Source organism: Podarcis raffonei, chromosome 16, assembly GCF_027172205.1.
Source record: "Podarcis raffonei isolate rPodRaf1 chromosome 16, rPodRaf1.pri, whole genome shotgun sequence".
Taxonomy (NCBI): domain Eukaryota; kingdom Metazoa; phylum Chordata; class Lepidosauria; order Squamata; family Lacertidae; genus Podarcis; species Podarcis raffonei.
In genome coordinates this window covers 2,703,282-2,821,130 of record NC_070617.1, presented here as the reverse complement: position 1 = coordinate 2,821,130, position 117,849 = coordinate 2,703,282, and the positions used below count along the sequence as shown (strand labels likewise).

General features: G+C 49.3%; 2 protein-coding genes across 4 annotated transcripts; one reads left to right on the top strand and one right to left on the bottom strand.

Moving 5' to 3' along the window:
- Nucleotides 1–1,594: 1,594 nt before the first annotated feature.
- On the bottom strand, nucleotides 1,595–81,393 carry CELF3 (CUGBP Elav-like family member 3). Of its 3 annotated transcripts, XR_008328013.1 has the most exons (14): nucleotides 80,525–81,392; nucleotides 52,298–52,380; nucleotides 26,814–26,862; nucleotides 24,975–25,103; nucleotides 21,946–22,025; nucleotides 19,626–19,769; nucleotides 16,983–17,133; nucleotides 15,350–15,499; nucleotides 13,372–13,437; nucleotides 12,293–12,400; nucleotides 10,600–10,743; nucleotides 10,138–10,281; nucleotides 6,692–6,775; nucleotides 1,595–2,070 (listed from the first exon to the last, which is right to left on the bottom strand). XR_008328013.1 is itself a non-coding variant. In XM_053368946.1 (13 exons), exons 1-12 carry the CDS (start codon nucleotides 80,667–80,669, stop codon nucleotides 10,154–10,156), a joined length of 1,374 nt encoding a protein of 457 aa, XP_053224921.1. In that variant the 5' UTR covers nucleotides 80,670–81,393; the 3' UTR covers nucleotides 1,596–2,070; nucleotides 10,138–10,153. The 3 variants fall into 3 exon arrangements, 2 of the variants coding, with proteins under 2 accessions (XP_053224921.1, XP_053224920.1); XM_053368946.1 differs by lacking the exon at nucleotides 6,692–6,775 and having other exon boundaries at nucleotides 1,596–2,070; nucleotides 24,975–25,100; nucleotides 80,525–81,393; XM_053368945.1 differs by lacking the exon at nucleotides 6,692–6,775 and having other exon boundaries at nucleotides 1,598–2,070.
- Nucleotides 81,394–106,274: 24,881 nt separating this feature from the next.
- On the top strand, nucleotides 106,275–112,544 carry RIIAD1 (regulatory subunit of type II PKA R-subunit domain containing 1). The gene is made up of 4 exons (XM_053368950.1): nucleotides 106,275–106,443; nucleotides 108,839–108,915; nucleotides 109,507–109,553; nucleotides 112,195–112,544. The coding sequence occupies exons 1-4, from the start codon at nucleotides 106,306–106,308 to the stop codon at nucleotides 112,266–112,268; spliced, it is 336 nt and encodes a 111-aa protein (XP_053224925.1). The 5' UTR covers nucleotides 106,275–106,305; the 3' UTR covers nucleotides 112,269–112,544.
- Nucleotides 112,545–117,849: the final 5,305 nt, after the last annotated feature.

Below are 117,849 nucleotides of genomic sequence, written 5' to 3'. Positions count from 1 at the left end.
GGAGATACGAAGGTTAAGGTCTGGTTTCTCTCGAGATTTTTTTGCCTTTCTTTCACCCTCTCCAAAAAACCAAAGAATGGATTCGCATGGCAAGAGGGGGATGAGCGGAAAGATTAGCTGTGAAACAGCTGGCAGAAAATGTGGTTAATCCAAAAGATCTCTTGGCCGAAATGGATGCAGGTGGCTTCAGGAATGCTGGGAAGTTTTGGTGGCAACCTCGCGGCTGATTTGGAGAGAGAGCTGGGGCTGATTTGGAGAGGTGGGCAACTCAGAGATCTTGCAGCCGGCCTCTTTATGGGGCATAAGCTGCATCCAGTCTGTCTGTCTCTGCTCATCTTGTGAGGGATGCGCTGAATGACAACGCGAAGGAGTATCACATTTCCATTGCCCTCCAGTTCTGGCTGGCCAGATACTCAAAGTCCAGGTGTTTCCATTTCCCCCACTGGGTGGTTTTTGGTGTCCTGCTTTGAAAGGCTCTCCTGCATCAGCCAGACTGTGTTGCCCAAAGGGAAGCTGGCAGGAAACGGTGGCCAAAAGAGTTTGGGTTTAATTTCAGGTTTGCATGTGGCTCTTTCTCCAGAGAGTCCCTCTCCTAACACAACCAGAAAAGCCTTCCAGTTTTTGTTTCTCTGTCTTAATCACTTCGTCTGGGGTCCCTGGAGCCTCACATGCCATCTTAGGCTCAAAACAAAAAGTTTGCTCATCCAGTTGTTGGGTTATTTTGACCCCCTCCTTCCTCTTTGAGGTTTCCTCCATCTTCGAAGCATTTCTGGATCCCTGAATGGCAATACCAAGATACTTGGGGGGTGGAGGAGAGGCACATTTCCCTTTGATATGAAAAAATACAAGTTTCCACTCTGACCCATCCACCCCAAACGCAGATACGACGGGCGGCGATAAGTTTCCAGGAGAAGAGAAGAGGGAGAGCGGTTTTGGCGTTGTTGTTTCCGGGGGTGGGGGAACATGACGACATGCTCTTTCAAAGCCCGGTGGGGAGAGAGGGTCTGGACAGGCTATTTTTTTAGGGTGAGGCGGCTGCATTTCCACCAGTGCTCCTGTGGCTTTAAACAACAGCATATCTGAAAAATATTGGCACCTATAATCTCTTGCATGCCTGCATCGTATGATTAAAGGTTTCCACTCCTAAATGGTGGGCAGGTTGCTGATATTTGCAGTGGCAAGTATCCAACAGAACCCCCCCAATTCCCCTAAAAAAGCTGCTTGCAGGGAAGGGTGCCTCGTTGCACCCCTGTATGAAGCCCTGGTCTGAGATTTCCTGAGGAGGCACTCTCAGGGCAGCGACTCGCGCAGAGCTCCTTTGGGGTTGTTTCACACTGGCCTGCGTGGTCCCAAAATCAACCTTTCCATTTTAGCAAAGCTTTCTCTCACCTCCCAAGAGGTTGCCTGGATCGGTGTAAGAAATTGGGTGGAGAGTGGAGTATCAGAGGCCCACAAGCTGCACGCAAACCCCTATATTGGCCCATTCCTTAGCCCCCCCCAAGTCCCTAGGTTGCTGCACCCTAACAGTGCAAGAGCAAAAGGGCTGAGGACCCCAAAGATGAGGCTGGGTTTGGTCCTGAGTCCATCTGTCTTGGTGTTTCTTCTGTCCAAGCTTGCCTTGTCCTAAATTTCCTTCCGCCTTGAATCTTGCTTTTTAAATTATTATTCTAAGCAGGGCTTTCTTGAGCTGCATGTCTTGGTGACTTCGGTTCCCACAATGCAGTTCTTCTTGGCTGGGTTGGGGGGAGGGAGGGGGCAAGGATTGGAGTGGACGGAGTGGGGAGTGGGGAAAGCCCTGTGGCTGGCAGAAGGGGAGATATATATAGAGAGAGATATATAGTGAGCCCGTCTCATCGCTCATCCCGTCTTCGGAGAGGGGCTTGGTTGGCGCAGCTGAAGGGGGATCTTCCGGGTCTCCGGCCAGTGAGGAAATTGGTGCCCCTCGATCTCAGAGAGCAAGTGGCTTCCCTATTATCTACGAGGAGGAAGAAGAGCAGAGGAAGAGAGGAAGGGGGCAGGAGGGAAGGGGGAGACATCAAGGGGGCTTTGTTCCTCCAGTAAGCTCCAGACCTAGAAAAAGAGAGAGAAAAGGGGCAACAAACAACAGAAAAAGAACAGAGAGATATATATTAAACGTCTTTCTTTCCAGCTGAAGCCACTGGGTCACAGAGAATCTGAGGTGCCCGGAAGCCTAGGACATGCAGACAGAAGAGGGTGGTTTGCGTGGAGTCCTGGGATCAAAATCTTCCCCTTGATTTCTGCCCAACCTGGGTGAGGCGGCCATGTTTGAATAGGCTGCGTCTTCTGCAGCTGCTTCCCTCTCGGGGGGCCGCAGAAGAGGCTCCCCCGGCCTCTGGAGTCCTCGCCCCCCAACTGCGCCAGAGGGTGTACAGAATGTCAATAAATCTCGTTTTGAGGGTGTCTTGCGATTCCTTCCCTGGCCGAACAACGCAGCCACGATGAAAACATCAGGCTAGTAAATTTTGAGCGGTCAAGTAAGGATGGATGGATCCGACCATTTATGCTCCATCACTTTCTCATTTCCCCCAGTCTTAAATTCAGTTTTCCACGTGTTCCTCAGCAATTTGCAAATTCTTTATTTCTTTCAGAGTAAACCTTGCAAAAATTCGTGTTAGGAGTGAATTTTTCATTGTGTACACATTGTTGTACAAGGTTTGGACTAAAAATGGGCACATCTTTGCAAGCGATTTCCACGAATCGGATGCATTTGTTTGTGTGTGATTCACACTAAAGTTTGCATCTTGGTGCAGACTTCTATCTAGTAAGAATTTTGTACTGCAAAGTTTGGAGAAGCACGAATTTTTGTAGGATTGCTGCGATTCGGTTCACGTCTCATTTCGGATGGTGCGAATTGGGTGGATTTGCATTCAAAAAATGCCAGCGAAACCCCCAGGGCGAAGGCAGCTGGTCTGCGCTCCGTAAACGTACATTAATAATAGTAATAAGAACCTTTTAGGAATAGCCACAGAAAAACACCTGTGGTTAGATTTGCAGGACAAGGCAATGGCGCTGATGGTCTCTCTTACTCCTTTCTGTCTCTCTGCCTCCACCCCACAAAGCAGGGCAAATTTCCCTCTGTTCCCCGCCAACACCGTCCCAAGATTCCAGCAGACAGAGTCCCCTCTAGCACAAGACACCCGCTTAGGACCATCCAATTAGCTCTGTTCTGCCATTTTGCCGTGTCTCCAAAGGCCACGGAGAATGGCAAGATGGCAGCCCACGAGGAACCTGATCCCATTAGGGGACTTTCCGGAGTTTTGGCTTTTTATGGAGAGTGGTGGGCCGAACCCTGCTCTCAGGTTGTCATATTCCACCCCTCCTGCATCTCTGGAGGAGACAGTTGGCTCCTATAAATTGTGGTCAGGGAAGATTCCCCCCTTTTCTTAACCTCTGCCCCGAACTCTGTTTTGGTCTTAAAGATAACCCTCGTGTTTTTCTACCTTTCCCCCTGCCTTGGGCTTTAAAATAATAATAATAATAATAATAATAATAATAATAATAATAATAATAATAATAATTATTTATTGATACCCCGCCCATCTGGCTGAGTTTCCCCAGCCACTCTGGGGGGCTCCCAATCAAGTGTTAAAAACAATACAGCATTAAATATTATGGGGGCTTTGACTCTCTTTGGCTTCCCCCCATCTTAAAACCCCGGGTTGTAGCCACGATAATCCACTCAAGAAAGTTCTTTAAAGAATGTTGCAGTCACGGGAGCGGTGGAAGCAGAAAACGACCCTCCTTTTTTGGGTGGGTGGGTCTGTTGCGTCTGGTGGTTTGAAATGACCGGGATGATCGTCCCCGCTCCCCACCCCCGTCGAGAAGCCGCCCTGTGGAGCCCATCACTGCGGGGGTCCGGCCTCCACACGGCCTTGGCCACGAGCCCCACCCCACGATCCTTTATTTTTTAGCAACTAGAAATACAGACACACACACACGCACACGCACCAACGACGACGACAAAAAGAAAGAAAGCAAACACACGGGAAGAACCCACGACGACAATAAAGAACGACGACGAGAAAAGAAAAGGTAGAGGCCTTTTTGTGGAAGCTGGGGATTCTCATGGACAAGAACAGCCCGGCTGGCCAAGCACAACAACACATCAGGATGAGAGATTCCGCAGGCGGCAACGGTTGCCGTGGAACAGCCAATCGGGAATCTCCAGGATGGATGGATGGCAGTGGTACCCAATAGGTTTGCAGAAGGGAGTGATGAATAATAGGGGGCCAGGGGGAGAGAAAGAAGTTCATGCAGTAGGTCAAAGAGATGGAGACGGTGTCGGGCGGTGGGTCAGGCAGGCAGGCAATCCAAAAGGGGTCAGGATGGGGAACAGGACCATGAGTGTTGAGGGGGTGGGTGAATTGTGAGCACAGCCCACAGGCTGGTTTTTTTTGGGGGGGGGAGGGTTGGGGGAGAGAATCACCTTTGCCACACAAGAGCGTTGACTTGTGTCTGTTCCCTTTGCCCCAAACTAATGTATGCAATTTGGGGAGGGGCACGAACTCGTGGAATATGATGCAACCCCCCTTTTTCTGCTGTTCTCAGACCTTTGCTCCAAATCACTAGGGTTGCAAGCCCTCCTGCAAAACCCTTGTTTGTGATGGGAACAGCTCCTGACCCGTTTCACTGGGTGCCGTATTTTTCGCTCTATAAGACGCACTTTCCCCCTCCTGAAAAGTAAGGGGAAATGTGTGTGCGTCTTATGGAGTGAATGCAGGCTGCGCGGCTATCCCAGAAGCCAGAACAGCAAGAGGGATCGCTGCGCAGCGCTCCCTCTCACTGGTCTAGCTTCTGGCTTAGCCCCTCAGTCCCTTCCCACACCTCCAGGAAAAGCCCCCAAGAGCTGCACTCCCTTTAAAGAGCTGCGTGGAGTGTGTGTGCAGCTCTTGGAGAAAAGCCTGCAAGCGGCTCTGCTCAGCGCTCCCTTTAAAGAATTTTTTTTTCTTGCATTCCCCCTCTAAAAAATAGGTGCGTCTTAGGGTCAGGTGTGTCTTATGGCGCGAAAAATACGGTAATTATTCTGCACTCATCAAATCGGCACTATGTACCTGAATGGGTGGGCAAGGGAACCCAGTCTTGGCCTGCCTTGGCTGTATGCACCCAAGTTAGTCTCCAAAGTGCTTTTCTTCAGACCACACCTGCCTGTCAACCAGCTGATGTCACTGTGGGCAATATGCTGGCAAATCAGACCCCTGCAACTGCCAGGATTGGACCCTGTTTGTCAGCTGGTGAGCAAACGGTTCGTGTTCAGTTTGCAGGCGGCCAAAATACAGTGTGCAGTTTCTTTGCTTCCACGTAGCTCTGTGCTATGCTTTGCAGTCCCAACAAAACGCTTCAAAATGCGGCGCCTTGTACTGTCACTGTGGTTAACCAAACAATTTAACCCCTGTGTTGCAAACAATGGTCAGTAATATCCAAGGCAACACGATGACCAAATACAATGATATGATATCAATATACACTCTTTATATACCATATTTTTCGCCTTATAGGACGCACTTTCCCCCCTCCATAAATGAAGCTCAGGCTTCCCCTGCCCCAGCCCTGCAGCTGGGGGGGGGGAATAATTTTTTTTCTATATCCCCCCCCTAAAAACTAAGTGTGCCCTATTGTCCGGTGCGCCCTATGGAGCGAAAAATACTGTAATATGAAGTATATGAAATCACATAAACAGATAACTTATGAATCTCTGAAAGTCACAAAATATGCACTCTTAATGGATTTCATATATTTCATATTATATAAAGAGTGTATATTGATATCGTATCATTGTATTTGGTCACCCTGTTGCCTTTAACAGCTGTGTGGCCACACCCTCCTATCCAATATACACGCCCCGGGGTGGGAAGATTGGGATCTGGTCCAGCGGACCAGTTTACAGGTACAAAACGTGTGTCGAGTGCACCTGAGACCCCATGTAGCAAAGGTGGAAGGTGGGGTTTTTTTTGGGGGGGAGAGAGAGACAGGATCAGGGGGTCGGTGGGAGAGGAAAGGAAAACTTTTTAATAATTTTTTTACATTCGCCCACAGAACAAAAAGCACAAACCAATTGCACAGAGCCACCAGCCAAATGCGTCTGAGAGATTAAGAAACAACCGTACAGACAGGCAAAAAAAAAAAAAAAAAAAAAGGAACAACACACAGCACAGGCAAGAAAATCATAGAAAAGAACAGGCCACAGCGATATGGTGACGACAGCGGTAGAAAAGGTGACCGAAACCAAGTACAGGTAAATTGGAGGGTGAGGCAGTGTTCTCAGGTGGGGCAGCTTGGAGTCTTAAGGGATGGAAGGGGCAGAGGTGGCGCCCAGTTCAAAATCGAATTGAGACTCTCTTTTTGGAGTTTGGGGGCAGAGACGGGGGGCCGTGTGGGTGCAGGGGGCCGTGTGTGTGTGTGTGTGTGTGTGGTGGAGGGGGGGCTTGCTGTGCAGGGGGAGGCATGGGAAGGGGGGGAAAGGAGGGATGGGGAGATAAGTTCACCAAACGAAAACTACGTTCCAGAAACTCACGGCACATCCAGTAAACGCTAAACCACGCAGACGTCATGCAAAAAGAGTGCAGCTCGGATCACATGACGTTTTTGTTTGTTTGTTCTTTCCAAATAATAAAGAATAATAAAGATATAACAATCACTTTTCTTTTTGTTCATTCCAGAAGATGCAACTTACAAGGGGGGGCGGAGCTACGTCTCTCGCGACAGGCGAAGGGGTTGGCTTAGCAACAGAGTCGTCTCAAGATATGATTGCAACACCCTGTCGGAGGGAGGGAGGGAGGGAGGGAGGGGGGAGGGAGGGGGTGGGCGTGGTTTCGAGCAGCAAAGAAAAAAAACGGGAATTTGGTTTTCTTTTCGTTTGTTTTTGTGTGTGTGTGTGCGTGCGCGCGTGGAAAAACGAACGGTTCTTTAAATTTGTTTTTTTTTTGCAACTTCACCGATAAGAAAAGGGTTTTCTAAAAAATAAAATAAAAAGGACATTTAGTCAAACGACACTGCTTACTGACACATGGAAAGAAGACACGAGACAGGGGGGTTTTCGACTCTGGTCACTTGTAAACTCCCAGCATGCAATGGGAAGAAAATGGACGGATTGCGTTGTCACAACTTTCCTTTTTAAAGAAAAAATGTCCCTTGATTCTTTTAGGACAGGTGTGGGGGAACCAGTCCCAGTCACTGCAAGGGAGATTAGACTTCCCACCTCTTGGCTTAAAAAACCCCCAAAGCACAACCCACAACTGACAATGGTCCTTAAGTGAGACTGGTGGCAAGGCACAATCTGATATGACGAATTATACAAATCCACTATTTAAAAAATAACGTTCATCTCCATTGCACCTTTCCCAATTTCATCAAGCTGCCTGGCAAACAGAACTACAAATGTTTTTAATCTTCGTTTGTTCCCTTAAAACAAACAAAACGAAAAAATGATCCCCACCTGTCCAAACTCATATACATATATATGTATATATGTATATATATACCGTATTTTTTGCACCATAACACTCACTTTTTTCCTCCTAGAAAGTAAGGGGAAATGTCTGTGCGTGTTATGGAGTGAATGCCTGGGGGTGGCGGGGGGGATCTGCTGCAGTCGTGAGCAGAGGATCCATGGTTCCCCTTCCTTCCCTCCTCCGTGGTTACAAAGCATGGATCCACATGGATCCTCAGGATTTTTGCATTGGGCTGCTCCAAACTCACTGTCAGATCACATGTCTGTGGCCACAGCATGAACCACAAAAATCATATATCACTATTTCGTTTAGAATATTTTTTTCTTGTTTTCCTCCTCTAAAAACTATGTGCGTGTTATGGTCTGGTGCGTGTTATAGAGCGAAAAATACGGTAATGCTTTTCCGGCTGATCAGCTGGAGATGATCCTTACTTGCCCTGGGCAACTAGACCAACATGGCTGTCTGCAATCCAGCTTACCAAAGCCTCTGTTGAACTTTTTGCCAACTCCTTGGGTTAAAAAGAATGAATTTGTAACACTCCAGAATGGAAAGGGGGCCATAACTGATGGAGGGTGGGAGGTTGGAGGAGACAACATCCCAAAACTGACTCCTGAAATTTAAACGTACCAGGAGGAGAAAACACACACGTGCAAAAGATTTCCTTGACTTGAAAACAACCACCCAGAAGAGTCACCTGGGGTGATGCCCTGCACAAGAGGGCAACCCCCACCACACCTGACAAAGAAGCGTCACACCCGGAGAGATTTATCTGTAGGTGGGGAAATGCGAACGAAAACAAAGGCATGGTGTGACAGGTTATAATAATAATAATTTTTTATTTGTACCCCGCCCATCTGGCTGGGTTTCCCCAGCCACTCTGGGCGGCTTCCAACAAAGATTAAAAATACATTAAAATGTCACACATTAAAAACTTCCCTGAACAAGGCTGCCTTCAGATGTCTTCTAAATGTCAGGTAGTTGTTTATTTCCTTGACATCTGGTGGGAGGGTATTCCACAGGGTGGGCGCCACCACCGAGAAGGCCCTCTGCCTGGTTCCCTGTAACTTGGCTTCTCGCAGGGAGGGAACTGCCAGAAGGCCCTCAGCGCTGGACCTCAGTGTCCGGGCAAAACGATGGGGATGGATGTCATACCACACCTAGACACTAGTGAATCCTGTCCTCTCTCCCCAAACCCTCCTCACATGCAGGTCTCCATTGAGCCTCCGCCCTAAAATATACGTCCGCAACGGCTGGAATCGGACTGTCCAATTGCTCTCGACGCCTTCAGAGGAGGCTGCGCATGGTCTCTCTGCAGTGGCGCTGACTTGAGCCCCAGGTTATGGGTGCCCAATGGTGACGTAACGTGATGTAACGTGACATCATGGCGTCACGGCGCTTCTGAGGCCTGGCAGGGTCTCCGACGTTGTCTGGTAGAAACCAGAAGTCGTGTCACAGCCCTGCACTGTGGGTGCTAAGCACCCACGATTCTTTTGTGTGTGTGGGTGCCCTGTCACGCTGGGACCCCTAGACCTGGTGCCTATGTCTCTTTGAATGCCCAGACCAGGGACTCGTGCAGAAACACAACAGCAGCAGCAGGCCCAGCAGCCTCAGAGGAGGTGCCCTGTGGCCGGCGCTGACCTTCTCTTTTCCAAAAATTGCAAACCTTTGCAAAGGTGCAGAGCTCAGCCACAGCGATGCAAAGAGAAGTATCATCAGAGGCATTCTGGGTAAATAAAGATGGCTCTGGCGGCAGCCTCTTCAGCACTGTTAGCTGTTTCTGCTGCTGCCCCCCCCAGTGCCCCCACACTTGTCCAGGCCCCCTCACTCTCAAATGCAAGAGCACAAATGCTTAATTTGAGATCTTGCCAACTCTGCTCTGCTAAGGCTGGCTGAACGTCACCGTACTCTCCTCATATTTAGAACTGGGTTGAGCATAGATTTAAATATACCTTCTCTGCCCACTCCACCTTGAAACATCTGCCACCCCCCCAAAAAAATATGACCAGGACTGTGTCGCCCCCTAATGGCTGGGAGGACACCGTGCAGAATAATGTCGGCCAGAACACACAGCACAGCGAAGGGGCAATCTGTGACCCCCAACCTCAGGTGTTGCTGGACTCCAACTCCCAACAGCCCCAGTGGCCAGCGTGGCCCCCCCCCCAATGGGCAGGGATGGTGATGGAAGTTGTAGCCCGGCTGTCTCTGGAGGGTCGCAGGTTCCTCTCCCCAGGTCTTGGTGCTCTCCTGCGGACTAGGGCAAAACCCCCACTCCCCCAGCCAAAACTTGACAGCGGATTGCAACATGGGCTTGCAGCAACTGGTGCAATTGTGTAAAGAGAGATATTTTGCATTTTGAGCTCTCTGGGCCTGTTGGGTCCTGCATCAACATGTCCCTCACAGAACGGGCAGAAGCTACTCCACCAGGAAGGCGTTGGGGGTCAATGGGCCAGGAGTTAAGGAAAACAAGCTTTCTCGGAAGAGATTTTACGCTGCAATTTCCCTCTCGGATCCTTGCAACCGGCCAATCAATGCATTTCAAGGGACTTCCGGGGTGCGGGGGTCAGGTCTTGAGGCGTGGTGGTGCCCTCCCTCCAACCCTCCGACGATATGCCCATCTGCTCCAGCGGTGTCTCCTAATCTCCCTCGCTTTGGAAGGGGGGGCACCCACCTGATGGGCAGCCGGTTCAGTAGGGCCGGTTAGCGTCTTTAGGCCTCTTGAGCTGGACTTTGAGGCGTTTCATCCCAATCTGGAAACCGTTCATGGCCTGGATGGCAGCCTGAGCGCTGGCGGGATTGTCAAAACTTACGAATCCTGCAAAAGGCGGAGGGGAAACGGACAAGGAGAAGGGAGGATGGGGTAGGCGAGGGCCTGCTGTGACCTCACAGCATGCAGACGGAGACCGTCCCCCCCTCCGTAGAACCCACCCCTTGCTTGGTTTGGTTTCTGAAGCAAAGGTTTAAGTTGATAGTCCCTATGAGGGAGGTGGAGAAGGCACGCTGGGGGGATGTTTCTCTCTCTGCGTGCCGTGTGCGAGAAGGCCGCTGGTTTTTAGCCTCTGAGGATTGCGGTCCCCGATGATTTGGGGGGACCCTATTCTCTTCCCCCAGAACCCCGCTGGGCTATCCCTACCGAAACATTTGCTCTGATTGGTGGCCCGGTCCACAAAGACTTTGGCGGAGATGACATTTCCGAAGGGAAGGAACATCTGCAAGATCTCGGAGTCTGTGAACTCCTGTGGCAGGTGGTAGATGAAGATGTTACAGCCCTCGGGACCTGGGAGAGGACGGCCATGTTTCGGGATAAAGGAAGGTGGGAGGGAGGGAAGAGAGAGAGAGAATTGTTCGTTGAGAACATGCTGGAACACAGAGGGAGCTGGCTGTGCAATCCACATCCCTCGTAACATTTAGATGGAAGGAGGTACAGGGTTATAAAGACTAGGACTAGCCGCCTGAGAAACAGTTTCTATCCAAATGCGATTTTGGTTTTAAACGCAGTGTAAGGAGTCTCTGGGACACGGGTGGCACTGTGGGTTAAACCACAGAGCTTAGGATTTGAATCATAGAATCATAGAGTTGGAAGAGACCACAAGGGCCATCGAGTCCAACCCCTTGCAAAGCAGGAAACACCATCAGAGCACTCCTGACATATGATTTCACTAGCTGATCAGAAGGTTGGCGGTTCGTATCTGCACACCGGGGTGAGCTCCCGTTGCTCGGTCCCTGCTCCTGCCAACCTAGCAGTTTGAAAGCACGTCAAAGTGCAAATAGATAAATAGGTACCGCTCCGGCGGGAAGGTAAACAGTGTTTCTGTGTGCTGCTCTGGTTCGCCAGAAGCGGCCTCAGTCATGCTGGCCACATGACCCAGAAGCTGTACCCCGGCTCCCTCGGCCAGTAAAGCGAGATGAGCGCCGCAACCCCAGAGTTGGCCATGACTGGACCTAATGGTCAGGGGTCCCTTTACCTTTACCTAAGGAGTCTCTATGGGAGTATATTGTATTTAATTACCACATTTTTTGCTCTATAGGACGCACCTGACCATAGGATACACCTTGTTTTAGAGGGGGAGAACAAGAAAAAATAAATTCTCCCCCTCTGTGCTCAGCGCCCCTTCAGTGAAGTGGCAGGAGAAGTGGAGCCCCTTCCATTTCTCCTCCCGCTTGGCTGAAGGGGCGCTGCGCAGCTCTCCCTCTCTGCTGAAGCCAGGAGAGTCTTGCTCTCCTGGCTTCAGCGAAAGGAACCCGAAGCCTTTGGAGCACAGTGTGAGGACCCGCTGCGCTCCAAAGGCTTCAGGCGGCTATCCCTGAAGCCTGGAGAGCGAGAGGGGTCGGTGCGCACCGACCCCTCTCACTCTCCAGGCTTCAGCAAAAGCAACGCGAAGCCTCCAGAGCGCGGAGGGAGCGCTCCCTCTGCACTTCGGAGGCTTCGCGTTGCTATCGCTGAAGCCAAGGAGCCTGCATTCGCCCCATAGGACGCACACACATTTCCCCTTAATTTTTGGAGGGGAAAAAGTGCGTCCTATAGAGCAAAAAATACGGTATGGGATAGGATACCAGAGTTTTTAGGGGGTTAACCAGGCTGGGATAGCTGGGATAGCAGGCTTGTGGGTTTTTGAATGTCTGATGTAGATTTTTTCAATTTTGTTGCTCTGTATGGGACAATGACAATAAAGATTATTGTATCGAAAGCGAGACATTGCCGGCACCTCAGGAGCTCCGCAGAGGAAGAGACGAACAGGATTCCAGATGTTCCAATGGAAATAAATGTCTGCAAATCAATGGCAGCTGTGGGGTGGGTGGGGAAAGGGGCTCAGTGACCCACCTACCTTCCCGCTGCTGCTGCTGCTGTTGTGGAGGCGGCTGCTGGGCGATGATGGTGGCTGGCTGTTGCGGGAAGGCCGGGCTGACCAGTCCGTAGGCGGCAGGGTAGGCGGCTGGGGGGGCAAGCGGGGCAGAGTGAAGCCTAAGCTCCTCGCATCGGCCGAGCAACGGGCAGAGAGAGAGCGACAGGCCTGCAGTGTTGCCCGACCCACGGAAGAACACGTTGCGGGCACTGCCCAGGCAGAAAGGCTTAAGGCGCAGAGCGGGGCCCGTGCCCTTATAGGAATGGACAAAAACCACCAGCGTTCCTAATCTTGTGCATTTCTGAACCATTTTTTTGCTTGCCAGCATTTTATCCTAAGGTACACATTTTTACACAGAGGTATCCTTAACACACATTTTTAAAAAACCAGCAGTTTACCCCATTCTTGGGAGAATTTCTGCATGTGGTTTTCACCAATACATGCATATACTGTATTTTTCCATGTATAAGACTAGGTTTCCCCCCTAAAAAATAATGTGAAGAATTAGGGGGGAGCGTCTTATACATAGATATCTCTCCCTCCATTTTCTTAAATCTGAGTCCCCCAAAATAGGGGGCATCTTATACATGGGGGTGTCTTACAGATGGAAAAATACTGCAATTTTTTTTTGAAAAATATGCACTTTCCTCTAATGTGCTGGGGTTTTTTTGTGTTTGGAGAACTGCATGGTAAAATTTGAAGCGGTGCAAACTTTGAAGGACAGCTGTGTTTCAGTTCCCATCATTATTCCAAGAAGTAGGTATGAGGCAGCTTTGCAAACCAAACCAAATTCCTCCCTCCTCTCTGGACCCTTCCCAGATCTCGCTGGACCACAAACCCCGCAGTTCCTGAGCGCCACTAGCCTGTGGAGTGCCAGAGACATTCCCCATCCCCGACGTAATAGATGCGACATTCTGGGAAAGCCAATGAGCCAACATCCCTGGCGCCATCTTGGCCATAGAGCAGGGACCAGGTCTCTGGTGTTGCCTGGGCAACGAGGCCTTGGCAAAAGGAGATATATGGGCCCAGAATCCTATAGATGCCCATTCCCCACCCCATACCTGTATAGTGCTGCATCCCGGCGTACGCCTGCTGCAATGGGTCCACGGGGGCTGCTGGGCTCTGTGCTGTGTCAGGGGGCGAAGAGGAAAGAGTACACATTTATGAGACAATAATGGCCTGCTTCACACACACAAAGCAAAAAATAAATAAATCTCCAAGTCGGCATACCGGTCCTGGTTTTGTTTCCTAAGATTACCCGCTCTGAGACCCCACAGCCAATTCTCCCCTGGCCCCCTCGCTGGCCCAAGTAGGACCAATTCAGCGAGCTAGCCCTGAGGATTAAGTAAAGGTAAAGGTACCCCTGCCCGTATGGGCCAGTCTTGACAGACTCTGGGGTTGTGCGCCCATCTCACTCAAGAGGCCGGGGGCCAGCGCTGTCCGAAGACACTTCCGGGTCACGTGGCCAGCGTGACAAGCTGCATCTGGCGAGCCAGCGCAGCACACGGAAATGCCGTTTCCCTTCCCGCTAGTAAGCGGTCCCTATTTATCTACTTGCACATTGATGTGCTTTCGAACTGCTAGGTTGGCAGGTGCTGGGACCGAGCAGCGGGAGCGCACCCCGCCACGGGGATTCGAACCGCCGACCTTTCGATCGGCAAGCCCTAGGCGCTGAGGCTTTTACCCACAGCGCCACCCGCGTCCCAGCCCTGGGGATTATCTAATGCTTATGTCCCCTAAATTGATTTCTGAACTTTGAATTTGATTGTTATTCATGGTTTTTATACTGTATTTTATGCTGCTTTTACAATTAAGTGTTTTAAATTTGTTGTTAGCCGCCAGTTTGTGAACTGGGAAGGGCAGGGTATAAATAAAATTTTATTTATTTATTTATTATTTATTTATTATTAATAAGAACCAACCACATTGTGCAGCCATGGTTTGTTGCCGGCTTACAAACCACAGTTTTTAAAGCTGCAGTTTAGTGTTGCGTCGGAATCCAACCATCCTTTTCTTTGGCCGCCTGGTCCCAGGCTCTATATCTGGGGCAGGGAGCCACGCTCTGCAGAAATGAGCAGTGCCCTGTGGGGCACAACTTGAGGCTTCTTAGGCAAACCACAGTTAAAGCAAACGGCAGCTGAGTGTTACGTGTAAACACAGCCAATGCTATTTCAGATTCCTCAAGCTCCGGCAGCCATCAGATATGGAGCCCAGGTAAGCCTCTTTTTTTGTGTGTTTATATTTTTTTATTAATTTTCAGCACAATTATACAATTTTATCGACATTTTCACAAATTATCTCTTTTTGGACTTCCTTCAGCTTCTCTGGTAATCATCCATATTTTCCTCTAAATTACACATTCCCTTCATTTGTATTGCCGTTTGATCTCCCTCCCCCTTCTATTTCTTTTTAACAATACATCTCAGCTTTCACAGTGCTTCTTGAAACCCCACTAGTGTTGTTTGCACATCACATGTACTTTTCAGATATTCTACAAACTTTCCCCAGTCTTCGATGAACTTTTGGTCTCGCAGATATCTAATTTTCCCAGTTAGTTTGTCCAATTCCGCAAAGTCTGTCAGTTTCATTCTCCATTCTTCTATCATCGGTATTTCCTCTTGCTTCCATTTCTGGGCCAGTAAAAGGAGCCCAGGTAACCCTCAAGTAGGACATGAAGCAATTTCCCTCCTCGCTTGTCTGCCCACAGAGCAGAATCCTGCTCCTGTACATGGAGGCTCCATCACTAGATACTCTCACAGCTAATAAGCGTACCAGAGGAGCCCTGGTGATTCAGGTGAAAGGTCTACAACTTAGAGCAGCGGTTCTCAACCTGTGGGTTGGCAAGCCCTAGGCTCTGTAGTTTAACCCACAGCACCACCCGCGTCCCTAATATAGGATTACAGTGGTGCATTTGTGTGCATGTGTGTGTAGATCTAGGTGGTCTCAAGGACTTGGGTGTCCAGGAAAGAAAGACCGAAAAACGGGGGACGGGGTTTGTGTGATCAGAGGGAGAAGGAGACCCCGGGAAGCCTCAGATACCTGGGTATGGGTGGACGCCATTTGTGTAAATGGCCTCGGAGGCCGGCTGCCCTGTGCTCTGCGTGGGAACGGGGCTGTAGCCGTTGACGCTGAGGGTGGCCGGGATGGCAGACACTGGCGTGGCGGCAATGGCAGGTGGCGTGCTGGTCCCTGTGGAAGAAGGCAGCGGAAGGTTGGCGGGGCACCAAAAACCTCACCAGGGCTCCGTGATGGAGCCGCTCGTGTCCATAAACCCCATAAATCCCTTCTTGAAGTCACACATGCGCCAAAGTTTACTCCTCTAAGCATCTCAGGCTGTCAGATCCGTGTGCAAAGCCTCAGTGGGAATAAACGGTGCCAGGCTTTGCATAATACATCGTGCGTATTTTTGGCTGCTTTGCATAATCTATTCCGGCTAGAATTTCGCCGCTCACCAAGTTTCAAGGGTGTCATAAGGACCAGAAGCTGGATTTGAAAAAAGAACAAACAGGGAGCCCCTCATATTTTGGACTCTGGTTGAATTGCGCCCAGATCTCTTCTCGCAGCCCCATCTTAAGTTCTGACTACCCCCCATTTGAACTTTCCTTCTTAATAGCAAGAAGGCTGAGAGTGCCTATGAGCAGGAAGTCAGGGGAACTGAATTCCCTTGCCTTAAAAAACTAAATACCGTATTTTTCGCTCTATAAGACTCACCTTTTCCCTCCTAAAAAGTAAGGGGAAATGTGTGTGCATCTTATGGAGCGAATGCAGGCTGCGCAGCTATCCCAGAAGCCACAACAGTGAGAGGGAGCGCTGCGCTGTTCTAGCTTCTGGCTTAGCCGCGCGAAGCCTCTTCACACCACGGGGAGCCTTCATCCCGCTGCCCTGAGAAGGCTTCGCGGGGCTATCCCCGGCTTTTGCGGGAGGTGGGGGAAGGGACAAAGGGGCTGCCCTCTGTCCCTTCCCCCACCTCCCGGAAAAGCCCGCAAGAGCCGCGCTCCCTTTAAAGAGCCGCGCGGAGCATGTGTGCAGCTCTTGGGGGCTTTTCCCCGAGGAGGGACGAGGGCAGCCCGTCAGGGAAAAGCCTGCATGCGCCGCACACACGCTCCGTGCGGCTCGTGTAAGGGAGCGCTGAGCAGAGCCTGCATGCATCCCAGAATATATTTTTTATTGCATTCCCCTCTAAAAACTAGGTGCGGCTTATGGTCAGGTGTGTCTTATGGAGCGAAAAATACGGTAATTAATATATTTTTTTGGTCTGGGGGGCTGGAATGGCTATGCCTGAGCCAAAAATCCACCTATATCTGTAATCAGTAAAGTTGTGGCCATTTCCAATCCAGATCATTGTCTGCTTGAGTTTATTAATCACGTCTTAAATTTAGCCACTGCCCGGGGGAGTGGCACTGTGACTTGGACCGCAACAAACAAACAAACAAACAAACAAACAAACAAACAAACAAACAAGGAAGCAAACAAGGAAACAAACAAACTTCTTGGTGAATCCCTCCCACCTTTTTCTCCCAGGAAAAATCCACATATTGGGAGTGGGAAACATTTCAAACTCCTTCCAGAAAACCCTGGTTGGTCACAGCGCCGATTGTGCGTTTCTGTGCCCTGTGAGGGAGGCAGAGCCCGCCCCCCCATTTCCTGGCTGGGCCTCCTTGCCCCCCCTTACCTGAGGAGGTTGTGATGGGGGTGATGGGGGTGGCGATGAGGCCGTTGGGGTTGATGGTGGCCATCTGCTGCATCTGGACGGCGGCCATCGTCGCCATGGGGTTGAGGTAGGCGGAGTGCGTGGCAACAAGAGCTGCCTGTTGCTGCATTAGCTGAGGGCAGAAAAGCGGGGAAAGGGGGCAGGAGAGAGAGGGGTCAATAATAATAATAATAATAATAATAATAATAATAATAATAATAATGTTATTTATACCCCGCCCATCTGGCTGGGCTTCCCCAGCCACTCTGGGCGGCTTCCAAAAAAATATTAGAATACCCTAATGCATCAAACATTAGAAGCTTCCCTAAACAGAGCTGCCTTCAGATGTCTTCTAAAAGTGTGGTAGTTGTTTTTCTCTTTGACATCTGGTAGGAGGGCGTTCCACAGGGCGGGTGCCACCACCGAGAAGGCCCTCTGCCTGGTACCCTGTAACTTGGCTTCTCGCAGGGAGGGAACTGCCAGAAGGCCCTCAGATCTGGACCTCAGTGTCCGGGCAGAACGATTGGGGTGGAGACGCTCCTTCAGTAAATATAAAGCACCATGGACGTCCACAGAGTCTGTCCCTACAGCCCCATCAGCATCCTGTTATGTGACTGTCCTGCATCTACTTCCAATCAGGGGCCAGAGTATTGTCTCGCCAGAGTGGTGCATGCTCTGGTTATCTCCCGCTTGGACTACTGCAATGTGCTCTACGTGGGGCTACTTTGAAGGTGACCCGGAAATTACAACTAATCCAGAATGTGGCAGCTAGACTGGGGACTGGGAGCGGCCACCGAGACCCCATAACACCAGTCTTGAAAGACCTACACTGGCTCCCAGGATGTTTCCAAGCACAATTCAAAGTGTTGGTGCTGATCTTCAAAGCCCTAAATGGCCTCGGCCCAGTACAGTCATACCTCAGGTTACAGACGCTTCAGGTTGCACGTTTTTGGGTTACACACTGCGCCGAACCCGGAAGTACTGGAACGTGTTACTTCTGGGTTTGGGCGCATGCGCATAAGCGCTAAATCGCACCTTGCGCATGCGCAGAAGTGCAGAATCGCAACCCGTGTGTGCACAGACGCAGCGCTGCAGGTTGCGAACGTGCCTTCCGCACGGATCACGTTCGCAACCCGAGCGTCCACTGTATACCTAAAGGAGCGTCTCCACCCCCATCGTTCTGCCTGGACACTGAGGTCCAGCTCCGAGGGCCTTCTGGCAGTTCCCTCCCTGCGAGAAGTGAGGTTGCAAGGAACCAGGCAGAGGGCCTTCTTGGTGGTGGCGCCCGCCCTGTAGAACGCCCTCCCGTCAGATGCCAAGGCTTCACCCCCTCCAAAGGCCAACAACTTTAGCTTCCCACCCCTCCCTTAATGGGTAGATCACTTCCAGAATTTTTATACTGGCAGTAGATCACAGTCTCTTGTGAGTTGGATGTGCCTGCTCTAGGCTATCTGAAAACTCCGCTTCCTCCTTCCCTTTCTCTGGAGGAGTGCTTGAAACAGGCTTCGTTTGAAGGCAAATCGTTATTATTTTGGTGACGGCCACCTCAAAAAAGATCCGCCCTCATCCTGTTTTCAGCAGACTCCCAACAAAGCAAGAGATGGAAATCTCGTTTTTATTGCATTTTGTTGTTGTTGTTGTTTAGTCATTTAGTCGTGTCCGCCTCTTTGTGACCCCCTGGACCAGAGCACGCCAGGCCCTCCTGTCTTCCACTGCCTCCCGCAGTTTGGTCAGACTCATGCTGGTAGCTTCGAGAACACTGTCCCACCACCTCGTCCTCTGTCGTCCCCTTCTCCTTGCACCCTTCATCTTTCCCAACATCAGGGTCTTTTCCAGGGAGTCTTCTCTTCTCATGAGGTGGCCAAAGTCTTGGAGCCTCAGCTTCAGGATCTGTCCTTCTAGTGAGCACTCAGGGCTGATTTCCTTCAGAATGGAGAGGTTGGATCTTCTTGCAGTCCATGGGACTCTCAAGAGTCTCCTCCAGCACCAGAATTCAAAAGCATCCATTCTTCGGCGATCAGCCTTCTTTATGGTCCAGCTCTCACTTCCATACATCACTACTGGGAAACCCACAGCTTTTACTATACGGACCTTTGTCAGCAAGGTGATGTCTCTACTTTTTAAGATGCTGTCTAAGTTTGTCATTGCTTTTAAGGTTGCAAAATCTTAGAAGGGCAACGGTTGTGAGGCAGCATGGAGTGGCTTTCACAAAAAGGAACCTCCACTTCTAAATTTACTCCTGCACATAAGGTAAGGCTCCTCCTTTTAAAAAATAAAATAAAATCCCTGCATGTAGAAGATTAGCATCTCAGGGTGAATAGTTCTTGTCCTTCCTTCTTCTTGCCGTGCCAGTTATCTATAATGCAGCTTTTTCGGGGGGTGTTAATGGAAATCCCTTCCTTTTAGAAAGCTAGCGTCTGAAGGATAAGGGCCATAGCCTAGCTTACACCCTGACATGCTAGCTTTCTGGATGCGGTGAGATGATCTTTAGGAAAAGTGTGTGCGTATGCACACATCAGCGTTCCTGTTTGTGTACTGAGCCGGGAAACGCCTCCCCCCCAAAAAAACCCAGCCGGCACCGTCCCCCTCCCCACAACTTGTCTAGAGCAAAGGGGAGCCTCTTACTGCTTGGGTGTAGGCACTGTACACCCCAAACTGCAGGGCGATGGGGCTGAACATGCCCAGCTGGTTCGCCACTTGCTGCATCCGGCGGAGACCCCTCTCCTTCTCCGTGTCGGCAAATTTCACCACGAGGCTGGATGAGGCGCCCTGGAAGGAAGAGGGAGAAATTGAGGTCTCCAAACAGAGCAACTTTGCTGAAGCTCAGGAAGTCTTTCCCAAGCTGGCGCCCTCCAGAGAGACAGTGTGGTGCAATGGTTAGCGTGCTGGGTTACAACCCGGGAGATAACAGGTTAATAATAATAATAATTTATTATTTATACCCCGCCCATCTGGCTGGGCTTCCCCAGCCGCTCTGGGCGGCTTCCAACAGAATATTGAAATACAATAACCTATTAAACATTGAAAGCTTCCCTAAGCAGGGCTGCCTTCAGATGTCTTCTAAAAGTCTGGTAGTTTATTTCTTTGGGCATTCCACAGGGCGGGTGCCACTACCGAGAAGGCCCAAAATATCCCTGCTCAGACACGGGCCAGTCACTCTCTCCCACCCTATCCTACACTATAAGGTTGTGAGATGTGTGGTTACAGGGAACCAGGCACAGGGCCTTCTTGGTGTTGACACCCACCCCGTGGAATGCCCTACCATCAGATGTCAAGGAAATAAACAACTATTTTACTTTAAAAAGATGAAGGCAGCCCTGTTTAGGGAAGTTTTTAATGTCTGATGCTGTATTGTTTTTAATATTCGGTTGGAAGCTGCCCAGAATGTCTGGGGAAACCCAGCCAGATGAGCGGGGTATAAATAATAAATTATTATTATTATTATTATTATTATTATTATTATTATTATTATTATTAAGGGTCAGTGGAATGCCAGTACTGATGGCACTTGAAGACACCTGTTTAGATAAGTGTTTTCTCCTGATCTCCTGTCTTCAACGCCCAAATTCTTCTTGTAACTGTTACGCTCTGGTTAATGGGCTTTGCTCATGACATACTTTAATCTCAGATGTTTTCATATACAGTCGTATCTTGGAGTCGAACGGAATCCATTCCAGAAGTCCATTCGACTTCCAAAATGTTTGAAAATAAAATCGCTGCTTCTGATTGGCTGCAGGAAGCTCCTGCAGCCAATCGGAAGCCCCGGAAGCCCCATCGGACGTTCGGCTTCTAAAAGAACATTCAAAAACCGGAACATTCACTTCCGGGTCATGATCTTTCGGGAGCCAAAACGTTCGAAAACTAGGCTGTTCGACTTCCAAGGTACAACTGTGGTTGTTTTGCTACGTGTTGTCAGACGAAAGCTCATGTCAGCCCCTTAGCCAGGGATGATGGAAGTCATGTTAACCTGTGGACAGTACCAGCTTGGGGGAAAGTCTAGAGTTTTCTCAAAAATGCATATTATTAGGGGAAAGTGCCATTTAAATGCATACGTTAATGAAAGTAACATTAAAAATGCATTATCGTTAGGGAAATTTGCTTGCAAATATGGGTGCACAAGGGGAAATTGTGTACAAAGATTTGTACATTAAAGAGAAAATGAAGATTTTTTTTAATAAAAAAAATATAAACTGGTGCAGAAACGCGGAGAATTGAAGTTGAGATTGGAAAAATTAGAAATGGAGAAGAACCCAAACTGATTGATTTGTGTCCTATTTGCCGCCCCCTGATCACTGCCGTCTTAAGTCGTGCGTGAATGCATAGCATCGGAGGCTAGCTTGAAAAGTTGGCAACCCCCTGATTTAAACAGCTATTTAATTCACAAAGCAAATTGCCAGATCTCTTTTCTGCACCCTTGGCAAAGCTTAAAAAAAAGTTGACAAATGTATAGCTGGCAAATCTTTTGGACTACAGTGGTACCTCGTGTTAAGTACTTAATTCGTTCTGGAGGTCCATTCTTAACCTGAAACTGTTCTTAACCTGAAGCACCACTTTACCTCATGGGGCCTCCTGCTGCTGCCACACCGCCAGAGCACAATTTCTGTTCTCATCCTAAAGCAAAGTTCTTAACCTGAAGCACTATTTCTGGGTTACTGGAGTCTGTAACCTGAAGCGTATGTAATCTGAAGCGTATGTAACCCGAGGTACCGCTTTTTGGGAAAGTGGAACAGAGGACGTTTGTCCACTAGGAGGTAGCAGAGCCCATGGAAAATTTCTTCCCTCTCCCTCCTCGCTCACTTACTGAAGGCGGAGCCTCAAATGAAAGGAGTTAATGGAAGGCAGGAGGGATTTAGCAAGACAACCTTCTTCTTCTTCTCCTCCTCTGCCCCCCCCCCAGCCCCTGGCCCTCCCTGCCCCCCACCAAGGCAGAAGTTATGGGTCTCACCGGTAACGTGCGGCTTCCGTGCAACGTATTGATGGCAGCCTGTGCTTCTGCGTGTGTCTGGAACTTCACAAAGGCACAGCCTGGCAGAGGGGAGAGAAAGGGAAAGATTCGGAGACAGAAACAGGATGAGCTTGGCCGCTGGATCAGGCCTGCGCCCTGTACTCACAGTGGCCAATCTGATGCATCGCTAGGAAGCTGTCAGATGCTGGTTGCTCGTGAGTAACCAGGCAGGACCCCAACCTGTCTTTTACAGGTTTTATTGTGCAAACTATTTACAGTGCAGATCCATGAAGTTCATGTCCGTCTTAGTCACTTGCAGAATCTGGGAGTGGCCCGATGGGATGGAGGATGCCAAATGAACTCTGCCTGGTCCTCAGAAGTCTATAATTTAGGAATGTAAGATGAGCCTGTGGCCAACGGCCCATCTAGTCCAGTTCTCACAGTGGCCAACCAGAGGCCCCAATGGGAAGCCCACAAGCAAGACACGAGCACAACAGACATACAGCAGTTTTATTGCATTAGCTCTGCAGTGAGCCAACTTTGAGACCACTTCACCCCTAGCCCTCAGGAGGTCAAGATGTAAACCAGAAAATAACCATCCTTTGATGATTCGCACCTTTCTGAATTCTGTAGGGCAGGTGTCAGATGCTGATGGTGGTTGCTCGTGAGTAACCAGGCAGGACCCCGACCTGTCTTTTACAGGTTTTATTGTGCAAACTATTTACAGTGCAGATCTACCAAGTTCATGTCCGTCTCAGTCACTTGCAGAATCCGGGAGTGGCCCCTTCCGGCTTCTCCCCCAACATAAGAACTTCGTCACCCCAAGCCCCTCCTTGCGCTTCAACCCTCTGCGCAAGCTGGGCAGCGGAAGTGGCGTGCGTCCCTCCCAGCCAGCCTGGCCAGGTGAGGCGCTGGGGCTCTCAGCAGCATCCTTGAGCCCTTTCCTTCCAGCCTGGCCAGGTGTGGTGCTGGGGCTCTCTGCATCATCCTCTAGCCCTTTCCTTCCAGCCTGACCAGGTGAGGCCTTGGGGCTCTCAGCATCATCCTCTAGCCATTTCCTTCCAGCCTGGCCAGGTGAGGCGCTGGGGCTCTCAGCAGCATCCTCTAGCCCTTTCCTTCCAGCCTGGCCAGGTGAGGCGCTGGGGCTCTCAGCATCATCCTCTAGCCCTTTCCTTCCAGCCTGGCCAGGTGAGGCACTGGGGCTCTCAGCATCATCCTCTAGCCCTTTCCTTCCAGCCTGGCCAGGTGAGGCGCTGGGGCTCTCAGCAGCATCCTTGAGCCCTTTCCTTCCAGCCTGGCCAGGTGAGGCGCTGGGGCTCTCAGCAGCATCCTTGAGCCCTTTCCTTCCAGCCTGGCCAGGTGAGGCGCTGGGGCTCTCAGCAGCATCCTTGAGCCCTTTCCTTCCAGCCTGGCCAGGTGAGGCGCTGGGGCTCTCAGCATCATCCTTGAGCCCTTTCCTCGCTTGGCTGGCCCCTTCCCTCTCTTCTCCACTGGAGGTGTGGCTTTTCCCACCACTGGGAGAGGAACTGCTCCTCAGGAGTTTCGGAGGCTCTCTGTATCCCAACGGCCCCCCTGCCTCCCTCCCCTGTTCCGATGGCAGTCCCCTGACAGAAGCCCACAAGCAGGAGACCGGCCAGAGGAGCCTTCTGCTCTCCTGTGTTTCCAGTGACTGGTGTTCGGAAGCACCGCTGACTCTGACCGCAGAGGCATCTCCTCCACGACTTGGTCAAATTCTCTTCTAAAGCTGCCCGAGTCGCTGGCCATCGCTACATTTTGTCACGGTAGCCATTCGCCAGCCACCCCCTCCCCACCAAGGCGCCCTTGTCTCTCCCGGGTTGTGCTCAGGATGGCAAAACCAACTGTGTGTGTTTTGAGCTGTGCCTAGCTCCGATTGGCTGGGACCTGTGCCGTCATGAACCCAGCTCACCCGTTTTAAACCTCTGAAAGGCGGGCAGCCCATGGAGCTGGGGGCGTGGAGGAGGACCCGCTGAAACAGGGTCCGATTGGCTGTTTGGTATGTCTGTCGCCTGCCTTCTAGATGCAGGAGGGAGCCAGAGCCAGGGCCGTCTTAAGCATATCTGGCACCGTGGTGCAAAGCTCCCTCTGGGCACCCCACCCCTCCGATTCCCAGAGATTTTTAGGGAGGACAGCACTGCCGGTGGGGCTGGAGGAGGCGGGCAGCGGCTGGAGGGCAGCTCCTCCGGCGGAGAAGAGGCAGAGGCTGGACATGGCACCTCCCAGCTCAGCTGGCTGCTGCGTGCCACGGTGGCCACGGCAGGCAGAGGCTCCAGGCGCAGCGCTGCTTCGGCACGGCATGGCGGGCAAGGGCGGCGAGCTGATGACGGGAGGTGCCGCGTCCAGCCTCCCCTCTTCCCTGGCACCCTTCAGAACTTGGCGCCCTGGTGCCCCATGCCACTAGCCTCTATGAGTAAGACGGCCCTGGACAGAGACACCTGTCTGATGATCAATGCTCTGTAAGGACGTAAGATCAGGCCAACGTTAGCTCGCTGTGCCTCATCGCTTTTTAAAACAGGCCTGCATGAATCAGGCCTGGCGCACCCACGGGGCAAGGGGAAGCAGCCGCCTAGGGTGGAAGGAACCCCCAAGGCAGCACCGGATGGGCACTCTTCCACCTCTGGCACTGGCAGAGAAGTAGTGCCAGCTTTAGTGCCAATTCCCGGCGATATCTCGTGAGATCTGGGCGAGATCTCGCTGGAAATCACTAGTAATCTGCCGCTGGTTTCTCCAGCGGTGGAAGTGGCAAAGCGAGGCAGCACTTCCTGTCTGGCATCTATCAGGTGGCGAAAAGTGATGCACCCACTCTGAGCATGCGTACAAAATGTTCTTACGTAACAGGGGGCCCTTAGTCACTTCCCACAGCTGCAACTCTCTCCAGATGTTGTTGGACTACGACTCAAATCCCTAGCCGTTGGCCAAGCTGGTGCTGATGGGAGTTATAGTTCGAGGGCACCTGCTCAGGGACAACCTTCCGATGGCAGCAGTGGGCGGCCGCCTTCTTCTCCACTCACCTTTGCTGGTGCCGTCGGGACCCCGCAGTACCGTGCACTCGTCGATGTTCCCGAATGGCTCAAACATTTTCCGGACGTCCTCGTCTGTCTGCTGCTTACCCAACATTCCCACAAAGAGCTTCCTGTCTTCTGGAAGGAGGAGAAAGGAGGTTGATCAGATAAAGGCCGTCCTGGGGGAGCCCAGACTGCGCCATAAACATGCCCCCCTCCATTCAGAAAGCTGGCACAAGTTTTAATTTGTTTCCGATCTACTTTAACTTTTCAGACGCCTTGGATTATTGTTGCTGTTTCTCTTAGTGGCGATTATGTCTTTTAGGGTTGGTTTTTTTGACAATCAAGCAGTATATACCGGTAAATTCCACAAAATAAATAATATACCATATATTTCGCTCTATAGGACGCACCCGACCATAGGACGCACCTTGTTTTAGAGGGGGAGAACAAGAAAAAAAAATTCTCCCCCTCTCTGCTCAGCGCCCCTTCAGCGAAGCGGCAGCAGAAATGGCGCCCCTTCCATTTCTCCTCCTGTTTCGCTGAAGGGGCGCTGCGCAGCTCTTCCTCTCTGCTGAAGCCAGGAGAGTCTTTCTTTCCTGGCTTCAGCGAAAGCAACCTGAAGCCTTCGGAGCACTGCGGGACCTCCCGCTGCGCTCCGGAAGCTTCAGGTTCTTTTCGCTGAAGCCAGGAGAGTCTATCCCTGAAGCCTGGAGAGCGAGAGGGGTCGGTGCGCACCGACCCCTCTCGTTCTCCAGGCTTCAGCGAAAGCAACACGAAGCCTCCGGAGCATGAAGGGAGCGCTCCCTCTGCGCTTCAGAGGCTTCGCGTTGCTATTGCTGAAGCCAAGGAACCTGCATTCGCTCCATAAGACGCACACACATTTCCGCTTAATTTTTGGAGGGGGAAAAGTGTGTCCTATAGAGCGAAAAATACGGTACATACACACACATCCCCCCCAGGGAAAAAACCTGGGGGGATTGCACCGAAAAACAATGGAAGGATAACAACAAGAAGAATAAAATTTCCTCTTGCGTGCCAACGTAATATGGATTTGTTAAGCACGATGGGAAAGTCCCTTACCAGTGACTGTGACAATAAGAAGGGGTTCACATTGGACCTGTGATATTGGGAATAAACAACAGAGAAAAGGCAGGAACAAAAATAAAAGACTTTCTGTGGTCCAGCCAGAACATGGGAATCTCCAAAAAATTAATTAATTCAGAATGTATAAATGGCACATATATTTATTTTTAATTTGGATATGATGTGGCAAGATTAATGAAAAAATTAATAAAAAATTATTTTTTAAAAAAGGGGGGAAACCCCTGGAACAGTGTGTGTGTGTGGGGGTGGAAACTTATTATCTCTCCACCACCTTCGCCAAAATGGACCCCTCCAGAAGCTTTGAACTACGACTCCCAGCTGGCTGGCACTGATGAGAGTTGTAGTACAAAATATCCGGGGGGTGGGGTTTCAGGGTGGAGAAGGCTGTACAGTCATACCTCTTGATATGTTTTTTTCAGGTTGCGTCCCGCAGCGACCCAGAAGTACCGGAAAGGGTTACTTCCGGGTTTCACCACTTGCGCATGCGCAGATGCGCAAAATGATGTCACGCTCATGTGCAGAAGTGGCAAATTGCGACTTGCGCAGATGTGCCACTGCGGGTTGCGTTCCTTTCAGGTTGCGAATGAGGCTCCGGAACAGATCCCGTTTGCAACCAGAGGTACCACTGTATTATTAAGGGAATCAAACCTGTCCACAACTTGGAGGCCAGCTCCTCCAAAACACCAGGTGAGCAGGCAAGCTGCTCTCTGAACCGCCCAGCACCCCAGAGAGAGACTTTACCTCCTCTGCTTTCGCTGTCCGCTGGCTTCACCTGGATCGGTCGGTTCATCTGGAATGAGAAGGAGACAGAGGCTGTGGATCCAGACCCAGAAGGATGAGGTGGGGCAAAGGCCGCCATCATCATCATCATCATCATCATCATCATTTATTATTTATACCCTGCCCATCCGACTGGGTTTCCCCAGCCACTCTGGGCGGCTTCCAACCAAATATCAAAAACAATACAGCGTCAGACATTAGGAACTTCCCTAAACAGGGCCGCCTTCAGGTGTCTTTTAAAAGTAAAATAGTTGTTTATTGCCTTGACATCTGGTGGGAGGGTGTTCCACAGGGCAGGCGCCACCACCGAGAAGGCCCTCTGCCTAGTTCCTTATAACCTCACTTCTCACAGGGAGGGAACTTCCAGAAGGCCCTCGGAGCTGGACCTCAGTGTCCAGGCAGAACGATGGGGGTGGAGACGCTCCTTTGGGGATACAGGACCGAGGCCATTTAGGGCTTTCAAGGTCAGCACCAACACTTTGAATTGTGCTCGGAAACGTACTGGGAGCCAGTGTAGGTCTTTCAAGACCGGTGTTATGCGGTCTCAGCAGCTGCTCCCAGTCACCAGTCTAGCTGCCGCATTCTGGATTAATTGCAGTTTCCGGGTCACCTTCAAAGGTAGCCCCACGTACAGCACATTGCAGTAGTCCAAGCGGGAGATAACCAGAGCATGCACCACTCTGGCGAGACAGTCTGCGGGCAGGTAGGGTCTCATCCTGCGTACCAGATGGAGCTGGCAGACAGCTGCCCTGGACACAGAATTGACATGCGCCTCCATGGACAGCTGTGAGTCCAAAATGACTCCCAGGCTGCACACCTGGTCCTTCAGGGGCACAGTGACCCCATTCAGGACCAGGGAGTCCTCCACACCCGCCCACCCCCTGTCCCCCCAAAACAGTACTTCTGTCTTGTCAGGATTCAACCTCAATCTGTTAGCCTCCAAACTCCTCCAGGCACTCACACAGGACCTTGATAGACTACAACTCCCATCCTCTCCCCTGAGTGTCTGCCATCTTGGCTAAAGCAATGATGAGAGCTGACAACATCTGCACATGTCCCCCTCCTGCCTGCTTCCCACATCTGGGTTAGAAATTAGGAAATGCAATCCTGGGGCAGGTGCAACTCCAGTTTCTTAGAAGCACAGCGTTTTAAAACCATTGCTGTTTCATTCCTCTTTTCTATCGCTCCTTTCCTGCAAGGAGTTCAAGGGGGCATTCATCACCCCCCCAAAAAACATCTCCCCACATAGCTGTCAAGCGTCCCTTATTTGGCGGGACAGTCCCTTATCCCAGCGCCACGTCCCGCTGCTGTCCCTTATGGATGATGTCCCTTAAATAAGCTGCTGAAGGTAATGGGGCCCTTTCTATGTCCAGCTGTGCTTTGTCAAAAACAAATTGTTGCTGTTGTTTTGTGTTGAATATATGCTATATGCTAATCTATGGATCTAATAGGTATCTAAAGCCTTTTGCACGCAACAAAATATGTATTTGATCAAAGTAATTGTTAATCCCTTATTTTGGCTGCTGATCCCTTATTTTCAAGGCTGCTGGCCCCTTATTTTCAAATCTGTGAGTTGACAGCTATGTCTCCCCATTGCATCCTTGCGACATCCCTGCAAGGTAACGTTAGGCTAAGAGCCCGGGGGTCACACCCGCAGACCTTCGCCATGCCATTTTTAAACAGCCAGGGAATTCTGGGAGCTGCAGTTTGCGATGGGTGCTGAGAGACCCACATAGATTTACAATTTACCCAGAGTTCCCTGGGAAGAGGGGCAGGTTGCTAAACCACTCTGGGAATTGTAGTTCCTCTGGGAGGGGACTAGGGGTTTCCTAACGACTCTTAGTGCCTTCAAACTACAGTTCCTGGGATTCTCCCATGACTGTTTTAAGATTATATAACCATGCTTTAATGGCAGGTGAAGATGATGGACTATATGGAACTTGCCGAACTGTCCAGGAGACTCCGAGACCAGAGAGAAGAGACGGTGGAAGAAGACTGGAAGAAGTTTAAGGAATATTTGAAAAAAACATGTTAATATTTACATCTTTGAATAGCTTTGGAAGTGGATATAGGCTGTAGGGTTAGAAGTTGAAGATAGTGTTTAAAAATAGTATTATTTGCAAGTGATGAAATGTGAAGTTATTTTAAGTGTGATAAAAAAAAAGATGGTTAGAAACTATGATATATGTAAACTGCTAAAGATGAAGTAAAATGAAAATCAGATAGGTGTGACTTGGGGAAGCCCACTTAACAATGTTTAGAAAAATAAGGTTATGACAAGAATTTGTTTGTATTGTTTTTTGTTTGTTTGTGTTCTTTATTTGTGTTATAAAATGAATACATTTTTTTGAAAAAATAAAATAAAATTATATAACCATGCTTTAAAGGTGCGATGTCGGCCTTTGGGTGAGGATCAGAAGCCTGGCCCCCCCAGATCCTAGCCCCCCAAACCCCCAAATGCCGCAGCACATGGGACCTTATATGTGCTATGGGTCGTATAAAGAAATAAAAAGATGCGCGGCTCTCTCTCTCTCTCCCCCTCGTACAACGTCCCTGTGGGATATTGTATTATATTGATCTTTATTACGGCCATTGGCCCATCACACAACAGTTTCCCATACCAACATAATGTACTTAAACCTCCAAATTTAAAACCGCCAAAACTTACAAAAAACAGACAAGAACCAAAGCAAAACAAAAACAAAAGACCAACATCATACATTACAATAAATTTGCAACATAAACATCGCCCTCTACTCATAAATTAGTAGAAGACATCAATGGTGATATCACCTAATTACATCCTAAAACATAGATCATAGTTTAAAGGGATTATCCGAGCCGCACAGGATAGATTTGGCTGGAAGAGATAGTCCAAGGTTGAATAAGGATTTGAGGCCTGGTCTCCCAGGTCTTAGCCTGACACTCTAACCACTACACCACACTGCCTCTTGTTTTACAAAGGAAATTGCACACATGCACAAAGCCCCAGGCAGCCTCGGGAGGGTTAAGTCCCTGATGGAGAGCACTCTCCCCAGCCTTCGGGATTAGAAAGAGCTAGATTATCCCAGCGGGCAGCTGGGGCCTTTTTTCTGTAAAAGCAGTTGTAATCACATTAAAGGAAAGCAGGCCTTGCGGAGGCGGATGAGGCCTAGAAAGGCCCGGGAGCAGGGAAAGAAGAGAGAGAGAAAGAAAGGGAGATTTCGCTGGCAAGGGCTTGTCGACAAGGCTCCATCTTGCCTCCCTGAAACTGCTGCTGTGGTGGCAAGCTCTAGTGGGCCACCGAGCTAGTATTGCCCACTCTGACCCGCAGCTGCTGTCCAGGGTTTTGGACTCAAGGGCCATTCCCGGACCTAATGGGAGATTGCCTAGGACTGGGTGCCCTGCCACTGAGCCACAGCTCTTTCCTTCAAAATCAAAGGTTCTAGTCCTCATGGTTCCGAAAAAGGAAGGACTTAGATAGCAACACGGCAAGAGACATTCCACTGGGCCATCTTGCTCAATGTGGCCTGCACTGGCTGGCAGCAGCTCTTCAGGCAGCCCTGGGGATTGAACCTGCGACCTTCTGCATGCAAAGCAGGTGTTCCACTAGTGGCATAGCGGGACATTGTGAAGTGTAGCAGGAGGGCATCACGGCAGCCCCTGTATCAAACGAAGTGCAAGGAAGTTGAACGTTCAAGCTACCAGCATGAAGCAGGAACCCCAGCAAAGAAAAGGAAAGACGTAGCTAGCCTCTGTTTCCTTGTTTCCTCTGGCTTCCCACATGCTAATCTGTCAGACATACCAGCTTGAGAGCTTCAGCGGCACCTCACTCCTTTGCCAGAGCAAGGGATCTTTGTGTCTATCCACCACCCGGGCACTGCCAGTCTGTGACGGCAGTACTGAGTTTGACGGACAAAAGGTCTGGCCTGGTATCAGGAAGCTTCCTAATGTATACCAGAAAATACCGGTAATACACAAGAGCAAAAACAGTTTGAAAACACTAAATGTTTGGGATTATGCAGTTTAGAACAAGCTAACAGTCACCCCACAATAAACACATCGTCTGTTAAAATCCTTAATAGTGATGATTCCTTCATTGCGGCGGGTCCCTTCCAACGCTACATTTATATGACAATTATATGCATGTGATCCTGGCAACAAGCACAGCGAGATTTACTTCTGAGTGAACATGCAAAATAATAATAATAATAATAATAATAATAATAATAATAATAATAATAATATATTTATACCCCACCCATCTGGCTGGGCTTCCCCAGCCACTCTGGGCGGCTTCCAACAAAATATTAAAATACAGTAATGCATCAAACATTAAAAGCTTCCCTAAAGAGGGCTGCCTTCAGATGTCTTCTACATGTCAGGTAGTTGTTCTTCTCTTTGACATCTGATGGGATGGCGTTCCACAGGGCGGGCGCCACCACCGAGAAGGCCCTCTGCCTGGTTCCCTGTAACTTGGCTTCTTGCAGAGAGGGAACCGCCAGAAGGCCCTCAGGAGAGGGACCCCGGTGTCCGGGGTGAAGACGCTCTTTCAGGTATACTGGACCAAGGCCGTTTAGGGCTTTCAAGGTCAGCACCAACACTTTGAATTGGGCCCGGAAACATACTGGGATCCAATGTAAGTCTTTCAAGACCGGATAGGATTGTGCTGTCGAGACACTCGGATACTATGGTTGTATTTTCTGAAAGTTAAGGACTTAGGTTCTCATGCTCTTGACTACTACAATGCCCTTTACATTGTGCTGCCCTTGGAAGCAGTTCAGAAAATCCAGCTTTTCCAGGATGCAACAACCCACACAGCCTCATGGAGAGCGAATCCTTGATGCTTCGGAGTCAAATTCGCAACATTGGGTTTTTCTTTTTCCTTAAACCGCCCCCCCCAAGTCAGAATGTGAGTTATTTCTTACAAAGCGTGCTTCCCCCTCCCTGTGAAATAAGATAAATTGGTGGCATTGTGTGTGCCACAGGTGCAGACGGCCTCTCCTAATGAGGTAATCCTGGACCAAAAATAGGGCGCAGAGCGAAGTGGTGCCAGATTATGGGACTCCTTCTCGACGGAGCTTGATTTTGCCGAGGTTTGCAGCTGGCCGTTCAGAACGCATCTTTCTCTGGTGAGCCTTCTGCGGGCAAAACCGAGCTCATTGGCGGATAGGCTTTCTCGTGAGCCGCCATGGTGCTTTCGCCCAAGGTGCCGTGAGGACGTCAGTGATATAACACTCGTTTTTCATGCTCTAGCTGCTCAATCTCAGAAAATAAAATAAAATAAGAGGATTTCGTGGAGCTGGAATAAGGGGGGCAGAGGATCTCCTCTCCCAGGAGAGATGAAAGTATTTGGGGCTTTTAAAATGTGGATGGATCTGAGAGAGAAATTCAATCGAGGTCACATCTAAAGGCGAATTCTACTTAATTTGCACGTTCCAAAACAATGCATGAACAACAACAACAAAATGGCCATCCTTTGAAATTTTCAATCCCCGAATTTTGCACTACTGTTCTCCAGCAGGGTATTGTTTACAAAACAAAACATACAAACATACATAATACTGGGCAAAGTGTGCAAAAAAACTGCCTATATTGTTGGAAACAGCATACAAAAATACATTATACAGAGGGAAATCACATTGCAAAAAAAAATGTGCATGTTAAGCAAAACGGTGTAAGGAAATGTGCAGGAGAGAATTCGCACTGAAATGTTCGCGAGGATTTGTTTTTATTTTTCTAATTCACAAATTGCAGCAGAAATGTGGAGAACAGGATTTAAGATAAGGAAATGGGGAGAAACCGAAATGGGCAGATCCATGCACTCCCTACTCTGGGGACGGGGTGCGCAGGCCGAACAGGCTTTGATGAAGTTATGCCCAGTGTAGAGAAAGTGGAGGCTGTAGCAGAAGGCAAGGAATTCTGCCTCTTCTTAAACCATTTCCATTCTAGCTGGTCATCCTTAATTAATTAATTAATTAATTAATTAAGAACTGGCAGCTGACTTTGCTTTCTTCCCCCCTTGATATATCACATATTTTAGACTGCAAGCCTGAGGATTGATTTCATTCCATTCCTCACCCATGGCACTAGAACTCGGAGCTAACTGACAAAACTGATGGGTAGGAAATTAAGTAGAGAACCAAAGGATAGGATTTCTTCACCCAACACATTCTTATGGAACTCCCTGCCACATGATATAGCAAGGAACACTGCCTTGGAATCCTTTAGGGGAGCATTAGACTAATCTATGGGTCTGCTAACAGCTTGTTGTTGTTGTTGTTTAGTCGTTTAGTCGTGTCCGCCTCTTCGTGACCCCCTGGACCAGAGCACGCCAGGCACTCCTGTCTTCCACTGCCTCCCGCAGTTTGGTCAAACTCATGTTCGTAGCTTCGAGAACACTGTCCCACCATCTCGTCCTCTGTCCTCCCCTTCTCCTTGTGCCCTCCATCTTTCCCAACATCAGGGTCTTTTCCAGGGAGTCTTCTCTTCTCATGAGGTTGCCAAAGTCTTGGAGCCTCAGCTTCAGGATCTGTCCTTCCAGTGAGCACTCAGGGCTGATTTCCTTCAGAATGGAGAGGTTTGATCTTCTTGCAGTCCATGGGACTCTCAAGAGTCTCCTCCAGCCCCATAATTCAAAAGCATCAATTATTTGGCGATCAGCCTTCTTGATGGTCCAGCTCTCACTTCCATACATCACCACTGGGAAAACCAGAGCTTGAACTATATGGACCTTTGTTAACAGCTACTAGCTGGCAAACATCTGAAAAGAATCCCCCCAGCTCAGAAAGGGTCTACCTGTGAAAACCAGATACTGAGGGCAAAGGATGGTGGGAAGGAGGGGAAGCTATTATAAACACCCCCAAGAAATTGGGAACTATGGGTGCTTGAGATTCTAGGTCTGTTAGGGGCAAACTAAAGTTCCCAGAAGTCTTTTGAAGGAACAACATACTTTAAATACATGGCGTGCTTAGAGCCAACATTTCCCTGGATTCTCTGCTTTGCGGAGGAAGGAAGCTGCAACTGGTATAAATAAATCTGTGGTGCAGAATTTCTTCAAGTCCCAGGTGTGCTTGCTTCTCTAAAGATCACAAAGGGGGAACCTTCTTCCTTTCTTATTATGGAACGGTTAATAGGGTTTTTTAATTATTGATTCCAAGATGCTGGGAGTGTACCTTGATGGCCAAAGACCCAGCAGCGTATTGAATTCAACTATAAATATAAAGGAGAATCGATAGCGAGAGGTGCAAGGAGGAGAGGGTGCCAAGTTCCTCACTCGTGAGGTGCAGTAATGGAGAAGATTGGTGAGCAACAGAAACGACTGCACTAGCCCTCCCCACCCCCAAAAAACAGCAGATTCCCTGCAAAGAGGGATTGTGTGACTAAACCAGATTTAAGTCTGCAAGTGTAGACAGAGCCTTGTACGCAGGGGCTCATTACTTCCCAAGCCCGTCGCTGCAATGAGAATAATTTCATTTATGGATTGCATTTATTTCCCACCTTTTCTTCCAAGGAGCTCAAGGTCCTCCCAGCTCTCCATTTTATCCCTACAAAACAACCTTGTGAGGTAGGTTAGGCTGAGAGGCAGTGAGTGGCCCAAGTGAGCTTCCTGGCTCTGTGGCAATTCGAACCCTGGTCTCTCCCAGGCAGGGACTAGACCAGCACTCTAAGCACATTGGCTTTGTGGTGGAGATGGGTTCCTTTTTGGAAGAAAGGCTGGATAAAACTTTTAATAATAATAATAATAATAATAATAATACCACCAACTCTCTTCGCTGTTCCATCACTAGATCCCACTGACCTCCAACCACCTCTCTCGCCCCCCTCCTCGCCCTCCGGCGCTGAGGTTGGGGGTGTGTGTGCTCCAAACCGAGCGATCAGCGTAATGAACGCTCTGCTAATTGACCCGCTGATCGATGGCTATCACTAATGTACTGCGGACAGGGGCTCTGCCAATCAAATAGGGGCAGCCTGCGGCAAAAGTGGGGTGTGCTGGGTACGCAGCGCAGCCAGCTAAGGCAACGCAGGGAGATTTTACAACACGTACCCGGATATGTCGCCATGGGTCTGAGTAGGGCCGAGACACAGAAACTCGTGTTTTAATTCTCGTTTGTGGATCAGCGATGTAACGGGCCCAAATGAGACTATCATTCCTTGATAACTGCTGACCATCAGCAAAGGGCAGGTCCTCTGATCACGTGCAGAGTGCCTTTCCCTCCCCACGGAGGCCTGAAACACTGACGGGGTCGGACCCTCCAAATGTCCCTATTTGCCAAGGACAGTCCGGGATTTAAAGAAACTGGATTTTGGCAATCCCAAAAGGCCACTGTGTTTCAGGGACGACACCAGCCCCTGCCTTATAAGATGGTTCCCTTCGCACTGGGGCGGAGGAACGAACCCCCCTCTCCTCCCCATCATCACAAACCACCCCCTAAAGCTGCTCGCAGGGATTGGGATCTGGTTGCCATGGCGCCCGAGGCCGGGGTACCATTCTTCCTCATCGTCTCCTTTGCCTCTCGTTGCCACAGCAACCGGCGCAGCCAAGTAGTTGGGGATGGGAGGGGAAACTGACCAGTTTCCCTCTTTCTATTATTATTATTATTCCTCACCAATAATGCACCACTCCCAGTTTTTATTTCCCCCCTCCTCCTCCCGCTGTGTTCCTGCCACTTAAAATCAGAACAGGAGGACAGAGTCACGACCGGGAATTAAAGGGAGAGAGAGGCAGGCGTACGGTCCTTTCATTGGGACTTTGATGAGGTGGAGCAGGGAGAAAATAAAATGCCTCTTGCTGGTGTGTGTATTTGTGTGTGTGTGTGTTGCATTTATATGCCTGTTGTCTTTGTCCATAGAGACATCACCTTGCCAACAAAGGTCCATATAGTTAAAGCTCTGGTTTTCCCAGTCGTGATGTATGGAAGTGAGAGCTGGACCATCAAGAAGGCTGATCGCCAAAGAATGGATGCTTTTGAATTCTGGTGCTGGAGGAGACTCTTGAGAGTCCCATGGACTGCAAGAAGATCCAACCTCTCCATTCTTAAGGAGATCAGCCCTGAGTGCTCACTGGAAGGACAGATCCTGACGCTGAGGCTCCAAGACTTTGGCCACCTCATGAGAAGAGAAGACTCCCTGGAAAAGACCCTGATGTTGGGAAAGATGGAGGGCACAAGGAGAAGGGGACGACAGAGGACGAGATGGTGGGACAGTGTTCTTGAAGCTACCAGCATGAGTTTGACCAAACTGCGGGAGGCAGTGGAAGACAGAAGTGCCTGGCGTGCTCTGGTCCAGGGGGTCACAAAGAGGCAGACACGACTAAACAACTAAACAATAACAACAACAGCAAGTGTTGCATTTATTCAACTCAGGTCTGCAAGATTCCCCATCCCTAAAGAGAATATACATCTCTGCCTAGAGACCATTTGTGGGTTACAAACCCCTCCGTGTCACAATTTTAATGCAAGGGTTATAGTTTTAGGATTTGCAGCTAATGGGTTGTGTAGACCCATTGGAATGAATGGGTCCAGCTTAGGCATAGCCATTCATTCTCAGGTTAACCTACCTTGCAAGATCGCTGTGAGAATTAAAGGAGTAGCAAAAGAGGCCTCTTAAGAGCAAGTAACCCATTGTTTTTGCAATCCGGGTTACGGACGGATCTCTCTGTCCATCCTTCAAACGTGTTACAGGGGTCCCAAAGGGACACATCTAATCCATCGCTCGATTGCTAATTACTCCTGCTCGTGGGACGAGCCAAAGAGTATTTAAAAACTATATTTTTCGGTACTGACGTTTAAACTGGGAGCTGACAAGCAGTTAAGCTGGCAGGGGGCTGGCGGGAGTTTCAGTCGAAAACATCTTTATTATTTCCATCATCGTCACCGTTGAAAATAATAAAGATCTTTTGGACTGAAACTCCCATCAGCCCCCCGCCAGCCAACTGCCCAATTCGTTGTTAATTACTACTACTTAATAACCGTAGTTCTATAGGATGGCATGCAACTCAAGTTCTGCTCAAAACAGGCCCATGGAAATTAATTAATTGACCGTACATTTAAAGGACTATGATGCTACTTTAAGAACAGTCTTGGCTTCCCTCAAAGAATCCTGGGAGATGTAGTTTGTTAAGGGCACTGAGAGGCGATATTCGCCTCTTGGAGCTGCTGTTTCCTAAATTCGCTGTGAAGAGGAAATAGCTTTTTAAACCACTCTGAGAATCTCAGTTCTGTGAGGGGAATTAGGGAGGGGGAGTCTCCTAGCAACTTTCAGCAGCATTCCTAACAAACTACATTTCCCAGAATTCCTTGGGAGACACAGCGGCTGTTTAAAGTGGTATCAAAGCGCTTTAAATGTAGGGTGTGAATGTGGCCTGTCTTAGATCCATTCATTTCTACTGCTTCCCTTTCCAATGACAGGCCTGGTCTTGCCCACTGATCTTATACCATTCTGGGGAACCAGAAACCCCAATGGGTCTACTCTAGGTAGGGCTTCAATGGGTCTACTCTAGGTAGGGCTGACGTTGGACCCGTAGAGGTGGTAACAAATAATGGGGAAGAGGGAAGCTAAAAGTTGACGTCAGAAAGGGAAATAGTGGAAGGGGAAGAAAGAAAGAAAGAAAGAAAGAAAGAGAGAGAGAGAGAGAGAGAGAGAGAGAGAGAGAGAGAGAGAGAGAGAAATCTCAGAAAGAATATGCATTAATTTCAATGCAAGAGGAGAGGTCCTTGCCAAAAGCAGCTCCCACTTGAAAGCTGAATGGAGGGGAGGGGTGAAGCTGATAAAAACTGGTGAAAAATTAGCATTTATTTCAGCTGCAAGCCACATTTCAAGAGAGGGACTGGCTCTAAGGGGTGGTGTCAGATATGAACTCATCAATGTGCATGGTTTGTTTGTTTTTTTGGAACAAACCACCCCATTTCCATTAGCATTCACAGCGTATTTTATTTTATTTTTTTAAATCTTGGCCCTTTCCTTCTGATTCAACCCAACACAGGACCGTATCCCGTTTTTACTGAGGCAAAGGGTTCCATGCTGTGTATTCATTCCTGACGCCGTTTCTTCAGATGTGGATGATTCCAGAAAGGATTACATCAGGAAATTGCTGATACCACCCCCCCACCCACCCCCCAACCGCCAGTCATTTATGCCATCGAAATCACGAGTGGAGGGGGACAGGAGAGAGAGAGAGAGAGAGAGAGAGAGAAAGAAAGAAAGAAAGAAAGAAAGAAAGAAAGAAAGAAAGAAAGAAAGAAAGAGGGAGCAGGTGCTTTGTAACGATGGCAACGGAAGAATATACTCCATGGTAACCACCCACTCATCTCCAATTTACCCATCGGGTTGCCATGGGAACATGCGCTGACATCATAACTTATCTCTATAAACAATGACCTGGAGACTTTGGCAAAGGGAAGGAGAGAATAGAAGGGGGTGGGAAGGAAAGGTGTGTGGTTTTGGGGGGAGAGGAAGGAAATGTTCATAACAAAAGGTGAACCGGCAAGGTATTTGCAGAAGATGATGTGTGTGCGTGGGTCGGTTTGTTTGTGTTTCACAAAAACGGGGAGAGATCAGCTCGCAAAAACAAATTTGCTCCTAAGCTTCCGCTCCACCCCTTCAAACCCCCCCCCCATTTGGTTTTTATCTGCGCTGATATGCCACACAAGTTTTGATCGGGCAAAACCAGCTTCCACGCTCCAGTCCTGTTGTGTGTGCAGATGACACGGCATGGCAGAAGCGTGGGCCCTATAGGAGAATCCCCAGCCCCAGGGGAGACGCTGTTCCACAGCCCCGGGTTTGTTTTGCTGATTTGGGGAATGGGGTGGCGGTACCGTGGCTAAGCGCAACAGCCCCGGTTTGGGGGAAACAGGAGCCGAGCTGAGAGGTTCGCATGCAGCCAGCTCTGGGGTGGAGCGGAGGGGCCAGAATAACTGAGCAAGGAGGTCCCTGCTGTGGGGGCCAGTTCCTAGCGCCTGCGGAAAGGGGGCTTATATTCTCGGTGCCAGCTGGGTACCCTCTGGGTCTTCGCTCGCATCTCCCACTTCCTCCTGAGGGGGTCTCTGGCGTCAGAAAAGACTCCTGGGCATGGGTAGGCAAACTAAGGCCTGGGGGCCGGATCCAGCCCAATCGTCTTCTATTTTACACACACACACACACACAGTGGTACCTCGGGTTAAGTACTTAATTCGTTCCGGAGGTCCGTACTTAACCTGAAACTGTTCTTAACCTGAAGCACCACTTTAGCTAATGGGGCCTCCTGCTGCCGCCGCACCTCCGGAGCACGATTTCTGTTCTCATCCTGAAGCAAAGTTCTTAACCTGAAGCACTATTTCTGGGTTAGCGGAGGCTGTAACCCGATGCATATGTAACCCGAGGTACCACTGTATATGATTCCAACATAACAATTTTAACAAAAATACACCATCCACATTATTCGCCAATTCCCCCCCTAAAAAAGAAAAGAAAAAAACCCTCCCTTTGTGATTTAACCTACGTCCGACTGCGATCTACTTCCACTATAAAAAAAACTGGCAGTGATCTACCCATTGGAATGAAGCTATTGTTCTTCCCATCAGGAAAAAAAAAAGCAAGCACCTAGACCTCATGGTTTTGAATAAGTTAGGTGCCTACTCAGGCCCAGATTAAGTGATCTTGCATGGTGCTCCAAAACACGTGTTTTTGAGCATTGTGTAAAAAAAAAGAGCACTTTTTGGGGGGTGGGGGCCCACAATCATGTCTGAAGATATGCTACATCCATGCACCTGTGAAAATTTCCTCTTTGAAATACTACTTATTTTTATAATTAATGTCTGAAAGTATGTATGTACAGCTGTGTCACAAAAAGTACCAAAGCAGTTTACAGCTATAAAACAAAAAAACCCCCATAAATTAGAAACCCTAAAAAAGAACTTTAAAACGTACAACATTTCGGAAGGGTGCGTTCTTGACAGCCGGCATTGGCCTAGTCAGAAAGGTTTTCAGCAGGTGTTTCAAAGTGGTCCCTGAAGGTCCCTGCAAGCCCCTAATTCTGGTTCCTGGACAGGGCAGACTCCAGATTTATTGAGCCAAACCCACACAGAAAGGGAAGAAAACGAAAGTCCGTCATCGTCCCCCCGACAGTTGTCTCTGCTGCTTGGAGACCCCCCTCCTGCCGCTGCCTCCGTGGGGGAGATTAAGGCGCGGATTACCCACATTTAGACACAGGTTTAATTTTCTTTGGCCATCTGTAGCTGACATGCGACACGTTCCCTTTCTAGCAAGATGTGTGCATTATTTCACCCTTTATTCCCAGAAGCGAGGCAGAGGGAGATTTGGGGCAGGTGGGTGGGAAGGAATCTGCTACTAAGACACACACTAACTTTCCATTTATATTAATTTTGTTTATGGAGTTCCTTTGTTCACTTTTCTTCAGCTGCCACGCTAGCAGTTTTCCTGATTTATTGGCATACGCAAAATATTTTTGTTTCATTCTTTTTATTTTCCAACTGATTTCCTCGTTAGGAACCTGTAGCACTCCTGATGCTATTGGACACCAACTTTCACACGCACACCCCGGCCAGCATGTCCAATGGTCAAGGAGGTGGAGCCTGTTGAGAATCCAAAGGGACACCTCTGCCATGGGTGTAAAGTCTTCCTTGGGCATAAAATCCTGTCCCCCAAGAAAATAAGTAGGACTTTATTCTGAGCTTCTCTCTCCCCCTGACCTGTCCAAAAGTGTAACAAACAAATAAATCCGAGGGCAAAATGTTCCTGCGCATGCACAGATGGCTTTGGGCTGTTTCCAATCACATTCATAGTAGATCCATCGATATTAATGGAAAAGTAGAGACATCACCTTGCCAACAAAGGTCCGTATAGTAAAAGCTCTGGTTTTCCCAGTAGTGATGTATGGAAGTGAGAGCTGGACCATAAAGAAGGCTGATCGCCGAAGAATTGATGCTTTTGAATTCTGGTGCTGGAGGAGACTCTTGAGAGTCCCATGGACTGCAAGAAGATCAAACCTCTCCATTCTGAAGGAAATCAGCCCTGAGTGCTCACTGGAAGGACTGATCCTGAAGCTGAGGCTCCAAGACTTTGGCCACCTCCTGAGAAGAGAAGACTCCCTGGAAAAGACCCTGATGTTGGGAAAGATGGAGGGCACAAGGAGAAGGGGAGGACAGAGGACGAGATGGTGGGACAGTGTCATAGAAGCTACCAGCATGAGGGAGGCAGTGGAAGACAGGAGTGCCTGGCGTGCTCTGGTCCAGGGGGACACAAAGAGTCGGACACGACTAAACGACTAAACAACAACAACAACAATGGAACAACATCGGAACGGCAAATGGCCCATATGGTCCAGTCTCCTGCGAACCAGATGTCTGGTGGGGGAGAACCTGCAAGCGGGACCCGAGTGCGAGAGTACCCTCCCCTTCCAGGAAATGGTACTGTGAAGCAGCTCAAACTGTGGAACTCACTGCTGCAGGAGGCCAGTGATGGCCATCCAACTCATAGCCCACCTTTCTCTCCCGAGGAGTAAATAGTTCACTCCCTTCCTCGGTTAACCCCTACAACGACCCTGCGAGGTAGGTTAAGACGAGCAGGCATAGGCAAACTCAGCCCTTCAGATGTTTTTTGGGACTACAACTCCCATCATCCCTGACCACTGGTCCTGTTAGCTAGGGATGATGGGAGTTGTAGTCCCAAAACATCTGGAGGACCGAGTTTGCCCATGCTTGGTTAAGAGGCTATGACTGACTCCATGGTCACGCAGTGAGCTTCCTGACTGAGGGAGGATTTGAACCCGGACCTCCCAGGTCCTAGTCCAACGCTCTAACCGCAAGCCACATGGGCTTCCTAGAGTACTTCTGCTGCGGGGGAGCTATATAAATTAAGGAGGTTAATAAATACAGGGAAAGCACTTAGAGAAGCATCTCAAATATTTCCCTGGATTGTTTTATTTGATGTGTTGTAAACCACTTTGAGATTTTTCCTTTGAAATATATAGCAGCATAGAAATTAATAAATAATAATAACAATGTTTTAAAAGACGATTAGACAAATGCACTGAGGATAAGGCTATTAGCAGCTATTAGGCACTATGGCTCCACAGTGCCCGACCAGATGCCTTTGGGAAATGTGGAAACAGGATCGGAGCCCAAAAGCACCTCAACTTCCTGCCTGCCAACTCTGAAATTCACACTTCACCAGATTTTGCAATGCAAAGATCTCCAGCCGCAGGGCGATGTGTTCAAGAATTCATATAATAGGACAAAAATGTGCACAAAAGTACACACATGGCTGAAAAGAACATGGGAAAATGTATTGCATTGGAGGAGGGGATGACTATGCAAAAAATGCATGTCTTGGGCAAAGTTGCATAACACGCCCCCCCTAAAGGTGTGTATTAGAATAAGTTCACACGGAACTGCGGATGAATTCTCACGAGGAGCTACGATTCGCAAACTGATGTGGAAATTCGGAGAAGTGAAGGCGAAGTTGGAGAAGTGAGAAGCGGAAAGAATCCGACATCGACACATCCACCCGTTCCCAGCTATAATTTAAATATAATGGAAATAAACAGGGCTGCTTCTTGCTTCAGAGAGAAATCCCAATTGATTAGCCGGAGGGATTGTGGGGTTGGAACACTTCCCCAAAGGAGAAAGGCAGACACATTTGGGACCTTGCTTAGCGATCCTTGGGATCGCCGCATGAAAGGATCTCAGAAATAAGAGAGGTGTGTGTGGAGGCCTAGAGGTCTGCTGCCGGTCAGAGTCTGACACTGCAAGGCCAGATGGCCGGGACTAAGGGCAGCCTCACAGATATTCAAATTATTTCCTCCCGGACCTTCCTCCTCTGATCCCCCCTTAAAGAATAGCAAACGTCACAGCTCCCATTTTTGCCACGGAGGCGCCAAATCGATCTGGCTGGGTCTTTTTAAGCTCTGGGATCGCTTGATCCCTGGATATTTTTGGTGCGGTGACCTGTCACCTCTCTCCCTCTCCGGAGCCGTTTACCTCGAATGGCGTATCGCCCTCCCTCGGCCACCGATACTAAACAAACAGCAGGCTGCTCATCCCCCACCAACGCAGCCCGCAGTAATGCGCCGGCCATGCACAGCATTCTGGGATCTAAGGAGATTTGGGATTGGGCTGGATAATCCCTGGATTTAGGCCTGGCGGAGCCGAGGCAAAGCGTGTTGCATTGGGGGCAGGGAGGGGCCCGGGAAGCCGGCTTAGAGCAGTTGGCACCCAGATAAATGCCTTCTGATCTCAGGCGAGAGTGCTGTGCCCTTCCTTCAGAGCGAAGAGACGGGAAACGAGAGCGAAAATCTCACCCGTCTTCTTGCGTGGGGAGTGAGGCCTTGCGCACGGAGCGCCGTTCGAGGTGAATCGGGGCCAATGAGGGCTGAGCCCAGGCCTTGACAAGGGACACAATTTCTTTTCTTTTTCTATCTTTTTTTTAAGCATAAAATGGTCCTGGTTTTAATGGTCCTCAGTGGCGCTGTGGGTCAAACCACAGAGCCTAGGACTTGCTGATCGGAAGGTCGGCAGTTCGAATCCCTGTGATGGGGTGAGCTCCCATTGCTCAGTCCCTGCTCCTGCCCACCTAGCAGTTCGAAAGCACGTCAAAGTGCAAGGAGATAAATAGGTACCGCTCTGGCAGGAAGGTAAACGGCATTTCCGTGCGCTGCTCTGGTTCGCCAGAAGCGGCTTAGTCATGCTGGCCACATGACCCAGAAGCTGTACGCTGGCTCCCTCGGCCAGTAAAGCGAGATGAGCGCCACAACCCCAGAGTTGCCCACGGCTGGACCTAATAGTCAAGGGTCCCTTTACCTTTTATTGTTTTAATGAGTTAATTTGGTTGTGATAGTCATGCTAGGTGTTTCAACCTTCAAAAAGTGGAAAATTGGAAAGGGGAGATTGTGGTAGCTGGTCTGCTTCTTGGGAGAAAAGCAATGGCAAACCTAGACAGCATCTTCAAAAGCAGAGACATCACCTTGCCAACAAAGGTCCGTATCGTTAAAGCTATGGTTTTCCCAGTAGTGATGTATGGAAGTGAGAGCTGGACCATAAAGAAGGCTGATCGCCGAAGAATCGATGCTTTTGAATTCTGGTGCTGGAGGAGACTCTGGAGAGTCCCATGGATTGCAAGTAGATCAAACCTCTCAATTCTGAAGGAAATCAGCCCTGAGTGCTCCCTGGAAGGCCAGATCCTGAAGCTGAGGCTCCAAGACTTTGGCCACCTCATGAGAAGAGAAGACTCCCTGGAAAAGACCCCGAGGTGAATCGGGGCCAACGAGGGCTGAGCCCAGGCCTTGACAAGGGAGACAATTTCATCCACCAAATCAGAACCAAATTTCACCCCAAGTGACATTTCAAAGCCGGTTTGGTGGTTCCTAATGAAGAGGTCCAATCAAGAGCTTCCAAGGACAACAGAAAGGTTTTCGCTAATAATAATAATAATAATAATAATAATAATAATAATTTATTATTTGTACCCCACCCATCTGGCTGGGTTTCCCCAGCCACTCTGGGCGGCTTCCAACAAAGATTAAAAATACATTAAATGTCACACATTAAAAACGTCCCTGAACAGGGCTGCCTTCAGATGTCTTCTAAAAGTCTGGTAGTTATTTTTCTCGTTGACATCTGGTAAGAGGGCATTCCACAGGGTGGGCGCCACCACCGAGAAGGCCCTCTGCCTGGTTCCCTGTAACTTGGCTTCTCACAGGGAGGGAACCGCCAGAAGGCCCTCGGAGCTGGACCTCAGTGTCTGGGTAGAATGGTGGGGGTGGAGACGCTCCTTCAGGTATACTGGACCGAGGCCGTTTAGGGCTTTCAAGGTCAGCACCAACACTTTGAATTGTGCTTGGAAACATACTTCCGAAATCTTCCAACGTTCAGCTCGGATGCCCGCGAGTTGCAAGACTGGGAGACAACAAAAGCCCTCTTTCCCCGCTCTGCGTGGGTAAACTGCAGCCACCAGAATTCTCCCCTCCTGCAAAACCACTAGCCCCAAAGAGGCCTGAGTGGGGTGGAGAGATATGGGGTGTGGGGGGAAGCAGAGCTCTCGCCTTCTCTGCCCGGTTCTTAAGGAAAACAGATGCGGATATCAACCTAGACGCAAAACCCGCCTGGGACGTGGATGCTATTCCCACAAGGCAGAAGGCAGACGCATCTCCCCTGCTTCTCCCAACGGACCCTCCTGCCATTGTCAGCTCAGCCACCCACAGCTCGGCGCACCTGCCCCCTTTCCATCCCCCCCTCTCCACCCCCCCTTCTTCCCTGCCATGAGCCGCCCTGGACCGTGTTTACCTGGCAACGGTGCTTTCTCGAGCCGCCGGTTTCCTAGCAACCAAGCAGCCAGGTGACGCCGCCGTACCAGGAGCAAAGTGGCAGATATTTATAACAGATGTTTCCAGATAAGTCCCTGAACAAAAGCAAGGACTGGGAGGGAGATGGAAAGCAAGGAAGCCAGACCGGGGTGCCAGATATATATATTTTACTACAGTTCCACAGAAATAAATAATCCCCCCCTCCGTTAAATTCTGCCACCAGTTATCATTTGCACGGCTTTCATCCTGAAATCGACGTACTGTGAGGGGGCGACGCTTGTCAATTTCAGTTTCTATCCATTTTTCACACACACCCCATCTGAAGTTTGCTTCGCCACCTTTCCGCCTCATTTGGCGCTTCTTCTTTTAATTTAAAAAGTCAGCATTTCTGTTTCTCCTCACATGCCCTTTTCCGAATGCAGTTTTGCTTAACGTATACATTTCCTTTTTTGCAGGCGGTCTCCCTTCACAGAGAGCGTCGTCATAATTTTTCACTCGCAGCTGCATTTCTGTGCACGCTGCCTGCTAACAATATTCATATTTTGTGTCTGTGTGTATTGGAGAACTGCATCACAATCTGGAAAAGCGCAAATTTCACAGGGTTTCGGTTCTCGCCTTCTCTGGAGAAGGGGATTAAAATGCAAGGAGAGTCCTGCTAAATGAGGCGAGTGACCCATCTAGTCCAGCACTCACAGGGGCCAGCCCGGGGCCCCGGTGGGCAGCCTGAGCAGGACCCGAGTGCGAAAACAGCCCTCTCCCCTCCTGTGGTTTTCACCAAGGGGTATTCAGAAGCGTCGCTGCCTCCGACCGTGGAGGGTGGGGGGCTGTAGCCATCGTCGGAGAAACAAAAAGTTGGGAAGAGCTGTTGCCAAACTCGCCTTGCTTTTGGGCTTCCCAGAGGCATTTGATTGGCCAACTGTGGGGAAGAGGAAACTGGACTAGATGAAGATTTCTGGTCTGAGCCAGAAGGCTTCTTCGCTGGAAGGGGTGCCTGGGGGCTGCTTTGCCCTCTTAGCCAACCCTCCAGGGAGTGGGACATGGGGTGGAGTGGGTGCATGCTAGTGGAGGGCACACAGCCGAGATAAATATGGGCACGGACACCTACATGAGCACAATTCAAAGTGTTGGTGCTGACCTTGAAAGCCCTAAACAGCCCAGTAGACCTGAAGGAGCGTCTCCACCCCCATCGTTCAGGCCGGACACTGAGGTCCAGCGCCAAGGGCCTTCTGGTGGTTCCCTCCCTGCAAGAAGCCAAGTTATAGGGAACCAGGCAGAGGGCCTTCTCAGTGGTGGCGCCCGCCCTGTGGAACGCCCTCCCAGCAGATCTCAAGGAAATAAACAACTATCTGACTTTTAGAAGACAGCTGAAGGCAGCCCTGTTTAGGGAAGTTTTTAATGTGATGCTGTATTGTTTTTAATACAGTGGTACCTCGGGTTATATACACTTCAGGTTACAGGCTCCGCTAACCCAGAAATAGTACCTCGGGTTAAGAACTTTGCTTCAGGATGAGAACAGAAATCGCGCGGCGGCAGCGGGAGGCCCCATTAGCTAAAGTGGTGCTTCAGGTTAAGAACAGTTTCAGGTTAAGCACGGACCTCCGGAACGAATTAAGTACTTAACCCGAGGTACCACTGTATTCAGTTGGAAGCCGCCCAGAGTGGCTGGGGAAACCCAGCCAGATGGGCAGGGTATGACTAAATAAAATTATTATTATTATTATTATTATTATTATTATTATTATTATTATTACTACACACACAAACCTGTGGGGCAGATGGAGAGGCTCTGGTGCCTGCTTGTGACCTGTGGGTCAGCAGTCTCTCCTCTCTGGTGGAAGGGCCGGAGTACAGCTAGCCAACGCTATGCCCTCCCATTGTTGTCGGACTACAACTCCCATCATCCCTGACCACCGGTCAAATCAGGTGGTGCTGATGGAAGTTCAGAGTCCAACAATGACTTGAGGGCACCACAGGGACTAGAAAACTTGCTGCGTTGAAAGCTTACAAACTGAAGCCTCTACCACGTTCCGCACTGTCCCTGTGGAATCCCAGTATACAGACATTTGGGGTGTAATAAATCTGTCAGTTTCGAGTTTCTGTTTCTCACTTTTCCTATCTTTAAATCCGGCTCTTCCCATTTCCACAGCGATTTGCACTGAAGAAAATCTTCATGAAAACTCGCCAGAGCTTTAGTGTGGTTTCCTCCCAATAAACACATTTTTGAAGGGAGCTCTGACTAACGTACACCGTTTTATGAGCCATTTCCCCACATGTAACACATTTTTTATAATGCATTCAATATTTTCACCGACACACCCGTTTTTATAATAGATGCATTTTTGTGTAAAAGCTGCTTGGCTGGAGAACGGCGTTGTAAAATCTGCCCTTTTAAATGTGTTGAGGGAAGGGGCAGGGATTTTTGGTTTTGCCCTGTTCTTATTTTTATTACGAATTTTGTGCTTTTCTCTTGTAATTTTATGTTGTGAGCTGCCCTGAGATGAAGGGCGGTGTGTAAACTTTAATAATAATAATAATAATAATAATAGATTTTGAAGGATGGTTCTTCATTGTTTCACAAAGTGCGAACGTGATAAACACATCACAGGATAGGAACCAAAGATAATTTCCTTCAGCAGCTCTCACACACCTTAGAAAGGAATATAAGTTCTTTTTGTATGCAATAACAGCAGCAAGAATATTACTGGCCCAAAAATGGAAGCAAGAAGAATTACTGACGATTGAAGAATGGAGGATGAAGTTAATGGACTATGCAGAATTAGATAAACTAAGAGGAAGGATTCGAAACCGGCGGGACCATAAATTCACAGAAGACTGGAGTAAATTTACGGACTATTTGAAATGTATTTGTGAAGATCAGACGACGTTTGTAGGTTTGCAAGAAGTTTTGTGAGGAGTATGATTGGAAGTTATGAATTCTGGTGCTGGAGGAGACTCTTGAGAGTCCCATGGACTGCAAGAAGATCAAACCTCTCCATTCTGAAGGAAACCAGCCCTGAGTGCTCACTGGAAGGACAGATCCTGAAGCTGAGGCTCCAAGACTTTGGCCACCTCATGAGAAGAGAAGACACCCTGGAAAAGACTCTGATGTTGGGAAAGATGGAGGGCGCAAGGAGAAGGGGACGACAGAGGACGAGATGGTGGGACAGTGTTCTCAAAGCTAGTAAAATGAGTCTGACCAAACTGCGGGAGGCAGTGGAAGACAGGAGTGCCTGGCGTGCTCTGGTCCAGGGGGTCACGAAGAGGCGGACATGACTAAACGACTAAACAACAACAATGATTGGAAGTAAAATGGAGAAGGGGAAGGATGATTTGTTAAGAGATGTAAAGGCAAGATAAACTTAAGAAATGCATAAGAAGTGGTTAAAACGGTGGATCATCAGAGGTGCTGATGGAAGTCTAAAATGATGGTATAAGTGAAAAGTTTTGCGGTACATTTTATAATTTATATGTTAAAATCAATAAAAATTAAAAATTTTTTTAAAAAAGCAGCTCTCACACACCTGTAACCGTAGCTGAAAGGATGGGCACAGGTGAAAAGCAGGAGACAGGTGACTGCTATGGTCAGGGCCTCAGGCCCCGCCAGAACAAAGGTAGCAACTGTAGCTCCTATTCAGACATCAGGCGAAACACCTGCCCTTTGAACGTGTTGCTGTTTTACCTCCTCCCTCGCTTAGCAGGTGCTAGGAAACCAGGTGTAAGGGAGATAGATGGAAAAGCAAGTGTCGTCTCCCACCCCCCCCAAATAAATAAGGCAAGGTGTGCAGAGGCAGAGCTGGAACCCACAAACGCATAAAACACCTGCTGTTTTGCCAACGCGTAAAGAACAAAAGGCTGCGAAAGAGAAAAGCCCGTTGATACGAGTTCAGGCCTGAAGACTGTGATGCAGAGAGGGTATCCTTGTGCATGTGCAGAGCACCTTTCCTGCATTAGTGGAAAATGATATACAAAATGCAATTGCTATATTAATTTTATTAATAGAGTTCCTTTGTTCACTTTCTTCAGCTGCCGTTTTCCACGCTCAAAATATTTTTGTTTCATTCTTTTTATTTTCCAGCTGAGTCCCTCATTCATTATCATAGAATATTGAGTTTGTAATGTTCTAGTTGCCTGTTTAACTGACTCCTTATTTGCTTTCTTTGACAGTTGTTTCTCTTTTTCTGCAATCTCTTCTAAAATCTCTTTTCCCCTTTCTCTTTAAATGAATTTTGTTCTTACGTTACGTTATTGTTATGTTGAAATTGTTAATAAAAATTTATTTAAAAAAACACAAAATGCAATTGCTAAATAATAATAATAATTCTGTACGTAAGGGCAAAATTGCGTCAAAAAATGTACAGTGGTACCTCGGTTTAAGAGCAGTCCGGTTTAAGAACAATTCGGTTTGCAAACTCCGCAAAACCGAAAGCAGTGTCCTGGTTTGAGAACTTTGCCTCGGTTTAAGAACGGTTTCGGTTTAAAAACGGTCTTCTAGAATGGATTAAGTTCATAAACCGAGGTACCACTGTATCCCTTAGGAGACCTGACAAAAAAATTTGAGGAGTTGTTCCAAAAAAAGGACAGAAATGTAGCAAACCGGACGAAAGATCAGAAAAAGGAGAAAAGGGAATCAGCAGGACTGGAATCTTATTGGGTCTTTGGGAAGGAGCCGTAGCTCTGCTATGCATGCAGAAGGTCCTGGGTTCGAATCTCGGCATCTCCAGGGAGAGCTGACAATAATGTCCCCTTCCTAAAACCCTGGAGAGCTGCTGCCAGTCTGGGCAGACAATACTGAACTAGATGGACCAATGTTCTGACTCCATATAAGGCAGCTACCTATGTTCCTGTTCAAAGCGGCCCTTTCCTCAGAACCATGAGGACTGGAATCTTAACTTTATTTTTAAGGGAAGGGTAACTCAGAGGATAGAGAACCTGCTGTCCACTGCCTGAAAACTTGGACAGCTGCTGCCGGCCAATGTAGACAATACTAAACTATACAGTGAAAGTCAGCTTGCTATAGTCGGCTCAGAACCACATTTCTCCTTCAGAACTTCCCATATCCATATCCCATATTCTTGGGAGAAAAGCAATGACAAACCTAGGCAGCATCTTAAAAAGCAGAGACATCACCTTGCCAAGAAAGGTCCATATAGTTAAAGCTCTGGTTTTCCCGGCAGTTATGTATGGAAGCGAGAGCTGGACCATAAAGAAGACTGTTTGCTGAAGAACTGATATTTTTGAATTCTGGTGCTGGAGGAGACTCTTGAGAGTCCCATAGACTGCAAGAAGATCCAACCTCTCCATTCAGAAGGAAATCAGCCCTGAGTGCTCATTGGAAGGCCAGATCCTGAAGCTGAGGCTCCAAGACTTTGGCCACCTCAGGAGAAGAGAAGACTCCCTGGAAAAGACCCTGATGCTGGGAAAGATGGAGGGCACAAGGAGAAGGGGACGACAGAGGACGAGATGGTGGGACAGTGTTCTCAAAGCTGCCAGCATGAGTTTGACCAAACTGCAGGAGGCAGTGGAAGACAGGAGGGCCTGGCGTGCTCTGGTCCAGGGGGTCACGAAGAGTCGGAGACGACTAAACAACAAGGGGAGATCGCAGACAAAAGCTAGGTGTATTAGGAGAAATTTGCATTCAAATGCAGTTGTATGTTCATGAGGGCTTTTAAAGAAAATCATAAACTGGCAGTGGAAATTTGGAGAACCGAACTTAACCCTGGGAAAGTGAGAGAAAATGAAATTGACCAATTTGCCCATTCCTAGAACTTCCATTTGCCAGAATCCTTGCTTTTTTAAAAAAAAATAAAAATGACCCATTACTGATTATTAATGTTTTATCAGGTGTGTTTGATGAGGCTTCACTGGCTAACTGCTTTCATTTTCAGTCTCCTTGGTTATTTGGGTTTTTAAAAATAATAATGGAAAAAACACCCAACGACCCAATATCTTGATGAGTTTTATTATTCTTAGCTGCCTCGGGGGATGTACAGAACAGCAGGGTAAACATCTTTTCCTAAGGAACAAGAATCACTGTTTATTATTTATAAAGGTGCCTAAAGTCACTGGGTGCTGCCAAGAAATTAAACATAAAAACTGGGTCCTGTCTGCAGGTTTGCAATCTAAGGGGAAGCGTCACAGCCCAGTGGCAAAGCACCTGCTTTTCATGTAGAAGGTCTTGGGTTCGAGTCCCTGGCACCTCCATGCAAGATGGGAATGTCCTCAGCCAAAAACCCTGGAGAGCTGTTGCCAGTCAGTGTAGACAATATTGAACTTGATGGACCAATGGCCTGATTCATTTTAAGGCAGGTTCCTAGGTTCCTGTGATTAAAATCTCACCCTTCCTCTCCTCTGGCCCGAGATCTCTGCAAGTTCTGCCCAGACGAACCTTTCATGGCATCTGAAATCTTGCTGGACATCGGCAAAGATTATCCTGTTTACTGACTTCTGACGCCATGTGTGTTTGCCAGTTTGCACCTTGGACCTCTGCCAACTCCTGCCAACCTAGCAGTTCAAAAGCACGTCAAAGTGCAAGTAGATAAATAGGTACCGCTCCGGCGGGAAGGTGAACGGCGTTTCCGTGCGCTGCTTTGGTTCACCAGAAGCGGCTTAGTCCTGCTGGCCACATGACCCGGAAGCTGGACGCCGGCTCCCTCGGCCAATAAAGCGAGATGAGCGCCACAACCCCAGAGTTGGTCACGACTGGACCTAACGGTCAGGGGTCCCTTTACCTCTGGAACCAGGATGCACAAAAAGGCACTGGCGATTCAGACTAACGTCTGTACAAGGTAATAGGCAACTAACTGATTTTATAACTTAAACCGCAACCAAACAAAGGCAGGATTTCTAAGGGCAGCGCTCCCGCAGAACTTCTCCTTGTCTAAGCGAAGAGGTCTCTGTGTGTGAGAGAGTGAGGGAAAGAGAGAGGGTTTGAGTTGTCTTTCGAGGGAGACAACTGAGCCTGAATGCAGGGGCGAAATCTCAGGAGAGTCCATTCCCCAACTGGCTCCACACAGAGAGAAACAACCATGTGGTTATTGTAAGAGAGGCAGACAGACAGACAGACAGACAGACAGACAGACAGACAGAGAGTGACCAGGAAGGTGTGTGTTTGTGTGTGTGCATAGGGGATGGACGGCGAGGTGAAGCGCAAACACCGCAAACAACTTACCCCGGGTAGCGTCTTCTGCTCGTGAAGAGCACTTTGGGCCTTGAGAGCTGACTCGCGGGCGCAGTAGGTCAGGAAGGCGCATCCTGGAAGAAAAAGAGGTGGGAATGTAATCTTCAAACTGTGGCATTTGTTCCGGAAAGAGGTAGCAGCCGCCACCAGCTTTAAAAGGGGATTACAGTGGTACCTCGGTTTACAGACACTTCAGGTTACAGACTCTGCTAACCCAGAAATAGTACCTCGGGTTAAGAACTTTGCTTCGGGATGAGAACGGAAATCACATGGCGGCATCAGGAGGCCCCATTAGCTAAAGTGGTGCTTCAGGTTAAGAACAGCTTCAGGTTAAGAACAGACCTCCGGAACGAAAAAAACACCTGGATGTACATTTCCAGAATAGAAGATACAGTGGTACCTCGGGTTAGAGATGCTTCAGGTTACAGACTCTGCTAACCTAGAAATATTACCCCGGGTTAAGAACTTTGCTTCAGGATGAGAAACAGAAATCGCACAGCGGCAGCGGGAAGCCCCATTAGCTAAAGTGGTGCTTCAGGTTAAGAACAGTTTCAGGTTAAGAACGGACCTCCGGAACGAATTAAGTTCTTAACCCGAGGTACCACTGTAGACAAATTGTTGGAGGAGGAGAAGTCTGCCATGGCTACTCCTAGCCCACGATGGATCGGTGATTGTCGGAGGCAGCTTGCCTCTTGAATCCTACTCGCTAGTAAACCTGGGAGGGGAAGGAGAGGTGCTGCGCTGAAGTCCTGTTCCGGGGCTTCCCATCAAGGCATCTAGATGGCCCCTGTAAGAAGAGGACATTGGGTCTAGATGGGCTCCATTTGGACTGATTCACTCATGGGGCTCTTCTTATGTACTAATGTTATCAAAGGCCTGCACTGGGTGCTAGGCATCGCACGCACACCAATAATAATAATAATAATAATAATAATAATAATAATATTTATTTATACCCTGCCCTCCCCAGCCAGAGCCGGGCTCAGGGCGGCTAACACCAGTAAAATAACAGTAAAAACATAATGGGGGGGGGGACAATTTAAAATACAGGTTAAAATGCAATTTAAAATGCAGCCTCATTTTAAAAGTAGCCCACAGATCAAGACCATAAGGGGAGGGAAGACATAAGGGTCAGACTGAGTCCAAACCGAAGGCTAGGTGGAACAGCTCTGTCTTGCAGGCCCTGCGGAAAGATGTCAAGTCCCACGGGGCCCTGGTCTCTTGTGACAGAGCGTTCCACCAAGTCGGGGCCAGTGCTGAAAAGGCCCTGGCCCTAGTTGAGGCCTATCTAACCAACCTTGCGACCTGGGACCTCCAAAGTGTTGTCATTTGTGGACCTTAAGGTCCTCCGTGGGGCATACCAGGAGAGGCAGTCCCATAGGTACGAGGGTCCTAGGCCGCTTAGGGCTTTAAAGGTCAAAACCAGCACCTTAAACCTGACCCTGTACTCCACTGTATCAATATGTAAGCATCCCACAATCTCAGAAGCAGAGTTTGGCACAACCAGTCAGTGAGCTACAAAATCTACCGATCCATCCATCTATCTAATTTACATATGGCCCGTCGGCTGAAGATCTCAGGCCGGTTCACAAGATAACAATGCAGGATAAACACACATATAAATAGTTAAAACAAAGACCATTAGGAATGCTGGCCATGGGGAGTTGGATTCTAGCAGAATCTGGGAGGGCTTCACATTGCCCTCCCTGCTGCAAAGCTCCCATCTCCTGACTTCCCCTCCAATGCTCTGATGCCTCACTTTGCTGCTATTGCAAACTCCACAGTCACACGTTGTTTACTTCTTTTTATTGCTTTTAATTTAATTTTTATTGCAGCAATAAAGTATCAAAACCAGCAACACCATACAATTCTCTGATAAGCCACCTTATGCAGCGTTGCACAATATATATACAGGTGTGACACTGTGTTTTATAGTTTTCAATCGTTTGCAAACTCCCGTTTCTCAACAAACCTATGCAGTGAGCGTCTTCCTTTGACTCTTATGTCCAGAACAAGATGAGACAGCAAAGCTCCTGTCCAAAGATGTTTGTGCCAGTTACGTCCTGAAGGCATTGCAATCTTCCGCCATCCTCTGACGCGTGGGTTTCGTTTCAATGGCAGAGTGTCAAACTATCACCTGGGGAACCAGGGTGGACATTCTCACTCAGCCATGAAGGTCACCGGGTGACCCTGGGCCAGATCCTGCCTTTCTTAGCCTGACCTGCCTCATAGACGTGTTGTGAGGTGGAAAGAGGGGTGGGGAGAGCTGTGTGCTCCACCTCAAGCTCTTTGAAGGAAAGGCAGGGTACAAAAGTAACATGACTTGGGTCTGGGCTACCTGAAAAAATGATCTCCCCAAACAAACCTGCCCAGGTGCTAAGATCCTTGGGCGAGCACCTTCTCTTGATCCCATCAGTATTCAAGGCATGGATGGTGGTCACAGGAGAGAAAGAGAGAGAGAGAGAGAGAGAGAGAGAGAGAGAGAGAGAGAGAGAGAGAGAGAGAGAGAAAGTCTTTTCTGTGACTGCTCCCAGGTTGTGGAATTCCCTCCCCAAAGGTGTCAGACTGTCTCCCTCTTTGTTATTTTTCCGCCTGCTGGCTAAAACCTTCCTGTCCAGACAGGCCTTTGGAAATTAGGCTGCTGTCAGGTCAAACTGGATTTTAATTGCTGGTTCTAAAAACGTTTTAACTACAGTCATAGGTAAAGGGACCCCTGACCATTAGGTCCAGTCATGACCGATTCTGGGGTTGTGCGCTCATCTCGCTCTATAGGTCGAGGGAGCCAGCGTTTGTCCGCAGACAGCTTCCGGGTCATGTGGCCAGCATGACTAAGCCGCTTCTGGCGAACCAGAGCAGCGCACGGAAAGGCCGTTTACCTTCCCGCCGGAGCGGTACTTATTTCTCTACTTGCACTTCATGCTTTCGAACTGCTAGGTTGGCAGGAGCAGGGACCGAGCAACGGGAGCTCACCCCTTCGTGGGGATTCGAACCGCCGACCTTCTGATCGGCAAGTCCTAGGCTCTGTGGTTTAACCCACAGCGCCACCCGCGTCCCTTAAACTACAGTCATACCTCGGGTTAAATATGCTTCAGGTTGAGTGTTTTCAGGTTACGCTCTGCGGTGACCCAGAAGTAACAGAATGCGTTACTTCCAAGTTTCGCCACTTGCGAATGCACATGTGCTCAAAATGATGTCACGCGCATGCACGGAAGCGGCAAATTGTGACCTGTGCATGCACAGACATGGGTTACGTTCACTTCAGGATGTGAATGGGGCTCCAGAACAGATCCCATTCGCATCCAGAGGTACCACTGTATTGTTTTTAACCAGTTTGTTTGTATTTTTGAACCATGCTTTCCAAACGTTGTAAGCTGCCTTGAATCCCAGCTCAAGAGAAAGGTAGAATCCAAACTCATTAAGCAAGCAAGCAAGCAAACCATATCATTTATATACCCCAGCTTTTAACTCTCAAAGGGACGCACCTTCCCCACCCCACGCCCAGGACAGTTCAAAATGTTCCAATCAAAGAAATGGAAAATGCATTTTAGCAGGCAATAACTTAAAAAAAGGAAAAAAAACCATGAAAGGATTTTAAAACCAGGCTGAAAGCTGACATTGTGCCTTAAAGTCCCGTCCAACATCTCAGAGAAGAAAACGGGGACATTTTGAAAACGCCCCCATTGTGGCAGCGAGCAACGCTGCCTGGGTTATTATTATTACTGCACGCTGCCAAAGCCTTTGCTCTCTCTCTCTCTGCTATAGTCATTTGTAGGGCGACAGCTTATCCTCTGCCAATTTAAAAGAGCGAAAGAGGTATTCTTTCTTGGGGGAGGTAGAAGTAAAACCTATGGGGAACCAGATTTGTATCCCATACAGCGCAGCTGAAATGCGCTCAGACTAGAGCAGTGAGGGCCACCAAACGGGATGGCTTTTAAGAGAGGAGAGACATCACCTTGCCAACAAAGGTCCGTATAGTCAAAGCTCTGGTTTTCGGAGTAGTGATGTATGGAAGTGAGAGCTGGACCATAAAAAAAGGCTGATCGCCGAAGAATTTTGAATTTTGGTGCTGGAGGAGACTCTTGAGAGTCCCATGGACTGCAAGAAGATCCAACCTCTCCATTCTGAAGGAAATCAGCCCTGAGTGCTCACTGGAAGGACAGATCCTGAAGCTGAGGCTCCAAGACTTTGGCCACCTCATGAGAAGAGAAGACTCCCTGGAAAAGACCCTGATGTTGGGAAAGATGGAGGGCACAAGGAGAAGGGGACGACAGAGGACGAGATGGTTGGACTGTGTTCTCGAGGCTACCAGCATGAGGGAGGCAGTGGAAGACAGGAGGGCCTGGCGTGCTCTGGTCCAGGGGGTCAAGAAGAGGTGGACACGACTCAATGACTAAACAACAACAACGGGCAGATTCACGAGGCCATTGTGGCTTCTTGCTATGGCGGCCACATCCCGCCTCTACTTTCAGATGCATTGGGTCCTGCTTGTAGATTTCTCTTTGAGGCATCTGGTTAGCCACTGAGAACATAAGAGGAGCCCACAGGACCAGCCCAGTGGTCCATCTAGTCCAGCATTCTGTTCTCACAGTGGCCAACCAGCTGCCCCAATGGGAAGCCTGTGTAATAAATGAAAATCTGCCCTTATTCCCTTATGGGGGACACCAGAGCCCTTGTAGAGTTCTTTGCAGGTTCTCCATTGGTTGGAGAAAAGAACAGAGGCCAACCAGAGAGTATTAAGAAGCAAAGCAGCTCGTAAGCCTGATCTTCATTGAACTGTTGCAACAGGGTGCTCCCCTCAGGAAAAGAGGAGGACCCCGAACAAAGGTGTGCCTGCCCTTATATAGACATTTTAAATTGCCTGCCCTAGAGCTCAAGACCACCCCTCAGATACATCACACCTACATAACAGAAAAGGTGGTCTACAGCAGAAATCTGAGTGTGTTGTTTATCTCCTGTCTGGCAGGTTACCTGTTAATGCTTACTTGATTGGATACCCTGGGTAGCCTGGCCAGTGTTTTGTAATGATAAATACTTAGTTCCTGAGCCAGGTTACCCTATTCAAACACAGACATACCCTTAAGACAGGATTTGTGAAGGAAAAGAAAATGAGGAGGCTTTTCCATTTTCCTTGACCTTGCAGAGAAATCATTTGGTTAGTTTGTGAGTCAAAATGGTTTTCCTGTGCTGCTTCAGACATGCGGTTTATATATTTATGTATGTGTTTGCTTGGTACATTTATGAACATTTATTATAAGACCTTAATTTTTTTATTTTACCTACAAGCAGAATTCGAACTCAAGAGCATCCCCACACATGTGGTTTACAGCAGCTGGGTTTTCAGAAACATCGATGCCTCACAACTTTGTGGACAGAGCACAGCCAATATCATTTTTTATTATTTACTGAATTTGTATACCACCCTATACCCATAGATCTCAGGGCATTTCACAACATAAAATCACAATATATATTTTTTTAAAACCTACACAAAATACTAATAAAAACAAAAACAACCTAATAATCCCCGCCTTCCACAATGAATTTTAAAAGGACATCGGATGTCAATCAGCAAAAAGCCTTGTCAAAGAGGAACATTTTCACCAGATTCTAGTAGCTACTGATAAAGCCACATTTTCCCCATTTCTAGATCAGCTTGCAATCGGATTATGTAAAAGTCCTCCTGAAAATTCGTCAGTGTTTTAAGACAAATTTCTCCCCATGGACACATTATTCTTTTTTTTTTTTTACTTACAAATTTGCAAAAAGTGTAGATCTGCCTCAATTATGAGCGGCACTTAGAAGGGAGGCTGTGTGGCCCTCGGAAGGCCACCCAGAATGGAATGTGGCCTCTGAGAGGGAAGAGGCTTCGCTTCTCTGGGATACGAATGCTGGGACCCACACTGTAAAAAGAATTTGGGGCCGCTAGATAATGGGGTGGAAATTCAAGTCACCCCACCTTGCCTGCTGTCTCTGAACTCCAAATCTTTCTTTTCTTTAAATCATTTTTATTAAGTTTCCCATTTTAACAATCCAATCAAATCACATTTAATGTTCCAAATTATACAAACTCCAAATCTTTCAATTCCAACTTAATAGATTCTTTCAAATAAAACCACACCCCCCAAAACGATTTCTCACCTGGGCACCGGATCGTCTTAACATCTTTCCAGCAGCCCAAAAGGAAAAAAGCTAAAAATATATCTGTTGATGCAGCGCGTGAGACGGAAGGGCAGGGACTTCCCTGAAGATATTCTCACAGGAGAATTTTCCACATGGATTGAACACTTGGCGGCGTCGCCCAAAGCGCAGAACACATCTATGTTTTGAAACCACAGGAATCGGGGCCACCGTGAAGTTGGAAATTCATCCAAACTGAGGGAGGGTGGGTTGGATTTATAAAGGGACCCTGCGTGTCATCTAGTCCAACCCCTGCAATGGAGGAATCTTTTGCCCAACGTGGGAATCGAACCCACGACCGACTGAGCTATCCTAGGCTTACCTGCCTGCTCTATTTCTCACAACACATCTATGGGGTGACTCTGCTTGCCAGTTTCCTCCTCCACACTTTTGGTGTTGCCCCTTGCAGAATTTAGCACAGGGGGGAAGGATAGGGAGAGAACTGGTATGAGTTGGCTCCGCCTCTCCTTGGTTTTGGCTCCGCCTCTCCTTGGTTTTGGCTCCGCCTCTCCTTGGCTCTGGCTCCACCTACTGCCAAGATCTCTGCCTTGCGCCCTGCCAAGCCCAATGGGCACCAGCCGCCACTGGGTGGCGGGCAGAAATGGTGAGACACTGTGGTGTCAGACTAGGCCTTGGGAAACCAGGGTTCAAGACCCCGCTTGACCAGCAAAGGTCATTGGGTGGCCTTGGGGTGGCTATAGTCTCTCAGCCGAACCTACCTCACAGGGTCGTTGTGAGGATGAAACAGAGGCAGAGGAGAACTGCGCAGGCCTCTTTGAGCTGCTAGGAGCAAAGGTGGGGTAGAAATATAATACAGTGGTACCTCTGGTTGCGAACGGGATCCATTCTGGAGGCCGGTTTGCAACATGAAAAGAGCACAACCCGCAGCGGCATGTCTGCGCAAGCGCGGGTTGCGATTCGCCGCTTCTGCACATGTGCTGGACGTCATTTTGCACTTCTGCGCATGCGCGAGCAGCGAAACCTGAAAGTAACCCTTTCCGGTACTTCCGGGTCGCCGCGGGACATACCCTGAAAGAACGTAACATGAAGCAGACGTAACATGAGGTATCACTGTACTGAAATAAGAAATTTTGTAATTATTACCAGCAGATGTTGTGAAACCTAAACAGCCCTAATCCCTCGCACCTTGGCTCTGAAATAATCATGCAGTTGAAGGCATTTATAAACCTCTTGATTTTTTGAAAAGCTTCTAAGCATTGTGCAAATATTTTAAAAACCCAAACAGCAAAAGAAAAATTTAAAAACTCCAAAGAGCATTATGAGTTTGGAGAGGGGGCAGATCCACCTAAATGTGTTATGGTGTAATGAAGTTATAATTGATCAAGGTTTGGTTAAACTTTGCCAAAGTTGCACAGGAACCCCTTGGAGTGGGTTATGCTAAGGAGTCGAACCAGCTGGGCAGAGAGGTAGCTAGATGGGCCATGAACAGAACCCAGAACCCAGAGATGGCCCAGGAAGGGAACCATCAGAGAAAAACAACAGCAAACCTCTGGTTACAAGAAACATATTCAATAAACACCCAAGACGAAACCGGCTGTACGTTTGAAAAAATAATATATACTATTCATTGTATTTTGCCAACAAAGGTCCATATAGTAAAAGCTATGGTTTTCCCAGTAGTGATGTATGGAAGTGAGAGCTGGACCATGAAGAAGGCTGATCACCGGAGAATGGATGGTTTTGAATTCTGGTGCTGGAGGAGACTCTTGAGAGTCCCATGGACTGCAAGAAGATCCAACCTCTCCATCTTTAAGGAAATCAGCCCTGGGTGCTCACTGGAAGGACAGATCCTGAAGCTGAGGCTCCAAGACTTTGGCCACCTCATGAGAAGAGAAGACTCCCTGGAAAAGACCCTGATGTTGGGAAAGATGGAGGGCACAAGGAGAAGGGGACGTCAGAGGACAAGATGGTTGGACAGTGTTCTTGAAGCTACCAGCATGAGTTTGACCAAACTGTAGGAGACAGTGGAAGACAGGAGGGCCTGGCATGCTCTAGTCCATGGAGTCATGAAGAGTCGGACACGACTAAACAACAACAACAACAATTCATTGTATTGAATTGTAGATTTCAACAAAAGTAGCTCATAAACTTCCAACGAAAAAAGTAGAAGACCCAGTGGATCAGTTCGTTCTCTAATCAGTTTATGCATAAGGTCCATATATGTGAAAGTGTCTATTCCACCTGTCTGTTCATAGAGTCCAACAGTCCACACAAAAGGTTGTTGCAGTTTCACCGAATCCTTTCACAGAGTCTAAGACAAGGATTTGTTGAAATCTACAATTCAATACAGGGACATGGGTGGCGCTGTGGGTTAAACCACAGACCCTAGGGCTTGCCGATCAGAAGGTCGGCGGTTCGAATCCCCGCGACGGGGTGAGCTCCCGTTGCTCGGTCCCTGCTCCTGCCCACCTAGCAGTTCGAAAGCACATCAAAGTGCAAGTAGATAAATAGGCACCGCTCTGGCGGGAAGGTAAACGGCGTTTCCGTGCGCTGCTCTGGTTCGCCAGAAGCGGCTTAGTCCTGCTGGCCACATGACCCAGAAGCTGTACATCGGCTCCCTCGGCCAGTAAAGCGAGATGAGCGCCGCAATCCCAGAGTTGGTCACGACTGGACCTAATGGTCAGGGGTCCCTTTACCTTTACCTTTACTTTACAATTCAATACAATGAATAGTATATATTATTTTTTCAAACGTACAGCCGGTTACGTCTTGGGAACCATCAGAGGGCAAGCCTCAGAGGGGCTCCTTAGTCCAGCAGGAAATATAAGGTGGCATTTGGGTTTATGTTTGGGCTGTATGACTTCTGCCGGTTTATTCGCTCTGCATGGTTTATTTCTATTCTTAGAAACACTAATGATTAAACAGTGCCATGCATGTTGTAAATGAATTCAGTCATCACTGACGTTACCTGGAAAAAGGAAACCAGGTGTGTGTCTCCAGGTGACAGAGAGATAGTAAATAGGCAGAGACCTTCATTGCTTCATTGAATATTCCTGAACTGCAGGACTATTTAAACAGGATCAAAGAGGGTGGGAAAACCCCAATCAGTGTTTCACTTGTGGGTTTTACTAACTGAGCATCTCTCAATTCCCCCGCAATGAAACTGAGTCTATTTATTTAAATGGTAATCCTTTGCCACAGTGGAAACAGGCCTGTGGATTTCTACGCATATCAAAGGCATGGATCTTTTTTTCAAAGAGGGATGTCATGTAATGAAGGTATCTCTGAGTCTTCGCCTCACCACTGATCACTTTGCTATCCTACACATGGAACCACTTTATTGACGCTTTTGCATGCACTTCAGAATAGATAATGCTAAAGCTATTTTTGGCCATCTGAATACTATCCCTTGCTTTTTCCTGTAGGACTAATTGCAGTCATTGACAGCCGTCAACAGGTTTACCATACCCATTGAGTCAATCGCCCATCTCCTACTACCCTTCTGAGAAAACCCCCACCCCACCCTCCCTCTCTATATAAGGGTCTGGTGACTTGCACCACTCTGGCGAGACAGTCTGCGGGCTGGTGGGGTCTCATCCTGCGTACCAGATGGAGCTGGTAGACAGCTGCCCTGGACACAGAATTAACCTGCGCCTCCATGGATAGCTGTGAGTCCAGAATGACTCCCAGGCTGCACACCTGGTCCTTCAGGGACACAGTGACCCCATTCAGGACCAGGGAATCCTCCACAACCGCCCACCTCCTGTCCCCCCAAAACAGTACTTCTGTCTTGTCAGGATTCAACCTCAAAATGATCACAGGGCCAGAGCTGTTTCTCTTGGAGGGTGGGGAATTTTCCAGCCCATGGGCCAGTCTTGGTCCACCAGGAGGGTGCGAAGGGAGCCCAGTTTGGCCAATGAGGCCATTTCCCCAAACCACACCCACCAGCCAATCAACTGACATCACCAGCCGATGGGCAGGGTTCAATCCTGCTGCTTTGCGAGTGCATTCCTTGCAGAGAACGGCCTGGAAAAAGCAGAATTGCTGAACTCTCCACTTATCAGCTCAGCTTCTGCTAGTGGGGTGTGGGGCTTCCCACCGGTTGGCCCTGTTAGAATTCCTGCTCCGTGACTGCAGTCATGGGATCGCTAAGTCTGTCGATGTCTGTTGGCATCAGTCGCTGTGATGTTCGGGGAGAAGAAAGCTTTTGAAGCTCCTGAACGATCGACCAGGAGGGAGAGAACATGCCAGTCGGGCATGTGTCTCTGCCAGGGTCCTACTCGAGCGTAGGACGAGCTCCTGACAGCCCCCCCGTGAGAACAGGACGCAGGACTAGATCGCTGGTTAGATTCCACAGAGACATTTATTTTTTTTACAGGCGCAAACATTTCGGGCGGCTAGGCAAAGAGGAGCCACGTGCAAGAGATCCGACCTATATACAGAACAAAAACCCACATCGCACAGCCCTATGGCGAACCGAGCGCCAGGCCAGGCGATCACACTTCCCTGGGGATCTTTGTCCTTCTAAGCTCGCCACTGCGGAGTTCATCCATAGTTTGAAAAGGCGGAAAAACTTGCTCCGGTGTGATTCTGTTTGCCCCCAATCCCTCCCGCCGCCATCCTTTCTCAAAAATTCATGAGCAAAATATGTTCCTTTTCTTCCACGCTGCAGTGCTGAGTTCTATATTTAGATTCCCTGCCAGCGAGCCTGTCGCAAAGAGCAGCGAGGCGGAAAAGCAAAAGCCGTCACACTCCAGCGGGCCCATCTTGCGGCGCCACGTCAGCTGAGCGGACAAGCCGCCGGCAGCAGCTTTCCTGGGAGAGGGGGGGAGGGGTGCGGGACGGGAAGATGGCTCTGTGCAGCCTCGTCCGTTGCTGCTCCCCTGGGCCAAGAAGGGAAAAAAACTGCCTGCAAGTGACCGGGGCCATTGGCAAAAGAGGTGGATCGGTCCCCGTCCCTCCACAAACCAGTGTGCTGCAAACTGAAATGTGGAAAGGGGCAAAACAAAAGCCACCATGGACTAGAAACTTGAGGATTTGGGTCAGACCGGTAAGCAGCAAGTCTGGAAGTCCCCGCTTCAAAATTCACCCCACCGATAAACGGCAAATCATACAGAGATGCGACAGGCACAGTCCTCTCCACGGACAGGACTTGATCTGAGTCTCTGCACCAAAAGTGAACGAAGGCAAAAGTCGTGCCCAGTGCAAAGGTGTAGCAGAAACGTCTGCCCTCCTGGAGAGGCTGATGGGAAGGAGGGACGCCTAGAACAAGGACTCATCCAGAGAGGCAACGGGCAGCCCCCCTCTCTGAATACCGTATTTTTCGCTCAATAGGACAGGATTTTTCCCCTCCAAAAATGAAGGGGAAATGTGTGTGCGTCCTATGGAGCGAATGCAGGCTTTCGCTGAAGCCTGGAGAGGAAGAGGGGTCGGTGTGCACTGACCCCTCTCACTCTCCAGGCAGCCATCCGTAAGCCTTCTGAGCGCGGTGGGACTTCCCACTGCGCTCAGAAGGCTTGCAGATAGCTGCCTGTTCTGGGGGATGGGGTCAGGGAAAGCTCGGGGTTCCCCGCCCCTAGCCCCCAGCCCCGCAAGCTCCGGGAGTGGTGGCGAGGTTGCGCGCAATCTTGCCGCCGCTCCTGGACCGGGGGGGGGAATAATATTTTTTTCTTTATTCCCCCCCCCCTAAAAACTAGGTGCACCCTATGGTCCGGTGCGCCCTATGGAGCGAAAAATATGGTAGGCGCTTTTGAGCTCCATGGCTTTATTGCTGGATGGTTTTTAATACTCGATTGGGAGCCGTCCAGAGTGGCTGGGGAAACTCAGCCAGATGGGCGGGGTATAATATATTATTATTATTATTATTATTATTATTATTATTATTATTATTATTCAGGGGTTTCCCCCCAGAGACACCCCAACACTTCTCTAATGCTGCTCAGGTCTCTAAGATCCTGATTCTTAAGCCTTGTTTTAAGAACACCTATGAAGGGCTTGCAACGTGCCCCCACCCCCCAAAAAGAGGGAGGGGAATAAATCTTTCACACCAAAGACGTGGGTAAGAAGAAATTTCAATTAATAAAATACAAACAACTTATCAACCTGACAATTTTTTAAAGTCCACCGTCCAACAGACAAGCACAGCGTATGTGGGGCTCAAGGGATTAAGATGAGGGACTGTGGGTGACCGTCGCCCTGGCAAACAGAGAAAATGAATTTTAAAAACCCTGCGCCGATAAACGGCAGAGTTTGTCGCTTGCATGAATTATGCAAATGGGCTGCTCTTTGCATAATCTATTCTGTTTCTTCCTCCGCCAAGCAGGCGAGGAAACCTCAGTTGCTGGAACATGAGTGCTCAGACGCTACAGAGACTTGAAAGGCAGCCCTGAGGGGGGAAACACACTTTGTACGCGCACAGAGTGAGGCCTCTATGATTGCTCCTTCATATTTTCCAGGGTGGAATCCTGACATTCAGGAAACAGATGCTTAAGCCCTGCTGGGCCCTTACTTAGAGGGTGTGCGGAACAGACAGATATTCAACCGGTCCACTGGCCCTATAGCTGCCTGTCAAATTTCATTTTATTTTTGGCCTGTCGCGACTCTGCTATAAGGAAAAAAAATGAGATCTCCAACCTTCCGGAGGCCCCTTTGGAAAGCTAAGGAACAGCCATGGGCACCCCAAAACCGATTTCAAAAAAGAAAAAAGGGATCACACTTAGGAAGGAGAGGAGAATCACCTACATGCACCCCAAAATGAATGCAACATAGACAAAAAAGGAGGCGATGCCCACTCAAAAATAGGCAAAAAGGCCCTGCCCCACAGCCAGCAAAGAGACACACAAAATTGGGGCACCCATGTTGGGTGAAGAGGCACTAGATTTTATCTGACTGAGTTCTACTCAGACTAGACGCATTGAAGTGACTGAACCAGGGGTAGGCAAACTAAGGCCAGGGGCCGGATCCGGCCCAATCGCCTTCTCAATCCAGCCTGCAGACGGTCTAGGAATCAGCGTATTTTTACATGAGTAGAATGTGTCCTTTTATTGAAAACGCATCTCTGGGTTATCTGTGGGGCCTGCCTGGGGTTTTTACATGAGAAGAATGTGTGTGTTATGTACTGAGTTGAATAGGATCCAAAAGGCAGCAGTCTGATTGGTCCTAGAACAATAGGATCCAGAATGCAGCAGTCTGATTGGTCCTAGAACAATAGGATCCAAAAGGCAGCAGTCTGATTGGTCCTAGAACCATAGGATCCAGAATGCAGCAGTCTGATTGGTCCTAGAACAATAAGATCCAGAATGCAGCAGTCTGATTGGTCCACAGGAGCCACCCAATCCAGCTCCAGGTGGAAGTGAATCTGCAACCTGATTGGCCTAAAGGAGAATCCCAGAATCAGCCAATCACGTGGGGCCCATTGTGTAAATAATGTATATAAAGCAGACCTTTCGGGAGAACTTCCATTCCTCCTCACCACTGTGAGCTGAATAAAGAGCATGAAATCCACTCTCGACTCCGAGTATATTTCAGTGTGCTGTTATTTAAAATGCACCTCTGGGTTATATGTGGGGCATAGGAATTCGTTCATTTCCCCCCCTTCAAAATATAGTCTGCCCCCCTCCCCACAAGGTTTGAGGGACAATGGACCGGCCCCTGCTGAAAAAGTTTGCTGACCCCTTATATAATTGAACCTAAGTTAGTCCGGTGCATTGGAGTAACACTGGAAGAAAGAAGTGCGTTGGAAGGCAGATAAAAGGAAGTATTTCACACAGCACATAATAATAATAATAATAATAATAATAATAATAATAATAATAATAATAAATCATTATTTATTATTTATACCCCGCCCATCTGCTCAATCTTGGTTGTGGGTTCGAGTCCCACGTTGGGCAAAAGATTTCTCCATTGCAGGGGGTTGGACTAGATGACCCTCGGGGTCCCTTTCAGCTCATGCTTCTATTCTCTCTTTCTTACAACCCATCCATGGGGCGACTCTGCTTGTTCCTCCTCCTCCCTTTTGGTGTTGCCGCTTGCAGGACTTAGCCCGGGGGGGAGGATAGGGAGAAAACTGAGCGGCTTCCAACAGAATATTAAAATACAATAACCTATTAAACATTAAAAGCCTCCCTAAACAGGGCTGTCTTCAGATGTCTTCTAAAAGTCTGGTAGCTGTTGTTCTCTTTGACATCTGGTGGCAGGGAGTTCCACAGGGTGGGCGCCACCACCGAGAAGGCCCTGTAACATCGCTTCTTGCAGGGAGGGAACCGCCAGAAAGGACCTCAGTTAAACTATGGAACTCACTGCCTCAGGAGCGGAGCACCAGCTTGGATGGCCTAAAAGAGGATTGTTGGGCAAATTCGTGGAGGAAAAGTCTGCTGATGGCTCCTAGCCAGGAGCTCTGCCTTCACTGAATGCTAGTTCCTGGAAACCGCGGAAGGGGGAAATGCTCGGATCCTGACAGACATCTGGTCAGCCACTGTGAGAACAGGAATCTAGGCTAGATGGTCCAGATTTCTGATGTTCTGATGCCATTGATTTGAATCCTAGGTAGGATTTGCATTGGATACAATTCATAGTGGGGAAATACCAAGCAAGGCAGTGGAGTGGGGTGTCTGGAGAGCTGAGCCCCCATTTCCAGTCCCACCCATGGTTAAAAAGGAAGGTGGAAAAGCCCATCAATATATACTGTATTTTTCACTCCATAGGACACACTTTTCCCCTCTTAAAACTAAGGGGGAAAGTCTGTGCGTCCTATGGAGCGAATGCAGGGGGGAGGCAGGCAGGAAAAGCCCCCAAGAGCCGCACACAAGCTTTGTGCGGCTCTTGCGGGCTTTTCCCCAAGAGGGAGAAGGGACTGCTGCTCCCCGACCTGTTTTGGGGACCCTGGGGCTAAAAAGGAGAAGCCTGAAGCCCCCGGAGCGCAGTGCGAACTGCCGCTGCGCTCCGGGGGCTTCAGGCAGCTATCCGCAAGCCTTCGGAGCACAGCAGGAGTTCCCGCTGCGCTCTGAAGGCTTGCGGATAGCCGCCTGAAGCCTGGAGAGCGAGAGCGGTCAGTGCACACCGATCCCTCTCGCTCTCCAGGCTTCGCTGGAGAGGCGCTGTACAGTTTTCCCTCTCTGCGCAGCACCCCTTTAGCGAAGCGGGAGGAGAAATGAAAGGGGCTCCCATGGTCCGGTGCATCCTATGGTCCGGTGCGAAAAATACGGTTTGTATAGAGCGAAAAATACGGTTTGTGTGTGTGTGTCCCCAAAACAAACCCTACTCCCCAGATTCCCAGCTTTCTTTCTTTCTTTCTTTCTTTCTTTCTTTCTTTCTTTCTTTCTTTCTTTCTTTCTTTCTTTCTTTCGCAAGAACATTTGAAGAACCTGAGACGTACCGAACATATTTTTATATCTCACTCTAAACAGGAATTTGCAGTCTTGGAAACTGCTTCACACCTAGGATGAGGCGATTTTCGTTTGGGAGACCAAAAAGCACGCACATTTGCATGTGAATTTCTGCCTAAAACAGTGGAGATTTTGTGTTTGAAAGAAGGAGAATTTGCTTTAGTATGGGAGGGGGAAACACCCCTTTGAAACGAAAAGAATGCCCCAGGCTGTTTTTTTGTTTTTAAGATGGCGGTTTCGCTGCTTTATTCTTTTCGAGAACTGCTTTGAGGTTGTTGTGCTGTTGTTTTTAACAAGCAGTATCTATTTTTTAAAAATGAAATAAACAAGCAAATATGAAACAAAATCCATAGGCCCTATCCTTCTCATTTTGGGGTGAGAAACTAGTCTGCTTCACCTTACTCCAGAAAAGGTGTGTGTTTGCGTGTACAGTGGTACCTCGGGTTACATACGCTTCAGGTTACATACACTTCAGGTTACAGACTCCGCTAACCCAGAAATAGTGCTTCAGGTTAAGAACTTTGCTTCAGGATGAGAACAGAAATCGTGCTCCGGCGGCGCGGCAGCAGCAGGAGGCCCCATTGGCTAAAGTGGTGCTTCAGGTTAAGAACAGTTTCAGGTTAAGAACGGACCTCCAGAACGAATTAAGTACTTAACCCAAGGTACCACTATATTAGGATTGCTGGGTCAACAGCATCCTAGAACCTGAGATTTGAGAGCCCAAACCTGAGACATAGTGGCGGCCCCTGGTGATTTTCCAGGGGCCGTTCCTGGAGATGGAAGTTAATTGGGAGAGGAGAGCTCCAGCACCCTGAGTGTCTATGCTATAATTTGCAATCAGCTCCTGCCAAACTGAAGCTTGCAAGCTGCATGCACAGTCTCCTTCATAATTTCTTCTCTTTTTTTGGAATATTTATTTATTTATTTCATAGACAGCAAAAACAAACAATGATTATTCCCACCGACAAAAATACATATATTAACCCCAAAAAGAAAAGCCGAGAAAGAGAAAAGAGAGAATAATAATATTAGTGCGCCCATGTGACTTAACTTCTCCAATACTCATCATCCCTTAAATTTTAAGTTCTTATTTACATTGCATCTTATACATCTCATCTTTAATGTTCTAAATATAGTCATACCTCGGGTTACAGACGCTTCAGGTTGCGTTTTTTTGGTTACGGACTGCCAAAAGTACTGGAATGGGTTACTTCCGGGTTTTGGCGGTCGCGCATGTGCAGAAGCACTAAATTGCGCTTTGTGCATGCGCAGAAGCGCCGAATCACAATCGGGTTGTGAACGCGCATCTCGCACAGATCACATTCGCAACCCAAGCATCCACTGTGTATATTACTTTTTCCTAGGTCAACTTTACAATCTTAATCTAAACATACCAACACGCTTTCTTCAGAACACTGTTGACTCAAATACTCTTCAAAACATTGCTATTGATGATTTTTTATTGTTAGTATTCAACGCCTTTTCACCAACCTGAAGACTGAAGTCCTCTACCTGCCGCCTGGAGAAGGGCAGGTGAACCTGGAAAATTCAGGTGGGACCTGGAGACCCTGGAAACCCTAATATACATTGTCTCTCTGTGTGTTCTCTGATTGCTTGGGCTTTAATTCGCAGTCCCTTGGGGCCTGTCTGCATCCAGCAAAGCAGTTGGAACAGCAAGGATCTTTCTATGGGCTTCTAAGTCTCCATCTCAACCCTGCCTTCACCACAAACTTCCACTTCTACCCCTGAACACCAGAATCTTTTGCTGACGACGCTTGTCTGTTTGCAAAACACAATTTCTTTCTTTGTTTCAAATGGTAGTTGCATCTACATTATGGTTACCAGATTTTTTTCTATGAATCCGGGGACACTTTTTTTGAAGCTGAGTAGTAATAGGAAGTCAGTAGTGCGGCTGGTGAGGCAAAAGACCCTGGGCCCAAGCACACATGCATATTGTAAGGTAAAGGGACCCCTGACCATTAGGTCCAGTCGTGACCGACTCTGGGGATGTGGTGCTCATCTCGCTTTATTGGCCGAGGGAGCCGGCGTACAGCTTCCAGGTCATGTGGCCAGCAGGACTAAGCTGCTTCTGGCGAACCAGAGCAGCGCACGAAAATGCTGTTTACCTTCCCGCCAGAGCAGTACCTGTTTATCTACTTGCACTTTGACGTGCTTTCAAACTGCTAGGTTGGCAGCAGCAGGGACCGAGCAATGGGAGCTCACCCCGTCGTGGGGAATCGAACCGCCGACCTTCCGATCAACAAGTCCTAGGCTCTGTGGTTTAAACCACAGCGCCACCCGCGTCCCATGCATATTGTATAAAGGTGCAAAAACCTTCTTTAGCACCCTGTGAAACATAAATGCACAGAGTTTTTAAAAAACTGGGCAAGGGCCATCCGCCCGTGACTCCCGAGCCTCCCCCGATCATTCAAAACAAAAGGGGAAGCGGGCAGGAGATCGCACAAGACACATCCTATGCGCACAAGACACATCATATGGGGACTTCTGGTGAGGAAAAATGGCAGTTGCCACGGCAGTGAGCAGCTCCTGAAGCCAGCCAGAGCGAACTGCGCTACCAGGCTGGCTCCGGGCTGCTAAGGCCACGTTTCCCGGGGACAGATTTGCAAATCCGGGGACTGTCCCCAGGAACCAGGGATGTCTGGTAACCCTAATCTACATATCTGTTTGCAAAGCCAGCTCAGGATACTCTTTTGGGGGACTAACTAAGGTCAGAGAGAGGGAGACAGATGAGGTATCGGATGAAATCACAGAGCATGGCAAAATAGCAGGAAAAAAACCACACTTTTGCCCATTCGTCCCCTAAATCAGACCAACTGAAGAAGAAACACATACACACATACAAACCCTCTACAGCCATAGCCTGTAAGGGCTCTCTGGTTTCAGTGAAATCAGATTCACATGGTTTAACTCACGAAAGGATAGATCATCTCAGTAAACTTCACAGCAGCCGCTTAAGGTGGGCCGCTAGTGTTGCGTCCTCATAGCAAAATTTAATTATCCAATTGACGGCTAGTCTTCCCACAGCTCAAAGCAGCAGCACCCACGCATTAAGAGAGAGGTTGCAGGCTTGGGGGAACTCGTAAGAAATTTAATGTATTAAAAAACCACTTGCAGGGGAAATCAAAAAGTGTGTGTGTTGAGGGGGGCAGAAAAACTTGGAAAAAACAAGCAAGAGGTGGAACAGAATAGGGTGTCTTGGCAGGAGTGTTCCATGCTGCAACATTTTGTTGCAGACGCCATTTGTTACCCAATTTTTGGGGGGTTGGGATTAGGGATGGGCAGATGTGTCTGTTTTCAGTTCCCAAATTGAAGTTCAGTTCTTCATACTTCCACCTCAGGTTGCAAATCCTTTTTTTAAAAAAAAGTCCTCAAGAAACTTCACCCGTATTTTAGTGCAATTTTCTCCTAATATCCACACGCTCGCATGCAGTTTTAGCCTATGACACATATTTTGGCAAAGCAGTTCCTCCTAATACAACATGTATTTGTACATTATATGCATTCTTATGCACACTTTACCACAGTATATGCATTTATGTACACGCCACTTGGGTGGGGAACTGCATTGCAAAATTCGAAGGGGTGTGAGTTTTGCAGGAGGGCTGCATTTTGGTCCGTGAATTGTTTTGGAAAGTGTGCCTTTAAATGAGAACTCCATCAAATTTCTCCCCCTATCCCAGGGTTGCTGAGCGACAGCAAATTATCTAGAGGCATTCCCAAGATTTCTGTGTGCCAAATGAGGTCCATTGGCCTCTGGTACCATTTACAGGGAATTTGATTTGTTACTCCAGTCTAAGAAATCTGTCCCAACTGACGCCTCTCTCATTTACTCAAGTCTGCAAGGCCCAGGATTTCCTTTGCACCTGGCCTAACCTATACCCCGCCTCTCAGACGAGGGGATGCCAACTGACCATGAAAAACCCAGGCTAGTCTGCTCCTGCGCCCATTTCAGAAGGCTGATTTGCAGGAAACTAGGAAGTGAAACCATTGGCAGCATGGAAATAATGTAGGGTCAAGCCCAAGCTCTGCTTTCCTGTTACATGAAGTTTCAGGAGCAAGAGGCTGGTCCCAGAAGCTTGCGAGCTTGTCAAGGTGAGATTTAAACCAGACACAATTGAAACCACAACCTGAATCTCTGTGTTACATCAGTTGTCTGATGGGTAGCAAACCACTGTATGCGGTCAGAGGATGGATGGAGGCTAACAGATTGACAAGACAGAAGTACTGTTTTGGGGGGACAGGGGGTGGGCGGGTGTGGGGGAATCCCTGGTCCTGATTGGGGTATCTGTGCCCCTGAAGGACCAGGTCCGCAGCCTGGGAGTCATTCTGGACTCACAGCTGTCCATGGAGGCGCAGGTCAATTCTGTGTCCAGGGCAGCTGTCTCCCAGCTCCATCTGGTATGCAGGATGAGACCCTCCCTGCCTGCAGACTGTCTCGCCAGAGTAATGCATGCTCTGGTTATCTCCCGCTTGGACTACTGCAGTGCGCTCTACGTGGGGCTACCTTTGAAGGTGACCCGGAAACTGCAATTAATCCAGAATGTGGCAGCTAGACTGGTGACTGGGAGCGGCCGCCAGGACCACATAACACTGGTCCTGAGAGACCTACATTGGCTCCCAGTACGTTTCCGAGCACAATTCAAAGTGTTGGTGCTGACCTTTAAAGCCCTAAACGGCCTCGGTCCTGTATACCTGAAGGAGCATCTCCACCTCCATCGTGCTTTCGAACTGCTAGGTTGGCAGGAGCAGGGACCGAGCAACGGGAGCTCACCCCGTTGCAGGGATTCGAAACGCCGACCTTCTGATTGGCAAGCCCTAGGCTCTGTGGTTTAACCCACAGCGCCACCCACGTCCCTTTCAGCTGGCCTTAACTGACCCTTTAATGCAGCGGGCTCTGCCCTGTGGAACTCCCTGCCTCTAGAAGTTCAGATGGAACCACCCCTGACTTCTTTCAGGTGTCTTTCGAAAACCAAATGCTGCTTAGGAAAGGCCTTCCCAAGACGAGCTTCTCTTTTCCACCATCCACCGAGGTTCTATTGACGTTTCCAAATAATTTTTTACAGATATTTATAAATGTGGTGTTTTCGACATGTTGTAAGCCGCCTTGAAAAAGTGGATTATAAATCGGCAAATAAATGAACGAATAAAATGCTAGTTGTGGCGGAAGAGGCAATGGGGGCAGGATCCTTTTGGCTTCCCGGAAGGATCCAGCTGTCCGTTGCAACGGAAACAGTGTGTTGGGTCTAAATGGGCCTCCCTTGGGCTTGATCCAGCAGGGTCCACCGTCTGAGCCAAGAGAGAGGGGGGAGGCCTGTCTATCTTCAAGCCCCTCTACCTGTCTCTCCTTTCCTTCTTTGCTTAGTTAGTTAATATGCTCCTACATTATAATGAGCCATTCCCGTTGGGGCAATTAAGAGATTAAATTTGGCAGCTGTTCCTGTTCGCTCTGATTTGGCAATTTCCGTATCCCTCCCTCACCCCCAGCCCCAAATTGGGGGTTGAGCGGAACCAGCTATCACAGCTGCCCTGGGCAAAATTAATTTCATATCTACCCCCCCCCAAAGCCCCTCTTCCTCAGATCTTGCTGTACCAAACTCAACCTAAGCAACCAAGAGCAGCAGAGTTGAATCTTCTGCACCAGTTTTACGGAATGAGAGTGAAATGGGATGCTGGGGGGGGGGGCAGGAGAGCTCCCCCCCCGTCTTGGGAGTATTTGTCCTGAGAGGGGTGGAGTTCTTCTCCCCCTAAGTTTTCCTTATTAGCTAGACACCCCTGAGATTCTGCTGCACACCCCCACACCACAAGCAACCATCTGAACTAGCGAAATAAAGGCCTCCTTCATCATTTCCCAAAGATCCTTCACAAAGAGTTACAGTATTTTTTGCTCCGTAAGACACACTTTTTTTCTCCTAAAAAGTAAGGGGGAATGTCTGTGCATCTTATGGAGCGAATGCGTGGTCCCTGGAGCCGAATTGCCCAGGGGTGAAAAGCAGATCGTACTTTTTTTTTTTTTTAGAAAGAGGGAAGTGGGTGTTGAAAGGAAGCAGCTGATCAGTAAGCGATCGGGAGGGAGATAAGGGACGCTAGAGATAAAGGAGGCTGCCTGAGAGGGAGGAGGTAAAAGCCCATGGATCCTCAGGATTTTTGCATTGGGTCACCCCAAATTCACCATCAGATCACATAGCATGTCCATGGCTACAGCCTGCACCAAAAAAATCACGCATCCGCTGTTGCCTGGGGCCACAATGGTGCAAAAACGTGGTTACAAAGCAAGGATCCACATGGATCCTCAGGATTTTTGCATTGGGCTACCCCAAACTCACCATCAAATCACATGTCTGTGGCCACAGAATGAACCACAAAAATCATACATCCACTCTTTCATTCAGAATACTTTTTTTCTTGTTTTCCTCCTCTAAAAACTAGGTGCGTCTTATGGAGCGAAAAATACGTATCTAAAAGCGTGCAATGTTGCACAGCTGGCTGGCTGGGGCCGATATGAATTGTGGTCCAAAACACTTGGAGGGCTCCAGTTTGGCAAAGCCTGCCCTATCTTTCCTTTAAAAGAAAACCACCAGCAGCTGTGCTTTAAGGAGCACTTCCCTTATTTTGGGGGGTGTATACAGACAGACCGAGGAAATAAAAGCCCCACAACCATTCCAGATTTTATTTTTTATTTATCTCGGCACACACTGTTCAAATCTTCCTGGAAAAGGAGGCTGACTTTGCCCCTTGAATTGTTTAAAATATTGCAAGTGAGAGCTGGACCATAAAAAAGGCTGATCGCCGAAGAATGGATGCTTTTGAATTCTGGTGCTGGAAGAGACTCTTGAGAGTCCCATGGACTGCAAGAAGATCAAACCTCTCCATTCTGAAGGAAACCAGCCCTGAGTGCTCACTGGAAGGACAGATCCTGAAGCTGAGGCTCCAAGACTTTGGCCACCTCATGAGAAGAGAAGACTCCCTAGAAAAGACCCTGATGCTGGGAAAGATGGAGGGCGCAAGGAGAAGGGGACGACAGAGGACGAGATGGTGGGACAGTGTTCTCAAAGCTACCAGCATGAGTTTGACCAAACTGCGGGAGGCAGTGGAAGACAGGAGGGCCTGGCGTGCTCTGGTCCAGGGGGTCACGAAGAGTCGGACACAACTAAACAACTAAACAACAACAACAATATAAAGACAGGGTGGGATAAGTTGCCAGACCCCTGCTGTCCTATCTCCCTGTCTGGAACCTGGAGCTGTTTGCTGTAGATTTCGGCATTTTGTGATCTGACAAGACCGGTAGGTACATCCTAAGCATTATGGAGGCTCCATGCCTTCAGACTTTCAACCAGCCTGTGGTTTGGTCCTCCCGGTCATCTTCCTAGCCTGAGCTTCAATTTTGTCCTAGCAGAACGCAGCAGGGAGGAGGTTGGGGGCAATGGAGAATCCGTTGGCTCCGCCCATCGTTGGCTCTGACTCCACCCACTGTGGGTCTCCCTGTCTTCCACCCCACCGGTCTCCATGGGCACCAACCACCAGTGTCTAAATATTAAGGGTGCAAGACAGAAAGAGACCCTCGTGAGCGTGTTTACTCAGAAGTAAGCCTCTCAGGTTTTGGCGAAGCTGGCTTCAGAATAAGCACGGTTTAGGAATGTCAACTGGGAGCACCATCCCACGCAGGTGGACTCAGAAAGAAGTTCCACTGCGTTCAACAGCTCTTGTTCCCAGGTAAGTGTAGAATGGATTTCAACCTCCCTGTGTGTCCCTGTGTCATGTAAAGTGAGAGACTGTTCAGTTCTGGGTTATGTAAACAATAACTTGTTGGGCATCCTTCATCTCTGGCGATTAGGCTTTTGGAAATTGCTGAGCAAGGAAGAAGGCGGCAAGCTCACTGCCAAAGCTGTGTGATTCTTAAAGGTAAAGGTAAAGGGACCCCTGACCATTAGGTCCAGTCATGGACGACTCTGGGGTTGCGGCGCTCATCTCGCTTTATTGGCCAAGGGAGCTGGCGTACAGCTTCCGGGTCATGTGGCCAGCAGGACTAAGCCGCTTCTGGCGAACCAGAGCAGCGCACAGAAACGCTGTTTACCTTCCCGCTGGAGCGGTACCTATTTATCTACTTGCACTTTGACATGCTTTCAAACTGCTAGGTTGGCAGGAGCAGGGACTGAGCAACGGGAGCTCACCCCGTCGTGGGGATTCGAACCGCCGACCTTCTAATCGGCAAGCCCAAGGCTCTGTGGTTTAGACCAGTGTTCCCCAATCTTGGGCCTCCAGCTGTTTTTGGACTACAATTCCCATCATCCTTGACCACTGGTCTTGCTAGTGAGGGATGATGGGAGTTGTAGTCCAAAAACAGCTGGAGGCCCAAAGTTGGGGAACACTGGTTTAGACCACAGTGCCATCCGCGTCCCTTTGTGGTTGTTAGGTGGATATTATTTAGACATGCCAACTTCTTATACTTCTATGCCAGGGGTGGGGAACATTTCTGGTCTGGCCGTCAGACCAGATCTTTCTCTCCCCATCCCTGCCAGGCCAAATTTGACAGGTGGGTGGGACCAATCACCTGTCAATCACCTGACATCACTTCAACATCACTGTGCCACGACGGTCAGGACTTCAAAATGCAGCACAGGCTGTTTCAAAAGCACATTTGCAAGCAGCCCTTTGCTGCTCTTTAAAGCTCAAAAACCCTAGTTATACCGAAAGGCAGGCTTCCTCAACTTCGGCCCTCCAGATGTTTTGAGACTACAATTCCCATCACCCCTGACCACTGGTCCTGCTCGCTAGGAATCATGGGAGTTGTAGGCCAAAAACATCTGGAGGGCTGAGGTTGAGGAAGCCTGCCTAAGGGTCTTCTCCACCTGGTTTGATCCACCAGCTCCGCTGAAATCCTGTCAATTTAAAAGCCAAAGAGGTGTTCAGTTCTTTAGAATAGGATGGTGGTGGGTTAGGATCATTCTTGCTAGATGCAGAATGTGTGAAATGGGAACCTAACACCTTAGCACTCATGCGCTAAAGCAATGAGGTGCATTTGTTTTCCCATGGAGAGATTTCGCTTCTAAAGATTCCTTGGCGGGGTCAGGGGTGCTTGGACTCTGCTACAAACTCGCACCAGCTAATTATTATTATCCAGAATGCGGCAGCTAGACTGGTGACTGCGGGCAGCCGCCGAGACCACATAACACCGGTCTTGAAAGACCTACATTGGCTCCCAGTACGTTTCTGAGCACAATTCAAAGTGTTGGTGCTGACCTTGAAAGCCCTAAATGACCTCGGTCCAGTATCCCTGAAGGAGCGTCTCCACCCCCATCGTTCTGCCCGCACATTGAGGTCCAGCTCCGAGGGCCTTCTGGTGGTTCCCTCCCTGTGAGAAGTGAGGTTACAGGGAACCAGGCAGAGGGCCTTCTCGGTGGTGGTGCCCGCCCTGTGGAACGCCCTCCCATCAGAGATAAACAACTACCTGACATTCAGAAGACGTCTGAAGGCGGTTCAGGGAAGTTTTTAATGTGTGACATTTTAGTGTATTTTTGGTCTTTGTTGGAAGCCGCCCAGAGTGGCTGGGGAAGCCCAGCCAGATGGGCGGGTACAAATAAATAATTATTATTATTATTATTATTATTATTATTATTATTATTATTTACGTTTATTACCCATCTTTCTCCAAAGAGCTCAAGGCAGCGTACATGGTTCTCCCTCTCCCTGTTTTACCTTCACAACAACCCTGTGAGGGAGGTTAGTTTGAGAAACAGAGAATGGCTCCGATGTCTCACCCAGTGGCTGAATGGGGTTCTCGAACCCTAGCTTACCACCACAACTGGCTCAAGGCATCCACAAATATGAAGAAAAAGTACTGGTGGAGGAAGGAGGGACCACAATTTGCCTGGGTCAAGGGCCAGGAACGCAGAATGTGCCCAGGAAACTGAGGACTTATCCTGCCTCCATTGGCATAGCCATTGCGGTTGGCTGTCAATCATTGCCCTGTCCCTCTGATCATAAGCCTGATCCTCTGAGCAAGGGCAGCCATGTGGTGCCCTTGCTAGACTACAATTCCCATCCTCCTTGCCTGTTGCTGCACTGGCTGCTGTGCATGAGGGTCCAAGGACCCCCCTGAGAGGGCTGGTCAGATGTGGTGAGGGGGAAAAACAACCACACACTGATCCAAAACGGCTTCTCAGAACACCCAACCTTTTCCCTTCTTCAGCTACAGAGAAACCGAGGCTACTCAATGAATTCTAAACAAAAAAATATATTCAAACTGCATCATATTGCAGATTTAGAATATGCTTGTGTTTTTCCAGACCTGGAGGTTTGTCCCCCGCCCCCAAGCCTTGCATGCAAAATCTGAGGGAATTGGTTCGTTAACTGATCTTATTTTATTGCCAGTGTTTTGCAACGCCAAACATCTAATACCACCAAACATGAAACTTTAACTCCTGCTCAAACATCCTGTTTATTATTATTTTTTATTGGGGGGGGCATATCCCATGCCCTGCAACTTCCAACGTACTCAGGCTCTAGGCCTCAATCTAGACTCCTTTCCCTTCTCACAAAGCTTGCCAACTCCTTTTCCTGCCCTTGCTCCTCCGCCTTTAATAGCAGCTCAAATTATTGGAACTTGGGGGTGGCGTGGCTGGTGTGTGTGTGGGGGGGGAGAGATATTTTTTTCACGGCACTGGAGATAAACATGGTCCCCTTGTAAACACTTGTCAGCGGAACCCTTGTCCAAGTCACAGGAGCACAGGCTGATCGCAAAAAGCTGGCAACTTCCTTGTCTGCGCGAAATCTACCAAATACCATTTGCAATAAAACGGAAGAGAAACAAACAAACCCAAGAGCCTCACACCTGGTTATTGTGTTCCCAGCTGGCCTGATGGGTGATCAATTCTCTTTTCCTAGACTTCAAAGACAAGAGCAGCTTCAAATGGGCTCAGCAAATGTTACTTCTTTCTCTTATTGCCCCCTCTCCCAGCAGTTTATGAAGCCAAAACCATTTTTCACGGAACGGTGCCGCAAATACCTGCCAAACAACGTCCATTAATCAGGGTTTTGGATCAGCAAGCCCAGACACATACGAGACGCCTCTATCAGTTGCCAAAATTTGGATGCTGATGAAATCTCAGAAATTAAGCGAAGCTGGACCTCATGAATTTTTGCCACTTTAAAAAAGACCCCAAAATCCCCCAGACCCCTTAATATTCTTAATTATACTCCATCCCCTTCCTTGTGTTCCTTCAGGGTGTACTAAATGGATTTTGCTCGCTTTCTTTTCCCTCTGAATCAGCACCTGAGGGCAGAGCAGTGTTTACCAGTCAGCATCACAGGGAATAATAATAATAATAATAATAATAATAATAATAATAATAATCTTATATTGCAACTTTTCCTGCCACTCACCTACAAAAGTTTGATGCATCTTGAAATGTGGTTTCAAATCCAATTTAAACAAAACAATTTCAGAGGTGGCTACTCTCTTACACAGCTGAGAATAAAGGCCTGGGAAGGAGAGGCAGCGACAATGAGGGGCAGTTTTGCTGGGGAATCTGGAGGGGGAATGACCCGGCAAAAATAATAAAAACCACCCAAGAAAGACGAAAGCTTTCTTGTTCTGAAAACCAAGAGGTCTCCAGAGTTCTGTTGGAACAGGCATGTTGAAACCTGGAAATCGTTCCAGGGGCTGCAATTGTGTCACCCAGCACTGGGCTTCAGCTAAAATCACACATTGTTTCCTCTTCAAGAAGGTGGTTTTAATTTCCTTTTTTTAAAAAAAGAAAAGGCAAAACTTGATAAGCGATTAGGTTACAAAAATCCAGAAGCTCTGCCGTCACAGGTAAAAACAACAACCGTGGATTTATTTAGCGACACTTTAAGAGGAGAGGCAGTGCTGAAGCCCTTTCTGAAAGGGGGGGCTGGACCCCTCCCTCTTTCCAACTCCAAAAGGAAAACATAAAAGAGGAAATGAACTGGAGAAAGGGTCTGAAATCTTTTGCCCCCGCCTGCCCCCCTCTCTCTCACACACACCAAGCTCAAAGTCAGTCCAAATCTGCTCAAAACACCCTCCTCCCCGCTAAACGATTCCTGCTCCCCCCTGCTAAGTTAGGGTACTCTGCTTCCGAACCTTATTCCACACGACTCCAAGAAATCAGAATCTAGATGCCCCCCCCCTCCATCCTACTGACAGGCAAGTCTCTAACCCCATCCTGTGGGTGGTTAGACATCCAGGGTTCTATTCATGGTGCCCTTTTGCGGGGGGGGGAGGCGGGAGAAATCTACTGGCTCTCTACCTCCGGCCATCTGTTACCATCTCCCAACCCCCCCTCCCTCTCCTCCTGGAAAAACCGCTTACCCTCAAATGCCTTGCTCTGACAGCCCCCCCCCCCCCTAAGCCTACAAACTCCGCGCGTAACGCTCGCCAGTGACGAGCCGGGCGGTGCTTTCAGAACGACGAATTTATCTGCTCGTTTTTTTGTGCGCCCCCTCCTCCAACCGGGTAGTGCAATTCCAGGCGATACTTTGGGCTCAGAATTTTCCTTCTTCTCTCTCTCCCCCCCCCTCACCCCCAGTACTGTCCCCATCGGCTTTGTTGTTCTTCGCCCGTTTCTATTCCATCCCACCGCTGCCACCAGCGCATCCGACGCGTGAGGGTACCCGGGGCGCAGCGCTTGGTCTCTGCGCGTAACGCGCGCCTTACCTTTATGCATGCCGGTGTATTTATCCTTAATGACTGTCAACTCGTAGATTTTGCCGAACTGCTCGAAGATAGGCTTAAGGTCCTTCTCCTCTAAATTCCGGGGGATTTGTCCAATGAAAAGTTTGATGGCGTCTGGTTCCTTCATTGGTTCAAAAAGGAGCAAGCTGGAGCGAGCCTCGAATTCAGAATGTTCACCAAAAATAAAGAAAAAATAAAGGAGGGAAGCGGGGGGGGGGGGAGAACCACGCCGGAACAAAACAAAGAAAAAAAGAAAAGGGGGGAAAAGAGCAGAAAATCCCAAGCTGGACTTGGTCGTCTTCGTCGTGTGTGCGTGGAAACAAAGAGATCAAAAGCCGGCAGCAGTTTGAGAGACAAAATTTCCCTCCAATCTCGCTTTAATTGAACGGCATTTCCGTCTGCCTCGCTTCTCTCCCAAATCCTTCAATTATTATTATTTTCTTTTTAAAAAAAGAGGATGAGGAAGTGTGGTAGGGGGACGAGAAAGAGAGGGACAGAGAGATTTCCTTTCCTTTTCCCCCCACGGGTGCAAAAAAATACAATAAAATTCCTATTGAAAAGATAAAAATAAAATAACAATTCTTCTTTTAAAAATAATGCAAAGAGTTCTACGATTCGGCCTTATCCCAGGGTCGTGGGCAGCCCCCAGACCCTCATTCTAATTCTTCTGATCAAACAATTACAAAGCTTGCAAGCAGTTAATTAGTTTATTGATTAACTTTCCGTGGCGCGGTTGAGATTCTGGGGTTTCTTGTGATTTTTTCCCTTCTTCTTCTCCTCCTCCTCCTTCCCCCCTCTCTTTTCTTCGCTTATTGATTCATTTTCGCACCCTGACGGCTCTTTCCCTCCCTCCCACCCCTTTAAAATTTCCTTCCTTCCCTCCCCCCCAGCCCCACCTCAAAAGCGCGATTTCGGCTGCTTTTTCAGGTTTGACGGTCCCTTCCTTTAATGGATCTTGAGCTCTGTTTCAAATCTTTTTCTTTACCAACAAAACCTCCAGCAGCACACACAGCCCTGGCGGCCCCTCCTCCTCCCCCCCCCACTAATAATCATGTCAGAGTTAGGGACCGGCAACAAATTACCGGCTCGAGAGAGACGAGAGCAGCGCGCGGGCTGAGAGGGGAGCCGTGCAAACAATCCTAAACCCTGAGAAAGGAGCCCTTTACCTGCTTTCAAAGAGTGACCTGGAAACTTTGCAGAACCACCTGGGGGCAAATAACGCCTCCCTCCCAGGGCTCACCTTATTTCTGCGGGATACTGGGAGGAGATATTGCTTAGGGGCTGATTTGATTTGGAGATGTTCATTTTCCTGTTATCCCCACTCATTTGTTGTATCTTGTTGCAAAAATGAATTGATAAAGGATGAAAATATAGAGGTACAATATGTTAAGATATAGAGTTAAGACAAATGAAAGAGGGTAAGGATTTGCTGACTTGATTATTTTAATTGGGAATACAAAAAGGGGAGGTGTGAGGAGGTCAAGGAAACAAGCTAACGAATTTAAAGTTATAAAAAATGGATTTGTTTTCAATTCTTTTTTATTCATCTGTCTTTTTTGTATTTTATTCTTATTTTTTTCTTTTTTATGATGTTTTTGATTTCCTTATCTTTTTCTTTTATTATGTTTCTCTTTGTATTTTTTAAATCTATGTTTTTGTAAAATCTCAATAAATATTCTATTAAAAAAATTAGATCTTTGGTAATAACCTTTATTGGGATTTTTACTAAAGTGATTTTTATTAGAGTGCCTGGCGTGCTCTGGTCCATGGAGTCACGAAGAGTCGGGCACGACTAAACGACTAAACAACAACAACATTAAAGTGATACAAAACAGCACCAAGAACAATGCAATAAATAACTAAACATAATAATCTCCCTGCTCTGCTGGTCTCTTTTGGTCTCCATCCTAATCCTATCAGGTTTCACTGTGTTTTTAGATTTTATTATGACTCACGTGGGGGTTGTTTAATTTCCCTGTGCATATTTTGGTACGTTTTTTATTTACTGCTTCTGTCTACTTTTGTTACACTTTTGTAATTATGTAAATCTTCTCATGTTGCAAGCTGCCTTTTCAAGCGGGCCCCTGGTGTCATAATGATTGACAGGTGGGTGGCCCCATCCAGGCGGAAGGCTGGAGGGGTAAAGAACTGGCTGGATCCAGTTCCCAACCCCTCCGCCAAAACATGGACAGAATAAAAAACCAGGCAATCAAACCATTCCATTTAAACAACAACTCAATGGTTCAGATGGAGAGATCAAGGGAAAGACGTCTGTGAAGCCACTGGTGACCCAAAATGGCCCTCTGTATACATCTTGCAGTCGTGAAATCCACAAGTTATTTTTATGCCTCATGTACGACACAGGACTTCCCCATCTAATTCGCTCCCTGTAGTCATAAGAACCAAGGAAGGGTTTTCTGGGTCAGGCCAGTGGCCTGCCTAGTCCATTCTCACAGTGGCCACCCAGATCCTTGCAGGATATCCACAATCAGGATTCAAACACAAGAGCCCTAGGCAACCTAAGGCCCAGGGGCCTTATGCGGCCAAATCGCCTTCTCAGTCCGGCCCACTGACGGTCTGGGAATCAATATCTTTTTACATGAGTAGAATGTTTCCTTTTATTTAAAATGCATTTCTGGGTTATTTGTGGGGCCTGCCTGGTGTTTTCACATGAGTAGAATGTGTGCTTTTATTTAAAATGCATCTCTAATAATAATAAATTTTATTTATACCCTGCCCTCCCCAGCCAAGACCAGCCTCAGGGCGGCTAACAACCAATAAAAAACAAGTTGATTGAAATGCAACTTAAAAAACAAGATTAAAATACAACATTAAAACATTAAAATGCAGCCTCATCACAGGAGGAGAAAGGAAAAAGAAAGAGGGGGAGGGAATCAAATTGACTCCAAGCCAAAGGCCAGGCAGAACAACTCTGTCTTACAGGCCCTGCGGAAAGAAATCAGATCCTGCAGGGCCCTGGTCTCATGAGACAGAGCGTTTCACCAGGCCGGAGCCACTGTTGAAAAGGCCCTGGCTCTGGTTGAGGCTAATATAACTTCCTTCTCTGGATTATTTGTGGGGCATAGGAATTCGTTCTCCCCCCCCAAAAAAATAGTCTGGCCCCACACATGGTCTGAGGGACGGTGGACCGGCCCATGGCTGGAAAAGGTTGCTGACCCCTGCCGTACACAAATCCATAGTGGAGTCCCTAAGACGGTTGAATGTCGTCTTGTACTGGAAACTCCTGCAGCCAAGTTGGTGCCAATGTATTGCAACTGTGAGACTGGCGGGTGTCTTGTCATCTGGGCAGCTCAGGACCTCTACGCACACTGTCCAGGCTTGCCCCCCAGAGGGGTCACTGTTGCTGCTAACACAGCAAAAACAACGCAGGAGACAGGGGTTTATGGGTTACTGGTCTCTGCAGCCACAGCAGGCGCTGTGATTCTTCAGCGGTTTGACTTCACCCCAAGAGGCACACTCCATTGTCCCTCAAGACAGATGGATGGCAACAACTATTGGCTCTGTCCATGGTGCCAGGGCATAGTCGTTGTGGCTAGTAGCATTCACTGGCCATGAATTTGTGCAATCTTATTTGAAAGCCATCTAAGCTAGCCGCCCCAGAAAGCCAAAGATTGGAAACACGTCACTTGATGTTTTGGGGAACTTCCTGAAGATGTGTTAACCCTCAGGATGCTTTTCCCATTTTTATTTTATTTGCAAAATGGGAAATCTCAAAAAAGAGAAGTTGTTTCTTTTCACCCCTCCAGCTTATAGAAAGGGGCTGGATAACCCCCTTTTTGGCCTCGGATCTTATAGAAAGATTGTCACAAACCTCCTCTGATAAGGAACAATAATCTGACACTAGGTTAATGAACCCAAAACTCTTTGGTATCTAGCTAAACAATGTGCAAAGTGGACCCACACTGAAATAACTGGATCGACGTTAGTCATGCCCATGGATGTCAGTGGGTTGTAAGAAGTTATCATCAGAGTAGACCCACTGAAATTAATGAGCCTAAGTTAGCCTTGCCCATGAATTTCAATGGCTGTGCTCTGCATAGGCCTAGCAATGGACACAGTCCTTTGTTATTGCAGCATAGGTTAACAAGGGATAATGTCTGTCATTCAAATATGTCAAGGGAGCCCAAAATGCATGCATCCAATCCTGCTCAGGAGTGCTAATTACTCCTGCTCATGGGATGAGCAAAGGAGTGATTAAAATCAGGGTTTCATTGGAGACAGCCTGGCCCCAGAACTTATTTTCAGTGCTGATGTTTAAACTGGAAATTGGCAGGTATTTAGCTGGCTGAGGGGTGGCAGGCATCAAGCTGGGGATGGACTGGTCCAGGAAGACAGATATAAATACAGTTACACACACAACACACACACACACACACACACTGCAATGAACACACACATGCCCACCAGATCCACTAAGCACAGCTCACCCTAACAGCCCTTAGTGAAAAATTAATTGGCTTACGCAGAGATTTTAAAACCTTAAGAACATCAGAAGGGTCTGGATGCTGGATGAGGCCCAAAGGCACATCTAGTGCAGCACATTGTTCTCACAGTGGCCGACCAGCTGCCCCACTGAGAAGCCCACAAGCGGGACCTGGGTGCGAAATCAGCTCTCCCCAACTGCAGTTCTCATGAACCAGCATTCGGAAGCATTTAAGCCACTGGTTGTGGAGGCAACATGGCCAATAGCCACAGATAGCCTATTCCTCTGTTGATGTGCCTAATCCTTTTTTCAAACCATCCAGGTTGGTAGACCTCCCTACAACTTCTGGGAGGGAATGCCAAGGTTTAGACTATGCGCTTTTTGAAGAGGTATCTCCATTGTGAGACAGCATCTTAAAAAGCAGAGACATCACCTTGCCAACAAAGGCCCGTATAGTTCAAGCCATGGTTTTCCCAGTCGTGATGTATGGAAGTGAGAGCTGGACCATAAAGAAGGCTGATCGCCAAAGAATGGATGCTTTTGAATTCTGGTGCTGGAGGAGACTCTTGAGAGTCCCATGGACTGCAAGAAGATCAAACCTCTCCATTCTGAAGGAAATCAGCCCTGAGTGCTCACTGGAAGGACAGATCCTGAAGCTGAGGCTCCAAGACTTTGGCCACCTCATGAGAAGAGAAGACTCCCTGGAAAAGACCCTGATGTTGGGAAAGATGGAGGGCACAAGGAGAAGGGGACGATGAAGGATGAGATGGTGGGACAGTGTTCTCGAGGCTACGAACATGAATTTGACCAAACTGTGGGAGGCAGTGGAAGACAGGAGTGCCTGGCGTGCTCTGGTCCAGGGGGTCACGAAGAGGCGGACACAACTAAACAACAACAACAACATCTCCCTTGTATGAGTCCTGTCTCTCCTAACATTTCTTAAGAACATAAGAGGACAAGGAGAGCCCACTGGATCAGGCCAAGGTCCCATCTGGGCCCGCATCCTGCTCTCACAGGGCCCCCCTAAGTGCCTCTTCTGGGAAGCCTACAAGCCTACAAGAATCTGAGTGCAAGAGCTCTCGCTCCTGTTGTGGCTTCCAGAAACGGGTATTGAAAAGCATGGCTTCTTCTTCGTTTGATGGCCCTGAGTTCAAGTATCATAGAATCACAGAACTGTAGAGTTGGAAGGGACCCCAAGAGCATAGCTGTCAACTTTCCCCCTTTCTTGCGAGGAATCCTATTCGAAATAAGGGAATTGACAGCTATGCCCAAGAGTCATCTAGTCCAATCCGTGGATGGCCTAGAACCACCAACCTTCAACAGAGAGACACACTGACCCATTGTGCCACCAGTACTAGGAGCGAAGAGGAAAGTGTCTCCTAATTCAATTTCCCCACAGTTCACAATTTGATGCATAACAGATTTCCTGTATTCAAGCTCTTTCCCCCCAGAATTTTTGGATGCTTTCGATAGGAAAACGTACGTGCAAAGCTTTTAAACATCTTCTTGATAAATGTCTCTGAGATTTTGCTCAGCTCTAACGCACGGCGCCTGGGTGCTTTGCCCAAAATTTCAGACCATTTGGAGAACAGCATTTCATTAGCATTTAAAGAATGCTCAGACCCTGGAGGCTGGTTCGTTAGGGTGAATGGGGCCATGCCCTGCCAAATGCACGTCTGCTGTCTGCCAGTCACCACCTGTCTGCCTTCTTGCAACCCGTCCAGCGGGTGGTGACCTTGGCCACCATCTTCCTCCTCCTTGATCTCAGTGTTGCCCGTTTAGAATTGAGCAGGGAGGAGGAGGAATGCAGAACCAGAATGAGCTGGCTCTGCCTTCCGTTAGCTCTGGCGCCTCCTGCTGTTGGGTTCCCTGCATTCCACCCAGTGGGTGCCTTCCATCGCTGTGCTCAGGGTTCACAATGCTTGACCTCTTCCATCCTTACTGGCAACCTGCCTGTGTCAGCATATTATAAGACAATAAAAAATAAAGGGACTCCTGACCATTAGGTTCAGTCGTGACCGACTCTGGGGATGTGGCGCTCATCTCGCTTTATTGGCCAAGGGAGCCGGAGTACAGCTTCCGGGTCATGTGGCCAGCAGGACTAAGCCACTTCTGGCGAACCAGAGCAGTGCATGGAAACGCCGTTTACCTTCCCACTGGAGCAATACCTATTTATCTACTTGCACTTTGACGTGCTTTCGAACTGCTAGGTTGGCAGGAGCAGGGACCGAGCAACGGGAGCTCACCCCATCGTGGGGATTCGAACCGCCGACCTTCTGATCGGCAAGTCCTAGGTTCTGTGGTTTAACCCACAGCGTCACCCGCGCCCCAATATTATAAGACAATGGGGGCAATCAAATACACTGCAGGGGAAAAGAACCCACCGTAGAAATTCAGAACCAAATAGGTGAATCTGTGCATAGACAGTGCAAACTTGATACACAATGTGATAAAAGAAAGTACTTTTTCGCACAGCGTCTACTGTGGAACTCACTTCCGCATGAGACATTCATGGCCACCATCTTGGATGGCTTTAAATGGGGACTGGACAAATTCATGGAAGATAAGGCTATAGAGCCAGTGTGGTTAAGTGGTGAGAGAGCTGGACTAGGACCCGGGAAAGAACAGGGTTCAAATCCACACTCGAATCCATGAAGATCACCGGGTGTGACTTTGGGCCAGTAGTGATGTATGGAAGTGAGAGCTGGACCATCAAACCTATCCATTCTGAAGGAAATCAGCCCTGAGTGCTCACTGGAAGGACAGATCCTGAAGCTGAGGCTCCAAGACTTTGGCCCCCTCATGAGAAGAGAAGACTCCCTGGAAAAGACCCTGATGTTGGGAAAGATGGAGGGCACAAGGAGAAGGGGATGACGGAGGACGAGATGGTGGGACAGTGTTCTCGAAGCGACCAGCATGAGTTTGACCAAACTGCGGGAGGCAGTGGAAGACAGGAGTGCCTGGCGTGCTCTGGTCCAGGGGGTCACGAAGAGGCGGACATGACTAAATGACTAAACAACAACAACAAGGTGCTACTGGAAGGAATTTTTAAATTTTGTTTTGACTATGGCAGACCAACACTGCTACCCACCTGTAACTACCTCACAGGGTTGTTGTGGAGAATAAATGAGAAATGTAAGAAGAGCTAGCTGGGTCAGGCTAATTGCCCATCTAGTCCAGCATTCCTGTTCTCACACTGGCCAAGCAGATGCCCCCATGAGAAGCCCACAAGCAGAATTTGAGCACAGCAACACTTTCCACTCCTGCCGTTTTCTGATATTTGGAACCATGCAGAACTGCTCCCTGTGGCAGCGAGTTCAACTATGCTCTGTAGGCATACAGCCTCAAGCCTTTTGAAGAAAAAGGTGGACTAGAAATAAAAATAATAAGTAAGTAAGTAATTTATTATTTGTAACCCACCGATCTGGCCGGGTTTCCCCCGCCACTCTGGGGGCTTCAAACAAAGATTAAAAATACATTAAAATGCCACACATTAAAAACTTCCCTGAACAGGGCTGCCTTCAGATGTCTTCTGAATGTCAGGTAGTTGTTTATCTCCTTGACATCTGATGGGAGGGCGTTCCACAGGGCGGGCGCCACCACCAAGAAGGCCCTCTAACTGGTTCCCTGTAGCTTTGCTTCTTGCAATGAGGGAACTGCCAGAAGGCCCTTGGCACTGGACCTCAGCGTCTGGGCAGAATGATGGAGGTGGAGACGCTCCTTCAGGTATACTGGACCGAGGCTGTTGAGGGCTTTCAAGGTCAGCACCAACACTGGGAATGTACTGGGAGCCAGTGTAGGTCTTTCAGGACTGGTGTTTTGTGGTCTTGGCGGCCGCTCCCAGTCACCAGTCTAGATGCCGCTTTCCGGGTCACCTTCAAAGGTAGCCCCATATTGCAGTAGTCCAAGCGGGAGATAACCAGAGCATGCGCCACTCTGGCAAGACAGTCTGTGGGCAGGTATATAATAAATACAGTGGTACCTCGGGTTAAGTACTTAATTCGTTCCGGAGGTTCGTTCTTAACCTGAAACTGTTCTTAACCTGAAGCACCACTTTAGCTAATGGGGCCTCCTGCTGCCGCCGCGCGATTTCTGTTCTCAGCCTGAAGCAAAGTTCTTAACCTGAGGTACTATTTCTGGGTTAGCGGAGTCTGTAACCTGAAGCGTATGTAACCTGAAGCGTATGTAACCCGAGGTACCACTGTAAGCTTCAGCACAAGGCCCATTTCCCTTCAGTCCCTGGAGGAAGCCCGGACATGGACAGCCAGACCCACGCCAGGAAGAGGGCGAAAGCGCGCCCCTCTCTTCCTACCCCGCCCGGCATTCGACTGACTTGCCTGGAGTTTTCCTCCCCTTTGCTTCCGGCTAGGAATTTGTTGAGCATCCCTAAGCCAGCCTCCCTCGCGCTGCCCCATTGTTCGGCTATGGAGCTGTCCTCGGTGCTGAAACCCAGCTGGCCAGATCACAATTAGAAGAAAGGGCTACCTTGGGGAGGACGGGCAGGAAATGGACCGGGGGGAGGGAGGCTGGAGCAACCCCCCCCCTCGCCCGCCATGGAAGGAGGGAGGGAGGGAGGGAGAGAAGAAGAAAGAAGGGCGGAGGGAGGGGGAGAGAAGGCTGTGCCAGCAGCCAAACCTCTACCCACCTCTTCTCTCTCATATGCATAGGATTCTAGCCTACCCATTCGCACTGGCACGAGGCTTGGGGCGTAACTGGCTCCTGCGCTCACCCTGAACCTTCCCCCACCCCCCGGATATATGTACAAAGAGAGTGCCTCTGAGCATATGCAGAGAGGCTTGCTTTCAAAAAGCAGCCAGCCTTGTGATTCAGGGATCTGGAAGGGTTGGAGAGACCCCTGCCTTAAACCCAGGAGTAAAGGTAAAGGTAAAGGTACCCCTGCTGCTGCCAAATGAGGATAACAATAAGAGTAACAATAATATCCCACCTTTCCCCCAGACAGGGTCTCAAGGCAGCTTGCAAAGATTAAAGCGTAGGCAAAATTTAAAAAAGATAATTATAAAGTAATGAAACTCTAGTAGAATTAGGACAATAAAAGAACCCGACCCAAATACAGAATCAAAAGTTTCAATTAGTGTTGACCATACTGAGCTACATGGACCCCAATGGCTGACTCAGTACAGAGGCAGATTCTGTGGTTCCTAAGGTAGGTTTTCAAGGCAGCCAGTCACACAAAGAACGACGACAACAACAACAAATCAGCCAGAAGAAACCCAAAATCTACATTAAGGCAATCTTTTAGAAAATTATGAGCAAGTTCCTGGGTCCTTCAGTCTAGAATGGTGGAAGAGTTGTGGGGTGCTTAAAAGCTTACATATTGTTTTTAAGCAACGCGGGTGGCACTGTGGTCTAGACCACAGAGCCTAGGACTTGTCGATCAGAGCTCCCGTTGCTTGGTCCCTGCTCCTGCCAACGTAGCAGTTCAAAAGCACGTCAAAGTGCAAGTAGATAAATAGGTACCGCTCTGGCGGGAAGGTAAACAGCGTTTCTGTGCGCTGATCTGGTTTCGCCAGAAGCGGCTTAGTCCTGCTGGCCACATGACCCGGAAAAACTGTCTGCGGACAAACGCCGGCTCCCTCGGCCAATAAAGCGAGATGAGCACACAACCCCAGAGTCGTCTGCAACCGGACTTAACTGTCAGGGGGCCTTTATGGTTTTTATTGTTTTTAAAAATTTGGTGGCACAGTTAGTGTGACTTTTACAAGTCCTGACATCTCTTTTTCTTTTAGAAAATATGTCCAACTATTGTTCTCAGTTGCCCTCTCCTTGTATAAGGATTTCTCAAAGGCATTTCATGCTTGCACGACTCCCCAGGCCTCTAATTTGAAAACCACCTTGGAAGGTAGGCCATCAACCTGCCTGTTGTATATCTCAAAGATTAGAAGACTTGCCTGCACCTTTTCTGCAAGAAAAGGTTAAACCCTTTGGGTCTTGGGTGATGGTGGGGATATACAGATATACGAGAAAACCTAATATATTTTTGGTCTGGAGACATAAAACCAAAACAGCTTCCTGTGGCCCAGAAACTCCAGCTGGTACAGAATGCTGCAGCGAGGCTCCTCACGGGGTCTCTGCCATGGGAGCATATTCACCCAGTGCTTTTCCAGTTGCACTGGCTCCCGGTGGAGTACAGGGTCAGGTTCAAGGTGCTGCTTTTGACCTTTAAAGCCCTTCATGGCCTAGGACCCTCATACCTACGGGACCGCCTCTCCTGGTATGCCCCACGGAGAGCCTCAAGGTCCATAAATAGCAACACCCTAGAGGTCCCGGACCTTAAGGAAGTCACCAAGGCTAGCTATCCAGACTGGTCCTACATGGGCCAGAAAAAAGCCAGGGAAGTCCCCAAATAGGAGTTCCATCACAGAAGGAGAAAGGAAAAAGGAAAGAGGAGAAGGGGATCAAGTTGATTCCAAGCCAAAAGCCAGGCAGAACAGCTCTGTCTTACAGGCCCTGCGGAAAGAGATCAGATCATGCAGGGCCCTGGTCTCATGAGACAGAGCGTTCCATCAAGTCGGGGCCAGTACTGAAAAGGCCCTGGCTCTGGTTGAGGCTAATCTGACTTCCTTAGGGCCCGGGACCTCTAGGGTGTTGCTATTTATGGACCTTAAGGTCCTCCGTGGGGCATATTGGGAGATGCCTCTAGCAGAGCCCTCAAGCAGGGCAGAAGGCCTGAGCTGCCCCCTGGCACTTGAATTTCAGGGGCACACTGCACCTATATGTGGGTGTTCTGTTCCTAAAGATCACGCCAATAAGAGAAGAAGGAGAGACCAGTTTAATCAGAACAGGTAGCCACCTCCAGTACCACCTTCCTGCTTCCAGCAGAGGACAGCCAGAAAATCTCTGGGAAGGCCACAAGAGGAACAGGATGCGCAGAGGGCCTTCTGGAGGCTCCCTCATTGTGAGAAGTGAGGTTACAGGAATCAGACAGAGGGCCTTCTTGGTGGTGGCGCCTGCCCTGTGGAACGCCCTCCCACCAGATGTCAAAGAGAAGAACTACCAGACTTTTAGAAGACATCTGAAGGCAGCCCTGTTTAGGGAAGTTTTTAATGTTTAATGCTGTATTGTATTTAACACTCGATTGGGAGCCTCCCAGAGTGGCTGGGGAAACTCAGCCAGATGGGCGGGGTACAAATAATAAATTTGTTGTTTAGTCGTTTAGTCGTGTCCGCCTCTTCGTGACCCCCTGCATCAGAGCCCATCAGGCACTCCCGTCTTCCACTGCCTCCCTCATGCTGGTAGCTTCAAGAACACTATCCAACCATCTCGTCCTCTGTCATTCCCTTCTCCTTGTGCCCTCCATCTTTCCCAACATCAGGGTCTTTTCCAGGGAGTCTTCTCTTCTCATGAGGTGGCCAAAGTCTTGGAGCCTCAGCTTCAGGATCTGCCCTTCCAGTGAGCACTCAGGCCTGGTTTCCTTCAGAATGGAGAGGTTGGATCTTCTTGCAGTCCATGGGACTCTCCAGAGTCTCCTCCAGCACCAGAATTCAAAAGCATCCATTCTTCAGGGATCAGCCTTCTTGATGGTCCAGCTCTCCCTTCCATACATCATGACTGGGAAAACCAGAGCTTATTATTATTATTAGCATACTTTCCAGTGCATGCCACCTTTTTGCCATGGCTCTAGGTTTGAGGGGGAGCACCCCCAGAACAAGAGCCCCCTTCTCTCCTGTCTGTCTGTCTGTCTGTCTGTCTGTCTGTCTGTCTGTCTCTCTGTCTAATCTGTACCAGTGTCCAGCAGGATAGAGGAGGGTTTGGGGCGTTTTTGTTGTTGCAAAGGAGGAGCAATCGGAGCAGCCACAGCACAGACAAGGCCCAAGAGATGGGCAGTGCCCCTCTGCCACACGCAGGTCTCAGCCAATGCCCCACACTGCTGCTGCTCCTTGCTGCCTTCCGAGGCCGGCGATTCCCTTCCCATCTCACCCCCTACCCTGCCCCATGGCTAATAGCCTCAGTGCCGCCATCTCCAAAGCGTTAGACTTGCGGAACCTCCTCTCTCGTAAGAGGGCCTCAGCGTGGGGATGGGCGAGATGCCCGCCCGTGTAATATATATTGGCATCTGTCGAGGAGCGTGCACTGTTTGTTGATATTGGAGATGACAAGATGATTTAAGAATTTGCTCGTTTCCACGATGATCTCATTCGTGCTTGGGGAGAGAGGGGGCGTGCAGAAGAATGAACTCTAACTCTTTGCCTCTCTTTCCCTCTGTCTGTGTAACACACACACACACACACACACACACACACACACACACACCATTCATCTTATGCTAGCAGCCTGGTTCTGAGATACTCCCCACCCTCCCAGAGGCCAGTATTTAATTTTTCAAAACGAACGGTGTTTTGCTCAGCTGTAATTCGTTTTGACCTGGATTGCGGTGGATCAAATCAAGCGGAGAGGCAGTAGATCTAGACCGCATGAAAAGGTGTGCTTAAAAAGGGAGGCAGGCTGACAGCCCTCAAGACTCTCAGGGAGTCAGAGTTGGAAGGGACCCTCAAGGATCATCTAGTCCAACCCCCCCTTGCAAAGCCGGAACCACAAGTTAATAATAATAATAATAATTTATTATTTGTTCCCCAGCCACTCTGGGTGGCTTCCAACAAAGATTAAAAATACATTAAAATGTCACACATTAAAAGCTTCCCTGAAGAATCCCTGACAGTTGTTCTCTTGCAAAAGCATGGCTACATTTTCTGGGGGTGGTGCCCTGTAACCAGAAAGGTCCATCGCTGGAGAGCTCTAAGCAAAAAGGGCTGTGTACCGTTTGGTGGGGGGTAGAATCAGATTTGCAGGAAAAGTATTCTCCAGGCAAGGCAGTGGGGTCTGGTGCTGCTCAGTTAACTCCAATGCAGTCTGACCAAAGCTTGCCCAGGTGAGTGATGCTTGAATTCTAGGGCATTTTAGTCCAAAAGCAGGTTATAAGTCAGGGGCCAAAGGTGCCCTTCAGGTAGGGTTACCAGATGTCCCCGTTTCCTGGGACAGTCCCCGGATTTGCGAATAAGTCCCCGGACAAATTCCGTCCCCGGATTTCATCTAATGTCCCTGGTAAACGCAGCAGCAGCAGTCTCAGCAGTCCGGAGCAGCTGGCTCTGGCTGGCTTCAGGAGCTGCTCAGAAGTCCCCATATGATGGTGGTGCAGGGGCTCTAAGGTGCAGCTTCCCGGCTGCCTCCACCTTCCCTGACCCCAGCAACTAAGCTGGGAAGGGAGGCTTCACGCTGCCTATCAGAGCTTGCGTGCAAGGAGGAGGGGGCAGGGATCTCTCAGTCAGGCAACGGGAAGCCTCCCTTCCCAGCTGAGAGATCCCGGCCCCCTCCTGCTTGCACACAAGTAGGAATGGGATTGGGGCTGCTCCGATGGGAAGGGAGGTTCCCATCGCGCTGCCTGAGAGATCCCTGCCCCCTCCTCCTTGCACGCAAGTAGGAGTTGGGATGGGGCTGCTGCTCAACGTGTAGTCTTTACATATTTATTTAAAGTGTCCCTAGATTCATTGGAAAAAAATCTGGTAACCTTACCTGGGCTTCAGGTGCTGTTGAACTCCCAGCTCCCATCAGTCCCAGGCCTTAGAGGTCCCGGGCCCTAAGGAAGTCAGATTATCCTCCACCAGGGCCAGGGCCTTCTCAGTGGTGGCTCCGACCTGGTGGAATGCTCTGTCCCATGAGACTAGGGCCCTGCAGGATTTAAGCTCCTTCCGACGGGCCTGTAAGACAGAGCTATTCCGCCTGGCTTTCAGTTTGAACGTAGCCTGATCTTTTATTCCCCTTCCTTCCCTCCCTCTTCCCTTTTTATGAAGATTCCCCACTCTGGGATCCCACAGCTATTTCTCCCCTGGTCTCCTCGCTCGCCCAAATAGGACTAATTTAGCCAGCTAGTCCTGGTGATCATCTAATGTTTATTGGATGGATTTTGCCCCTAAACTGCCAGAAGAAGAAGACTCTCGGCTCTGGACCTCAGTGTCTGGGCAGAATGATGGGGGTGGAGACGCTCCTTCAGGTATACTGGACTGAGGCCGTTTAGGGTTTTAAAGGTCAGCACTAACACTTTGAATTGTGCTCGGAAATGTCCTGGGAGCCAATGAAGGTCTTTCAAGACCGGCGTTATGTGGTCTCGGCAGCCGCTCCCAGTCTGGCTGCCGTATTCTGGATTAGTTGTAGTTGTAGTTATTATTATTATTATTAAAAACCCATTCTAGCTAGGAATAATAGTAACAAAATGAATGTGGGCTAATCTGGGCTGGGGAAAATCCTAAGGGCCAGAAAGACAGGGCTGGGGGCCACATCCCCAAAACCTGCTCTAATAGTTTTGGTTTTGAGAGCCCGTTTAAACCTGGGAAGGGGTGCGGAATGTGCTTTCCTCGACAGCTTTGTTATCAGTCAGCTTTGTACCAAGGAGGGGGGGGGGAAGCTGGTTGGATGGAAGGAACATGCACTGGGGAGGGGGGGGCGTCAAGGCGAGCCTGAACAGCTTGAGCCCTCCATGCCAGGGGTGGAGGGGAAGGAGGAGAGAAAGTGGGTCAGGAGGCAGCCCGTGGCTTAGAGAGACGGAACAGCTGCTGGAGACGGAGGAGGGCAAAAGGCAGGTTCGGCGGAGGGGCGAGAGTGGAGGGGGTGTCCCTCCATCCTGATTTGGAGACCTGCCAAGGTGAGTCTTAGCAAGAGTTGGGGGGGGAGGGCTGCTGGGAATGGCCTGCCCTTTCCTGGATGAGCAGACAGGTTTCCCCAGCTGATTTCTGACCGTGAGGGGTTATAAGACATCTCTGCACCCCAAGACTTAAACCAGCTTTTATACAGTCACAGATAACAGGGAACACAGGGAACTGGCTTGTGTTCGGTTAGGACATAGGTCCATCTACCTTAGTACTGCAGACACTGACTGGCAGAAGCTGTTCAGGGTTTCAGGTCTTTCTTGGCCTTGTATTGGGAGATCTCACGGGAAGGACAGATCCTGAAGCTGAGGCTCCAAGACTTTGGCCACCTCATGAGAAGAGAAGTCTCCCTGGAAAAGACCCTGATTGTGATGGCCTGGGAATCCGATTCAGAGGCTGAACCGGAGGAATCCCAGCCTGCACAGGAGTCCCCGCCTCCAGGGCCGGCTGAACTGGGGCAGGGCCTTGATTCTGAAGCGCCTGCACCTGTGCCGGATCCTCAGGAGCAGGCACCAGGTGGTTGAGGACTCAGTGCCTACAGGTGAGTCTCCCCCTGGGCCCAGTAACCCTCCAGCCACTCCTGAGCTGCAGAGGCTCAGGGCAGAGAGGCGAAGGGAACTGATTTCTCCCAGGAGGAGTGCTCGCCTTAAGGCCAGGAGAGGCGGGTCTCCTGGGGGCCGGGACCACCCCTGGCCTCAGAGAAGATAAAGGCCAGTCAGCCCGGTCCCAGGTTGCGGGAGCAACGTCGTTGAGTACATGTTCCTGCCCGGACCCAGACCTGACCCTCCAGTGTTCCTGTCCCCACCCGGCTTCCTGCTTCGGACCTCACCCCGCTCCTTGTGAACTGTTTCCAGGCTAGTGACCCAGGACCGGACTTTGACTACGCCAACGGTAACCTTCCCCCCGGGACCAGCACACTGATGTTGGGAAAGATGGAGGGCACGAGGAGAAGGGGACGACAGAGGACGAGATGGTGGGACAGTGTTCTTGAAGAGACCAATATGAGTCTGACCAAACTGCAGGAGGCAGTGGAAGACAGGAGTGCCTGGCGTGCTCTGGTCCACGGGGTCACGAAGAGGCAGACACAACTAAACGACTAAACAACAACAACAATTGGGAGATGTTGGGGGTTGAACCTGGGAGCTTGAGCATGCAAAACAGGCATGTATCTGATAAAGGGGAGCCATACCGGGGTGAAGGTGTCTTCTTCTATTTGTCCCCGTGTCAGTTTCAGTTTTGGGGACGCAGGTGGCGCTGTGGGTTAAACCACTGAGCCTTGGGCTTGCCGATCGAAAGGTCGGCAGTTCGAATCCCTGCGATGGGTGAGCTCCCGTTGTTCAGTCCCTGCTCCTGCCAACCTATCAGTTCAAAAGCACGTCAAAGCGCAAGTAGATAAATAGGTACCACTCCGGCAGGAAAGTAAACGGCGTTTCCGTGTGCTGCTCTGGTTCTCCAGAAGCGGCTTCGTCCTGCAGGCCACATGACCCGGAAGCTGTACGCCAGCTCCCTCGGCCAGTAAAGTGAGATGAGCGACACAACCCCAGAGTCGGCCACAACTGGACCTAATGGTCAGGAGTCCTTTTACCTTTACCGTTACAGTTTCAGTTTATTGGTTAATTTTTCTAGTAGGGGTGTTTCCCATACTATTTGGTACCACAGTGCCCCGGTTCACACAGGATTTTGCTCCCAAAGTTAAGACAAGGTCCCTTTCTGCTGTTTGGAAGAGCTGGGAGCCGAAACCCAGAAAGAAATTCAAATTTCTGCAGTATCTCCAGTTAATTCCAGGGAAACCTCAAATGCAAGGATGACCCAGTGAGGTTGGGATGGAGATGAAAAATTGCACCTTCTGAGACAATATGCGCCTATCCCTTGAGATTTGTACTTATTTAAATGTTGTGACGCTGTTCTCCAGCAACAACAAAAGTGTACAGAAATGCTTATATTACTAGGGTAAAGTGTGCATAAGGACACATATATTAGTGAGAACAACCTGCCAAAATAAATTAGAGGAAACTGCAAATCCTCATACTGAAATCCTCACTTTCTACAAATTTTGCGATGCAGTTCTCCAGCCAAGTTACGTGCACAAAAATGCATATATTGTACTGGGATACAAGTATGCATATAAACATATATATGAGGGGAAGTTGCTTTGCAAAAAAATGTGTGTGTGTACGCTGGGCCAGACAGCATACAAAAATGTGTGTATTGGGAGCAATTTGCACTAAACCACTGAATATATTTTGCGTGGACTTTTTAAACAACAAAAATGTACAAACTGATGGAGAATGTGGTGAACGGAACTTAAGATTGTGGAAAAATGAGAAACTGGAATTGACTGTATTTGCTCATCCTTATCCTGTCCCAAAGGGGATGCGGATGGCGCTGTGGGTTAAACCACTGAGCCTAGGACTTGCCGATCAGAAGGTCGGCGGTTCGAATCCCCACGACGGGGTGAGCTCCCGTTGCTCGGTCCCTGCTCCTGCCAACGTAGCAGTTCGAAAGCACCTCAAAGTACAAGTAGATAAATAGGTACCGCTCTGGCGGGAAGGTAAACGGCATTTCCATGTGCTGCTCTGGTTCGCCAGAAGTGGCTTAGTCATGCTGGCCACATGACCCTGAAGTTTTCTGTGGACAAACACCAGCTCCCTCGGCCTATAGAGCGAGATGAGCGCCGCAACCCCAGAGTCGTCTGCGACTGGACCTAATGGTCAGGGGTTCCTTTACCTTTAAAGGTAAAGGGACCCCTGATCATTAGGTCCAGTCGTGATCGACTCAGGGGTTGCATCGCTCATTTCGCTTTACTGGCTGAGGGAGCCAGCGTACAGCTTCCGGGTCATGTGGCCAGCAGGACTAAGCCGCTTCTGGTGAACCAGATCTGTGTACGGAAATGCCTTTTACCTTCCTGCCGGAGCAGTACCTATTTATCTACTTGCACTTTGACGTGATTTCGATTTGTTATATCATGGTGTTTTTTTTTAAGAGAGAAGGGGGTGTTGAAAGGAAGCAGCTGATCATTTGACAATCAAGGAGAGAGATAAGGGACGCTAGAGATAAAGGAGGCTGCCTGGGAGGGGGAGGTAAAAGCTCATGGATCCTGAGGATTTTTACATTGGGTCATCCCAAATTCACCATCAGATCACGTGTCTGTGGCCACAGCATGAACCACAGAAACCATACATCCACTGTTGCGTTCAGAATATTTTTCCCCCTTGTTTTCCTCCTCTAAAAGCTAGGGGCGTCTTACGGTCAGGTGCGTCTTATGGAGCGAAAAATACGGTAAACAGCTGAGCTCAGGGTTGAGGAAGAACCATTTCCAGCTTGAGGTCCACATTCCAGACAATGGGCCCAAGTTAGCCAAATCCCTTAACCTTAATGGGTCTACTCAGAGTAGGACCAACACTGGCAACAACCCTAGTCAGATTTCTACATGTGCTCCTCTCTATCCAAGGAAGGAAGGAGCACGGCTGGAGTCCGAGGGCCCAATCCGACCAGGCAAGAACACTCCAGGAGAGGGTGCAATGCAGGGTTGCAGAAGAGGGCAGCCTGGGCTTTTAGAGAGAGGACTTGACGGTCGCATTCAGCCCCTGGCTTTGCCTTTCCAATCAAGGAAAAACCACGACCTGCCCCCTCCTGACTTTGCACCCCTAACCAATGCCTCCCTTGCCAAGCTCGGCCTGACCTGGAGTGCTCTTGCCAGCTGCCTCCTTGCCTCCTGCTGGGACGAGGGAGAGCAGCTGGGGCACCTCCTACGGCAAAACATGGAAGGACCGCGGGTAGCGGCTTTCTTCACGTCTATTATCTGCTCCCCACAGAGAGAGGGGAAGAAGGAGGAGAAGGGGGGGCACAGAGGCGGGGCTACAGAAGGGACCTGTCTGAAAAGCTGCGGAGTGGGTGGGGGTGGATGGGAGATGCTGTCTTCCCAGCGGGGGGCCCTGAACACGTCATCTCTTGCAGAAAGGGAACCAGGCCGAGACAGTTCCAGTGACTTCCGGGAAGGCCTGGGCCGTATTAAGCATATCCGGCGCCGTGGTGCAAAGATACCTCTGATGCACCCCCCCCCGGCAACTCCAGAACAAGGGAGGGGGGTAGAAAATGTCCTCTGCCTCCCCCACCGCCACAATCCCTGGCGTGGTGGCGGCAATTGAGCAGGAAAACGTGCTGGCGGATATGCTGTCTGGTGTCAGGGCACCCAGGAAGGCTGCACGCTGCCTTTCGACAGGAAGCAGGAGGAGGACGATGACCAGGATCAGGGCCGTCTTTAGCAGATGCAGAGGGCTCTGCAGGGATCGCTCTCCTCCCGAGGAGGCTTAGGAAGGAAGCTGCACGCCTGCTGGCCATATAGTTGGCGGGGTGCAGCTGGCGGGCGTGCAGGGAAAGGGGAGGCTGCTAGCAAAGCCGCTCAGCTCCCCCACTCACTCGGGCGCCCCTGAGAGGCTGGCGCCCTGGCGCAACGCACCACTAACACCAATGGGAAAGACGGCAGAACCGGCTCCTTTCTAAAGGCGACCACAGGGCTCCCGTTTCCCAATCTGCCTGTGGTCGACCCTCCTCACGCACCGGCTGCCTGGTCGCCTTCACAGCGACAGAGAAAGCGACTATATAAGAGGCAGTGTGGCATAATGGTTAAAAGGGACATCCTGTTTTTTTCACCCTGTTAGGGTTGCGATACGTCTTGAAATTCCCATACGTACCCGGAATACTGCCGTCAAGCCAGGAAAGCTGCCTGCTGCATTTTGGACCAGTTGAGGTTCCTGAGCAGTCTTCAAGGGCAGCCCCACATAAGGGACATTGTAAACAATCAAATGCAGCCCAAAAGGATGTGGTGTGTGTGTGTGTGTGTGTGTGTGTGTGATCTGTTCAAGATCTGTTCAAGAAAATTGGAGATATGAAAGGAACATTTCGTACAAAGATTACCATAATAAAGGACAAAAGTGGTAAGGACCTAACAGAAGCAGAAGACATCAAGAAGAGGTGGCAAGAATACACAGAGGAATTATACCAGAAATATATGGATGTCTCGTACACCCCAGGTAGTGTGGTTGCTGACCTTGAACCAGACATCCTGGAGAGTGAAGTCAAATGGGCCTTAGAAAGCACTGCAAATAACAAGGCCAGTGGAAGTGATGGTATTCCAGCTGAACTATTTAAAATATTAAAAGATGATGCTGTTAAGGTGCTACACTCAATATGCCAGCAAGTTTGGAAAACTCAGCAGTGGCCAGAGGATTGGAGAAGATCAGTCTACATCCCAATCCCAAAGAAGGGCAGTGCCAAAGAATGCTCCAACTACCGCACAATTGCACTCATTTCACACGCTAGCAAGATTATGCTTAAAATTCTACAAGGCAGGCTTAAGCAGTATGTGGACCAAGAACTCCCAGAAGTGCAAGCTGGATTTCGAAGGGGCAGAGGAACCAGAGACCAAATTGCAAACATGCGCTGGATTATGGAGAAAGCTAGAGAGTTCCAGAAAGACATCTACTTCTGCTTCATTGACTATGCAAAAGCCTTTGACTGTGTCGACCACAGAAAACTACGGCAAGTTCTTAAAGAAATGGGAGTGCCTGATCACCTCATCTGTCTCCTGAGAAATCTCTATGTGGGACAAGAAGCTACAGTTAGAACTGGATATGGAACAACTGATTGGTTCAAAATTGGGAAAGGAGTACGGCAAGGCTGTATATTGTCTCCCTGCTTATTTAACTTATATGCAGAATTCATCATGCGAAAGGCTGGGCTGGATGAATCCCAAGCCGGAATTAAGATTGCCGGAAGAAATATCAACAACCTCAGATATGCAGATGACACAACCTTGATGGCAGAAAGTGAGGAGGAATTAAAGAACCCTTTAATGAGGGTGAAAGAGGAGAGCGCAAAATATGGTCTGAAGCTCAACATCAAAAAAACGAATATCATGGCCACTGGTCCCATCACCTCCTGGCAAATAGAAGGGGAAGAAATGGAGGCAGTGAGAGATTTTACTTTCTTGGACTCCATGATCACTGCAGATGGTGACAGCAGTCACGAAATTAAAAGACGCCTGCTCCTTGGGAGAAAGGTGATGGTAAACCTAGACAGCATCATAAAAAGCAGAGACATCACCTTACCAACAAAGGTCCGTATAGTTAAAGCTATGGTTTTCCCAGCAGTGATGTATGGAAGTGAGAGCTGGACCATAAAGAAGGCTGATCGCCAAAGAATGGATGAATTCTGGTGCTGGAGGAGACTCTTGAGAGTCCCATGGACTGCAAGAAGATCAAACCTCTCCATTCTGAAGGAAATCAGCCCTGAGTGCTCACTGGAAGGACAGATCCTGAAGCTGAGGCTCCAAGACTTTGGCCACCTCATGAGAAGAGAAGACTCCCTGGAAAACACCCTGATGTTGGGAAAGATGGAGGGCACAAGGAGAAGGGGACGACAGAGGACCAGATGGTGGGACAGTGTTCTCAAAGCTACCAGCATGAGTTTGACCAAACTGCGGGAGGCAGTGGAAGACAGGAGTGCCTGGCGTGCTCTGGTCCAGGGGGTCATGAAGAGTCGGACACGACTAAACAGCAGCAACACAGCAGTGTGTGTGTGTGTGTGTGTGTGTGTGTTTAACATTGGATCGATTGCCCGGTTCTTTGCCAGGTTGCAGAAAGAGGCCCGTGGGCTGCTGATTGCCCTTCAAGGAGCAAATGTGCAAACGACTGTGTTTAGCGATGCCACGGCCGCCTCCGCTCGTCAGGTGATCATTGTAATTATCCTGCCAGGCCAGCTTCCCACCACTGGCAGCGCCGTGCGCAGCAGCCTCTGTGAAGTGACGGGAGGCGGCGAGGAGAGGAGAGCCCGTCCTCTCAATTGGCAGGGCTTAATTTGCACCGAGGCAGCCGACAGATCAGTTTCCAGTTGCCATGCTCATGAGAATCTAAGTGGAGCCTGTTACATTAGACCAGGGGTAGGCAAACTAAGGCCCGGGGGCCGGATCTGGCCCACTCGCCTTCTCAATCCGGCCCACGGACTCAGTGTGTTTTCATGAGTAGAATGTGTCCTTTTATTTAAAACGCATCTCTGGGTTATTTGTGGGGCACAGGAATTCGTTCATTATTTTTTTCCTTCAAAAATATAGTCTGGCCCCCCACAAGGTCTGAGGGACAGTGGACCGGCCCCCTGCTGAAAAAGTTTGCTGACCCCTGGATTAGACCAAAGGCCCATCTAGTCCAGCAACCTGGTCCTACAGTGGCCAAATATCCCTAAAAATCTAGGAATCTAGATAGACTCCCCCTGGAGCTGGAGGTTTTAGAAAACAACCCTGTCTGAATCAGGCCGGGGGCTCCCCATCTAGCGCAGCATCCTGTTCTACAAGTCATTGCCACTAGTCCTTTGTGCAACAAAGCACATCTCTTGGCACTCCAAGCATCTCTCTCTCTGCCAGTTTCTCCTTTCCTCCTTTCCAAAGGTCGCGGCTCTACCCAGAAATCTCAAACCAAAAGTCATCTTGGCGCAAAATATCGACTCTGGAGTGCGTGGCCTTCTTGCAGGCAGCTATTTCGGGCCCTCCTCATTTTCCCACTTTCCCTCTTTTAATTAGAACCTGGGGGGGGCGGACGCCTCTCTCCATCCCTCTCTCTTCCCTTCCTCATCCCTCCACCTGACATTCACTTGAAAGAAAATCTTCCCTACAGGTTAAAAAAAACAAAAACCACAAGGCGGGGGGACGTTAATATATCCAGGAGAGTGAATTTGGCAATGCTGGCCAAACCACCACCCCCCCACTCCACCTGCCCAGAGATGCTGGCTGGTTTGTGAGAATTTCTTCTTGAACACTCACCAGACGGAGGCCTTGCTTACACACCCTTGCCAAACCCCATGACGCTCCAGGGGGCAGCCGTTGCCAGCTCCTAGCCTTGCTACAGGGAACCAGGCAGAGGGCCTTCTCGGTGGTGGCGCCCGCTCTGTGGAACGCCCTCCCACCAGATGTCAAAGAGATAAACAACTACCTGACATTTAGAAGACATCTGAAGGCAGCCCTGTTTAGGGAAATTTTTTATGACTGATGTTTCAATGTATTTTTAATCTTTGTTGGAAGCCACCCAGCGTGGCTGGGGAAGCCCAGCCAGATGGGCGGGGTACAAATAAATTATTATTATATTAACCCTAACCCCCCAAACTTGAAGCATGGGAAGTCCCAACAAAAAAATTATAATTTAGGCAGAATATTTGGACTATTTGAAACGTATTTGTAACATTCAATGTGATTTGATTGGATTGTTAAAATGGGAAACTTAATAAAAATGTTTTTTAAAAAAAATAAATTATTATTATTATTATTAATTATTATTATTATTTATTCTTATTCTTATTGCTGCAGTGCCTTGGTGCTGTCCTCACCTCTTTACCTGCCCCGCTCGGAGCATTGCAAGAACGCAGCCTCAGTTTCCCTTACGGTCTCCTCTCTGGGCAGTAAGGCAGCTCAGGGGCAGAGGGCGTGCAGGTGGCATGGCTTTGGAGTGAACCCCTGGTGGGGTATGATGAACTCCAACAAAAAGCCTGTCGGAAGATGCGATGCGATAGAGAAGGGAAGCTTCTGAGCATGGGCAGAGTGCCCACCTCGCCAAAGGGCAAGAATGAGTTGCTGGGTCGGCCTGCACCACAATTTCTCTTTCTGCTCACTCTTTCTGTCTCGTTTTTGTTTACCTTAATTAACCAACGCTGATATCCCGTTCAATTTTCGTGCCCTTGGTGTGGGGAGAGAACTTTGGAAGGTTGGTTTTAACCTTTCCGCCGCCATCAAACCATTTTGCTGCAAGTTTCTCTTCTCAGTTTGCCTCCACCCCTCCACCCCGCACTCCCGCTCCTTGGCCATTTTCAAGGGAGGACCTGCGGCCGCTTGGAGAAAATAAATCTATTTATACAACCGCACAGCGAAACGAAAGAGGCTTCAGATAGGACTGGGAGGCTGCCAAGGCCCTGAGGGCTAGAGAGGCTTAAGATAAACTCACGGGTCAAAACACTAACTGCCAGTGCCTGCCCAACACCCAGGAGGCTCACGTGCCTTTCCCAGCTGCATTCAGGCAGAAATCCAACTGGTGAAGTTCTCTCCCCCCCCCAACTGCACCCGGAGAATTCCTGCCTGTGTTAAAGGCACAGCGCTTGTGCCAGCTCTGCTGATTGTGTTTACTTCTTCACCTTATTTATTTGTCGACTTTCTTACCCTTCGTCATCTCTCAATCTCACCTGCCTCACAGGGTTGTTGTGCGAGTGCAGAATGGGCAAGTAAGTGGGAGAGAGAGCCAGGTATGGCACACCTTGAGCTCCTTGGAAGAAAGGTGGGATATCAATGAAATGCCATATTTTTCGCTCCGTAAGACACACCTGACCATAAGACGCACCTAGTTTTTAGAGGAGGAAAACAAGAAAAAAAATATTCTGAACGAAACAGTGGATGTAAGATTTTTGTGGTTCATGCTGTGGCCACAGAGATGTGATTTGACGGTGAGTTTGGGGTAGCCCAATGCAAGAATCCTGAGGATCCATGTGGATCCTTGCTTTGTAACCACGTTTTTGCACCATTGTGGCCCCAGGCAACAGCGGATGCGTGATTTTTTTTGGTGCAGGCTGTAGCCATGGACATGCTATGTGATCTGATGGTGAATTTGGGGTGACCCAATGCAAAAATCCTGAGGATCCATGGGTTTTTATCTACCCCCTCCCAGGCAGCCTCTGCTAGCGTCCCTTATCTCCTTCCCAATCGCTTGCCGATCAGCTGTTTCCTTTCAACATTCCCTTCCCTCTGGTTTGCCTTAGTGTCTTTTCCTTAGCTGGAGCAGTTTTTTGCTCCTCCTTTTCTTCTAATTTCTCTCCTTGTTGCTTTCGTCTTCCTGTTTCCCCCCTTTGCAAATTTGCTGTCTTTACCTCCCCCCTCCCAGGCAGCCTCCTTTATCGCTAGCGTCCCTTATCTCGCTCCCGATCGCTTGCCGATCAGCGGCTTTGTTTCAACACCCACTTCCCTCTTTAAAAAAAGAAAGCATGATCTGCTTTTTGCCCCTGGGCAATTTGGCTCCAGGGACCACACATTTGCTCCATAAGACGCACAGACATTTCCCCTTTTTAGGAAGAAAAAAGTGTGTCTTGTGGAGCAAAAAATACGGTAAATATTACTAAATAAAGAATAATTTCCCCTGTCTGCAATCATTGGTGGTTAAGAAGCCCAGGAAATCTGGGGTCTAGGATTTTTCTCTCTCTCTCTAGGTTCTCTTTTGTGGATTCTCCCATATAGAGAGGGTATATTATTGAAACTGCATTTACTGCCTGAGGTATAAACAGCGCATACCCTGAAGGAAGGAAGGAAGGAAGGAAGGAAGGAAGGAAGGAAGGAAGGAAGGAAAGAAAGAAGGAAGGAAGGAAGGAAGAAGGAGAAGGGGAGAGAGAGAGAGAGAGATGGAAGGGAGGAAGAAAGAAAGGAGAAGGAGAAGGGGAGAGAGAGAGAGAGATGGAAGGAAGGAAGGAGAAGGAGAAGGAGAAGGAGAAGGAGAAGGAGAAGGAGGAGGAGGAGAGAGAGAGAGAGAGAGAGAGAGAGAGAGAGAGAGAGAGAGGGAGGGAGAGAGAGAGAGAGAGAGCCTGCTTCCCGAGGAATCTGGCGGGGATCCTGACATGCGTCTCTGTGTGTCTCTGTCCCCATGGCAACGCCAGCCGCCTGCCTGCCTGCCTGCCTGAGCATGGCGCTCCGTGACATGGTGGACTTGGACTCCGGCCTGCAAGGCCAGGACTGGGGGGCCCTCAACCCGGAGCAGCAGATCAAACTCTCCCACTTCAAGGTGGGTCAAGGGGAGGCCGGGGGGGGCAGGGGGGGCCCTTAGAAAAGACCCACAAAGCTTGGCGCTGTAATTCCACTTTCCCAAGGCATGCTGGGAGTCTGGTTCACGCTCCCCGCAAAGGGGCTTCTCTCGTGGTTCGGGAGGGGCAAAGCGGGTTTGGAGAGGATGGGCAAGAAATAGGGATAAAGCGGATGAAAGGCGCGAAGATGGGGAGCAGGGGGAAATGGGCGGTTTAGTTTTGGGGTGTGCAAAAGCCACAGCCCCCTGGAGAAGTTGCTTAGCATAATCACATTGTGATTATGATTATGATTACTATGATTAAACCTGTTTCTTTCAGAACAAAGTTTTAAATAACTGCCTGCTTCGTGTTGGCTTCTTTTTGTTGTTCTCTCTCTCTTTCTAATATCTATCTATCTATCTATCTATCTATCTATCTATCTATCTATCTATCTATCATCTCTCATCTAATCTATCATCTCTCTGCCTTATCTGTCTTATCTATCTGTCTGTCTGTCTAATGTCCAATACAGTGTACCTCGGGTTAAGTACTTAATTCGTTCTGGAGGTCCGTTCTTAACCTGAAACTGTTCTTAACCTGAAGCACCACTTTAGCTAATGGGGCCTCCTGCTGCTGCTGCTGCGCTGCTGGAGCCCGATTTCTGTTCTTATCCTGAAGCAAAGTTCTTAACCTGAAGCACTATTACTGGGTTAGCAGAGTCTGTAACCTGAAGCGTATGTAACCTGAGGTACCACTGTATCTCTCTCTCTCATCTTTATCTATCTATCTATCTGTCTATCTATCATCTTTTGTCTTTTTTTATGTGATGGTGCAATTTGGAGCGGGATTGACTTTATTTTTCCAGTGCAAAAGCTTTGGGTATTTGTCCATTTTGGGCGAGCCTCTGGGGCTGGTGTTAGCGATGGCTGCAAACTTGGATGGCTTTTAAAGAAGACTAGGCCTGCTCACAGAGGATACAGCTCTCGGGGGTGTGTGTGGCTGCAAGTGCTCATCAGCACTCTACACATGCTCAGAGGTACTTATTTTGCACTCAAAACACTTGCCTGCAATTAGTGGTGATCTTTACAGGTTGGGCTGTGCTGTTACATGGCTACTGCTGAGATATGACAGGCAGCTGTTACCTGTACTTTCTGGAAACAATTGAATACATTTTTATTTTATTTCCAAACTGGATAAAAAGATCTCTGCTTTGGCTTTTCTTTGCTTACCATCTTCAAAACACTCTCTCTCTCTCTCTTTTTTAACGATACGACGGCAAATCGCCTTGAGACATGAATGTAAAAGCAGATTCGTAAATTAATAAATCATCGCCATCCTTTTAAGTAGACGCCCTCCCCGGTTTGCAACTGCGTCGGGATTGTTTTGAGATATTTTAATTGCTTTCTCGTTTGTGCAGTTGCTGCCCTGGGCCCCTCTGGGAGGAAGGGTGGGATATAAATTTAATAAAATAAAACAAAACAACCACAACCACCATAAAAGTTAACCGAGGCCGTATTTTAACTGTGACACGTCCCGGAGAGGGTAGCCTGGAGTTACGTCTCGATACAGCCAACATGAGGGAAAAGAGGAGCGCCGTGGCACCATCAAGACAAAACAGATTTATTGCGGCAGACGGTTTCATGGACTGGAGCCCAGCACATCAGGCGCATCCAGTCCGCGAATGTTTATGCCACAATAAATCTGCTAGTCTTTAAAGGTGCCACATGGATTTTTGTTGTACATTTTAATGGGCCTCTCTGCAAGCTAAAGGTGTCTATATTATTATCGGAGTGGGTGGGGAGGATCCCTGTGGTCCTGATTTTCTGGGTAGTCTATCCCCTGCCCTTATTTTCCCCTTTAAGGAATGTCTTACTAAAATAGCTCATGCGGACTACAAGCACCATCATCCCTGACCATTGGCTGTGCTGGCTGGGGCTGATGGGCATCAGAGTCAGAGAAGATTGCTGAACTATAATTCACACCCCCTTGGCCGCTAGCCGTGCTTGGGGCTGTTGGGGCTGTAATAAGTTACCTCCCACTGATTCTTCAAGACCAACTTCGTTGGACTGGTCATGTTATGCGGAGGCCTGATAATCGTCTTCCAAAGCAAGTACTCTATTCCCAACTTAAAAATGGAAAGCGTAATGCTGGTGGTCAACAAAAGAGGTTCAAAGACTCTCCCAAGGCAAATCTTTAAAAATGTAGTATAAACACCGACAACTGGGAAACACTGGCCTGCGAGAAATGGGTTGTGAACAGTCTCCTTCAACAGCTACCAGGCTTTTAGCCATAGCCTGCAATAAGATTTGGAACTGAGAAAAACCTCGCCTCCAAGTCAGGACAAATGTGCTTAGATGCTCAGATCTTAGCTTCTTCACGACCCTTTCCTCCCCCCAGATAAACACCAGGATCGCTAACGAGAAATACCTTCGTGCGCACAAGGAAGTGGAAATGCTGCTGTCAGGATTTCTCAGGTAAGTTTTTCGACTTCTATGACTGGCGGCGGCAGCGGGGTGGGGGTGCGGATCAGCCTTGGAAGAATCAGCTGGCGATCCACCATTTCACTGAAAAAGTTCTTTTAATTTACAAGGTGCCCAGGGTATTTCTTGAGAGGCTGCAGTTCACCCTGACGGAAAAAAAGTTTGGCAATTTCCCCCCACCTCGCTTTCCTAGCTGCCTTGCTAATTGCTTTATCGATTCCCAATGAAGGAACCGTTGTAATTACGAAGAGGTCTTCTTAATTGTTATAAATATTTCCTCGGCCCTGTGACGGTTGTACGTTCTTGTTCCTTGTTTTTAATATAAAACTCCATCACACACACACACACCCAAAGGTGAATGCAGATGTAAATTAAACGTTTCTCCCCGGTTGCTAATTGGCTTATTGATTCCCAATAAGGAAAGAGTGATTTACCAATTTGTCTTGCGTACCTTTGACAAGGACTTACAAAATCAACAGAGAGGAGAAAGGGGGGGGGACACACACAATCAACTGCTTAAAAAACTCCCTTTTAAAAGTCTTTTTTCCCCTGTCCACCTCTCTCTCCCATTCTCCATGTTTCCAGGGAAGTTCTGCTGCAAAGACCAAATAATATTCGGGAGTTTGCTGCTGGTAAGAGTTTCATTTACTAGCCTTACATATTGAGAGATTTTACTTTTTCACATACCAGTTGTTGGAAGGAACTGGAGGGGAGTATTTTCTTGTGCTTGAATCACGCAGGTTTCCTGCAGGCATCGGGTTGCACAGGATGTTCAAACGGAAGGGCCGATGGCCTGATCCTGCAAATGCTTTCTATGCTATTAAGAGCAGGTAGCACAGGAGCGTCTGGCGATGGGGTACCTGCAGCCCTCTGGAGGCTGTTGGGACTCCCAGCACCCCCTCATCCTTGGGCACCCATAGGTGTCCTCCGCCCATCCCTGGCCTCATGCGTGCAACACCCATGCAAAAGATTGTGGAGTCCGCCCCTGGCCATTACCTCCACAGCTGGCAGGACCAGCTTCTTTGAGATGGCACTGGGCGTCACGGAACGCCCACAGACATTTCAACTGTGCAGGGGAGAGAACTGTCATGGTCCGGTTCATGGGCGATTGAAGTCCTGGCTGGGGACATCAGAACCGGGGGCAAGATGGCTGGGGGGGGGGTAGCAGGAAAGGAAGTCCAGAAGCCAAGAGTTGGAAGCCAACAGTCCGAGGGTCAGAGAGCTGGGAGTCACGAAGTCAAGGGTTCAAGGGTCAGGAAGCAAGGAGTCACAAAGTCAGGAGTCCGAGGGTCAGGAAGCAAGGAGTCACGAAGTCAGGGGTCCGAGGATCAAGGAGCAAGGAGTCATGAAGTCAAGGGTCTGAGGATCAAGGAGTCAAGGAGCCAAACGCAGCAAGGCAGGGAATGTGTTGCTGTGGCAAAGAGCCGAAGGGAAATGCTGACCTTATATCCCTTCCCAGCACTTGCCATCAGGTGCTGTGAGTTACTAATTGGCCTCACCTGTGCGGCCACACCTTGCCTCTCCAGAACAAACTTAGGAAGGCCCCAGTCCTGGTCACAGGGCCTGGCTCCTGCACGCACACCTGACAAGAACCAAGCGCACCTGAATGTTTCTGCGCGGAGACGATGTGCGCTTGAGCTTCTGCCGTGTACCAAGGAGGGTCCCACCTTCCCGATTCCCATCCCTTGTAAATCAGCATCCCTGCTTTTCCCTTTCGAGAAATTTAGCTAAGAGTGACCAGCACTGTTCTCCTTCAGGGAACCCAACCCGTGGCCTTCTGAAGGCTGATGGATCCCAGTTCCCAACTAGCCCCAACCACAGGAATGATGGGAACTGTAGTCCCAAGAACAGGTTGGGGGCCACGGCTTCCCCTGGAGTCCCTTTCCCTCACGACGACACAGGACCCACCTGAAAAATCAAGTTTTTGGAAAGAGGAAGGGGGCTCTCAAAGCGCAAGGGGCGCCCAACTAACAACCCAGCCCCGTCAGAAATCAAATATCAGGAGGGAGACACTGTTTGCAGAAGGAATATAAACCGAAGTCATTCCAACAAGGGCTGATGGGCTGGTCCCCTGGGTTTTCGTGAGGCGTGGTCCGAGTCCAGTCCAAGGTCGATGGTGCAGTATTGAGGCCGTCCGTCAAAGCTGAAGCTGTGTCCAAGGCAGGGAGTCGGGTGAGGTCAGGAACTCTGGCAGAAGAGCAGGACAGGGTGCAGGCAGGAACTGGCTACCAACAACATTGCTCCCACAACTTGGGACTGGGACTGGCTGGCTTTTATCTGCCCCGAGGCATAGGGCGGCCCCGATCCTCAGGTGACTCGCCTCTCCTGGCCTGGAGGCGAGCCCTCCTCCTGCGGGAACTTAGTTCCCTCCACCTCTCTGCCCTGAGCCTCTGCAGCTCAGGAGAGGCTGGAGGGTGACCGGACCCAGAGGCAACCTTAGATTCCTCTGACGGGGCTGAGAGTGGAGCACCTGCAGGCAATGGGTCCTCCATCACCTCAGGGGCCAGAGCAGACTCAGCTGGTGCCTGCACCTGAGGACCCAGCACAGGTGAGGACCCTCCAGGCTCAGGCCCCAGCCCCGGCGCAGCTGGTTCTGGAGGCGGGGAATCCTGTGCAGGCTGGGATTCCTCAGGTTCAGCCTCTGAGTCTGAATCCCAGGCCATCACAACTGATGCTCTGGCACTGGGAATGGCGCTCAGGAATGGCCAGAGCATGTAATACTCTTTGCTGTCGGGTCTGTGACAAAGAGAACACCCCGTACAGATGGAGCCATTCTATCATGGCTGGGGTGGATGGGGACAGAACAGGAAGCCGAGGCCTTTCTGTCCCTTTCTACTCTGCGCCCTGGAGCTTTCATGGAGGAGCATGAATGGATGAGGCAGGCAGATCAGCCTGGGGGCTCCATGCGGCCCCCAAACCACTCTCCCTGGCCCTTGGGGAGCTCTCGCCAGGCCACGTCCCTCACCAGCCCTGCCCCACAGATTCCTTGCTTGTTTTTCTCTGGCTGGGATGTGCCCTCTCGGGCCAAGGGTGGGGAACGTCAGGAGCCAGATGCGGCCCTCCAGACCTCTCCATCTGGCCCCTGAGAGTCTCCCCAGGCAACGCTTCCCTTCCACAGCCGCACACGACCGGAGCGCTTTTGCTTGGCTGGGATATGCCCTTGAATTCTTGAGGACGCCTTGGTGCACCTTGGAGATGCAATAAATCTGTTAGCGGCCCCAGCTTCCCTCTCTTTGGCGAACCTTCTCGTCTTCCTTCACTCTCTCCTCCCAGACTACTTCACCAACCCGGAACTCCCCAAGAAGATCAAGCAGCAGATGATGGAGAAACTCAACGAGGCTGTCTAAGCGACGCCTCGCACTCAGGCCCCTCTCGGAGGACGCAAACTCTTCGCCTTTGGACTTCCCATCACAAATGAACAGACCTTCCCCTGGAAATGGGTTGTTTGCGACTCGCTTCTGCTCAAGAGAACCTCTGAAACCAACGTCCACCAACTTCAGTGGGTCTCCTCAGAGCAGGAGTGTGGAGCGGACAACCCAACTCTCTTACTCTTTGGTGTTTTAATTTAACCTCTTCTCCTCCGGGTCCGGAGGGGAGAGAATAAAACTGGACTTCCAAAACAAGGGTGATGTTGACTTCATTTGCCACGACAATTATTTGCTTGGGGATTAAAGGTGTAAGGCAGAGTGTAAGGTTAGAACAGGGGTCAGCAAACGTTTTCAGTAGGGGGCCGGTCCACTGTTCCTCAGACCTTGTGGGGGGCTGGACTATATTTTGAAGGGGGGGAAATAAACAAATTCCTATGCCCCACAAATAACCCAGAGATGCATTTTAAATAAAAGCACACACTCTACTCATGTAAAAACACGCTGATTCCCGGACCGTCCACAGGCCGGATTTAGAAGGTGATTGGGCCGGATCCAGCCCCCGGGCCTTAGTTTGCCTACCCATGGGTTAGAAGGTATACCTTTGTAAAAGGAAGTATGCCATCCTAAGTAGCCTTCCTCGGGAGTAAGGCCACATTCACTTTAAACAGCAATACCACGGTTATGGCTACCCCAAAAAAAATTCCGGGAGCTGCTTTTGCACCCTAGTCAGAGACCCCAGTTCACCTCAAGGAGCTACAACTCCCAGAACTACTCTGGGAATTGTAGAACTAAGCTGCATGCCGGTTTCCTGCTCAGTCCACTTTTGCCCAGCGTGGATCCGGAGTTAAAAAACCCCCCTCTCGTTTCCTCTTTGGTTCACGTAGCTGGTGCCTGGATACCCAATGAACCCTCTGCTATTTGTGACGCATGTTCTTTGAGGGATGTGCTTTGATAGCAGGCTCAAGCGACAGCAGGGCCTGGGCAGGGAGGGCAGGGCCTTTAGGATACCTGCAGGATACCTGTGCCGCAAGGACGTTAGTTACGAAAACAAGGTAGTGTTGGGAAATGGGTGGCGAGAGGCAGAATTCGCTTAGCGGTTTGAGGAGTCGAGGGCAGGATGAGGGCAGACAAGACAGGGGAACGCCCTCGTAAATCACCCAGAGGTGTGATTCGGCTGCCACCTGGTGGTGCCAAACAGGAAGAGGGGGGAAATTTACGTTGTCAGGGCTGTAAAATGAATAAAAATAGCAGCCAAACTGTGAGGAGGTAAACACCAAGAAAAAAGGGGAGGTGAATCTCTGCTTCATTAGTGCAGATTGCCCTTCCCCTCTGATCACAGCTCTCCAAGACTCCTAAGAAAATAATAATAATAATAATAATAATAATAATAATAATAATAATAATAATAATTTTATTACTTATACCGCATTTGGCTGGGTTGCCCCAGCTACTCTTGTGTCTGGGCCCTGAGCTCTCACTAGGGTCCCAGATGGCATTTGTTTCATTATTTACCGTATTTTTTGCTCTATAAGACTCACTTTTGCCCTGCTAAAAAGTAAGGGGAAATGTGTGTGCGTCTTACGGAGCGGATGCAGGCTGCGCAGCTATCCCAGAAGCCAGAACAGCAAGAGGGATTGCTGCTTTCGCTGCGCAGCGATCCCTCTTGCTGTTCTGGCTTCTGAGATACAGAATATTTTTTTTCTTGTTTTCCTCCTCCAAAAACTAGGTGTGTCTTGTGGTCTGGTGCGTCTTATAGAGCGAAAAATACAGTATATCCTGCTTTCCTATTGGAACAAAGCTGCTCAGAATTTAAGAAAGGGGAGAGGGCAATGGTGACCAAGAACTGATGGCCACCCCTCTGGTTCCACTGGTCAACCTCTGGAAGAGCCGGTGTAGCAGTGGAGCAATGCCAGGCCAGGACTCTGAGTGACGAGGGTTCAAATCTGCACTTGGCCATGAAGTTCACTGCGTGCAAGCCTTTGGCCCTATCTGAAGGAGCATCTCCACCTCCATCGTTCTGCCCGGACACTGTGGTCCAGCGCTGAGGGCCTTCTGGTGGTCCCCTCATTGCGAGAAACCAAGTTACAGGGAACCAGACAGAGGGCCTTCTTGGTGGTGGCGCCCGCCCTGTGGAACGCTCTCCCATCAGATGTCAAAGAGAACAACAACCACCAGACTTTTAGAAGACATCTGAATGTTTGATGCATTAAAAAGGTAAAGGTAAAGGGACCCCTGACCATTAGGTCCAGTCGTGACCGACTCTGGGGTTGCGGCGCTCATCTCGCTTTATTGGCCGAGGGAGCCGGCGTACAGCTTCCGGGTCATGTGGCCAGCATGATTAAGCCAATTCTGGCGAACCAGAGCAGCGCACGGAAACGCTGTTTACCTTCCCGCCAGAGTGGTACCTATTTATCTACTTGCACTTGGACGTGCTTTCGAACTGCTAGGTTGGCAGGAGCAGGGACTGAGCAACGGGAGCTCACCCCGTGGCGGGGATTCGAACCGCCGACCTTCTGATCAGCAAGTCCTAGGCTATGTGGTTTAACCCACAGCGCCTTTAATGTTTTGTTGGAGGCCGCCCAGAGTGGCTGGGGAAGCCCAGCCAGATGGGTGGGGTATAAATAATAAATTATTATTATTATCGCTTCGTCTCAGCCTGACCTACCTTGCAGGGTTTTTGGGGGCACTACAGAGAAGGGGGAGAGCCCTGCATATGCCGCCTTGAGCTCCTTGGAGAAAAAAAAGATATGGAAGAAATTCAATAAATAAATGCTAAATGGCTGGGGAGTATCTACAGGGGATGGGGAAGAGGCAGTAGGCCACACAATGGCAGGAGAACACTGCAGGGATAGCTAGCATGGCTTCTTCCAGATATTGTTGCCAATGGTCAGGCATGCTGCTAGCCACAATGGCTGTGCCCTTCCTCTCCAGTCAGAGGCACGCTTCCCTTTGAGGCGACTGGTTGGCCCCTGTGAGAACAGGAGGCTGGACCAGATGGGCCATTGGCCTGATCCATGAAGGCTCCTCCTGTGTTCCTATGCGATGGGAGTCCGGCAAGATGTAGAGGACCGAGGGTTAAGGCACCCCTGAGCTAGCTGAGGACAGGTGTCTAGACTGTGGAACGGACTCTCTCAGAAGGCAGCGGACTCTCCTTCGCTGGACGTTTTTCAGCAGAGGCTGGGAGGCCATCTGTCAGGGATTCTTGGCCTGCAAGGGGGTTGGACTGGATGACCCCCGAGGTCCCTCCTGTGCTGTGCCCGGGGGTAACCTGGGTAACAAGGTCCAGGTCTGGTCCCGTGCCAAGGGTTCTGCGAGGAGTCAGTCCGGCAGGGCCAAGGCAGGAAACCAGGCAAAGTCAGGCACAGGATCACAGGCAGGTTCTGGCAAACAGCAACGTTGCTCCTGCAACCTGGGGCAGGTCCGGCAGCCTTTCATCTCTGTCGGGGGTAACGGCCGGTCCTGATCCCCCGGCGACTCACCTCCCTGTTTCGCCCGAAGGCGAGCACTCCTCCTGCGAGTACTCACGTCTCTCCTTCTCTCAGACCTCAGTCTCTGCAGCTCAGGAGATGTCAGTGGGTTACTAGACCCAGAGGCCGCCTCAGCCTCCCCTGACCCAACCGCTAGTGGAGCAGCTGTAAGTGATGACCCAGCTGGAGGCAACAAGGGAATCCCCGCATCTGGAGCCAGGGCAGGATCAGGCCCCTGACTCGGCCCAGCTGGTGTTTGTTGCAGGGGAACCTGTGCAGACTGGGACTCTTCAGAATCAGGCCCCAGACTTGGTTCAGCTGCCGCCTGAGGCAAAGGATCTGGTGCGGACTAAGACTCCTCTGGCTCTGAGTCCATCACACCTCCCAACTCTACCATTCTATGACCTTCCAGGTGCTGTTAGGATTCCCAACTCCCAGCAAGAGCGACGGAACTGGGGGTCCAACCACATCTGGATGGCACCACGCTGACCGACTGCGCTTCACAGCAAAACCAGTGTGTGTGTGTCTTTACGGACTCGCTAGCGGATGGCCAGATATTTGCATCCCAGCTGGGAGATCAACTTCCCACATCCGTCCCATTAAAGGACGAGACAGGGGTCAGTGCGCCACACCCTCTCCCTCCACCAGCCCCCCCCCCGTCCTCTGAGCCGCCTTCCCCTCCCTAGCTTGGAAGAATCATCCTCTGACATTATCTCGGGAGTCACCTTGACGAGGGGGGACGTCAGCCTCGCCATAACTGATGGGCCTTCTGCGGCAAAGGGCCGAGCGCCTCTGTGAATATTCATGGCTGTGTTCTGTCTCCCACCGGCAGAGAGAGCCCCTCCGCCGGCCCACGTAAGGGGCTTAATGACACTTTTGGCAGCTTCCCCTGCTTTGCTTTTAAGAGGGAGGAGGGGAGGACGAAATAAAAAGCTTTCCCGGCTATCTTCCCCGCGGGGAGGACGCAGCAGCACGCCCACACTTTCTTCCTGCCCGGGCCGCTCCAAGCGCTTCGCGGCTAAAGTGAGCGAAAGCTTGTGCTTCCCCTCTTGGGAGGGAGGGTGTTTTTTTAAAAAGGAGGAGGCAGAGGGCCCCATCCATCATCTGAAGGGCTGGCTCCAAAGGCACACCGCCCCAGGCGTGAATTATTCCAGGGCGCGCTTCAAATGCCATTGTTCATGCCGAAGGTGCGCAATGCTGTAATTAATGGTTGTGGAGGAGGAGAGACGCAGACCCGAACGGGCGAAAGTCCACAGGCTGGGCCGCCAGGTGTCATCCAGGATGGAGCCATCGGTTCCGTCTCCTTTTGCACGACCCGGGGAAGGGGTTGCCAAGGCGGCAAAGTCTCCTTGGTGGCAGGACACACCGCAGAGGGAGATGGGTCGCTGCTGCAAGTCCTTCCAAGAGTTCTGTTCTCGAAAGGTTTGAAACTTCAGCTGGGGCACAGCTCAACCCACGCAGACTGCCAGCAGCTCCCCAAGGTCTCATTCAAGGATCCCAGCCCTATCGGGAGGTATCATGACACAATGACCCTAGCACCTTCTGTATGCACTGAGCGACGGTGCTTCCTTTAAAAATAAAGCAAGATCCCAATTCTCACAACTCTGGAAACATGATTCTGATGATGCATGGGTTTCTCCAATCCACAAGCGCCTCTTCTCTAAAAGGTAAAGGGACCCCTGACAGTTAAGTCCCGTCGCAAACGAATCTGGGGTTGAGGCGCTCATCTCGCTTTACTGGCCAAGCGAGCTGGCGTTTGTCCGCAGTTTTTCCGGGTCATGTGGCCAGCAGGACTAAGCCGCTTCTGGCAAAGCAGAGCAATGCACGGAAATGCCTTTTACCTTCCCACCGGAGCGGTACCTACTTATCTAGTTACACTGGTGTGCTTTCGAACTGCTAGGTTGGCAGGAGAAGGGACCGAGCAATGGGAGCTCACCCCATCGCGGGGATTCGAACCGCCAACCTTCTGATCGGCAAGCCCTAGGCTCTGTAGTTTAGACCACAGCGCCCCTCCTCTAGCCTGCTCCTTTTCCTGGGTTTCTGCCCTCGCAACTCGTTCTCCTCCTGACCGTCTCCCTGTTTTCCCTGGGACC

Coding starts and splice junctions, on each gene's coding strand:
- CELF3 (XM_053368945.1), bottom strand. CDS start 80,669: ATGAAGGAACCAGACGCCATCAAACTTTTCATTGGACAAATCCCCCGG. Junction 25,104..26,813: donor GGACAGCGAAAGCAGAGGAG/GTAAAGTCTCTC, acceptor TCCTCCTTCCAG/AAGACAGGAAGCTCTTTGTG. Junction 13,438..15,349: donor TGGCGTCCACCCATACCCAG/GTATCTGAGGCT, acceptor CCCCTGACACAG/CACAGAGCCCAGCAGCCCCC.
- RIIAD1 (XM_053368950.1), top strand. CDS start 106,306: ATGGCAACGCCAGCCGCCTGCCTGCCTGCCTGCCTGAGCATGGCGCTC. Junction 106,444..108,838: donor TCAAACTCTCCCACTTCAAG/GTGGGTCAAGGG, acceptor TCCTCCCCCCAG/ATAAACACCAGGATCGCTAA. Junction 109,554..112,194: donor TATTCGGGAGTTTGCTGCTG/GTAAGAGTTTCA, acceptor CTCTCCTCCCAG/ACTACTTCACCAACCCGGAA.